The 144179-nt window shown below is 40.9% G+C and overlaps 1 protein-coding gene and 1 long non-coding RNA gene across 6 annotated transcripts; both read left to right on the top strand.

Moving 5' to 3' along the window:
• The first annotated feature begins 52404 nt into the window (after nt 1-52404).
• On the top strand, nt 52405-127448 carry ACSL4 (acyl-CoA synthetase long chain family member 4). 5 transcript variants are annotated; one of them, XM_034649945.1, is made up of 16 exons: nt 52405-52536; nt 80960-81010; nt 93270-93506; nt 93757-93934; nt 94632-94741; nt 94857-94995; nt 99795-99945; nt 100100-100223; nt 102719-102790; nt 106553-106692; nt 107597-107769; nt 109740-109814; nt 111192-111383; nt 112625-112739; nt 116958-117115; nt 124568-127448. In XM_034649945.1, exons 3-16 carry the CDS (start codon nt 93279-93281, stop codon nt 124723-124725), a joined length of 2013 nt encoding a protein of 670 aa, XP_034505836.1. In that variant the 5' UTR covers nt 52405-52536; nt 80960-81010; nt 93270-93278; the 3' UTR covers nt 124726-127448. The 5 variants fall into 5 exon arrangements, with proteins under 5 accessions (XP_034505836.1, XP_034505835.1, XP_034505834.1 ...); XM_034649944.1 differs by having other exon boundaries at nt 93267-93506; XM_034649943.1 differs by having other exon boundaries at nt 92976-93506.
• Nucleotides 118229-123861, top strand: LOC117797493. The gene is made up of 2 exons (XR_004622503.1): nt 118229-121025; nt 121405-123861. It is a non-coding gene; the product is annotated as an uncharacterized LOC117797493 (long non-coding RNA).
• Nucleotides 127449-144179: the final 16731 nt, after the last annotated feature.

Here is a 144179-nt window from a genome sequence, read left to right as displayed (position 1 = left end):
AGAATCCCAAGAAGACTCCTTGCCAAGCATGGAGCCCAACACGGGGCTTGATCTCATGACCTTGATATCATGACCTGAGCTGAAACCAAGAGTTGGATGCTTAACTGATTGAGCCACCTAGGTGCCCCTATTTCTTCATTTTTAATACGTGCGAGTATATTGTGTTTTTTGAAGGATTGCTCATTTCATCTAAGTTGCCAAATTTATGTGTGTATAATTGTTTGTAGCACTTCCTTATTATCCCTTGATGTCTGCAAAGTCTGTGGTAATATCCTCTGTTTCATTCCTGATACTGGTGATTTTTGTATTCTCTCTTTTTGCTTTGTCAGCCTTCCTAGAATTTTGTCAGTTTTATCGATCTTTTCAAAGAACCGGGTCTCTGTTTCATTGATTTTTCTTGATTGTTTTTCTGTTTATAATCTCACCATTTTTCGCTAACTTTATTTCCTTCTTTCTGAATGCTTAGTGCTTATTTTGCTTTTATTTTTCTAGATTCTTTAGGTGGGAGCTCAGATTATTGGTTTGAGACTTTGCCTCTTTTTAAAGGTAAGCATTTAGTGCTATAAATAACTGTCTCAGGACTGCTTAGCCTATGTTCTACACATTTTGATATACTGTATTTTGATTTTCAATCAGTTTCATGTACTTTTACATTTCCTTTGAGACTTACTTTTTGACTAATAGATTGTTTAGAGGTGTGTTTTGTTTCCAAGTGTTTGAAAATTTTCCTATTATTGATTTTTACTTTGTTTCACTGTGATTAGAGAACACTTTCTATATGATTTCAGTTTTTTAAAATTAAATTATAGTCGACATACAGCATAATATTAGTTTCAGGTGTACAACATAGTGATTTGACAATTCTATATATTACAAAATGCTCACCACGGCAAGTGTAGTTACCATCTGTTGGCATACAAAACAATTACAATATTATTAACTACATTTCGTATGCTGTATTTTTGGATTTGTTGATGTTTGTTTTATGGCTCAAGATATACTCTATCTTGAATATCTTGTTATGGGTTCTGTGGGTGTTTGAAAAGAACGTGTATTCTGCTGTTCTTGTGTGGAATGTTCTATAACTGTCAACTAGATCCTGATGGTTGGTGGTGTTGAAATCTTCTATCTGCTTGCTGATTTTCTGTCTAGTGGTTCTATCCAGTGTTGAGGTAGAGGTGTTGAAGTCTCCAACGATAATTGTGTCTCTGTTTATTTCTTCTTTAAGTTCTTTCAGTGTTTGTTTCACATAGTCTGAAGCAACCTTTAGCGTGTGCACATTTAGAATTGTTATTCTTCTGATGGCTGACCCTATTATCATTATATAATACTCCTCCATATCTCTGATTATTTTCTTTGCTCTGAAGTCTGCTTTATCTCGGGTGCCTGGCTGGCTCAGTCAGTAGAACATGTGACTCTTAATCTTTGGATTGTAAGTTCAGCCCAACATTGGGTGTAGAGATTACATAAAAATAAATAAATAAAAATAAAATCTCAGTTGGTTGAGCATCTGCCTTTGGCTCAGGTCATGATTCTGGGATCCTAGGATCAAGCCCCACATCAGGGTCCCTGCTTAGTGAAGAGCCTGCTACTCCCTCTCCTCCGACCTCTCACCTCCCACCTCTCATGCTGTCTCTCTCTATCTCAAATAAATGAGTAAAATCTTAAAAAAATCTACTTATTCTGATGTTAATATAGTAATCTTTACTTTCTGTTGAATGATGTTTGCATAATATAATTTTTTCCATCCTTTTACTTTCAACCTGCCCATATCATAATATTGAGGTAAGTTTCTTTAGATAGCATATTGTCATATTTTTCATCCACTCTGCCTATCTATGCCTTAATTGGTGTATACAGACACTCTACATTTAACTATTGATGCAGTAAGGCTTAAGTATGCCATTTTATTTTGTTTTATTTGTCTTTTTTTGTTTTTCATCTTTCTGTTTTCTTTTCCTGTCTTCTTATAGGTTACTTGAAAATTTGCTAGAATTCTACTTTGATTATCTATAGTGTTTTGGGATTTATATCTTTGTATATACATTTTGGCAGTTGGTCAAGGTCTTACATTACATATATATAACTTATCATGGTCTTCTAGGGTTGCTATTTTACAAGTTTGAGTGTAGTGTAGAAACTTTACCTCCTTTTGTGTTTCCTTATCTTCCGCCATTTATAATATAATTGTCTTAAAGACTTCTTCTATATACATTTAGAATTGTATCAGACAATGTAATAATTTGTTTTAACTATTAAGTATAATTCAGACAACTCAAGAGGAAAAATAAAGCCTATTGTATTTACCCATAATATTTGTGCTTACTATGTTCTTCCTTTCTGATACTCTAAAATTCCTTCTTTTATCATTACCTTTCTGTTCAGAGAACATTCATTAACCATTCTTATTTTTTAAGATTTTGTTTTTTAAGTGATCTCTGCACCCAACTTGGGGCTTGAACTCATGATCCTGAGATTAAAAGCCATATGCTTCACTAACTGAGCCAGCCAGGCGCCCCTATACCTTCTTTCTTTCTTTCTTTATATATATATATATTTTTAAAGATTTTATTTATTCATTTATTAGAGAGAGAGACAGCCAGCGAGAGAGGGAACACAGGCAGGGGGAGTGGGAGAGGAAGAAGCAGGCTCCCAGTGGAGGAGCCTGATGTGGGGCTCGATCCCAGAACTCCAGGATCATGCCCTGAGCCAACGGCAGATGCTTAATGACTGAGCCACCCAGGCGCCCCCCCCCCCACACCTTCTTTAGACCTTCTATTTCTGTTGGTTTTTTCTGACACCTAATCTAGTGGAGCAAGGGGTAGGACTCCTTCATTACTTCCAGGTGGAAGAAGTCCAGTTTCTCCATTTGGCTTCTGTTGACACTTGAGGTAAGAGCTCCTTTTTACTGCCACATAAGGGTGGAAGTTCTGACTCCCCACAATAGTTTCCACTGATACAACGGGATTTGGAGGAGGGACCATTACTGGCCAGCTATGATGAAAGTCTGGGCTTCCTACTTGGCTTTTGTTGACACCACCTAAGGCTGGGATGTTGAGGTACCTCATTACAACCTGGTGAGGAGGTAAGTCTATGTCTACTAGCCAACCTCTGCTGGCATGACTGGGGATGAGGGTCACAGGGTTTTTTCTGTGGTGTAAGGCTGAATAGAGTGGTATTGTCTAGAAGTTTCTGTCTTTCTAGGCTGCCCCTTTCTTGGTCCTTTGACTAAAGAGAGCAGACTTAACTGCTTGGACATTTTTTTTCTATACCAGTTGGTGTTTCTGGGTTGCCTACTTCTTCAGCCCAAGGCTAGAATATATGAAGCAAAAGGAATATCCAGGAAAATCACCACTGCATCATCCCTTGGGGACTGAAGTCCCCATTCTGGTCTCTTTTCTTCTCTGGGCCTTTCAGAGTCTTCTGATGTTTGATTTATACATAATATCCAGAGTGTTTAGTTGTATTTAGCAGGAAAAATTGGAAAAAAGTACATCTATTCTATCTTCCAGGAAGCAGAAGTCTCCTTTTTATTTTGGTAACCATGTCTGTGCTTTTTTTTTTTTGAAGATTTTATTTTTGAGTAGGCTCCACACTCAACGTGAAGCTTGAATTCACAACCCTGAGATCAAGAATTGCGTGCTCTACCAACTAAGCCAGCCAGGTGCCCCAGTCTGTGCTTGTTTTGATATCTATCATCTATCTATCTATCTATCTATCTATCTATCTATCTATCATCATCTATCTATATCTCTAAAGAAAGCCATCTAATGAAGCTACAGATAGTCTTTTTTCCTCCCTTTATTTATTTTTTTTTAAAGATTTTATTTATTTATTTGACAGAGATAGAGACAGCCAGTGAGAGAGGGAACACAAGCAGGGGGAGTGGGAGAGGAAGAAGCAGGCTCATAGCAGAGGAGCCTGATGTCGGGCTCGATCCCATAACGCCGGGATCATGCCTTGAGCCGAAGGCAGACGCTTAACCGCTGTGCCACCCAGGCGCCCCTCCTCCCTTTAGAAAGTAGAGTTATCAGCAATCATTGTAGTTACTTTAAAGGTGTGCTTGAATCATTAAAGCAGGTATTTGCTACATCTTTGTTGATGTTGATGGTGTTCCTATCATTAAACACATTTTCTAAGTACAAGCTGAGTAGTATTTCTCCTCTACATTATCTCATGCTGTAAGTTGTGGTAGGAGGAAGAATAACCTAGATAGGTTGCCAAATGGTATCTGCAAAAATACTGGATCTAGTGAATAAATCTCTGAGGCCCTAATTTTGAAAGAATTGTATTAGATTTCACTGCTTATGTGCATACAAGTTCTGCTGGAACATAATGATACAATTTATTTAACTGGAAGAAGGGGATAGTCCTATGTCTGATATTTTTTTACCAGACCACGAGCTCAAAAGCAGGACTGTCTTTGTCAAAACCAAACACCTGGCAACCTCAGAACCTCACCAGGGAGGGCCAGACACACGGGAGCAGGGCAGGTCATCTGGGAAGTTTCCAGGAAGTTAAAGTCAATAAGCACTTATTGTGCAACAAGAGGACATCTGGACCAGTGTAAAAGCCCACTGGCCAAGTTTAACAGCAGGCGCTAGGTAAACAGGCTATTGGCATCAGAGTGATCTCACTAGGAGGGACTATAGTTGTGTGCCCAGGTAGGCTGGAAGAGCTCACTGATAGAAGCATTTGGCTAAAACCAAAACACCAGGATGAATATGAGCATCAGGAAACAGAGGTTATTGAAGTCCAACCAGGGATGACACAGAGACAGAGATGACAGGACCACACGTCTAGAGGAGTTAGGATTCTGAGATGACTAAATGAGGTATGTAGAAATAAGGGAACAAGATGAAGACCAAGTTAAAAGAAACAAGGTGAGAGACTACTGATCAAAATCCGAGAACAAGGAAGTCACACTCTTCCTTCTACTCGAGCCACATTACTTAAACCTTTTATACCAACCCACTTAAGCCTGTGCTGTGATTGGGTCTAAAAAAGTGGGAGGCCTCTGAACTCCCTTTGTTTCTAGGATTTCTTTTCATGTTTGATTCCATTGACTCAACTATCCTTTATTTCTTAGCTTGTTGTCATTTTTGTTTGCATTTGTTTTGTTTGGCCTTTACTCTGATTGCAGACAAGTGCTTGTACTCTCTTGAGCTTACTGGAACGTTGCCTCTGTAGCTATACTTACTGCCCCGCCTTTGGTTCATGGCACTCTCCAGGACCGCTGGAAAGCCTGGTTGTGTTCTCAGGCTTTTCAAACCATACTATAGCTACAGGGAAACTGAGCTGTGTTTTGGTTCCACCAAAGTAACCCAGTCGGTCCTACACCTTGTCCGGCCCCCATCTCACAGGAGAAGGGGATCCAATACAGACTAACACCACAGCTGGCTTACTGCTGAGACACCAGAGCTACTGGCCTAGGACTCCTTAAATCTCTTTGACCAACATCATTGATCCCTGAGACTGGGATGAAGCTGTGTCTGCAGCTGGAATCTAAATGAACCAGTCAGGCAGGTCATCTCATTGCCTCCTACTATCTTTAAAGCTCAATATAAAATTGAAATACCCATTACTTGTAAGTAATAATTGTTGTTAAATCACTCTTGTGCATTTTTTAAAAAGATTTGTTTATTTGAGAGGTAGACAGCATGAGTGGGAAGGACAGAGGGCGAGGGAGAGGATCTCCAGCAGTCTCTCCACTCAGAGCCCAACGTGTGGCTGGATCTCAAGACCATGAGATCATGACCTGAGCTGAAACCAAGAGTCAGACGCTTAATCAGCTGCGCTACCCAGGTGCCCCTCTCTCGCATATTTTTGACAGCACTGAGTAGAAAAGCTGTATACAACAATTATCAGGTTATTAATGCAGTTATAAAAATATTTCTCATAGAATGCCTGAGACTGACATAAGACTGCATATGGCCTCTTGTTGTGGAATATCCAGGCAGTGGTGGGAAATGCTGACTAAATGGGGAAGGACAGCAAAAAAAGGAGGGGCACATGTTTACTAAGAACACCAAGTGAATATCTTGGTCTAAGAATCAGTGAAAGTAAATAATGAAAAGTTTATGCTTTTAGAATCACCCTCCTTTCCAAGTTCTTTCTGCACCAAAGTGCCAGAAGCTTCCTGCCAAAAACTATGCTTTGTCTTGCCTGTACACTGGTATCTCATCCAGGGAGACCCAAACAACAACTTTCATCTATAGGCCCCGATGAAGTTTTCCAGCATTGGTTCTTGCCTTAACAGGAATGATATTAAGTTCCGAATCTCAGACAAAGTGGATAAGCATCAAGCCCTCATTCATCCCTTTTATCTGTTGCCAGGACTTCTTGCCTTGGTTCTAATATTTGACACTCAAACTTCTAAACAGGTCTCTATCCCTCGTAGCATACCTCTGCCTGAGTTCCAAGTCCATTCTGGCCAGTGAGGTTCTGGAACTGCTCTCTATTCTAATGTTATACTTTCCTAAACCTGCACTCTTCTCTGAGTATCTCATTTTGGCCACTGTCTGGCTCTGCAGACCTTTGGTATCTTGACCTGGTTCTAGACTTCCAAGTTTGTCGTAACCATCTACTGCTGGGATCTTCACCAGACATGACTCATTTGTGTATCCAGATTTCTGGAACATCTAGACTTGGCTTCTGTTTTCCAGTCCACGACCTTTGTCCTGGTCCTTGATATTCTCAGCACTCATGTTCTTAGTCCCTATACAGGCCTGACTATCATCTATCTATCTATCTATCTATCTATCTATCTATCATCTATCTATATCTATCCATCTACCTATATTGGTTGTGCAGTAGGTAAATTGCATGGCGAGTGTGCTCCTACACTCTTTCAGCATTCACACTGATGACCTTGCTTCCTATTTCAGGGACTCCCGCTTCACTTACACTTCCTGTGTCTGTACTCTTAGGTTATCTCATGTTTCTAACTTTTCTAGATTTCTCCTTGCCCACAAATAAAAGTGGTATTTCCTAATTTCTCACCTTTATGTTTTTAATAAGCTAATTCATGTAACTAGTTATCTGACCATCCCCTCCCCCCTCTGTAAATCTGTATGCACTTTACATGGTGACCTTATCTAGAAAATGTTTTTACTTGAAAGAGGAACTCTAATTGGACAGTAGGTGGGTTGTTAGGTAAGAAAGTAGGCAATTAAGAAGAGGTTTTTGGTGCCTGAGACTTTGGGACTCCTTCAATCACATTAGCTTATGCATTTTTTTAAAAAAGATCTATTTATTTATTTGAGAGAGAGAAATCGTGCACATGCATAAGTCAAGGGAGGGGCAGAGAGAGAGAATCTCAAGCAGACTCCCTGCTGAGTGTGGAGCCCCATGCGAGGCTCTATCCTAGGACCTTGAGATCATGACTTGAGCTGAAATCAAGAGTCGGATGCTCAACTGACTGAGCCACCCGGCTGCCCCAAGCCTATATATTTTTTTAATTAATAATTTTTAACTGTGGTAAAATAACCCATGACAAAATTTACCATCTTAACTGTTTTTAAGTGTGGTTTAATAGTGTTAAGTATATTCACATTGGTATGCAATGGATCTCCAGAACGTTTTCATTTTGCAAAACTGCAACTATATACTCATTAAATAGCAACTGCCCTTTTCCTGCCTTCCTCCAGACCCTGGCAACCAGAATTAGTAATGCATCCTTTTGAATGGGGTTGGCCTCTACTTATAACAGGCGCAATCTGGATATTAAAGGAAAACCACACTCTGTTTTTCTTTTTAACCCAAAATTATGGATGGAAGTTATGGTAGAGCCAGGGAACCAACTCTACCAATTCTATTCCAACAGACAGGAATGACCCAGTTGCCCGTTTTGGAAATAACCAGTTTTGAAATTTGATGAACTCTAGAAGCGAAACTGAATGCTGTGTACACTTTTTTTTTTAAAGGTTCCCTTGGGCAGCGGAGGTTGGGGGGGTGGCTGGGTCACTCAGTTGGTTAAGCAACTGAATCTTGATCTCATCTCAGGTCTTGATCTCAGGGTCGTGAGTTCAAAGCTGGCGTTGGGCTCCACACTGGCTGGGCATGGAACCTATTTAAAATAAATAAATAAATAAATAAATAAATAAATAAATAAATAAATGTATGTTCCTTTGGACCTTAAAAGCCCTATGATTTTTTCCCCTCTAAATCGTTACAACTCAGCTAATTATCAGCCCTAGGTTTTTCCTCCTCCCTTTTAAACGTAGTATTTTCAGAATATAAATGCAACAAGAGAGGTTTTAAGGTGCTGAACACATTTCAACAATATAAAATGATACCATTAAGTCCATTCAGGGATAGGTATGAAATAATATAGACTTTTATAGGTATTTTGCTGTTAAATTGAGATGAGAAGATAAATATCCTTTAATTAGTACATGAAACGCCTTCAATATTAAGCAAAGAAAAAAATCTCAAGAAAATTGATGGAGAGTTGGCTTGTCTATAGCGTTTGGCTTCTGCGCCATTAATCAAGTGACAGAAGCTCTGAATCACTTGTGGATTTTACAATCCCCGAGGAACATGAGCAAATCCCTACAGTCAGGAAGAGGCTGTAAGATGAGAATGGTACAAAGGTTTCACTTGCCCATGCTTGCCCTGTGACAGTCTGAAAAACAGACCTTTGTCAGATATGTTAGTTCTGTCTTGTATCATTTTAAATTATATGGTTATGACTTGCCTACCATTCCAAGAAGATCTCTAATAGTAAACTCTCCCGTATATGAATACTGTCCACATTCACTTTCTACTGGCCTCCATGCTCACCAAGAGGCCCATTTTGATTTATTTTTCCAATGCAAAGTCACAAATGCCCTCCAACGCTTATTGTGGCTTCACCTTGGAGTACTCAGAAACACGAGGACTATTTCCCATGTCCTAAACTTTGGGACATGGGTGGCATCAGAGCAAGGGTCATTCAACAGAATGGGACTCAAGAAGGTGCAGAATCAAATATTAAAGGTCAATGCAGAGAATGGGTTAGATAGAAGTCCAAGGAGTTAAGTTGTGAGGGACCCTGCAGTTTTTTGTTTTCGTTTTAAGTAAGCTCTACGTCCAATGTGGGGCTTGAACTCACAGCCCCAAGATCAAGAGTCATATGCTGTACTGACTGAGCCAGCCAGGCACCCCATGACCCCACAGTTCTTTAAGGAGAAGATAGGGAAGGGTCCCCAATCCAGAAAGACACAGAATCTGAGGAGCAATGACCCTGGGTACCTGACAGCTTTCTTGTGCCTCAGTTATATTATCTATAAAATAAAGGAATTAGATTAGTTGATGGTATGTTTGAATTGTTTGTCCCAAAAGGACAGATTGAAATCCTAACTACCAGTAGCACAGAATGTGGCCTAATACGGAAATAAGATCACTGAAGGTATAATTAGTTAATACGAGGTCATACTGGAGTAGGGTGGACCCTTAAATTCAATATGACTGATGTCTTTACCAAAAGAGAAGAAAGACACACTGGGAGAACTTGTCTGTGTAGGCAGAGATTATAGTCATGAAGCTGGAAGAGACCAAGAAGGGTCCTCCCTTAGAGGTTTTGGAGTGTGAATGAATGAATTCTCATTGTTTCCAGCCATCTAGTTTGTGTTACCTGTAAGGCAAAACATGTAAGTGCTTATTCCCCACTAACACTTTTTTAAAAGATTTTATCTTTAAGTAACCTCTACATCCAATGTGGGGCTCAAATTCACAACCCAGAGATCAAAAATCACATGTTCCACCAACTGAGCCACACTAATACTTTTAAAATTCTGATTTAGAAAAGCATTTCTGGTGGATACTATAAGCATGTTTAATATCTACTGAAATGCAGATGGCTGTTCCAGGTAGCTCAGTGAAATATACATTGATCATAACTTTCCAAAGCCACATCTTGTCTGGAGAGTGACACTTTATTCAGATCCATGTGGAGAAAGCAACGTTTCCAGACTGAGCTGTTATGCCAAAAGATACATGCCTATTCCAGATGCACAAAATTAATGCTTTTTCAAAATGCCTTAAGCAGGTGTTGGTGGTGTAGTGGTGAGCATGGCTGCCTTCCAAAATGCCTTAACGCAGGGGACGAAAGGAAAGTAAAAAAGTGCATGATGTCTCAGGTTAGAGTATAATAGGAAGCAAGAGTGGGAGGAGTCTAAGTCTGCAGTCATGGAAAGGAAATTGGAAGTGCTAAGATAAGAACAGACTCCTTTTCATTTGAGTCATTGCATGACCCCTCAAAAAACCAAATTCAGGGTCCAGAGTGAGAAGGTATGATATGGAACACACGCTTATATAAACAGGGGAAGAAATAAGAAATTATCTTCCTTCACCCTGATTAGTAATAGCAATTAATGATGATAATGAAACCGATGATGGTGATGATGATGATTATTGCAAGAAGCAACCTGCCACAGTCCTTGAACGTTCCTGCATGCTCTCGCTGGATAGGCCAATACTTCAAAGCCCTACCACTCTTTACCTGGGCCGTTTCTCAGATTGTGTTGTCAGCACCCAATTCTGAGAGATGATGCAGCATCTCTTCCTGGACAAAGAGAAGGATGCTTACTGCTTACTATAAAAGCTATGAATCGGGGCACCTGGGTGGCTGGGTTGGTTAAGCATCCAACTCTTGATTTTGGCTCACTGTCATGAGATCGAGCTCCTGCATCAGGCTTCGTGCTCAGTGGGGAGTCTGCTGGAGAGTCTCTCTCTCTCTCTCTCTCCCTCTGCCCCTCCCCCTGCTCTCTCTAGCTCTCTTTCTCTCTAAAATAAATAAATAGATCTTAATTTTTTTTAAAAAAGGGGCAACTGTGTGGTTCAGTTGTTTGAGCGTCTGCCTTCGGCTCAGGTCATGATCCCAGGGTACTGGGATGGAGCTTCGATTCAGGCTCCCTGCTCAGTGGGGACTCTGCTTCTCCCTCTCCCTCTGCCGCTCCCCTGCTTGTGCTCTCTCTCACTCTCTCTCAAATAAATAAATAAAACTTTAAAAAATTCTTTAAAAAAAGCTACTAATTCCTAAAGCTCAGTGTTCCTCAACAAGGACGCAATCCAACTGAGTGCTCAGCATCTAGCTGGTCTCCCATATGTCAGCCCTGTGGGGATCAAGAGCAAAGGGGACCAGTGCAAATATGCAGACACTCATGTTGCTTGCTGTGCTTATCCCTGAATCTATAGTCTCTTGTCTTCTGCCAGCATCCATGAACCTATACAAAGCTGATTTGTTAGCTTTCAAGTAGTGTACGATCCCAGACCTGACAATAATAAGATAAGCTATCTCTACCTACTGTGGTTAATAATAGTAATATATAATATTAATTAAAAACTAATAGGGGCGCTTGGGTGGCTCAGTTGGTGAAGCGTCTGCCTTCAGCTCTGGTCATGATCTCAACATCCTGGGATCAAGCCCCATGTTGGGCTCCCTGCTCAGCGGACAGTCTGCTTCTCCCTCTGCCCCCCCACCCCCACTCATGCTCTTGCTTTCTCTCTCTCAAATAAATAGTAATAATAAAACACTAATAGCAACTCCATTTATTGAGGGCTTACAATGTGCCAGGAACTGTTTTGTGCACTTGATATAGATTATTTCATGTTATACCCAAAATAATCTTACTAAGAAGTCAAATGACTTGCCCACCCAAGTTCACATACACTCAAGGTGTACTGACAATTATCTTTACTGTTTTTTCTTCCTTGCTAACATTCTCCTTTACTCCTTATTCTACCTTCTTGTTGTAATTCCATGTTCTGACAGTCAAAAAGGCTATCATATAAAAATAGTGAGAAACTCACTCCCCCAGAAAATTCTTTTGTATTTCACTTTTCTTCTTAGGATAGTAGTGAATAGCCCAGATTCTGGAGTCAGTCTTTACTCACTAGCTGGGTGAACTTGTGGCAAGTTATTTAATCTCTCTTTGTCTTAATTTCCTCATTTGTATAATGAGGGATAATAGCAGTACCCCTCTAGTAGGGTTGTTGTGAGTTTCAAGTAGGTTAATATATGTAAAGTGTTTAGAATAGTGCCAAACACATAGTGGTTCAACTGAAATGCACTATTCTTCTCATTTTGCCTTCTTTTCTGAAAAACAGAATATTTCTGAATCATCTTTTCTACTATATTAATTTTAGATTGATGGTGATTATATTAATCATCTTTAACCTCATCATGACTTCCACTTGAGTGCATACCATTTGCAAGTAGGGACTATGTCTACATCAGAATAATATTCCATTTCAGTCAAACAATCTATCCTATGAGGAACCTAACACTGTTAGATGCAATAGGGAATGCAAAGCAAGTTGAAGACAGTGGACACTCCCTGGCCCCAAAGAAACTGGCAATCTATCTAAGGAGATGAAATTAACACACATGAAATCATAGAGGGGAATAAATAATGATTAGTATGATATTGCTCATATAAGTACAGTATGAATTTAGAGAAGGGTAAAGAGTGGCTAAAACAGGCAAATAAGCTCTCATATGGAAGAAATAGGAATCATGCTGAGTCTTTTTAAAAAGGTTATATTTATTTATTTTAGAGAGAGAGAGAGAGCATGAGCAGGGCAGTGGTGGGGGGAAGAGAGGGAGAAGCAGACTCCCCGCTGAGCAGGGAGCATGATGTGGGACTTGATCCCAGGACCCCAGGATCATGACCTGAGCTGAAGGCAGATACTTAACCTACTGAGCCACTCAGGTGCCCCAGAATCATGCTGAGTCTTAAAATGTGGGCAACATTTACTTTGGCGGGAAGGGAAAAAGGTGAAAACTCTACGTACAACATTTTCTAGTTTCTACAATTCTTTTCCATGTATAGATTCATTTTGCTCTTGTGGCAAGCCCCTAGGGTAGACAGAGAAGGCATTCTTATTCCAACACATAGGCATATCTTGATGCACAGAGTGGTAAGTAACTTAACCCAAGGTCAAGGGCCCGAAAGTGGAACAGACTTAACCACTTACTACTCCAACCCCAGCAGAGCCTCTGCCTGCAAAGAGCTTACACCTGTTAATCGTGACTCTCGTACAGATATAAAATGAGCATGTGTTAAAGATTTTATTTAACTCCTTATTAACAAGAAAACGGGGGGGCGCCTGGGTGGCACAGCGGTTAGGCGTCTGCCTTCGGCTCAGGACGTGATCCCGGCGTTATGGGATCGAGCCCCACATCAGGCTCCTTCTGCTGTGAGCCTGATTCTTCCTCTCCCACTCCCCCTGCTTGTGTTCCCTCTCTCGCTGGCTGTCTCTATCTCTGTCGAATAAATAAATAAAATCTTAAAAAAAAAAAAAAAGAAAACGGGTCATATGCTAACTGCCAGTTCAAAGGAGTAGTCAAAAATGCACACATTTATATGGATTAAGGAAATGTTAAATTAAAAATAGATGAGAAGTTGGCTTTTTTTATGGAGGGAGGCAAAAAGTAAGTCAGTTGAACTGCCACCTGACAGAATTTATTTGCATGTCTATGGACAAGAATTATTTTTCGTTGGGACCAGTTATCTACAACTTGCAGAGTTTTTAAATAGCTCAAAGAAAATGAAAGACTGAATGCAGATAACTCGAAGAATCTGCTCCAAACAATGTCTAGTTTCCATTGGAGACACCCAGGAGTCTCTTTTTTGCTTATTACGAGTTTCCTTCTTCCCTATGAATTATAAACATAAACGGAATACAAATGAAGTAATAGCAAATGTTACAAAGCCACAAGGCTGGGGATACCTGACCCCATAGCTTGGGATCGCAAGCTGGTTTTAGGACCAGGCAGCTCATCAAGGATGAAGGAAGCCATTTTGTGTTGAGGAGTCATTAACAGAGGTCCACTCTAAAACTAACCAGTTTTGAGTTGAAGGGAGGCTTGAAGGTGGGACTTCTAAACCACTAAGTGGTAGGTGCTGGTTAGTTTCATTTCAGTCAAAGAATCTATCCTATCAGGAACCTAACACTGTTAGATGCAATAGGGAATGCAGAGCAAGTTGACTGTTGACAAGTTGGCAAGTTGGCAAGGCTGGTCAATTTCATAGCACCCAGATTCAGAGAATCAGGTCATCATTTAATTAAGTTTATATCTAGCTTAGTTTTTTTTTAAAGAAAGTAGTAATTAATTTTATGAGATCAAATAGATACAGTTTCCGTACTGCCAGAAACTAGAGGTACCAGGAAAGCAAGAAGATGTTTTATTGATGTCCTAATGAGGGGTTTGCACAAACATGCACTTATGAAACTTGCATTCATATTCATATATGTGAGTATATAGCTCATCTCTTAAAATGTAATTATGTACTTATACAAGGTGATACAAATATTAATATATAGGCCTAGCCTCACATGTAGGCAGCTGTCTACAGGCTGTGATCAGAAGGGTAATTAAAAGCCTCTCTGCTCCCAGATGTACCCCTAGTGATCTGCCTTCATTTGCAACATTCCCACCATTTATGTTATTTCTTTGGAGAAAGAACTCCCGAAGGCACATGTTCAAATGCAACAGGCTCTTGTAAAGAGGACTAACAAAAAAAAAATGGGATGGAAAGGTTCAGAATGCAGGCAGAGAGGGCAGGCCTGAGAAGGATGTCAGGAGGGCAGCTCTGGAAAGTGCCACAGGAGGTGCTCTCAGGACCTAGAAGTTAGGATCAAGTGACCAGGAGGGCAGGAAAGGAAATGGGAAGGAAGACAAAACTGACCACACCACAGAGTTGTTATGGCCACGTAACAGTATCCCATGATACAAATGCATTAAGAATTACTCTGTAAAAAAAACCAAGCCAAAACACAACAACTGCTCCGTAGAAGAATGTAATTTCAAAACTTCAAGTCACACATTCTGTGAGACAGATCTAATTTTTCCTAATGTGACTATGTTCTTGAAAAGTATTTGGCTGAGAACTGATATTCTGGGAGAAAAGTCGCAGATCAGGTATAACCAGCAAACAAGAGTAGAAGTGGGGAAACTGGTTTCTCATCCCAGATTAAGGACTTAAATGCAAACAGCCCAGAGAGACATCTTTACCATCTGCATCCTCATCATCCTTGAGATCAAAGCAGTCCTTAAATGCCTATTGTTACACTGAGCTGTAGCAAATGAGTAAGCACATGCGTGATCCCCTGCCCTTGTAGGCAACAACTTCAGAACTTGAAAGATTAATAACTTACAATAATTTGATCAATTACACATTGTCACTGAGGGCAAATAAGAAGGGAACTGCATTTACCAGGGAGGTGAGCAAAGGAGCTTGAATAAGGAATTACTACCACTTTCTCCAGACTTGTCTGATGGGGATAGACTTTCAAAATCTGAGTCAGTGATAGGGACAATAAAGCTCATAGAATGGGATTGGGTGCATTTTAGTAGGATATTCGGAGGTAGGAATTAAATGAATGGAGTAATCACACATGTTAGGGGAACCTCCCTTCCCTTAACCTCACATTTCCTTGAGAGAACATACACTCCAGGGACACCCATGATCTCTTTCCTGGACCCTCCCTTGTGCTCTACCAACTGAAGAAAAACTTACCTGAGTAATGAGTTTTTGAAAAGAAATGGAGAATGCTCTGCTCTACCATTTCTAGGTCTTCTGTCTAAGGGTTTTATTGTGATCTGCTCTTAGCTTGTGAGAGAAGGCCTGTGCTTGCCCCCTGAGCCAAGTGGGTGAGGCTCCCTAATTTAGGGGTGGGAACTGATAAGAAAGACAGTTGAGGTCTCACATCTCACCTATGTCCCCCAGCCTATTTTTGTAGCCGATGTTTTGATCTTCTATCTGACCCTGGTGTTCGTGGCTCAGTTGCTCTCAAACCAGAAAGAGGAAAAGTGGTATTACAGATTGTTTTCCTAAAACCCAACAGAGCAATGGGTAAATTTATCAGGGAGAAGTGGGGAGGGCTGATAAGAAAGACAGAAAACTCCCACAAACCTCGTGAAGAAGCTCAAATTTCACTATCTTCTTTCTACAATGGTCATCATGAACAAAAGCTGTTTACTCCAGTGAAAGACTAGCTTTTCTCTCTTTCTATTTTTTAGATTCTAATCCATCATGAGCTGATGCTTTTATTTTTTAATTTATTATTATTATTATTATTTTAGACAGGGAGAGGGGTGTGGGCAGAGGGGAAGAAAGAGAGAATGTTACGCAAGCTCCACACCAAGTGTGGAGCTCAACGCGGAACTCAATCTCACAGCCCTGAGATCATGACCTGAGAGGAAATCAAGAGCCGGATGCTTTTAAAAAATACATAATAAAAAATAAAAAATACATAATAAAAGTGAATTACTATAAAATGATACTAAGTAAAAACCAAAGACACACAAAAGACAAGGCCCAATTTTTTAATAATTAGACGCAACACATACTCTGTTACATTGCTATAAATGTTTGTAAAAGCTAACTCTCAATTTTCAACTTCTCTCGTTGGAGACCAGTAACAAACGTTCACAGATGAGCACTGGTCTGCAGCCCACACTCTTTAGGAGCGTTGATCTGGTCCACTTTGGTTCACAGAATCTTCATCATCCTCCTCTAAAAATGGGACACAGAATAGTACAGTAGTGAGGAGTTCAGGGTCCGGTAACAAAGTTCCAATTCCCAATGAACGAGTGGTGGAGTCAACATCAACACCTCCTTTTGATGGTTGTTACGAAGATTAAATGGGAATGTGCTTAAAGCACTTGACTGTGTTGAGCCTCTTATAAGTGTTCCATAAATGTTATTATTTTGGACCAATGTCCATGTTGGGTGGTAGGCATCTGCTTAATGTTTTGGAAGATGCCTAAATGGGTCTAAATAAATATCCCCACAATTCTTCGAAGGAATGAGTCAGATTCTAGTGTCTTCTAATAATTGGGGTAGTTGGGTCTTCTAGTTTTCTTTTGCCCAGAGGCTGACAGAATCTATGCGAGTGAGTCAAGGCGCATGAAAACTGGTTCTCAAGGCTGCATTGGTTCATCCTTGAGATATAAACGGGACTCTCACGGCTGAGTTCTAGATAAAGAATCTAGTCGAAATCATAGTCATAAAGAGCCATAAATAAGTCATAATCAAAGGTCGAGCCTCAGCGGATCACTGCGTATGTTTATGGGAATATTTGCAATGCTTGCTAGTGTTGCCTAATATTGTCTCCTAAAATACTGGGTCCTTTCTTATACGCATAGCAGACTTGGAAGGCATTCAAAGGACTAGAACAACTTGGAGTCGGGAGGGGTGAGTTGGGGGTGCCCTGGAGCTTCTAATACACCTAACTGAGCTGGGTCAGGAAGTGAAGTGTGCCAAATGGCCTTGTAACAGAGTCACACAGAGATTTCTGTTTGTCAGAGAAGCGGCCGACTGTTCCAACCTCCCCTTCCCCTTGGCATCTGCTATTCTGCAGTTTTCCAGCACCGGCTAAAGCCACTCCATTATGAAAAAACAACAATAGAGCTACACCTGAATGGCATAGAACATGAACAGATTGTTTCCCCCACATCGAACAAACAAACATGCTTTTCAGAAAGGCAGAGCTAACGTAAGTCTGATTTGCTCTCACCACGCCCGTCTGTGCAATCTATAGGGCCACAACTGAGGTGGTTTGGGTCACAGGGACTGTTTCCAGCACGCCTCCTGGCTACACTGGGCCCCCGAGCTTCCTGCCCTGTGGTAAACTGAACCACTTTTATTTTTTTCCAGTTTGGTCTGGTGAAGCTACAAGTGTCATGTGCCAAATTTACTTCAAAGCACGGCAGAGTGGATTCCTGGGTGGCCATAAAGGGAATACTACCGTGCTGAGACAGGTGTACCAAAATTCTCAAAGATGACATTTGTTTTTTTAACAGAGTAAAAAGGCCCATGGCATTGCGGGGAGGGGTGGGGGTGGGGGTGATGTAAGTTCAGGCTTCAACAGGTGGTATGTTATGTTCATCTCTGAATTTAACCAATTATGAAGCCCCGTGGTTTCTCACTGATGACAGGGAAGAGGGCCCAAGGACTACCAGAACGGAAGGAGATTTGTTACACTGTTATATTAAAAAGAAAGCTCAGTGATGAGTAAGACATTCCCCGCTCAGAAACAAGGCCATCTGGCAGGTCCTTGGCAGAATCAAAAATGAAAGAATGTTCATGAGCAAATCCTCATTCAAAATTAAAAGCCCTTCCTGCTTCTCATCTAGTGAGAAAAAATGATGCACATTTACCTGCAGTAGAAACTGCAAACGCCTGTCTCACTGTCCTTGATTTAAAAAAAAAAAAAGATGAATGGGGAGGATGGCTATTTTCACAATTTAAATAAAATCACTCTCTTGCTGCTCTCACCCTCTTGCTGGGTGGTTTGTCATGCATCAGCATTGAAATGATCCGCTTCCTGGTGGGAAGCCTCACCTTGGAAATCAAATTCAGTTAAGGAGACAATGAGGAATATTAGAAGAGTCATTTATGAGGAAGTCAGTCTTTTAATAAGGCGGAACCGAAGACTGTCCCCTATGAGGCCTCACAGTTCTGTTCCTCACGTCATTTTCTAAGAGGGCACAGTATAGAGCAGCCACTACAGAATGAGAACACCTTGGTTCTGATCCAACAGAGTCCTTGCATCGTTTGGGCCACAGCGAGAGAATACATGGCTGAAATATGCCAAGCACGCTGTAGAAGCTGTGAATGTTCCCATGGCATATAGCCCCCACCTACATCCCAATTTCCATATGCCATGGATGATTCACTTGACTGGGTTCTTCCCACCATTCAAGTTATTACTATTATTTTTTGGTTCATTCCTTTATGCTTCCTATTAAGTGGCATTTAGTTGTGTGGGAGTCCTTGTCGGTTAACAAGTGACAATCCTCTGAAGACTTTGTCTTTGTTTATTTTTGGCCGAGTGAACCTTCTCAGCAAGGAAGAGTCAGTAGTTTCAATATTTCTCCTCTGCCTCTTTTTGGTCTGGACCTACTGAAGTGCTCTGAGAGCTGATTCAGACTGCCGTTAGGGAGGAAGAATTTCCTCCACCCTTCAAGGTCCTTCTAGTTGGACTAAAAATCAAATTCATGTGAGACGGATTAACAAGAAGAAGTGAAATTTAATAGCATACATACTGGGAAATTTCAAAGACAGTGAGGCAACACGATGCTTATGTGAGCTAAGCAGAGGGACAGGGGTCTGAGGATATGAGGCAGAGAAAGGCCTTTAGCAGGAGGGTGAAAGGAGATGTGAGGAAAACAAAGGTTGCCCTATTATGTACCTACATTTCTTAGGTAAAAAGGCATCTCTGTGAATAGCCCTCTTCCTGGTACAAGCAGGCAGATGAGGGGGAGGTAAAGATCTTCTCCTGAATCTGTTGGGTTTTGATGGCTTTCACTTATTTTTATTTTTTAATTTTTTCTACCATATTTAACTTTTTATTTTCTCTAAGTTTTTATTTAAATTCCAGTAGTCAACATACAGTGCTGTATTAGTTTCGGCCATAGAATTTAGTGATTCATCACTTACATACAACACCCGGTGCTCATCACAAGTGCGCTCCTTAATCCCCATCACCTGTTTAACCCATTCCCCCCGCCACTGCCACCCTCCTCCAGTAACCCTCAGTTCGTTCCGTGAAGTTCAGAGTCTGCTTCTTGGTTTGCCTTCCTTTTTATTCCCTGCTATGTTCATTTGTTTTGTTTCTTAAATTCCACATATGAGTGGAAGCATATGGTATTTGTCTTTCTGTGACTGACTGATTTCACTTAGCATAATACTCTCCAGCTCCATCCACGTCGTTGCAAATGGAAAGATTTCATTCTTTTTTTGGCTGAGTAATATTCCATTATATATAAAAATCCATTCATCAGTCAATGGACACTTGGGCTCTTTCCATAATTTGGCTATTTTAGATAATGGTACTATAAACATCAAGGTGCATGTATCCCTTTGAATCAGTATTTCTGTATCCTTTGGGTAAATGCCTAGTAGTGCAATTTCTGGATGGTAGGGTAGTTCTACTTTTACTTTTTGAGGAACCTCCATACTGTTTTCCAGAGTAGATGCACCAGTTTGCATTCCCACAAACAGTGTAAGATGGTTCCCCATTCTCCCTTTCCTCGCCAACATCAGTTGTTTCCTGACTTGTTAATTTTAGCCATTCTGACAGGTGTGAGGTGGTATCTCATTATATTCTTGATTTGTATTTCTCTGATGATCAGTGATGTTGAGAACCTTTTCGTGTGTCTGTTAGCCATCTGGATGTCTTCTTTGGAGAAATGTCTATTCATGTCTTCTGCCCATTTCTTAACTGGATTATTTGTTTTTCAGATGTTGAGTTTTATAAGCTCTTTACATATTTTAGATATTAACCCTTTGTCAGATATGTCATTTGCAAATATCTTCTCCCATTATGTAGACTGTGTTTTAGTTTCATGGATGGTTTCCTTCACTGTGCAGAAGCTTTTATTTTTATTGCTTTTAATTCAAAACAATGTTCGTGCCAAAGTAACCCATCTTGCAGCTGCCCTTGGCCCCTACACTTTCAATCAGATCCTTGAACAGTCACTTCTTTCCTGGTGTCCTTATGATTCTTGAAGTGGCTTAAGTGCAGGTTAAGCCCTCTTGATAGAGTAACTGTAGTAGAAAGGTTTCTAAGACTTATTTGACTTCCAGAGGAAATTCAAAGCCCTCTTAAGCCATTCTTGGGCCTAGGATTTGATATGACTATACTTAGTGGTCTAAAAATAGTTTGGGGGTAGCAAGGTTAGTCACCTTGCTACTGGGGTGTAGAGAGAAAATACTTATTATACTGAACACTTGTATAATGCTTTATGGTTTTCAATGTGTTTTAAACATCTCATTAAATCCTTCAATCTGTGAAGTGAAGGAGTAGATATTCCAACAAGGAAATTAAAGTCAGAAGGTTAGGTAACTTCCTCAAATGCACTAATCCAAATTCTTTCAACTAGAAGAGTTACTTTAGTACAAAAAAGGATTTATTTGTTCACATAACCTAGAAGATAAAGGGAGAAAAAGCTGCTAGGAACCAGAGCCTCAGAGATTGCAATATGTACTCAACACTGATGGAATTTTCTCTCTACTCATCTTTATTTCTTCTTGTCTCTGCTTGGATTTACTCTGTAGATGGGCTCTTTTTATATAGTGGGAAAGATGGTGGATAGTAGCCTAGATCATATACCCTTATAACTCATGATCAAAGTGAGGATTATGGGGTGCCTGAGTAGTTCAAAGGGTAAGCATATGATTTTGGCTCAGGTCATGATCTCAGGATCCTGGGATCAAACCCCACATTGGGTACCACACTCAGCAGGGAGTCTGCTTGTCCCTCTGCCCCTTCCCCTGCTCTCTCTCTTTCTTAAATAAATAAATAAATAAATAAATAAATAAATAAAATCTTTTTAAAAAACTGAAGATTACCTTTACTTCAGACAGTTTTGGTGAGGCTTCCAATTCACTCAACTTAGGTCATGTACTGTCTCCCTCAGACCAATCGCTAACTCCCAGAAGTTGCAGTGCTATGGCTGGGCCAAACCTGGATCATGTGCTCATTCTTGTAGTCTGAGGTTTGGGGTGAGGGTGGAGTGCTGTGATTGATTGACAGCTTCATCAGGAAGACAAGGAGTGGGGAAACAGCTCTCTAATGGAAGGGGATGATGTGAATAGGCAAAGAAGAATGGGAAAGTGTGTGGGGTGAACTAAAACCACAAATGCTGCTGCCCAGTACACCAAAATTCTGGAAAATTCAGATCACTCTTCCAAAAACAACACATTAGAAGAGAGTGAGAAGAAGCAGACTGGTGGAACGCACAGGAGACTGTTTAAGGAATTCTAGAAGGTTATTTTAGAGCCCTTAGTCATTATTTTTGAGAAGTCATGAAGAAGAGATAGATCTGGAGATATGAAAAGTCTGTGTGTGACCTATAATTAAAGAGAGGAACTTGTCTTGATAAGAGTGATGTTTGGAAGGTTAAGAGAGCAGCAGTTCTTAAATATTTGGGCCTAAAGAGCCCCTTACACTATTAAAAGTCATGGAGGGCCCCAAATATCTTTTGTTGATGTGAGGCACAGCTACCTATATTTTATTAAATTAGATATTAAAACCAAGAAACTTAAAATAGATTATCAGTTTTGCTTTTTATTACTTCATGCAAAAATAAAAATAATAATGTATTGCACGTTAACAAAAATGGCATTTTAATGAAAAATAATTAGATCTTCTCCTGCTTTATCAAGGACATTCTCAAGCAAATGACATTTCTTTCTTTGTGAGTGCACAGAGGTAAAGAATACAATGATGAGTACTAGAGTTTCACTCCTCTGCCTTGGCCCACTGCTTTTTTACCATCAGCACAAATGGCAACACTTTGGCCAAAGCAAATATTTTAGTATTATTATGAAAGTAATATTGACCTCTCCGACCCCCGCCAAAGGGTCATGGGAACCCTAAGCATCTGCAGTCTATACTTTGAGAGCAAAACTGTTGCAGTAGAGGAGATAATGAAATAATACTTTTACCCATCTGGACTAGCATCAAGTACTGGATAACGATCAGCCCAGCTTTATACAAAACAAGTCATTCTGTGACATTTTAATTTACTTCTTTGACAGAAAAAAAGAGAGAAACGGTATCATTGTAATGAAATCTCTTTGAAACTGTTTAAAAGTCTTGTAGGATTTTTGGAGTCATCAACATCAAAAAGCATTTGTTAAGCTTGCAGTTCCCTAGAACAGATCCCTGTTTTTTCTAAGGGTTTAAAATATAAGCTAGAATGCATTGACAAGGTTTACCACAGGAATAAATATGTAAGAGAAGCAAGCAACAAATTAAAAACAAAAGAGCTCAGATTCAAACAATTGAATTCATAGGTCAAATACCCACATAGGGTCTATTGTCACAGTCTTGCCCATGATACCATCCTCAATGGCAAGTCATAAAGACTTGTCCATACGAACATCACAAGGGGGCCACATCTGTCTGGAACCTCACCACTCAAAAAAAGAGGTCATTAGTGGCTCCTTATTAACCTGAAAGTCAAGTGAAGCATGGGGTTTCATGGACTGAGCCCTGGGGATACTATATCAAACTCACCTGTGATTCTAAAAAGAAATACGTAGAGTAATATAGTTGCATGTAACTCTAAGCAGCGCACTTGGTTAAATTGGGACTGCATCCTGGGAACCAGGCCAGGTAATTTTAAAAAATATATCAGGCCACTAAACAGGGTTTCAGAGCATAGAGCTTCCTGCAGCAGAGCTTTGTAATTATAGATTTATCTGCACATTTGTTTAACATCTGCCTTTCTCATTTGCCACAGTATCCACAGAGTCTGACATAGAGTAGCATTAAGTAAATATCTGCTGAATAAATGAATAATTGATTGCGAGTACATGATCCTGCATAATCTGACCTCTACTTGCCTTCCCAGCCCCATGTCCCACCATGCTCCATCTGGCTGTCTGGACTCAAATTATAGTGACTGTATTTTCATCCTTTGAAGGCACCATATTTTCTACCATTATAGAGCCTATGTTGGTCCCTTTGCTTGGCATGGTCTTTTACCCCATTCCCTAATTACTACTCATTTGTCAGATATTAGCCTGAGTTTTCAGTTTACGCTCCTCAGGAAAGCCTACCTTGAGCTCCACAACTAGAGTAGCCCTTCTCTTATAAGCTTTGGCACAACCTAGCAGAGAGGTGGATTTCCATTTTTCTGTGTGTTCTTTCGATGTTGCTCCCTATCCCTACCTGGCTAGATTTTAAGTTATACGAAGGCAGAGACCAGGTCTGTTTTCATTCTGCATTATTCAGCACAGCACAGTGTCTGGGGCATGGTAAGTGCTTCTCCATTAGGTGTTAAATGAAAGAAAGAATAAATGGGGCATACGGTTCCCTGGTCATGTTAGCTGTCTACTACTGTTTAGGATGTGGAAAGGAGTTTGGAGAAGCCATTGTTTATCCTCCGGTTTCTTCAATTCTTCTCACTCCCTTTATTCTCCTCCCAGTTTATTTGATTTCTGTGGCTACTCAGCTGAAGTTGGGTTAGTAGAACCGTGATAAGCTAGGATAATTTTTTAGAGCAGGGGTGGGCAATCTATGACCCATGAGCCAAATCTGACCCACATGTTTGTTTTTTAAGATCTATTTATTTATGGGGGGGAGGGGCAGAAGGTGAGAGAGAGAGAGAGAGAGAGAGAGAGAGAGTCCCAAGCAGACTCAGTGCTGAGCTGGAGGGGGAGGGGGAATAGATGGAGAGAGAACATCTTAAGCAGGCTCCACGCTCAGCATGGAACCCAATGTAGGGCTTGATCCCACGACCCTGAGATCACAACCTGAACCAAAACCAAGAGTTAGATGCCCAACTGACTGCCACGCCACCTAGGCGCCCCTCACAGATTGTTTTTGTAAATAAAGTTTTATTGGAACCCAGCTATGCCCATTCATTTACATATTGCCTGTAAATTTGTAAATGTCTCACCCCAGCAGAGTTGAGTAGTTGCAACAGAGACTGTCCTGTGAAGCCTAAAATATCTCCCATCTGCCCCTTTACAGAGAAATTTTGCCAACCCCTTTTTTACAGCAATGTATGGGCTTTTTAAAAAAGCTCTGTATCTGAATTTAACTTCTCATACATTGCTGGATTTCTAGTTACACATTTATAATGATCACTGTGTATGAGGGCTTGACACAAAAGGATATCAGGCAACTGATAGTTTTACTAATCTTCACAAAAGAAGATATTCTTTGATTTGTAGCCAGAGTTGCCTCTTAAAGAGTCTCCAAATTTTGAGTTTTTTTCATAATAACAACTAACATTGATTGAGTGCTTTCAATGAACTGGACTCAGATCTAAGCATTTTACATGGGATTATCTCGTTTATTCCTCTCAACAACTCTATGATGCACAGATTATGATTATTATTCCTGCTTTACAGATGAGGACAGTAAGGCCCAGAGAGGTTACACAGCATGTCTATGTCACACAGCTTATAGAAGTACCTGAGCTAGAATTGAATTTGGAGGACTCTGACTTCAAACAGGACCTGTGCTTTTAATTACTCTGCCATCCTGCCTGTCTGGGTCCTTCACTCCCCAAAAGCCACACTGTTTCTGATTTCTAAATATGAAGACAGCTTATGTGCTGTTGTTTTCAAGTAGGACCACTTATAATTTTGAGTTTTGAAGGCAAGACAGATCCTAGTGCTTGGCAGAGTACCAGACACATAAAATTCAATCAATAAATGTCTCTGTTGTTGTTGGGCATGAGATGACATTGATGAGGAAGAGGATGAAGACAAAGAATTTTCTACCAGGAGTTTCACCCCATCCTAGCTCATTGCCAATGAATTCAGAGGATATAGTTTCAGGTACTGGAGTCACTGCTAAGGGATCTGGCTACCTCTGAGCATATTGAGAGGAAGTAGAAATATTAGCTCTTTATTGTAAACAAAATGGAAAATAGAAGCAAGCAGTAATCACAATACTGAATCAATAAGTCAACTCTATAAAATTTAAAAATAAAGAGAACATAGATACAGAGAATAAATTGGTGGTTCCCAGAGGGATTGAGGGGGAGTAAGAGAAATAGGTGAAGGGGGTCAAAAGTTATGAATGTTCAGTTATAAATAAGTCACGGGGATGTAATATATAGCATGGTGACTATAGTAAATAATACTGTATTGCATATTTGAAAGCTGCTAAAAAGAGTGAACCTTACAAGTTTCCATCAGAAGGAAAAATTTTTGCAGCTGTGTATGGTGATCATTTTGCAATATATACAAACATTGAATCATTCTGTTGTGGACCTGAAATTAATAAAATGTAATATGTTAATTACACCTCAATTAAAAAAACACAGCACACATTTGACTAAATGAAATGTGACTTCAAATTCTAACTTATTTCATTCAATTTTCTTATATGATTTAATCAACTTCCTCAAAACAGTTCTGCCATGACTACCTCCACAATACGTAGCTCTCATTTTTTCTTTCTATGTCTTGTTTGTTGTTTCTTAGGAGTGCTGGTTAGTTCTGTAACGTAGTCTGACAGACTATCCCCCCTCCTCTTGTAAAGTGGTCATATGATCCCAGACACGGGATCCTTTAAAGGACAGATGCCCAAGTTCCAACAACATTGAGATTCATCCCACCAACAGATAGGCCATATCATGCTTTAGTTTGTGCACGAAGTTTGCTTCTGCCTTCTGTGATAACTGTACCATTTGGGGTCAGCATTGGCAGTGGTACACTTCTTCTCTGGTTTGTGTTATCATGAACTAAGACTGTTTCAATGCCAGTAGTCTGATTGTTCTGTTGGTGACCTTAAGGGCTTCTGTTAGGTCAAAATAATGTAACGTGTGATATTGATGTTCCTCCTGATATTTTTTGCAAAATCAGCTAAATGATCGCGCTCACAGAAATATCTTGCTGCTTAACATCTCATTCTAATTCCTTGAGCTCATGACTGTGAGGTGCTGCATTACAAAGGATTTTGCCAGCCAGAGGAGCAGTAGGAATATGGTTTTCTCATTGTTTCATTCAACAGCTATCTATTGTGTGCCTACTATGTTTCAGGCTATGTTCTAAGCACTAAGGATACAGCAGTGGAACAAACCAGACAAGAATCCCCTACTCTCATTGAGCTTACATTACAAAAAAGCAAATATAGGACATCTGGTGGTTGTAAGTGCCATGAAGCATAATAAAGCAAGTTGAGAAGAAGGAGAAAGAAAGACGTAGGTGATATGTGATAGGGCTATGTGCTACTGTAGGTAGGGTGCTTTGGCCAGTTAAATAGGGTAGCTGGAAAGGCCTCCCCATCCACTGAGACCTGAATGAAATGAGGGAAATCAAAGGGAATGGCATTCTGAGCAACAGCTATGCAAAAGCCTTGGGGCAAGATAGTGCTTGGGTTATTGAAGGAATGGCCAGGAGGCCTTTGCTAAAGGGCAAAAGAGTGAGGGAAGGGAGAAGTGGTACAAGATGAGGTCACAGAGATAGGTAGGAAGGAGATAAGGTAAGGTCTAGTAGGCTAAGTCAAGGCCTTTGAACTCATATGATGATAAAAACTAACCTTCATTTTACATTTTTTTGTTTTAGAGTTTCCATGTGTACACTGGAATTTTGAGTAATATAACAATGTTTCATTTAGATATTTTGATATTTAGTTTTGGTGGTAGAAGCAGCTAGCATATATCTCAATAGCTCATAGCTCAGAGCCCTTCTTTTCAAAGGAAACAGGATTTGGACATAAGACAAAACAGATATTGATATAATGGATGGTGTAACAAAGTTGTATCTTACTCAAAGACTAGCTCTGGAGTCGATGGCTTACTTTTTGGCATGATGATGTCTGACATTTTCAAAATGTTTTCAGATGTGTGATTTCATCAGACTCTAATAACAACCCCAAGAGACAGGAGAAACAGGTGTCAGTATCAGAGCCACAGACGCCTCGCCCTGAATACACCACCCCCTCATCCCCCACTGTAAGGATTTTTTATTTATTTTTTTTGGGGGGGGTAAGGATTATTGAGTAACTTCTTGACTCAGAGGTCAGAATGTTAAATCAACCAAGTTATTAGCTTGTTCCTCCCATCCAGCTCCCAAGGGCATAAAAATATGTACTACAAAACTGAGTAAGTCTGGGGGGTAGGCCTCGCTTTCTCTATTTTTCAATCTCTCTCTCTCTCTCACTCTCTTTCTGTCGGAGCAGAGTCATTGACAAGAAGCCTATGTACTTTGAAAGCCTAGCTCTAGTCTCAGAAAATGGCTGGGCATGTAGGTTCTGACCATCTCGAAGATCACAATAGGACAGTGGCTGTCCCTTTCCTGCCCTCCAGAAACCACTCTGGAAGAGTACAACAGCTCTCTTTGAGTCCCAAATATCTATGAATAAGGCTCAATACTCTACCAAGTTAAACTTCTGCCATCATATTCTCAATTGAACAATATATTTACCAGCATCTTCCTAATGTTATTTGTTAAAAAGTAAAAGTGTTCCCTCACAAAAAATGGCCTAATCCCCTTCAACAAATGCAATGTTGATTTAAAGAGGGGGAAGTTGTTTTTTTGGACATTATTAAGCAGTGGAGTGGCAAAGCAGAAAAAAGAAATTGGGATTTCTGAATTCCGGAAGTAGAGAGAGAATTCATGTATAGTCCCAGCTACTTTTTCATTATAAATATTGAATTGTCCTGAGGCTCAGTCCTCAGCTGCCTCCCATTTCACTCTATTCTCTCCCTGGGCAAGCTCATCCACATCCACAGCTTCCATGAGCTCCCCAGTGTCAATGTCCAGCTCAGACCGCTCATCTGACCTTCAGGCAATGTACCCAAATTTTTACCAGACCTCTCCTTTAGGGTGTCCCAAAGGCTCCTCAAACGCAACTTGTTCCCCAAACCTGGTCTTCTTCTAGCCTTCCCTATCTCTGTGGATTGCCCTATCATTTTTTCTAGTTGTATTTAGGGATCTTTTGTTAGCTCCCTGTTCCTTCTCAACTCTGAAACCTGGTTTGTTTAGGTCAAATTTTGCTCATTTTAACCCCTAAAAATCTCCAGAATCCATCCACTTTCCGTCTCCATTAGCACCATCCTTCTGTCTATCTCCTCTTTCCTAGACTACAGCAATAGCTTCTAATCTACCCACATTTACTCTGGGTCCCTTCTAATTTGTTCTTTTAAAAAAAGATTTATTGATTTATTTTAGAGAGGGGGGAGGGACAGAGGGAGAAGGAGAAAAATTCACAAGCAGGCTCCATGCTGACTGCGGAGCCCGATGTGGGACTCAATCTCACAACCCTGAGATCACGACCTGAGCCAAAACCAAGAGTTGGATGCTTAACTGACTATGCCACCCAGGTGCCCCCTAATATGTCCCTTTGACTGCAGAGAATGGTCTTGGCATAAAGAATGCCATCTCATCCTCATGCTTAAAAGCTTTTATGGCTTCCTATCACTCTTAACAATAAACACAAAACTTCTTAATGTAGCCTACAAGGCCCTGCATGATCTGGCACATAACTTATTTCTCCAGGCTCATCTCGAACCCCCTACACTATGGCCACATTTGTCTACATTCTCCATGTCACCCTGCTCCTTCCTGTGGTGGTGCCTCTGCATATTTTGATTTGTTTATTTGATTTCTTTGTTGTCCCTTCCTTTCTCACCTCTTATTCATCCTTCAGATCTCATTTGGAGTAAGTCTCTTGGGGTAGCCTTCCTCGATTGCCCTGGCTAGGTCAACTCCAGCTATTGACAAGGTGTCACAGCATTGTGTACTAGCCTTTGTCGCACTTCTCATGGTTCCTTTTGACATTTGTTAGGGTGGTTACTTGATTATTGTCTGTCTCCCCCACTAAACTGCAAGTATCTTGAGAGCAGGAGCTTACCATAGTATTCTTAGTACCTAGCACACACTGTGGGCCTGGCATGTAGCAGATATTTAACAAATACGTATTGAATGAATGACTAAGTATGTTTAAGTACATTGGGTCAGTACTTCTTTTCCGTGGAGAAAACATACTGAACCTTTTCAGGTTTTTACATTCTTTGAGCTACTGACTAGATTCCATAGCCATGCCCAGGTTCAAATAGTCACTTATGTTTTGTTAATGGTACATTCAAGGGTGGTGAAGAATAGACCTCGTTATGGCTTCCACAAATATACATGCCAGTGAGATGAACGCGATGGAGTTTTGCAACTAGATTTTCTGATGTTAACCATTGAAAAGAATGCCACCTTATTCTGCTACTAGAATAGAATAGAATTTAACATTTTGTCCCTTGTGGTTTTCTCCCTTTTTAAATAGACAATTTTTTAGAGCAATTTTAGGTTCATAGCAAAATTGAGTTCCCACATACTCCCTGCCCCCATGCATGCACTACCTCCCCCACTATCATCATCCTGAACCAGAGTGGTAAATCAGTTACAACTGATGAGCCTACATTGTCACACTATCATCATCCAAAGCCCGTAGTTTACGTTAGAGTTCATTCTTGGCATTGTACATTCTTTGGGTTTTAACAAATGTATAGGGACAAACATCTGCCATCGCTGTACCATGCAGAGTATTTTCACTGCCCTGAAAAGCCTCTATGTTCTGCCTATTCATCCCTGCCTCCTCTGCTACCCCTGGCAATCACTGGCATTTTTACTGTCTACGGTTTTGCCTATTCCAGAATATCATGGAGTTGAAATCATACAGTATGTAGTCTTTTCAGATTGGCTTCTTGCACTTAGTAATATGCATTTAAGTTTCCTCCATATCTTTTCATGGCTTGATAGCTCCTTTCTTTTTAGCATTTATTAATATTCCATGACCTGGATGTACCACAGTTCATGCAACCATTCACCTACTGAAGGACATCTTGATTGTTTCTAGGTTTTGGCCGTCACAAATACAGCTGCTATAAACATCCATGTGGAGTTTTTGTGTGGATGCAAGTTTTCAACTCATCTGGATATATACCAAGGAATGCAAATGCTCCATCATATGTTAAGAATAAGTTTAGTTTTGCAGGAAGCTGCCAAACTATCTTGCAAAGTGGCAGTATCATTTTGCATTCCCACCAGCAATAAATGAGAATTCCTACTGCTCCACATACTCACCAGCATTTGGTGTTATCGGGGTTCTGAATTTTAGTCATTCTAATAGATGTGTGTGCTATCTCATTGTTATTTTAACTCTCATTTCCTTAATAATACATGATGTGGAGCATCTTTTCTTTTTTTTTTTTTAAGTTTCTTTCTTTTTTTTAGTAATCTATACGCCCGATGTGGGGGTCAAACTCATGACCTGATATCAAGGGCTGCATTCTCTTCCAGCTGAGCCAGCTAGGTGCCCCTGGAGCATCTTTCCATATGTTTATTTGTCATCTGTACATCTTCTTTGGTGAGGTGTCTGTCCAGATCTTTTCTCCATTGTTTAAATTGAGTTCTTCATTTTCATATTGTTGAATTGTAAGAGTTCTTTATATATTTTGAACAGTTCTTTATCAGATAGGGTCATTTTTTTTTCAAATATTTTCTCCTGATTTGTATCTTGTCTTCTCGTTCTCTTGACATTGTCTTTCACACACTGAAGCTTTTCATTCTAATGAAGTCCAACTTACCAATTATTTCTTTTCTGGATCTTGACTTTGGTGTTGTAACTAAAAAAATCATCACCATACCCAATGTCCTCTAGGTTTTCTTCTATGTTATCTTCTAGGAGTTTTACAGTTTTGTATTTTACATTTAGGTCTGTGATCCATTTTCAGTTAATTTTTTTGGATAGTGTAAGTAGATTTTATATATATATATATATATATATATATATATATATATATCCAATAGACCTAGACCTATCCCCATTTATTGAAAAGATCGTCATTGCTCCATTTTATTGCCTGGCCTTCTTTTTCAAAGATCAGTTGACCATATTTTTGTGGGGCTATTCCTGGATTCTCTGTTCTGTTTTATTGATCGATTTGTCTCTTCTTTCACCAATACTACACCGTCTAGATGCCTATAGCTTTAAAGTAAGTCTTGAAGTTTGGTAGTGTCAGTTCTCCAACTTTGTTCTTCCTTAATATTGTGTTGGCTATCCTGGGTCTTTTGCCTTTCCTTGTAAACTTTAGGATTAGTTTGTTGATAGCCACAAAATAGCTCTCTGGGATTTTGATTGGTATTGTGTTGAATCTACAGATCAATTTGGGAAGAACTGATATTTTGACAATATTGAGTCTTACTGTCTATGAATACGGAATAGGTCCATTTATTTAGTTCTTACTTGATTTCTTTTATCAGTTTTATAGTTTTCCTCAAAGAGATTTTGTACATATTTGATTAGATTTAAACTTAAGTATTTCATTTTCGTAGGTGCTAATGTAAAAGGTATTATGTTTTTACTTTTACTTTCCACTTGTTCATTGTTGGTATATAGGAAAGTGATTGAATTTTGTATATTAACCTAGTATCCTGCAATCTTATTAGTTACAAGATAATTGCTTATAAGTTCCAGGAGGGTTTTCTTTTTGTCAACTCAGATTTTCTACATAAACAATCATGTCATCTTCAAACAGAGACAGTTTTATTTCTTTTTTCCCAATCTGTATACATTTTATTTACTTTTCTTGTCTTATTGCATTAGTTAGGACTTCCAATATTATGCTGAAAGGAGTGGTGAGAGTGGACATCCTTGCCTTACTCCTGATCTTAGTGGGAAAGCTTCTAGTTTCTCACCATTTAGTATGATGTTCAATGTAGGGTTTTTGCAGATGTTCTTTATCAAGTTGAGGAAGTTCCTCTATTCCTAGTTTGCTGAGAGGTGTTTTTTTTTTTTTAATCATGAATCAATATTGGATTTTATCATATGCTTTTTTGGGTATCTGTTGATACCCAATGTTATTGGCTATCTATTGATACCCAGCACGTTATTTTTCTTCTTTAGTCTAGCGATGTGATAGATTACATTAATTTATTTTCAAGCGTTGAACCAGCATTGCATACCTGGAATATACACCACTTGGCCATGGTGTAGAATTCTTTTTATATATTGTTGGATTCAATATGCTAATGTTTTGTTAAGGATTTTTGCTTATATGTTCCTGAGAGATATTGATCTGTAGTTCTCTTTTCTAATAATATCTCTGCCTGGCTTTGGTATTACAGTAAAGCTGGTCTCATAGAATGAGTTAGGGAATATTCTCTCTATTTCTATCTCCTGAGATTGTAGAGAATTAATGTAATTTTTTCCTTAAATGCTTGGTAGGATTTGTCAGTGACTCTATCTGGCCCTGATGCTTTCTGTTTTTGAAGGTTATTAATTATTGGTTTAATTTTTTAAATAGATATGGGCCTATTCAGATTGCCAATTTTTCTTGTGTCAGCTCTAGCAGATTGTCTTTCAAGGAATTGGTCCATTTTGTCTAGGTTATTAAATTTATGGGCATACTGTTGTTCATACTATTCCTTTATTATCTTTTTAATGTCCATAGGATCTGTAACGATTCCCTTATTTCATTTTTAATATTAGTGATGTGTGTCATGTCCCTTTTTTCAGTTAGCCTAGTAAGAGGCTTACTGATTCTATGGCTCTTTTCAAAGAACTAACTTTTGGTTTTGTTGATTTTCTTTATTGATTTCCTGTCTTCAATTTCATTGATATCTGCTCTGATTTTTATTTATTGTTTTCTTCCTTATGCTTGCTTTGGGTTTATTTTGCTTTTTAGTTTTGTAGGTTTCTACTGTCATATCATAAAACTCAAAGAGATTCTTTCCTCAGCCGTGTCCAGTCTACTAATGAGCCCATCAAAGGCCCTTTTCATTTCTATTACAGTGTTTTTGGTATCTAGAATTTCTTTCTTATTCTTTTTTAGAATTTCTGTCTCTCTACTCATCATTATCTGTCCTTGCATGTTGTTGACTTTTTCATTAGAGCCTCTCACATATTAATTATAGTTGTTTTAAATTAATAATCTGATAATTCCAATATCCCTGCCATATCTGAGTCTGATTCTGATGCTTACTTTGTTTCTTCAAACTGTATTTTTGCCATTTAGCATGCCTCATAATTTTTTTGTTGAAAGCCAAACATGATGTACCGAATGAAAAGATTTCCAGTAAACAGGTCTTTAGTGATGTGCTGGAAAAGTGTGGGGGCAGGTGAAGTATTTTATAGTCTGATGATTAAGTTTCAGTCTTTTAATGAGCCTGTGCCTGTGGACCATAAACTTTATCAGTGTTTCCCAGTCCTTCTGCCTTGTCTTAGTTATGACAGGATGGCTGGGGTGGGGTGGGGTGCTGGAGTTGGGTACTTCCCTTCCCCTACATGGAAGGCTAGAGCAAACTGAAATGGAGTATTTCCTTTGTCCCAAGTCAGTCAGGCTCTGATAAAACCCCAATAGGTTAGGCTCCGGTAAAACAGATTCTCTAGAGGGCAGGCCTTGTTAAGAAGAACAGAATGCTCAGGTCTATTTAGAAATAGTTACTTTCCCCTTCCCCCTACTGGAAGCCTGAGGGGCTTTTCCTTTTTTCTTCACTTTAAGAACCTGGCAGAGCTCCGAGTGGTAAAACTCACAAAAGTATAGGGTTTCCTCTGGTTGTTTTTTTTTTTTTCTCAGACTTGTCCACACACTAAGCCTCCAGTGATTCATTAAATTGCAATTCAGGTCTTTCTATCCCAGTACTGGTTCCTGTGGAGGTTTCTGCTTTGCATATCTGCTTAGGTAAGTTGCGATTCTCTGTATCTGCCTATCTGTCTCCAATTTTGAGGACAGTGTTTTGCCTCGAGATCGCGCTTCTTTTGTGGGTCTAAGGAGAGTTGTGGGTTTTTCAGTTTGTTCAGCTTTCTACTTTTTGTTAGGATGGAGTGGTAACTTCTAAGATCTTGATGGCTGGACCAGAAACCGGAAGTGCCTATTGTGTTTTTAATGTCACCTTTCAATGTAGATATGATCTCTGCAATGTAAAAAAAAAAATTTTAAAAACAAATGAAAGTAATTTGATTTACATTAGAGTGACTTTCTTACTGAAATATTGGCAGGCTAGAGAGATAGGCACATCATTGGTATTAACTGTACAATCGATCAAATAGCTATTATTCTCCCCAGGCAAAGGTTAAGTTTTCTGTATGAAAATGACTTCAACTGTAATGGGTGGAGCAATAGTGGTTCACTTTCAGAAGACAGGGATGACGCCCCAAGCCACTCCTTTTTATGTTTACTTCACTCCATATCTGCATCATCATCACCTCCTTGTGTAGTGTTAAAAGATGACGCAGTTGGCAGAGTCCTCCATGTATGGAAGGGTGACCCAAGGGTCTTGTAAGTGAGGCAGTCATCTCTAAACTCCTGTGTGTCAGGAAATCTAGCATCCATTGCTGTGGCCATTCAGTTTATAGCTGTAAAGTTCTATCCCACTTCTCCGTCTGTTTCTCCCAAACTTCCTTCCAACTCTTCCCCAACATGAATCTTCTGCTCTCATTAGGCCAGTCTCCAGACTCTCTTTGATGAGCCATGTTCCTTTTCAGTTTCTGCCCTCACTCATATTGACTCTTCAATCAAGGAGGCACTCTGCTATCCTCTCTGCCCCCCTTCAGTGTCTGCCCAGCTCAAATCCAGACTTGTCCTCAAACTCTCCATTACTCTGGCCTTTTTGGACTTGTTCTGACACTTCTAGTCAGCACCACTGCATTTAGCCCATCTGTTTTGTTTTACAGCGTCCTCTGATTTGTGTATTCAAACCTTGTCTCCACGATAAGAGATCAGATGTCTCTTTCACACCCTCCACAGCACCTAGTACTGTGGAAAGCACATAGCAGCTTCTTCTCATTGATGACTTGCTTGATTGTTATTTTCCACATTGGTGTGCCTGCTGCTATGGATCCCTGAAATTCTATAGTAATGGGAGGATCCTAAGAGCTTTGCTTTACTTTGACTTTAAGGCGTTTTCTTGGGGAGAGGGGCTGCCTGTCTGTAGTTACCCAACTTTTGCTTGCTATATGAAAACTGTTGGAATGTGCTTCATTCTAAGACCTCTTTTTTTTGGTGATCCTGGTGTTTCATCTGACTTAAGGGTGATGATGCTATAGCTATTTAAGAAACCCTAGACCCAACTCTGAAGACCTCTGGATTGATCTAAAGACTGATGTTGCTTTACCACTATTTCTGGTTACTTAATCTTCTGAGACATCAATTTTATAATTTTGGTTTTCTGCTTTCTCTAGATAGCAGGATTTGTCATTAGTTTTTGCTGGTCTATCATCACAAATATCTCAAGATGGTTTGTATCATGTCTGTGATAAAGTCCAGTGTATGACCTCAGTACTATTCCTATCTATTTTCTTGATCGTTTACTTGTCATTTTGTGAATATTTTCCATTTTACACCCACAGACTACAGGAACACTTGGATATTGGATGAATTACATGTTACTTGAGAAGCAGATTAGAAACTTACTTCAAAGACTAGTTTCCAAATTCCTCATTGCGTTGTTAGTCCTGGTTGCGAAAAATAAGAATGAACCTACTACACAACCTTCTTTCATATCCTTAGTGATAGAGGGGAATGGTCAGGGGATTCCAACATTGACAGTATAACCAACCATATTATAACGAAACCTTAAATGGATCTTACATGAATCAGCAACGAGATACATGGCTAGGGTCCAGGAAATTTGGGCTAAGTCTTTGTCGGTTGATAACATAGTCTAGAAATCTTGATGTTCCCTTAAATTTTTTCTGTATCTGCCACAAGGCAAAGTGCAGGAATGCTTCTTTTCCATGTGGACTAAACAGCTAAAAAAAATGAGACAAAGAGCAAAATAATGTTATACTTATCTAAGAGTTACAGGAGTCTAGATTTTCAGTAAAGTAATGGTTTGACAAGACACACTTTCATAGAATCACTGGTTGTTGAAAGAAGCAAGTGGCTCCCTGTGGGAAGTGTTTATAAAAGGATATTTAGAGCTTACCAAGATGGATAAAGCTAAATGACTCTTCTGAAAGAGGAGTGTCCATGCTGACTTAAGGGACTATCTCAGGAAGACTAACTCTAGGGAATTTACAGAGGATGAGAGCTATAGCCAGTTACCATGATGTTAGATAAGACAGCTCAAAGGGCTCAGTAGAAACTGCAGTAGGATTCCATTAGATCTGGGAGAGGGCTGATGGCTTAGGCTTGAAGCAGTATCCTTCTATAATGGAGGTAGGCTTAAGAAGTCCCAGTTCTTATTAGAAGTGAGCCTTAGAAAACAAGAATTATGTAACACTAATAGCCCAGACTTTTCCAGCTGGTGATGAAATGAGATCACATGAACTCTACTATCCAAATTTCATCAGCTGCAAGGCCCCACCTGCTCGCAGAGGAATTTCACCCCATTCCAAAGACACTCCAGTTATTTCTGATCATTCTCGGTGGGGGGAGAGGGGACTGGGGGGGTTACCACATGTGCCTGTAAAAATCTCACTCACATTCTTATAGTTGGGACTACTAATCAAGGCACCTCACCGTTGCTTCCATTGCTGATGCCCTTTGTGCAAATAGCACAGAGCTTCTAGTCCTCGAGGTATTGAGATTTGGAGCCCTCACCCAACTTTATATAAATTTTGTCACTTTGGCTCAAAACAGCATAATTTGAGCCCAGAATCATGGAAGGGCCTTCATGAAAACAGTATCTTCAGCTTTTGGCTCTCCCTTCCCCACTGGGCCTCAAACCCAAAGGGCTAGCCAAAGCATCAACACTCTACTTTCCCTCTATTTTTTCCATATCTTTCTCTTTTCTGTGTGCCGGGGGGGGGGACACCAACTTATTACTCTTCCTTCAGCTCAAATTCCCAAGTCTCCATGCATATAAACTTATGCCAATAGGTAAAGGAAGGGAGAGGGGAAACAATCACCTGGTCTTTTTCAGATGAAGTTCTAGCACCAGCTTCAGCCCAGCCAAGATTCTGTTATGCATATAATAAAAACATAGACTGTGTTTCTATCAGGGCCTGAATGGAAAGGGGAAGAGCATATCAGAGGAAGGAAACTGTGATATAAAAGGAACCACCATCTCAGAAAGAGAATTAAACCTTTTTTTTTTTTAAGATTTTATTGATTTATTTGACAGAGACAGAGACAGCCAGCGAGAGAGGGAACACAAGCAGGAGGAGTGGGAGAGGAAGAAGCAGACTCCTAGCGAAGGAGCCTGATGTGGGCCTCGATCCCAGAACGCCGGGATCACGCCCTGAGCCGAAGGCAGACGCTTAAGGACTGTGCCACCCAGGCGCCCCAGAAAGATAATTAAACCTTGAAAGAGTCACTGACTCCCTTTGTCATTCTTTCTTACTGCTCCTTTTCATTTTCTCAGGCTTAATTTCAATATTGAGTCCAAGTCTTTTGTTCCTTCGTCTTTAGATCCAGAAGAGGACAGCAATGAATTACTATTCATGGCTGAATAACCACTAACTAAGGTGGATTTTCATCACAAAATGCTATGGAAAGTGATTAATGACGTTGAGTTTGGCAGGCCCCTTTGCCTTAAATTAATTCTATTTCATATCCAGAGCTGAAGCCGTCTGTTCCATAAATCAGTGGAATATCTCTCCAGGCGAAGCAGCCTTAACAGGAACACAATATCCCTTTCAAACTACAGTTAGGGCAATGGTGAAGAAGTGCAAGTAGCCCTTTTAAATTCATCATTTCACTATGAAGACTTTCAAACTGTGAAAACCATAAAAAAGAAACAAATAGGCCAACTATTGAAGCAGAAGACTTTACAGACCTGGTAGTAGATTCTGTTACCTCTGAGGGAAATGACAATGACCCCACTTCAATTGGCGTGTCGTGAATTGCTGGACATGGTTAAAGAGGAGGACATTTTTGGCAACTGTGGGTGACGACTCAGGAGATCTAGAAGTCATAAGAAAAATCCTTGACCCTCGAGAGTTGCTGAGGGCATGGAGAAGAAACTGGAGTTGGTAAAATACAAGGGCTGAAAGTGCTATAATGAAAAAGCGAATGGTTTCATTGACCTAGAGCAGTGGCTCTCAACTGAGGGAGATTTTGCCACCTAGGGGACATATGGCAATGTCTGCAAGCATTCTTAAACAATAAACTTTTTAATTTTTGTGGTTTTAGAACTATAAAAAGTTGCAAACTCAGTACAGAGACTTCCAAATACCTGAACTTAGTTCCCCCCTATCTTTAGCTGTCATGACTCCTTAGGCTCCTCTTGGCTCAGACTTTCCTTGCTTTTGATGACCTTGACAGTTTGCAGGAATATAGGTCAGAACTTTCGTAGAATGTCCCTGAACTGGGATTTGTCTGATGTTATTCTTGCAATTAGAATGTGGTTGTGGGTTTCTTAAGGGGAAGGACAATAGAGGTCAAGTGCTGTTCTCATCGCATATATTTAGGGCTATCAACATGGCTTATCACTGATGGTGTTAATCTCGATCACCTGTCCAAGCTAGTGTTTATGAGGTTTCTGTGCTCTAAAGTTATTTTTCCCCATTCCATACTCTCTTCTTTGGAAGCAAGTCACTATGTGCAGCCTTTACTTGCAAGGTGAGTAGTTATGCTCCCTCTCATTGAGGGGGAAATAGCTACATAAATTATTTGGAATTCTATGTGAGAGATTTGCCTCTTCTCCCATATTGATTTATTCATCATTCATTTACACTAGTATGGATGCCTGGATATTTATTGCAGACCTTTCAACTTTTTTATGATTTTATTTTTTTAAGTGATCTCTACTCCCAGCGTGGAGCTCAAAATTCACAGCCCCAAGATCAAGAGTCACATGCTCCACTGACTGAGCCAGCCAGGCACCACCCCCCAGAGTGGGGGACGTGAGGGGGAGGGTGATCATGGCATCTAGTGGGCAAAGACCTGTAATGTGCAGGATAGATCCCCACAGCAAAGAGTTGTCTGACCCCAAATGTCAATGGCACCAAGGTGGAGAAACCCTGCTCTAGAGCCTCTGATGTTTTACTCTGTTGGATGTTGCATATGGAAATACAACTCTAATTTTATAACTGAAGTCAGTGAATGAAAGTTGTATTTTCAGAGAACTTTGTGGCAATGCATAAAATGAGTAATTCTTTTGGGGTCACATGAACATGAAATAAGAGATTTAGTCCCTCTAAGGCGCGGTATAATGAAAATGAGCTGAAAAGATGAGGTAGCGACCCAGACTATTCAAATGCGGTGGTATCCTGCCCCCACCACCTTGCCGTCGAAGAAAAATTTTGGCTCAATTTGTGCATATTGGTAGTCTGCATTGAATGAATTTACTGAATATTTACTTAGCACCAGTGTATGAGTTCAGGGAATCAAAGAGATGCTTTGGAATGAGTCTGGAGGTAGGAAAGGTGAAATCAGAAAGAAAATGCCATTTTCTTCAAAGTCTGCCTTCTCTGTACATGGTGCCTTTTCACTTCCTTGCCCTGCACTAGAACAATGGTACTCAACCCACGTCAATATTTCACCCCTCCCTCCCGAGACACTTGTCAACATCTGGAGATGTTGGGTGGGGGGTCACAACCTTGGGGGAGGGATGCTACTGGCTTCTAATGGGTAAAGACCAGGGATGCTATTTTTTTTTTAAGATTTTATTTATTCGACAGAGACAGAGACAGCCAGCGAGAGAGGGAACACAAGCAGGTGGAGAGGGAGAGGAAGAAGCAGGCTCACAGCAGAAGAGCCTGATGTGGGGCTCGATCCCATAACGCCGGGATCACGCCCTGAGCCGAAGGCAGACGCTTAACTGCTGTGCCACCCAGGCGCCCCCAGGGATGCTATTAAACATGCTACAATACACAGGACAGCTCCCCAAATAAAGAATTCTCCAGCCCCAAATGCCAACAGAGCCAAGGTTGAGAAACCCTGAACTAGAGAGGAAGAAAACAGTCTTCCAGGTTGATCACATTAATTTCTCACAACCAGAGAGAGGCATAATTGTCTTGATATATCCCCTTTTAAGTTGTGTGTGTGTGTGTGTGTGTGTGTGTGTATTTCAACAACCCCTTTTAGCTACAGCTTTGAACAGGTTACTATTGGTGTTGAAAGACATTTCAGAGCATAGGTGTACCCGAGCAAAATCAAACTTCTCCCCCTAGCTTGTAAAGCTCTGAAAAACCAGGCCTTCCCTACCTTTATGTTTTCTTTCCATGCCCCTCTGCCCTTGGTTCTTTTGACCCACCCAGCTGCCCAAGGCCCAAGGCCAGACTGGCTTCATGAACTTTGCACTTGATGACCCCTCTAATTGGACTACTCTTCCTCTAGACCTGCGTGGGCAAGTCTGGCTCTTTTTCATCATTCTTATCTCAGCTCAAACATCGTCTTCTCAGCAAAGCTAATCACCTAAATCTAAAGTACAGTCCCTTCCCCCCAAACACACCTACTCTTGATCTCATTTTATGTTGCTCATAGCACTTATCACTTTCTGAAATTGTTGTTTGTCTGCTACATTACCATGTAAACTTCCTAGGGGCAGGGACTTCGTCTCTTTAGCTCAGCTTGAATCTGTGTGCCCATACCCAGTCTGGCACAGAGTTCGAGTTAAATAAATATTTGTTGAATGACTGAATGGATGAAGGAAGGAGTTGGGAGTAAATATTTAAAATATCTGGAAATTCTGAATTCATAGGGAATGTTTTGTGCTTCATTAATCTCTTAAGAAAAAAAAATGGAAATTGGGGAGTAAAATCTCAAAATACGGGATGTTTTAAAAGAACTATTTGATCATAGAGGAAAAGAAAAAATAAAACAAAACAAAATCAGGGAGACGAAGGATACAAGACTCTTAATCATAGGAAACAAACTGAGGGTAGTTGGAGAGGAGGGGAGTGAGGGGATGCAGAAACTGGGTGATGGCATTAAGGAGGGCGTGTGATGTAATGAGCACTGGGAGTTATATAAGACTGATGAGTCACTGAACTCTACCTTTGAAACCAATAATACATTATATGTTAATTAATTGAATTTAAATTTTTAAAAATGAAAAAAAACCATAAAAAAATAAAAGAACCATTTGTAGTTTGAATGCCTCCTCAATTAGGAACACACTACATAGCTTATTAATTTCATTAAATCACAAAATGGTTATAACTTGTTAAACTGTGTGTCAATGATGACATTATTCAAGAAATTCTAAATTTGGTATTGCATTAAAACCTAATTAAAATTTTCTTCCTAGATTTTTTTCCCATTTAAGAGAAGCAGAGAAACCCATGAGGACAGAGGAAAACACCATTGCTTAAGACATTAGGTTTTAGGACTTAGGGTTTCACTCAGATATAGAAAACATTGTCGTAGAAAAGGAGCCAAGAGAAGTGAGCAAGAAAAACACCCTGCAAATCACCGAATGTAAATTTTACCCCTAGGGAACTTTGTCTCCTCAGTTTTATTTTCTGAGATATTACCATCGGCAGTGTCTTCTCTGATGCTTCATTTCATGAACTTTTGAAAACAGAAAGTTCATAGTCTTTCACTTGATTCTTTCAATGCAGATTTTTCATGATTTATGAAGGTGAAATTCACGTACCATAGAATGAACCATTTTAAAGCAGACGACTCAGGGGCACTTAGTACGTTCACAATATTGTTCAGTATTGTTCTAGGTTCAAAACATTTCCATGATTTCTAAGTAAAATCCTGTACCCATTGAGCAGTGTCTTCTCCCTCAGCCTCTGGTATCCAGTATTCTGCATTCTGTCTCTGTGGATTTATCTATTCTGGATGTTTTGTACAAACGGAATCATACAATATGTCTGCCTTTTTCACATGTAGCAGTGTTTCATTCATTTCTTTGGCTAGATAATATTCCATTGTATGGGTGCGCCACATTTGGTTTGACCATTCATAAATTGACAGACATTTTCATTTTTTAGCTATTATAAATAACATTCCTATGAACATGGGTATACATGTGTTTGAGCACCTATCTTCAGTTATTTTAGATATACACCTTAGGAGTGGAAATGCTGGATTATAGTAACTCCATGGTTCACTTTTTGAGGAATGGCTGAACTGTTCTCCACAGCACCTGTACCATTTTGCATCCCTGCTAGCAAGATGGGAGGTTTCCATTTTTTCCTATATCCTCATGCAACACTTGAGATTTTCTTTTTTTTTTTTTTAATAGCCTTTCTAGTGGATGGGAAGTGGTATTTCATTGTGGTTTTGATTTATGTTACCCTAAAGACTAACAACACTGAGCATCTTTACATGTATTTATTGGTCATGTTCTATGTACACTATTTCTGACGTTGGACTTTCTGAACTTCTATAGTTTCTTTTAGGTAGTGTGGAAGATAGAAAGATCAGAAGCAGACAGGAATGAGAGGGCTAGCGTCACAAGATTCTATTTGGCAGATGCCCCAAATGCCTTCCTGGCCCCCACCCCTGAGAATGTCACATTTTCCACAACAATGGAAAGTTCCTTTCTGATAGCAAGTCTTACAGACCTTGAATATTTGCTGATACAGTTAAATGAAATAGCAGGAATGTCATAAAAGTGGCGGACAGGAAACAAGGAAAGCAATGGGAGACAGGACAAGTTGACTATCAAGTTCATATGTCCACTGGGTAAGGAGAACATTGCAACCCAGAAGGGACCTTTGTCCAGTAGACTGCGCACACGCAGATAATTAACAAGTGTATTGGAAAAGTTTGTGGGGCTTTTATTTTCCTTAACAAAATAGGTAAAGGAGAAAAAAAACCATCTTTCCCATCAACATTTCTGCTTGCTTTCTCGGATATGTTCTACATAAATTAAGCGGATCATATTTTTCTGTTTTCCTTAGATATTCCTGATTTTTTTTTAATCTAAGCCATTCCGAGCACTTAACTAGGTGTGGTTTTGGTTACTGTGCTTACAGTTAGATTGTCGAACCTCTGGGAAATCGATAGGAGGTAGACATTGTGGCAAAGTAGGATGAGCTCTGAGCTGATAGTCAGGAGATCTGTGTCCCAACCCTCAGTTCTGAAATGACTAGTTTTGTAACCTTGGTTAATTACTTAACCTCTTGGAACCCCCATGTCGTCATTTGTAAATAAATGAATGATTGGACTCTCGATTATCTTTAAAATCCCTTACAGCTCTGAACTTCTATTTGAGAAGTTCATGTGTGACGTACTTTAAATTTCAAAGGCGGATACGTACTCTTCCTATGTTTGCACGTATCGAAATTAACACTGTTGCTCAGTTCAAACCTGTATCAACAGAGTAAGTTTAAAAAGGAACAGGAAAAAAAAAAGGCACAGGGACATAGACTTCTAAGTTCTGAAGCCAGGCCCCTCTTTGTGTATTGGCTGAGTGCTTCAGTACACTTGTATGTGTGATGATCTGCCCTCTGCCCTGAGGTTTCTTAATCTCCGTTTTGCAATGTGTGTCGTAGATGTTTGTTTATCAAACGGTGGAACTGACTCAGACAGGACATTGCACTATTTCCTAGTCAGTGGCTCAAGTATTTCTCATCTGAACTTTTCCAGTCTTTCATTCTGTAACTTCTGTGACTTCAAATGAGGGTACCTTGACTTTCACTTAATTTGATGATGCATTTTATTTTCTGCAGGAGGATACTGGGTTTTGAAACTTCCCCCCCTCTTCAAGGGTAGGAAAAGTTGTAATAAATGGTAAGGTGATTCTGCCCTGCCACCATAGGGGCCTCTCTCCAGCCCGTCTGACACAGGTTAGAGAGCTCTGGGTCATCTTGTTGTCAGGAGAGTACAATTAGCCCCTTCAGTCCCTGATAAGGGGTCAAGGATATAAGATCTATCTGGGAAGGGTTAGGTTACATTTGGGTACGACATAGCATGAGCTGCGGCAGGGCACTTGTGTTGAGCACTGGGTGATGTATGGAAGTGTTGAATCTCCATATTGTACAGCTGAAGCTAATATTACACCGTCTATTAACTGGAATTTAAATAAAAAACTTTTTTTGAAAAAATAAAATAAAATAAAATAAAATAAAACAAAATAAAATAAAATAGTAAAAGAATAAATAAAATACAGAGCCAGAGGAGGGGATGAAGGCATGGTCTTTGCATTAGTATTTTTCCCCCAATTTTAGAGGTTTTCTCAAGTTAAAAACAGTACTAGGTAAGATAAAGGTTCTATCAAAACTTATGATCACAGAACTTGATGAGGGAATTGATCTGATCTGCATTATCTAAAGACCTGCTTTTGATATTTTTATTACCTCTTGCCTATTTCTTTCCTGTTAATTTGCAGGCATTCTTTGCTTTTCTGCTTTCCTTGGGTTTCTGTATTTAGTGTCTTTCTTTCAGTCCGAGATCAGCTTGTTTATTTCCAGAAAAGCAGCTGCTTCTGCAAAAGGCTGGCAACAGGATAGAATATGAGGTCTGGGGGAGGGAGGTGTAATTGAAGCTGAAGGGACTCTTAAGGTTAGTGTGCTCTGTTCAATGAAACTACGTCTCCCCAACTTTTTTCTCCAGTAGAATGTTAAAATATTGTACTCCTGCCAAAAAAAAAAAAAAAAAAAAACCCCCCCAAACTCAAAACCTCCCCAAACTCAAATCCTAAACAAAACAAACAACTTCTCCACCCTGAATCAAACACTATTTTGCGTTGGTGACCTATTTCAAGAATCATTATATTTAATTTGATTTAAAATTACCTTTATGATTTTAGAGCAGAACGGTGCATGCATTTGTTTTCTTACTGGGGTCTATTCATCAATTGGGCTATCATTACAAATTACTGTTTCCAATTTCTATTGAAAATCGGAGGGAAAATTGTTTTGGTGATAGGAGTCAATAACCTTGAAATGTATCATTTGATTCAGCAAGTCGACATCTAAGAGCTATTTAAAGAAACTAATCAGAAAGACATGCAAATTGATATTCAAGGATGTTCATAACAGCATCATTTATAGTCTAGGAAAATTTAGAGACTATATGGCCCACACACAATAGGGGACTGGTTAAATAAATTAGGTAACAGCCATATCCTGGAATATTATGCAACCCTAAACCCGGTTTTCAAATAATTTCTAATAACATGGGGGCTCACTTTAAGTGTCAAGCAAAGAAAAGCACACAATACTATTCCATTGACCTTTGAACAGCATGGGTTTGAACTGTATGGACCCACTTATAATGTGGAATTTTTAAGATAAATACAGTAGAGTACTATAAATGTATTTTCTTTTCCTTATGATTTTCTCTTTTTTTAAAGATTTTATTTATTTATTTGACAGAGAGACAGCAAGAGAGGGAACACAAGCAGGGGGAGTGGGAGAGGGAGAGGCGGGCTTCCCACTGAGCAGGGAGCCTGAGGCGGGGCTCGATCCCAGGATCCTGGGATCATGCTGAGCTGAAGGCAGACGCTTAATGACTGAGCCACCCAGGCGCCCCCCCTTATGATTTTCTTAATAACACTTCCTTTTCTCTAGCTTACTTTATTGTAAGAAGACAGTATATAATATATGTAACATCCAAAATATGCTAACAGCTAATCGACTGTTTGTGTTATCTGTCAAGCTTCTGGTCAGCAGCAGGCTATTAGTAGTTAAGTTTCTGGGGAGTCAAAAGTTATATGTGGATTTCCAACTGCATGGGGGATCAGCACTCCAACCCCCCACGCTGTTCAAGGGTCAACTAGACATATGGAATGGTTCCAATTTGGGGAAAAAATATGCGTAAGAAGAAATTGGTAAAAAAAAAATACATTAGAATATTCATAGTGGCTCACTCAAGGCAGCAGAATTGTAGATTTAAAGAGCACTCTTTAGGGGAGCCTGGCTGGCTCAGTTGGTGGAGCATGCAACTCTTAATCTCTGGCCATGAGTTCAAGCCTCACATGGGGTGTGGAGCCTACTTAAAATTTTTAAAAAAGAGCATTCTTTATATCTTTTTGGTGGTTTCTTTTTTCTATAATGAATAGTTATTACTTTCAGAAAAATATATAAAATTTTCAAACATTTTAATGAAAGGAAATTAAATAATAATGAGATAACATTGCTTGCCTATTGGATTGGGAAGAATTTTTTTGAAAAGATTATATTTATGTATTTGTCAGAGAGAGAGAGAGAAAGCACAAGCAGGGGGAGTGGCAGGCAGAGGGAGAAGCAGGCTCCCCGCTGAGCAGGGAGCCTGATGTGGGACTGGATCCCAGGACGCCGGGATCATAACCTGAGCCAAAGGCAGACACTTCACTGACTGAGCCACCCAGGGGTCCCAATTGGCAAGATTTTTAAAGATTGATAATATTCTATGTTTTCAAGGATACGAGGAAAATGGCATTTTTATAGACTGTATATAGGAATGTAAGTTGGTTTGGTCCTTTTAAAAGACAACTTGACAGTATCCTTTAGAATTTCAAATGCACATAACCTTTGACCCAGCACCATTTCCACTTACAGGGCTCAACTATATAGAGATGCTTGAACAAATATGCAAAGATACTTGCACGGGGATATTAATTGGAGTATTGTGAAGAATTAGGGGAAAATCCTGAATGTTCGTTAATAGGGATGCGACGAATGCATCATGGTACATCCATACTATGGAATACTGGGTAGCAGTAAAAAAAAAAAAAATAGGCTTAATTACTTAGATATCTACATACAAACATAATACCATGGAATGATGTTTGTGATACATTATTAAGTAGATAAAAGCAATTTGTACAGCAATATGTATAATATGTTCTCATTTTGAAAAATAAGTACATGTTACCATGTATGTGCATGGCAAACATTCGGGAAGATACATATCAGCTTGTTCACGGCTGTCATCATCTCTGTAGAGCAGGATCAGAGACTCTTTTACTTTATATACTTCTATTTGAATGAAAGAAGTGAACATGCACTTCTCTTGTAAGAAAAAGAGTAAAGAGACAAGCAGTAGAAAAGTAGGGCTTACAGTATGAAAACTTGCTTAAGAGTAGTCTTCCAGGAAAGTATTTGTCCATGGACAGTGATGCGTAGCTACAGAGAGTTTGGACAATTTTACATAAGGCCTCATTTGCATTATGGCTCAATTAAGAGAGAGAACTGATTCATAAGCTGATCTGGATTGCCCTGTGTAACATTTTGCCCAGCAGCAACAAAATCAGATTTGTTGAGCTCTTTCATAAATACTATTGAAATGAGCTTGCCGAAAGTTGAGGTTAGACCCTGAATCTGAAAGCTGTCTGTATAGATGGTCTGGATTAGATATATAACCTAGCTAAAAGGGACTCAAAGTCTATGAGGTCACCTTCCAGGTATTTGCTCTCCATGTCTTTTTGTAGGAGGGCTTCCCCTGTGTCTCATATAGAAGTAGGATGTTCCAAAAATGAGCATTTGCCTCTCTTTTAGATGGGTTTATGTGATAATGAGATGGGTATGTGAAATATTACTTATCCAGCCACATGCACATTTTCCTCTGAAATAATAATAGTATCTACCTTGTAAGCTTACCGTGGGGGTAAAATGAAATAATGCATGTAAAGTGTTTGGGGCAATGTCTGGCACAAAGTGAGTGTTTAATACCTGGTGGCCATTGTTATTTAAACATGTTGCTAAAGCTTTTCCATTTGAATAACAACTTAGCCTGGACCCAGTTCTACAAAGTTTCCAAGTGAAGGAGAGAGTTTTATTATAGCATTTTCATTTGGAGAAGGATTGCTTTGAATAAATGTGCAAAGCTTAAGCAGAATGAATATGTAGGTATAATGAAGTGGTTTGCCCATTTCACAGAAGGCATTAACAAAGGGCATATTTAGAAGATTGAAGGGAATGGGGCTTAGCGTGCAGGTTACAGAGTGATTTAGTAAATGAAAGTGAAGGTAAATCTGGAGAAAGGCTGGTGTGGTGTAAGGGGAAGGATGTGAATTTAGTACCAGCTTCCTTTTCTCTCATCTGTAGAATGAGGAGGTCAAACTTGGTAATTAAAAGGCAGCATTTTCTCCACACTTGTCATAAACCAGGCTTTTTACGAGCATGGTTTCATTTAATCCTCCCTCAGAAGAGCCCTATGAAGGAGGGACCATTATTAGCCCCAATTTAGAGACGAGGAGGCTGAGGCTCTGAAGACATTATGTACCTGGGTCCAGGGTGGTCCACGTCCAAAGCCCACATGGTTTCCATGCTGCTAGTCTGCCTCTGAGTGGCCTCCCAGCTCAAGTATGCAATGATTCCGACTAAGGGACATTTGACAATCTTGTTGTTATTTGCCTTGTCTTTTAAGAATGGAAGATGAAATCGAATGTTCTTGTATGTGAAAGGGAAAGGAAAATGAAGAGAGATTGAATATGAGTTATGATGCTGATGACCTTTCTTTTCCCCTAACATTATTAAGCTAAAATGACTATAGAAAGTGGACAAAAATATACTAAAGGTAATTTCCATGCCATTCCGATGACACCCACAGCCCATTTCATGTGCCCCCTGCCTTATGGATAATCTGAATAATTTGTTCTTTCTGTCCTTTTTGGGAAGGTTACTAAAGCAGTTTGCAAGGACACTGTGGAGGATTTTATTTAGACGGGGTAGGAGTTCCACTCTTAAAAGGATGGAAAAGGAATTAGTAGGACACACTGAAGTCAAGTTCCATTAAAACCCTGCTGCGATTTTGATTTGGACTGCACTGACTTTATCGATTAATTTGGGAAGAATTGAGTCTTTACAATACTATCCCTTTCCATTCAGACGTATGGGGTGTCTTTCCCTTTGTTTTGGTCTTTCCATGAATATAAAAACCTGCCAAATGTGCTGGAATGAAAAGAAATACTTCTTTGGAAAGATAAAAGGATCGTTTCTCAAACAACATCTAGATCTAGGTACTACGCCTCTGACCGGCCTTGAATAGAGAAGCTTGGGTTATTATTTATGTTCACAGTAAGATCATCTCCTGTCTAGGTTTCCCATTTCACTAGTCATTTCACACAGGCCATCGAAGACAGTATTTGGCCTGGTGATTGGGCCTGAAGAAAAGAAGGCCTTGCTAATGACAAAGCATAACATAACTTGTCTATGCAAATATTATTGTAAAGTCCTGCTGCTTGTAGTTGGACCACAGGAAGAAGTTATCATTTTACAGACCTGGGAAGTATGTTTAACACGCAAAGGCTTGTTACACGGTCAATGAAGAGCAGTTGTTTTCTGCCCTTCCATAAATAACAAATGCCAGGAGCAGCGTGGCTATCTGTTTCAGCTTCTTGTTACAGGAGAGTAAAGTGAGCAAGGCCTGAGTATCATCAGAACCTGCTAATGGAGCTGTGGCATTTAATTCCACTTGGTTTCAGACAGCTTTCTTTTAATGCTTTTTATGTTGTAGTTTGGATCTGTCAACTGCACCGTGTATTTTCCTGTTTTCCACTTCCATATGTTTATCGCTTCTGTTTCTAATTGGGTTGGCAGTCCCGGGTAGGACTTCACACCGAGGAAGTCTGATGTTGTGGCTAACGCCGTCGTCCAGGAGGCACAAGAAATCCAGCCTCTGTTACTAGTTAGTTGTGGGACTGGACAAGTCATTTAACCTGGATCTATTTCTCCACCTGTAAAATAGTGGTAATAATCCCCTGTGCTCCTAACTGGTAAACAATTGTGCAAATGTTCTCTCTAAAATGTCAGGCAGCTGGCTGGGGGAATGTTTTGTTCCTGGGTAGGAGTGCTTCAGGGTTTCTGACGACAAGAAGTTGAAGTTCGTTTTGACCTTGAAAAAGTGAGAAAGAAAGCTAGAAATTGTAGGGAGTCACTTGGTTTCCTTTTTGGAGATGTAGCTCTTCTTCGGTCTTCATCCTGGGTGTGGTTCACTGGAGAGCAAAGGGGAGATATGGTCTGTGATAAAGGTAGACAGAACTGTCTGTGTTAATGAATAACTTAAGTGATAATAACTAAGTGATAAAGATCTTGAAAAACTGAAATAGTTTCTGGGTCTGATAAATAGATCTATATCTATATTATACACATAGGTACAAACATAGGTATGTATATCTACAAAGTCTTACATACCAACAAAAACTGATAGCTTCGGGCTCTTTCCTTGATACCTTTTAAAGTTGGAGCAACTTCAGTAAGCTACGGGCTCAGTGTTCAGAGATTACCTAGTTGAGGAGGTCTCGGCTAAATGACACATCGTGAAGGAAATGGATGAAAGCACTCTTTATTTTATTTATTGTTTATTTTATTTATTGTTTTAGAGAGGGAGAGAGGAGCCAAGAGAGAATCCTCAAGCAGACTCCACACCCAATGCGGGGTCGTCTCGGGGCTCGATATCAGGACCCTGAGATCATGACCTGATTGGAAATCAAGAGTCAGAGGCTTAACACATGACTGAGCCACCCAGGCACCCCAACAAAAGTACTCTTTAATTACAAGTTCTTTTTCTTCCCGGTCCAGTGGATTGACTTATGTGCTACACTGGGTCTGTCCTGTGTCTGGGTTTTTATTCCATGACTAGACACTAAATTTGTGGAGGGCAGGGATGATCATTCCTTCTATTTCATTTGTGTTAACCCTGTTGTGGATGACAGTGCGCTGTATGCTGCAGGTACCCAGTGAATTATATAGCTGACAAATGATTACTTATTTCTGGTAATTACAACAAGATCTCATAAAATAAACACGACAAACTCGTTGTTTGAAGTCCTGAACTTTCTAGGTCAATCTCGAAAAAGGAAGTTCATGACTGCCATAGTAATATTTGTAGGCATATTATAGGTAAGTGGGTGGGCCTGTTGGAAATTGGCTGAGTAATCCCACTTCAGAGTAAGGAACACACAAGAGCTGTAGCTCTATGCTCTCCAATTGCGGGCCTCCGACCACGCATAGTGTCACCTGGGATGCTTATTAAAAAAATCCAATTTCTCAGACCCACTCAGACCCTAATCACAGTATCTGGAGGTTGCAGCTCCAGGCACCCATATTTTAACAAGCACCCCAGATGATCTGGATGCATACTAAAGCTTAAGAACGATTCTAGTCTGTACTCTGAAGGGGTGACACACACACGTGTAATTCTATGGGAAGATGGAAAACGCAAGGGAAATGAAATGTCCACTACTAGCAGAAAGAGGAAGCTAGTCCTCCATTATGCATCAGGGAACTTGTAAGAATATTGGTGCTTTACTTCTCGTGATATATTCTAGGCAGCTTCTCGTGGCTCATTTACAATTATGGTCTGTTCTTTTTGCAGTCCAGAGACAGACAGTTCACCGGAACCTTACTTTTAACAGCAATTTCTTGAATCTCTTGGGAACGGTCTTTGTAGCATTGGCTCCTAAGCTACGATCATGGCTAGTAAGATGTCACAATAATGCAGGGATTTCTCCTTATCAGTTGCGGGCTCTTTGGCCACGACACCGCGGTGGAAAGGAAAGGCATCAGGTGAACGCCCCCCCTCCCGCCCCGCATCCTTGTGATATTTCACAAACGGGAGGCAGCGGGGGTCTTAACGCAGTGAGAGGTGAGGTAAGAGGAACGGAGGCAGTAGCTCGGGCTTGGAGGAGCAGGATGCCTTTAATCAAGGAATAGGATCTCCGTCTGAAGCAAGAGTAGAAGTCCAAAGATGAGTATCTCTAAAGGGCAGCTGGAAGATGACCCGAGGGGAACTTTCCTCCCCGGGCTGAGTCCTAAGGAAGCGAGCACAGGTGCGGGCGTGGGCGCGCTCCAAACCTCGCTGAAATGAGATAGGCGCTAGGCCCTTCCGAAAACACACTCGATAAGGTGGCCGGCGGGCCCGCCCGCCCAGCGGCTCGGAAGCCTGAGCTAGAGCCTGCGGCGAGCCAGCGAGGAGCCGTTAGTCGCCTCAGCTCGCCCGCAGCGCCCCTCCCTAGCCTCGGGATGCCGGCTGGGCCCCGCCTCCGCGGCTGACGTCCGGGGCGAACGGAGGCGGGGGCGTGGGTGGGCCGAGACGTCGGCCGCCCGCGATTCGGCCGGCTCAGCCACACCACCGCGCGCCCCCGCTCCGCCCGCCCCTCCGGGCGCGTCTTTTCCGGGCTCGCACCGCGCCGCGCCTCGTCCCGCCTCCGCCGGCCGTCCGGGTGCGCGCGCGCCGCTGCGGCTTTTTCTCCGGCCTCCGCGGCGAGCCCCTCCTCGCCCCAGCGCTAGCGGGCACGCGGCTCTTCCGCGGGCTCCCCGAGTGCCAGGCGCCGGCCGGCTGCGAAGACAGCGTGGGCCGCGTCTCGGGTGAGTAGCCCCAGCTGCTGACCCCCGTCGGCGTCGGCGCCCGAGCTCCGGCGGCCCCGCGGTCCCACACCTGAGCCCCGCGGAGGTGGAGGGGGCGTCCCGGTTCCCGGAGTGGGCTCGGCTTCTTCTGGAGCCCGGCCGAGCTACCCGCCTGCCTGCCCCCGCCCCCTCCCCCCCGCTGTTCCCCCGGGGTCGGGAAGGTTCCTGGGGTCTCTGCATCTTCTCCGCTGAAGTCCGGGGTCCTCGGGAGCCCGGCCTGCCTCTCTTCTGCCGCCCACTGCCTCCCACCCCTCGAGGGCCAGAAGCATCCTGCCGACCGGGCTCCTGTGCTTTGCCGTTACCCTTTCCGAAGGAGCGTCTCAAGTGCTTGCCAGACCTCCAAACGACCTTTAGGGTGACCCTAGTCCTCAACACCATCTTGTCCCCTCCGGGTCGATCTGGCTCCGAGGGCTAGGGGATCTCTCTGGCCCTGGCAGCAACCGCCCTTTGGATTTGAGGGATGCCCTGCCTTCCGATATGCTTGTAGCTTCCGTATCTTCAGGTATGTTAGAAGACGACTGAATTCTAGCAGAAGCATGCTCCTCTTTTTTCCTGTTCTATCTACATCCCTGTCCTCATGAATGCTTTATATTTAGCGTTAGCTTTATTCACTTCCTCTTCCTTTCAGTTGAATAACCTACAGAAAGAATTGCGGCCGATGTCTGTAGCACATAGAAAAATCGAGGAGAATATGATTCATTGCCTAACCCCCATCAAGGGGTTACATATTTTAAATAGGACGTCATTTCTCCTCTGCACTCCAGCATCTCCTCCTTCAAAGGCATTTTTCCACCCTCTTGAAATGAATTTTGCTCTAGTGTCTCACCTTCAAAATAATCAGTCTCTCCTCCAAGAAACGACGGGGAGATGCAGAATAAGGGCAAAATGGCATTTGAAAAATGAATCCCTTTGAAAGAGTAAACAGTCGGCTTTATTGGTTAATGGCTAAATCGACGCCTCAGTTCATGTGCAAAAATGAGGATGTTGGATAGGGCACAAATGAGGTTCCGCTAGTGTTTTGGTTCTAGGGCTTCTAAATTAATGCTTAGTTCCATATTGCTGCATAACGGAGATTTAACCTAATTAAAGCCCCATTTCCTGTAGTTACTTGTCACTTCAGTTTTTCTTGGATTTTGCCTCTAATAGTTGTCACTGTTCTTGATACATAAGACTGTGTGCAAGTGGCGATTCAATTACAGTACCATCAAGGACCCTATCAGTCAAGCTTTTTATGGCATAAGGCCTCTTCCTTGAATTGTAAAGTAGCTCTCTGTTTCATTTGGAGCCTCTGCGGTGTAAGACATGTAAGACTCCTGTTAGAATGAACACCCTGGCCACCATTTAGGTGGAGGATGAAACAGTAGACCGTTGGTACTTCATCCTATGGCGCAAGTATACTATTTTGTTCTGATACGGGAAGTAATTTGACACTTCAAAAAATCCATGGGAAGGTGTAATACAACAATTAAAAGCTTCCCCCCGAAAACCCTATTAAAAAAATAAGTGATTTGGATGAACATTTTTGTTTGTGTTTCGGGTAGGTGCGGGATGGGTGGAGGAGAAAGGAGAGTCTTGCCCAATTCAATAAGAGGAGAAATGAACTGGGGCTCTGGGGAGGCTCTGGATCCAGCTCTGGCTAACTGTATAACCCTGAACAAGTCACTTAGCCTCTCTTAATTTTTGCATCTGTAAAAGCACTGTGATGATTGGCAGAGTGAGCCATAAGCCCCCTAATTTGAATTCTTTGTTCTTTTACTGAAAAAACATACATGTATATGTAAAATGAATCTGTATATGTGATTATTTTGACGTTAAGTTGCAATAATGCTGTGCCATAAGTTCTTAGTTCTACCAGTTGTCTAGAATGCTTTTCTCAAAGATCTGCATATCCTTGTTCCAGTGTATGTGTGCATAATTCTTCATTCATCCTTATGAAATGAGTGGAGACCGTATGTGGAAGTCTATGAATTGGGAAGCATTTTACCAAAGTCAGGTATTGTTAACTTCTGCTTGCAAGTGAAATGTGTGCATACCACACTTTTTTAAAAATGTTCATGGCTTTTAGAAGTTTGAAAGTGAATGTGTACATGCTGCCTACTGCCTTGTAGCTGTAATTGACCAAGAACTTTAAAGAATATGCTGGCATCTCATTCATTCATTTATCACTCATTGTACTTATCTCGTTCCTTCAGCTGTCACTTATTTTGTGCCAGGCCACCAGGATATGATGGTTAAGAAAACCATCTTTACGACTTTATAGTCTGGGATGGTTATGGGAGGGTGGTGAAGAGATAGATGTATATACAGTTTATTTTTATTAACAGCAACAACAGCATTCAAATCAGGGACATAAACACACTCTTGGGGACCTCAAAGCTCCATAGGGGAGGAGGAGATGATTGTGTTAATTGTAGCCTGTAGCTTCTCTTCCTGGCATTCCTTTTCTCCCCCTTCCCTGACTTTCAGTTCCTGAGACCGTAGCAAAAATAAAAGCTTTATTTTTCCACTCCTATCACTGGCTGGTGTTCTATACTCTTTTTCATTCTTTGCCTTTTAACTGTTCTTTTGGTGGTAGCTGTAAGATTCTCATACAGTTCTAAGAAACAATACCCTTTATCTGATTATCCCCAGTGGTAATATCTGCATAGCTGTAGTATAATAGCACAGGAAAGAAATTGAAATAGATACAATTCATCCACCTGATTCAGAGATCACCAGTTATGCATGGACTCATTTGTGTGTGTGTATTTAGTTCTGTGCAGTGTTATCACATGGGTAAATGTACGTAACCACCTCCAGGGTACAGATACAGTTACATCACCACGAGGATCCCTGGCGCTGCCCTTTTATAGCCACAGCTATCTCCCTCCTTTGCTGATCCCTGGCAGCCACTAATCTGTTTTCCATGCCTATAATTTCATCATTTCAAGAATGCTGTATAAATGGAATCATGCAGTATGTAACTTTTTGAGATGGGCTTCCCACCCCCCCTTTCAGGGTAATTCCCTGGAGATTCGTGTTGGGAGTCTATCTTGTATCCCGTTAGTTCCTTTTCATTGCTGAGTCGTATTTCGTGGTGTGGACTTGCCCCTTTGCTGTGTCGTATTCCATGGTGTGGACGTGCCCCAGTTTGTGTCACCATTCACTGACTGAAGGACATCTGGTTGTTTCCTGGTTTTTGTTCTGAACCAGTTATAAATAAAGCTCCCATGAATGATCGTGTACTGGTTTTGGTGTGAACACAAATTTCCATTTCTCTGGGATAGAGGCCCAAGAGCGCAGGTGCTGGTGCTAAGGTAGTCACGTGTTTCATTTTAAAACGAACTGCCAGACTGTTTTCCAGAGTGGCTGTACCATTTTCCATTCCCACCGGCAGTGTATGAAGGCTCTTCCTCCTTTTTTTTTTTTTTTTTTTTTTTTTTTTTTTTTTTTTTTTTNCGACAGAGATAGAGACAGCCAGTGAGAGAGAGAACACAAGCAGATGAAGTGGGAGAGGAAGAAGCAGGCTCATAGCGGAGGAGCCTGATGTGGGGCGATCCCATAACGCCGGGATCACGCCCTGAGCCGAAGGCAGACGCTCAACCGCTGTGCCACCCAGGCGCCCCGAAGGCTCTTCCTCCTTGCCAGCATTTGCTGTTCTTACTGTTTTCTGTTTTAGCCATTCTGACTGGTGTCTAACCATATCTTGTCACAGTTTTAATTTGTATTTCCTCAGTGGCTAATGATGTTGAACGTCTTTTCATGTGCTGATTTGCCATCTCTGTATCCTCTTCGGTGAAATGTACGTTCATGTATTTTGTCCATTTTCTAGATAGATTTTTTCCTTCTTTTCTTTTCTTTCTTTTTTCTTTTTTTTACTGTCGAGTTCTGAGAGTTCCTTATATATTCTAAATACTATTCCTTTGTTGGGTACATGGCTTGGTTTGCAAATATATTCTCCCAGTCTGTAGCTTGTCTTTTCATCCTTTTCACAGGGAGTTTCAAAGAACAAAAGTCTTTAATTTCGATGAGGTCCAGTTTATCAGTTTTTCCTTTTAGGGAGGGTGCCTTTGGTGTCAAGGGGTCTTATGTGCCTTTGTTATTTCATTGTGTTCCTTGGTGTTCTGTATGATATTCAATATTTTTGTAAGCAGTGGAACATTTTTTCATTTCAGCAATCCTGGAGCTCAAATGTGTTCTGTGAAAAGTGGCCTTTGAGGGCTTAGAGTGTGACTACACACTCACCCATGCTCTGCTGTATTAAAATGGCTGCCATCTTTTGTGCCTTGAAAATATAATTTCTGCCTTACCAGGCTGTGAAGTGTTAAAATTAATATTTTTAAAATTAAGTAGATACGATGTGCCAAGGAGATTTTTGGTTTCACTTTCTAAATTAAAACTCTTTTGGCAAAACTGTATAGTTTTTTTTTTTTAATCAAGGTTTCTGGTAAGTGATCCAAAGAACAAATTTGTGTTCTCATTTAAAGTTTACTTCTGTGTTTCAAGTAGTGAGATCATGAATCTTGACTCTGTATTTAGGCTTTTTATACTCAGTGTTTTTTTTACCAGAATGATGAATAAAAAACTGTTGAATTTTTACATCTAGACTGTATATTTTCCTTTTAGAGTAGTTACTTAGTGTTCATTTTCATTTTCTTTAAAAATAAGCATTAGCTTTAAGATGATTTACAGTTTTATATTTGTAACAATGGATGTGCTCCCTTTATGAGAAGAACTTACAGGAAAATGTTAGTGATTAATTTTGAGAGTATTCACTTCTGTAAGATGGTATTGAAATTACTTGTCCTTTCAGTGTCACCATATTTGCTCAAAGAAGTGTACAGCTAGGGTAGTGGATTGCTATTTGGTAAAGATCAATCATTGGTGTAAGGCAAGGGCTGGCAAAATACTGCTGGGGTCCAAATCCTGCCCACCACCTGTTTTTGTAAAGAAACTCCTGTTGGAACACAACCACATCCATTCATTTATAGATTGTCTGGCTGCATTCAAAATACAGTTTCGGAGTCAAAACAGAGAATGTATGGCCCCAAAAGCCTATTTATTCTCTGGTCCGTTACAGGCAACGTTTACCCAAAGATAAAGCAACCTTATACATTATCGGGTCCTGTGTTATAAAGGAAATTTAACAACTTTACCTTGACTTTTAGTACCTTTCAGTTACATTTCCATGGGCAATTATGGTTCAGAAGAGTGTATTTATTTTCTTTACTAAGTCTACAAGGCCCTGTGGTCTAGGAGCAGCATTAAGGAATGGACGGAGGGTTGGAAAAGTTGATTTTGTTGTTGTTCTTGTTAAGTGTGGGCTATCTCAGCGTGATGGAGATTTGCAGGTATGGCGACGGCTGAGATTCAGAAAGAAGTCTACGCATTTGTGATGTCCTACGGAGATGCTAATTATGAGCCAGAACTTAGACTGTTGGTTTACTCTTTTGTTTGCGCAGTTTGCTTTTGTCAATTCGAAGTTGACATTTAGTTTTCTTAAATGCCCTATGGGTGATGTTGAAAATGGAAATTGAGTTAGGACAGCTGGCTCTACATCAGGAAAGAAATGGATCCCTGCCTCCCGTCATATACAAAAAGAAATTAAGGATGTATTTAAAAAATTTAGATATATAGTCAAAAAACTTTGGGAAAGCATAAGACAACCATAACGGAGTTAAAATGCAAGTGACAGGACTAGGGGAAAATACCGTTTACATAGGCAGTAGAAGTTTTAATTGACTTCTGCCTGACTCACCACATGACATGATGCTCTTCGTTTTCTTTGTAAAATGCACTGCACTGAACACTTGCTCTTATTAGGCTGGCCTCCAGTGTGCCATGTGCTTGAGGACCCACCGTTAGAACAGATGCTTTTGTTACTTAACCTGTAAAAATTTACAGATGAAATGATATGATGTCTGGGATTTGCTTCAAATTTCATGGGGGATGGGGTGGAGGTGCGGAGTGTGTAGACATGTAAAAAAAAATAAAATTCAGCACATGTGAATAATTGTTGAGGCTGGGTGATAGTTATATTTAAGTCAGTATAACAAAACAAATACAGTTTTGGAGAGTTGATGAAGGCAAGTGACTACTGTCCAGTTAGGCGTGGGTAAGACAATAAAAGATTTGTATAAAATAAGGATAAAAATCTAAAGTTTTCTTCACTCATAGTGCATTGTAGTGTCTTTTAAGTTCTTTGAAGTTATACATTTTCTAAGAATTCAGTTTAAATTTCTTCACAGTCAGTGGGCCTGGAGTTAAAGAAAAAGGTCTTGGCCTCTTGGCTCTCTCTCAGAAGTTTGAGGACTGTGTGTACATTTACTACTGATGAAATGAAGAGAAAATGAAATGCTTGTCATGTGCATATTTTTTATGATTGTTTACTTTAATTGACGCTTTCAATGAACTAATCAATTGTTCCAAATAACATTAGATAGAAAGGCTTCTATATACTCTGGTTTCTTTTCAGATTGCATTAATCTTTCACCTTTTACTAAAAAAGTCTTCTACATAATATCCATGATATATAAACAGCTTCTACGAATCAATAAGAAAATGGCACACATTAGAGAATGCAGCAGAGAATTATGAACTGGCATTTCCCAGAAAAAGAAATAAAAATGATGAATAAGAAAAAAGATGCTCAAGTTCCCTCTAGTAATTGGGGAAATGAAAACCATTTTTTACAAATACATTGGCAAAACTAAATATAATATCCACTTTTAGCAAAAAAAATGGGTGCTATCATACACTGTCACTGAGAGTGTAGATTGCATAGCTTCTTGCTAAAAAATTCCGACATCCTTTCATTTTAAAATGTACGTATGTTTTGCTCCAGCAATACTGTGAGGAAACTAGGGAAATATCTACAATGTGTATGAAGATGCATATAAGATTTCACTGCAGTGAAACTGGTCATAACAGTGAAACCTTTAGAGCAACCTGAATGTCCATCAGTAGTGGAATGATTTAAATAATTACATGCTGTTCTGTGGAATACCATAGGGCTATTAAAGGAAAGAAACCCTCAGATAGACCTATATAAACTGACGTAGGAGTTCCAAAGTACACTGTTAAAGGAGGGAGGAGAAGGAGGGAGTCAGCACTGTCCACATACCATGATTCCACTTACCTAAAAACAACAGTGGACCCTTAGTGTGTGTGTGGATAACACAGAAAGGTCCGACTGATACATACCGTGAGTAGTTATCTCTGGGGGATAAGGAGTGTTGTTAAAGGCAGGCAGTATAATGGATACTTTAATTTCTTACCCTGTACAATTGTATGGTGAGTTTCTAAATTTGTGATTGCTATTTTGACAGTAATTATACAGATGAGTGGTCTGACATATTTACACCCTAGAGGTTACTTAGACTCCGATCCCGGTGTTGTGCGTTATACGATGACACCGTGCTAGAAATGCAGTGCCTTGTGTTTAGTGAACACTCTGGGACTTTTTTGGTAATTTCTCCCTTTATTAAGTACTATTTCTGTTTTTTAGATTTTCTACACTAAAAATATAAGTACAAAGAAGTATAAAGGCAGTGTAAGTCCATACCCAGAGAGATCTGTTGCCAACTTTTGGGTATATATGTTTGTGCACACATATGCATGTGTGCAAACATGTATCTTTCTAAAAAATGGGTTCCTACTGTATATACAGATTTGTAACTCACTTCCTTCAACTTGGCATTATACTGTGAGCATTTTTCAGGATTGGTAACTGTGAATAAGTGAAAAGGACCTCTTGGTGGGAAAGGAAAAACACTGCCATGTAACTACAGTGTTCTAGTTAAAGTAACTGGTTTCTAAGGCAAACTATAATCTTACAAAAAAAAAAAAAAGGTCATGGTTACCAAGTAAATAACCAAGAATATAAAAATTCTCAGTGGTGAACCAGTTCGGTTCTGTTTTGAATTTAACTATGAGCGTATTCTTTAAATTGTAGTTACTAGAAATGAGGTGTGAGTGCAATATATCAAAATGTCGTTAGCAATCTGTTTCGGGTTTTCTTTTTTTTAGAGGGAGAAAGAGGGGTGAGGGACAGAGGGAAAGGGGGAGAGAGAGAGACTCTTAAGCAGGATCTGCGCCCAGCATGGAACCCATCTCCCAACCCTGAGATCATGACCCGAGCTGAAATTGAGAGTCAGGTGCTTAACCAACGGGGGCCACCCAGGCGCCCCAAGGAATTTGATTTTAACAGGGATTTTAAAACTGAACAGTTACTTTGATTCAGAGAAAAACCAACTGTTCTAATTTTTGGTAAAGGTGTGGGCATAATTGTATTCTTTTACAAGTTATAAAAGTGAAGAAAATCTGGGTTATCTGTAGCAACATGAATTCTTTGTCTATGGTATCTCCGTCTGTGGTATATAAAACTGAATATTAGAACTGTGTTGGAGGATCAAGTTTGATTTGGGCAAGTAGGTATGCATTCTGCTCTCTCATGTCATCTAGAAGCATTTTTTAAAAAGGTTTATTCAAGTAGTCTCTACACCCAGTGTGGGGCAGAGTCACATGCTCTTCCGATGGAATCGGCCGTGAGCCTGTCTAAAAGCATTTATTAAGCACATCCACTAAAATTTGATTATAGCCTCTTCCAGGTTTATGCTGTGAACTTAGACATGAAACTTTACCTTACTTTATATTACACTGAATACTTTTTGATACTTTAACCATTTTTGATGAATTCAATAGAGTACCAAATGAAGAGTGTACCTTGCAGACGATGGTGTGAATGTGAAGACCCATGGTAGCTGCTCGTGTTTTTGCTCTGGCAGTTTTAACGGCGTCCCTGTTCTCCATAGCTGTGCATCTTGGCTTTTCTGGGAACTGATTTTGCAATACGAGGATTTTTCTCTCATGGTTGCTGTCAAGGGAGCAGGTGTTACAGAGGAGTCAGGATAGAGGTTCTGTATTTCTCACTTGATGAGTGAGAGGGGCATGTGAGATTCGACTGTTAAGGGACGTGTTGAAAATAGTACTGGTAGATTCTAGTGGTTGGGAAGTGAATGCAGTGGAAGGCATGGTAAAATACCTGGTTTCTCTTTAGGTATTCTGTGTATTGCCTTGAATATGTGGTTAAAGGATTTTAATACGGTAAAAAAGCAGTGATAGGGTTTCAAAGGACCACTCGCCTGGCGGTACCCAAGTGAGGGGGCATCAAAGACAATCTGGAAAAATGAGCAGAGCTGCTGCTGTTGAGATGGGGATCATTCACTATGCTCAGAATATGTTTGTCGCTTCTGCTTCTCAGATGAACTGAAAGCTCAACATTTCCCTCAGACAGGAAACAGGAACTTGGTGAATGAGCTTAAAATTCAGTTGTGGCTTTGAAAACCAAAGAGAAGACAGAACTAGCACTGCTATCTCGTGGGGTGACTCCAAATAAAAGATGCTGTGTTCCACATGACCACTGAAGATCTGGAGAAGTTGAAAAATCCTAACTTGACCAAGGGGTCGAACTAGACAGAACTAGCTATAAACAATTGTCAGATGAATGTGTTTTAGGCAAATAGAGCAGAGAAGAGAAAAGCAGGCCAGGGAAAATGGCATTCTTCTACCTGGAACCATAGAAACCTTCAGGATTTGGTCAATTGCAAGGTTGGTCTAGGATGGTTTAAAGTCTTTGGTAAAATATTTGGGATTCCCTCCGTGCCCTGGCAGTTCCTTAAGGAGCAGGTTAGAATTTCTGTGAAGTAAGTAGTTTCCATAGCCAGGAAACTAGAAAAGGCGCAGGGTTCAGGCTCATTTTTGGTGAATTATAGCAACCCACAGATGGGAAGCTATGTGGTGTTTATTTCCCCCAAATAGAAAGAAATGTAAGCATTAGCGTATTCATTCAAATACAGTGACATTACACATTTTTAAGCAAAATGATTGAACTCATAAGGATGGTGTACAACTCAAATTTTCCCCCAGAAATTTTTGGATTCCTAGATTTTGTTCTTAGTGTCAAGTATAAAGGCCAGGATTTTTATATGGAAGCAGATTTTTAATTTAGATACATATTTACATTAATTTTAATATTCACTTGACCACCAAGAGATTGTGGAGTGTTAAAATGGTTGTAGGGTTGTAGTTTTCCTTAGGAACTGACCCCCAAAGAATTTATTCTTTACAAGTGGTATCCCTTAAAGTAGTTTTAGAAGAGACAGCTACAAAATGGAAACCTTCATGAACCCCCTGCCGCCTTTTTATTCCTGTTCTGCATTGGAGTCCCCCCACCTCACTTTCACAGCATTTCTTTGGGGACTATGTGGGTAGAAGTGAATGAGGGATGATTCTTGACCCCGGGCATACAAAATATTCAGTGGTTTTAAAACGACACTTGCACCAGCCCTGCCAGCCGTCTTGAATCCTAGCTCAGCAGGGTCCCCCAGGAGCTGCTGTAAGCATAGGTGTTGTACAAGGTGGCACCCTGGCCCTTGGGAGGAAGACGTGTCAGACGTGTCAGTGCCCAGATGGCTCCCCGATCCCTGTCTCATCTCTGTGGTAGCCTGCATCTACGTCCTTGTTCTTTGCTTACATGAAATGCTTGTGTGGCGTGGTTGGCCTGTGGTTGCAGTGATAAACGTTTGGTGAAACGGAAGAGCTGTCCCTAACACAACTTTCAGACAGCTGATCTTGTTCTCAAAAAACCCCTAGCTCTAAAGATGGCAGGTTTTGTTTTTTATTTTAAACCTCATAGGGAGAAAGGGCTTGCGTACCATCTTGTTTCTGGTTGTCCTCAACTGAGGAAGACGGACCACCTCCCTGCCCACCTTTGATTGAAGGGATGTGTTGCTTTAAGGCACAGTGGGCAGGAAAGAGGAAGTGGGTGCTATTCTAGGGCATTACCAAAGGAGTAGGAGGTGGCAGTGTGAATATATGATCTGCACCCGGAGTGTATCTTAAGGTTTGAAAACCAGGAATCTCAACTCCAGTTTGTGCTATAAAGACATATTTAAAAAACCAGTTGTAGCCTATGGGATTCCTTAAGCTAAGAGTATATATATTGAGAAGCCCTGCCATGTTTAATTTGGTGATACTGGTCTCCAGTGGAAATCTGCAAAACTGAGTTAAAACTGGTGGGATTATTGCTACATAACACATGCTACTTTAATGACTTTAATGAGATCCAAGCAGCTAATTTTTATTGAATAGGTAATCAAAGATCTATCCTTTATTTTGTTATTTTTATTTTTCTATCAAAGTGTAGTTGGCACACAATATTCTATTAGTTTCAGGTGTACCACATAGTGATTCGGCATTTGGATACATGGCAAGATGATCACCACAATGTCTAGTTACCATCTGTCACCATATGCAGGCAACTCTTTCTGAAGCAGCTAATTTGGGTTGAAAGAACTGTTTTTCAACCTAGAGTTGAATCCTGTAATTTTGCACCCTTCCTAACTAATGTAACACTATGGTAACTTTCTTTGTCCATACTCCTCTAGATGTTACAACATTTTGCCATGAGATCATGAGAAAAAGTTTCTTTTGCGTTGGGTAGAGTGACTCAGAATTTGTTTAAGATGCAAAATCACTTCTTAGATTTGGTGCCTCTGCTGCTGACCTCTACCTTCCATGTGAAAGAAAATCAGCGATGTTTCAAAGTGGCATAGTTATTTTGGTTGCATAAAATTGTTCTGTGGGATGATCTTCTAAACTTTGGGAATTTGTGTTGAGTTTGGTACTTGGCCAGGTCTGGGGCCATGTCCTGCTATTGCTAGACCTTTAAAAAATTTTTTTTTCTCTTGCTTTTCCCGGCACTGCCCCGTTGCCGCTGAAAGATCAGGATGTTGCCTGGGCTTGGCACCAGGTGCTGAACCTCAGGGCCTTCCTCTTCTACTCACTGGAATAGCAGCCCTGGAAACCCTAAGATGGAGCTGTTGGAACTGTTTTGATAATACCTTTTCTTATTCTTTAAAAATATGGCCAGTAAGCCACTGTCACATAATCATCAGACCTGAAGATGTATAGTAACAGAGAACTTTGGCTTTCAAACCTTCCTCTGGGTTGACCTTGGTTTTGCTTTTGAGGAAGAGTAAGCAGCCGATTGGCCCATATTCCTATAAAAGCAAAGCACCTTCTTACCTTTTACTGCTGCTCACATTGGTTGCGGATGCTTCAAGGAGGGTTGAGTTGTAACCTAGTTTAAGGGCGATATATTTTAGACTAAATGTTCGCAGAAATAATTGCAAAGGGGTGTCTTCTAGGCAAATTACATTGCAGAAGCGGCAGAAGTTCAGTGCTTCAGGGATACACGGGCAAGATCTGCTAGTAGGAAATAGCAACGCTGTTGACATTGTAGCAGGTTTCTTGGCTGACCTTTGTATGGTACATACTCCCCCTCCCTTAAACAGCAGTGTTTCACGGAGGTGGGAAAGACTCCTGCTCTGCTTGGGAGTTTCTAGTGCCCTGGTGCTTCTCTTTAAATCTGTTTTTGAAATTCTTTTTGTGGGTCTCATCCTGTGCAAAATTGTCTTATATTGAGGCATTTTAAATACTTAAGTAACAAAACCTCCAGTGATAAAACCTGTGTTGGATATGTTCCACAGTGGAGCTAGCCTATTCCAAATTTTATGCTTGCCAGAGTAGTGGTGTAACCCGATGGCCGTACTTTTTGTAATGGCTGGCTAGTGGTCTGCAGGTGCAATTGATGTGACATTTTAGTTCTGGGTTTGTGTTTTCCAGCTCTGCATCTTTCTTTCCTTTATTGTTTTTCAGAAATTCACTTTCATTCTTTGGCTTTGCAAACGTTTCCTTGCCCCAATATTTGAAGGAAGTTTTTAAAAAGTACATTTTAGGCAAGCCAACTAAGACCAAAGCAGTAACAGGTATGACTGGATAATCCCAGAGGGTAGCTATTATTATTAACTTTTTAAAAAGTATATACTCATCTGGTTGGGCTGTTATAGGGTTGAGGGTTGCCTCATGGGTGACTTTCCATTCCTATTCTACTTATATGTCTGCTCTCTGTGTTAGTCCACTTACAGTATTATCTCTTGAACAGTAAGTTCCACAACGACAGGGCATAGTGTGTGCTCATTGAATATTTTTTGAACATACTCACGTCCATGCACCTGTAACGGCCCAGGATTTGGGAAACTGGGTTTTAAAAAATATATATTACAAAGGAAATGGGTCGTTACTGGCTGTACTTATTTTTAACTCCTTTCCTCAAATAGAAATGTTCGTATGGTGGTGAGTCTTCAGTAATGATGATTATAAAACCAAAGGAAAGAGAGACTTAACCATTTGTTTCCTACTTCAGTGAGACTGTGCCCAATAGCGTGACATCACTTTCATATTTAGGAGAGGCCATATTGTATGACAGTCTTTACACCTTTCTGTTGTCATGCTAGAGGGCATAAGGAACTTCCTGTCAAAGAAGTTTTATTTTGGTGTATTCTCATTTATATGTAGAGATCTTTTAACCAAATGGATTCCTTCTTCTAGATTTTTCAAATGTGATCTTAATAGATGGCTTATTTTGAAAAATAAATGCTTCATTTTGGAGTAATTTTTAATTTACAGCAAATTTGTAAACGTAGCTCAGAGGTCCTGCACATCTTTACCCAGCTCCCCCTTAATGTTAGCATTTTATGTAACATTAGCATAGTACTCTTAACTAAACAATAAAATTTATTTGGACTTCTCGAGGTTTTCTGTTGGTCTTTTTTTTTTTTCTGTTCCAGGATCCAAAATTGTTATACATGTTTATTTTAGAAAACATGTGTAGATAAAAAGACAAAGTATGGGTAATCCCCCCTACTCAGAGCCAGCTACTGATATTTTTAGTACACATCCTTCCATATTTTTTTCTATAGAGAATAGAAATCTGTTCCCCCCTCCCAAAAAAACTATTTGGATTTCCCTAAAAGACAAGTCACAAAATGTGTTTTGTATACCGTTTTGTAATTTGCTTTTTTTACACTTAATTTAGCATTTTTGTGTGTGTATGTCTTCCCTCATCTGATGTTTTAAACATAGTTTAATCTATCCCCTTCCCTTAAGACATTTTGTTGTTTCCATTTCTGAGCTTAGTTAATTCTTCATGATCTTGAGGCCAAACTATGCATGTGTTCTCACCCATCCCTCCCATAAACCTGATTTTATGTTCTCAGTAACAATGGCTCATTAAGCCACTGATTCCAAATACCCGTGTATTAGGTTGACCATTTGAAATTGCTGTTTTCTGACATGTAACAGGTTTTTGACTATATTGGCAATTTTGTTTGTGTCAGCCTAATAGTTTGAAAAAGCTTTCTAGATTATTCTGATCCCTTTCCCCGCCATTCTCATCCCACTGAGAATCTCTGGCCTCTCACTCTACTCAGTATCTCTGCACTTAGAATGGTGAGCTGACACCAACATTTTGTCAGGCAAAAATGTTGACAAACTCCCCTTCCAGGTGTCGCTGATAAACAGGATCCTTCAGACCTATGCCTGTGTTGATGACATAAGCAGAGAACTTGCACCCCAGTGAATTGTATCTGTCCATCTGTATAAGGAAAATAGACTTCTGAACGTTCAACCCAAGCTCTCTACAAGATAGCCCGATGGCTTGGTCTCCTGGTTCCATACCTGTATGGGATAGCCAGGGACACTGGTGCCACCCAGTGGTACCTTATAGAGGAGCGGCTGTTGTTGCTCTCCCACCCTCCAGCATATCGAATACTTTCATTTTCCCCCCTTTCTTTCATGCACTTCCACGTTCATGATCCCGCCTTCCTTTTCTTCCCTCCACCTGTGCCAGGGCACTTAGGGGTTTCATTTAGCCCAGCTGATAATGTTCAGGGAGATACACTAGCCATGTAATTTTGCTGTGATAATCCTTATTTAAATAAAGGCTTTGGAACATGAGACTTGAAATAATAAGTAACACACTGAACAGACTGTTATTTGCTCTGCTTATGAAGTCATGGTTCCTACCCAGAAAGGACATTGAGTTTGTATTCTGTCAGAATATGGTACGCGTCATGTTTAATTTCAAGCTTCTCAGTTATAGGAGAGGGAAGCACTTTTATACAGCTCAGATTGGAAGAAGCATACACGTCCACCACAGAGTGAAAGATTTAACTTGGAAATCACTTTCTGGCTTCCTTTCTGCTTAGTATGACTGGTTAATTCATTCCATGTTCATTCAAAAACTGTTGGTAAGGGGCGCCTGGGTGGCACAGCGGTTAATCGTCTGCCTTTGGCTCAGGGCGTGATCCCAGTGTTATGGGATCGAGCCCCNCACCCACAGTGTCCCTGTACTGGGCTAGGTTCTGGGGATTATAGTGAGAATCAAGACAGACATGGCCCCTGCCTTGAAGGAGCTTACCAACCCAGCAAGGGAACAGCAACTTGAACGAGTGTAAGTGCTATGCTATATGGGTGCCCACAGGGCAAACAGCAGAGGCACCTGACATAATGGTGGGGGGAGGTCAAGGAAGGCTCTTTAGAAGCGCCATTTTAACTAAGACCTAAAGGAAGCCAGGGAAAGGGAGAAGAGAATGTTCTTGGCAGAAGGAAAAGTATGTGCTAGACCCAGAGGTGAGAGATTAAGCTTGGTGCTTTTGAGAAACTAAAAGAAGTTTCTAATGGCTAGAGCCGTGAGATCAGCTCGATTTAAGTCTCACAAAAGTCCTCTTAACAGGGAGTAACAGTATTCCCTCCATTTTAGAGTTGTGGCAAATGAGGTAAAGAGGTTAAATAACTTGCTCAAGGTCACCCAACTTTAGTAAGGGGCACAGCCAAGAGCTGGACCCAGGCCTTCTGGCTCGAGCATTTTGGCTCCAGCTACCAGGGTAGACGGCCTCTCAGCAGGGCACTGCGTTATATCGGAGTTTCATTGTCTATTTCTTTAGCCTTTGATGAAGCCTAGGACCTCATCCTGTGAATCTGTGGTCTTTTCTTCAGATTGGCCAAGTTAAATACAGTTTTTCTTAGTAAACTGAATGTTAGGCTGTACTAGACACAGACTATTGCAAGAGCTAGAGCTTATAAATATGTGAAAATTTCCTTAAGCTTACAACATCTGGGGTAGCCCAGAAGCTCTCTGGTTTGCTTTGGTCTTTTATCATTGATTGGAAATCAGATACTTCATTCGATATGCAGTTCTAAGGTTGCTAACCCATATTTTCCAGGAAATGATAGATGGGAAGTTACAGTTAGTTGTATTTTTTTTTTTGTAAAAAAAAAATGAGTAATATGTATTCCCTGCAAGGCTGGAATTTTTGCCTGATTGCTAAAGTTAATTTGGCAGTATCTTTCTCTCTGACCTTTAAGTTAGTTAAAGGGTAAACACAACTTCTTTTTTTTTAAAAAAATATTTATTTATATATTTAGTTAGAGCATGTGCATGCAAGCGGGGGAGGGGCAGAGGAAGAGGGAGAAGAGAACCTCAAGCAGACTCCACACTGAGCATGGAGCCTGATGCTGGGCTCGATCTCATGACCCTGAGATCATGACCTGAGGCAAAATTAAGAGTCTGATGCTTAGCTGACTGAGCCACCCTGGCATCCCTGGGTAAACACAACTTCTTAAATAGGATGACAGCCTTTAAAAGTTGTATAAATTAAGGATCTATAAATGGCGATATTTTCTTACAGTGGATCTGATTTATCCTTTTATGTACTTAAAATACATGTATGTGTTTTTTAAGATGAGGAATTGAATTCAGTTTGAATTTATCAATTAAAGTTTTCTTTAAAGGTTTTATTTAGTGAGAGAGTTGCTTGAGTGGGGGAAGGGTTAGAAGGAAAGAATCTTTAAGTGGACTCCCCACTGAGCACGGAGCCCAACGCTGAGTTCCATGTCACGACCCATGAGATCATGACATGAACCAAAACCAAGAGTCTGACGCTTAACCTACTGAGCCACCCAGATGACCCTTAATTAAGGTTTTAATCTAGATTTTAGAAGTTGGATTATAAAGGTTCAGTTGTATGTAAACTAAGGTGGTCATAATTTTGCATTGTTGAAACACTTGGAATAAAGAATTGTGTCTGTGTATGTGTTTGTGTGTTTAATAGCACAAAGCTGGTATTTGCATTTACTTGCCCATTTGCATATGACAGTGGAATCAATCAAGAGTTAGTATTTGTGTCCAGGAGTGAAGGTTGGCTTGTTCTTTTGTGGGACAGGGTTAGGGTTATCACTAGAGTCATCACTAGGGATGTTTTGCCAAAAAAGGGGGGGGGGACTGTGACAATAATTACACTGGATCAACAGGTAAACCAGGGGACGGAGCCTGGCAAACTGGCAAGTGTGATCACCATCACTTTAACCAGTTCATACAGGGATCAAATTTGTGAGCTTAATTTCAGAAGCACTGGCTCAACCCAGTTGAATTAACCAGCAGCCACAGATCAATTTCCCTTGACTTTGGAGTAAAAACATTAATTTTCAAGTAGATGTATTATTGTATATTGTGGTGGAATTGTACATATATCAATCAGCTCTATTCTTTGGATAATTTTTAGTATTGTGAACTCTGTGCCGCAAGGCCCTTTTGAGGTTATTACAGGACAAAGCTCATAGCTTTCTGGGGCCTTAACAGGAAGTAAGATTACTTAATAAATACATTACTGTTACCCAAAACATTTTGAAAAGAAAACTTTGAGGGAAAGAAATGATTCAGCCTTTCCTGCCTACTCCTTTTTGAATCTAGTACGCATTTGTAATGTGATATCACAGTTGATTGGAATGTCTGAAGCAAGACAGTCTTAGGTAAGATGATCTACTCCGAAGTTCAGAGTAGTTGGTCCCACAGTTGAGATTGTAAACAAGTGGATATTGATGGAGAATTAACTTCTGAAATGCTCTCCCTTCAAAATCCTTCTTATCCCCGGAGTGGGAAGTGAAAGAGATGATACCCATTAGGTGCGTTTTGCTTGTAATACTTTTTCTGAGGGAAGGCCTTGATTCCCCCTAGGGTACTGATTCTGATCAGATGAAAATCCTTTTCCTTGTGGGGCAGAAGAGTTGGCGAGTATAAGGTGCCTATTAAATCTTATGCAGATATCATCTGACATTTGAGTTCCTGTTTGTTGTAATAGGATAAGTGAGTGGAACTCTGGGCTTTAAAGAACTTATTTGTATCTCAGTCTGTGTGGAACCTCTCACGATTGTCTGGCTTTTTGATATCCTCTATTCACTTGCCAGTAGTAGTCAATTTTTCTTAGTCACATTTTGGCATAGGGGACCATAAGGACAGTTAACTTTAGGAAACCTGTAACATTGTAGTTACAGCAAGAAAAAAGAAACTTTGTTGTATTTTACTTCATAGATTATTTTTAGAGTTTTAAAATTTGTCAGAGAGAGAGGGAGGGAGCAGCAGGGGGAGCACCAGGCAGAGGGAGAGGGAGGCACAGACTCATCGCTGAGCAGGGAGCCCAATGCGGGGCTCCATCCCAGGACCCCAGGATCATGACCGGAGCTGAAGGCAGACACTTAACTGACTGAGCCACCCAGGCACCCCACTTTTAGATTATATGCACAAGCAAAAGAAGTTTCTTTTACTTTGAGACTAGTTTAGAAACAGAAGTGTCTAATCTTTGTGTAGTGCAGTTGAAGTCAACTTTTGGCTCCTTTTACAGTATCCCATTGTCCCTTGAGTAGCATCAAATGCCTTAGGGGCCATATTCATTGTCACTTATCAACACACACAAACACAGACACACACTAGAATGAACTGAAAGACTGGTGCTATATTTTCTACTTATTTATTAAATGGTGAAACTAATATGGTCACTGCAGCAGTTTTAGGAAGTGTAGGAAAAAACATAAGGCTAAAACTAAAAATCACCGATGATTCTCCAACCTAGGGGTTAACATTTCAGCTTGTAGCCTGCGTATATCTGAGGAAGTTGCTATTTTTCTTTAAGTTACCTCTTAAGCCAATTAAACTGTGCATATCTTGAACATTTTCTCCTTTCCTTAAATATTCTTCGGCAGTGCTGTGCTTGAGGACTGGGTAGCATTTGATCATATGGATGCATCATTATTTTAGAAATCTCCATTTGGGCATTTGAAATGCATTCTAGGTTTTCTGTTCTCTTTAGAACAGTGACGACTCTTATCTCTCTCTCTCTCTCTCTCTGTGTGTGTGTGTGTGTGTGTGTGTGTGTGTGTGTGTGTATCTGATTAGTTCCTTAGGCTATTCCTAGAAGTAGAAAATGAAATTATTAGGTGGGGAGGTATAACATAAGAACTCTTGAAGCATATTGCCAAATTGCTTCCTCTGAGGCTTATACCAATTTACACTGCTATCAACAGTATATAAAGTGCCTTTTTGTATATAGTTGGCAGTACTGAGTAGTTTCTTGATTCTTAATTGGCACTCCTTTTGATGGAACTTCCACGCATTGCTGTTCTAGTAAAATAAAAATTATTCCTGGTAAATGAAGGCGAGCATGTAATATTAACAGCAGTGCTGCAAGGAACTGGTGGCCCTGGATAATTTGAGAACCATCAAAACAGGCCATGTGTTAGCTCCAAGAGTCTGTGTTTCTAAAAATATATTTTTCCTTTCTCAAGCAGTTTATCAATTTCAACTTGAGGGGTAAGTGCTAGTTTTTTTCTCCTAAAATTATTGCTCCATGAGTGCTTATTGTTTTTAACTTAGGCCTTTCTGTTCATTTATTAAGACTCATGCTTTTGTTGTCTTTGGAAACAAAACGTAACCTCTGGCAAAAATCACGTGAATTTCGGACAGTTTTGGTTGCCACGCGGGAGTACTTTCTTAAAGTAACAAGCACTTTGTTCGAGTATTGTTCAGGTCTTTAGTATTTGAATGAAAGCCATAAATTCAGAATCATCCATGTATCAATACATTTCTTGAGGAAACTTGGCAGGAAGAGATTTGGTAAGTCCAGTGTTTGATATGATGCAACCTATTTGGCCAAAATGTTTAAAAATCGGTGTCATAAGGTTGGCAGTCCCAAGTCAAGAATCACCAGTGTGACAGCAATTTTCGTCTGTTAAAACTTTCTTCTTTTTTTAAAGATTTTATTTATTTATTTGACAGAGAGAGAGAGACAGGCAGCTAGAGAGGGAACAGAAGCAGGGGGAGTGGGAGAGGAAGAAGCAGGCTCCCAGCGGAGGAGCCTGATGTGGGGCTTGATCCCAGAACACCGGGATCACACCCTGAGCCGAAGGCAGACGCTTAACAACTGAGCCACCCAGGTGCCCGCATTTATTAAAACTTTCTTCCTCCTGGTGTTTGTTTCATAATGGCAAAGCTATACCTTAGGCAGACCTTACAAGTAGGATTTATTGATGTTTGTGACTTAAAAAAAATTCTTATTTTAGTGTGATTGATACATCGAGAACTTTTAAAGAGAATTTTCCCTCTTGATGCTGTTGTTAATTTAATCCTAGGTAAAAGAAAGGATAGGAACAGTGCACTTTTTTTTTTTTTTGCTGTTTTCTAATATTCTTTTTTTAAAGATTATTTTTTTAAAATAATCTCTACACCCAGTGTGGATCTTGAACTCATGACCCTGAGATAAAGGGTAGGCTCTTCTGACTGAGCCAGCCAGGCATCTCTGTTTTCCAGTATTCTCATATTCATCTTAAGAGTAAAACTACTCAATACTGATGTCAAAGAAATTCTAAATTCTGTATAGTGAAGCAGATAAGATGTTTTCCTAATGTTCTAGAAAGTAGAACCTATTTCAGCTCCTATGGTCATTGGGAGGGGAGAGAGCGAGAAGAGTTTCTTTTTAGAGACTATTCACTACTCCCATTTTAAAGTCTATTTTGGCTCTGAAACTGTACCACTTTATAAGTAAGGAGTGGAATTTATATACATCTAGTTTATTTTCCTGTCCCAAGTGAAGCCTAGTACTTACATTATAGGTTAGGTACTTGTTATTTTTATATACACAATTTACACATATATATGTGTGTGTATAATATGTATACATATGTAATTTACCATACTAATGGTAAAACTGTGTGTATGTGTGTATGTGTGTGTAAAGATACTAATTATAGGGGGAGAGTTTATATAACAAAATAGGTGGTAACATAATTCTAGAGTTGGGAGTATTTCTCTTGGCGTTGAAACTGACTCCATCTTCAAGCTTGGATAAAGACAGTGGGTATAGCATAGCATACGTAAGCATTGCTTCAAAACTGAGAAAGCAAAACAAAGAAAGTACCCCAGAATACCGCAGATTTAACTATGCAAAGAAATATCCAGTGTTGTCATGGATATGCAAGTGATATGTACTTCCACTACTGACAAGAATAAATTTTGAGTTATGAGTAGAACAAAGGACTTTCTGTTTGGCTAACATTGATTATCATCATTCTAAAATATAATGGTATTTTTTTGTTATAAGTATTTCCCCCAAATATTTGCTGAAGATGATAATGTAAACAGAAATTCTAGCTTAAAAATAGTATAGAATTGTCGAACTAGTGTGTTGCACACCTGAAACTCCTATAACACTTTGTCAGCTATAGTTCAATTAAACAATAAATAAAAAAGCAGTCACAGATAAAGCGAAGGTTGATATTAATTGTGAAGGAAAAAAATAATGACTTCAACCAGCTCTATTTTCTGACAAATGTTAGATTATTTCTCTTACCCATTCCAACAAATATTTGACACTATTTCCAAGCCAAAGTGGGATACAGAGATAATACGAGACACGCCTTTTCCTGAATGAACTTACTGTTTAGATAAGTGATTAAGATAAATTCATTAATAATACAATTAACTTCTGAAATTCCCTCTATTCAAAATCCTTCTTATCACCTGAGTGGAAGGCAAAGAGATGATACCCATTTGGGTAATGTAATTCAAGTTTCAAGCTGTTAGGGAAGAGCTATAAAAGTTGAAAAGAAGACAAGAAATGTTAGCTCAAGGTATCAGTGAAGATATCCCAGAAAAGGTGGCTTTTGAGCAGAATTCTGGATAGAAAGAAGGGAATGAATAAAGTCTTTGACACAGGAGAATTTCAGAGAATCTCAGCGTGATGTAGTTTTTTTTTTTTCAAGGTGGTAAGTGGGTTCTTTTGGGTGGAATGTAGGTAAGGTAGATATTTTCCTATTAAAACTTTATTTTATAGTAAAATATTTAATGCTGCTAATGGGAGTATAAACAGATACAGCCCTTCTGGAAAATAATTTTATAGGTATACATCAAGAGTTTACATTCCCACCATCCCCCAGTCTATCTTTGACTTGATAATCACACTTTTAGGAAATATAAGGAAAAAATTTTTATAATCTTGAGGAGGGAAAATGACCCAGAAGCCACAAAGGAGACTACTGATACACGTTATTACTTAAAACATAAAAAACAATATTTGGCCCAAAATACCCAAAATAAGAGAAAAGCTATACTGGGAACAGTATTTGTAATATGTCAGACAGAGCATTTATTTCCTTAATATACAAAGGGCTCTTATGAATCACCAAGAAAATATGAATAATCAAGTGAAAAAATGGGCAGAGGACTGGATTCATAGTCATTCATGTAAGAAATTTAGATATAGTGAAACATTTTAATATATTCATTGAAAAATATCAAAAAAGTGTTCTTGGTACCTGTTGAACAGAATTCAATTCAGTGCTGGAGGGGATGTGGAGATATGGGTATATATTTTTTTAAAGATCTGTTTATTTGAGAGAGAGCACACACAAGTGCGTGGGGTGGGGAACAGGGAGAGGAAGTGAGATAACCCTCAAGCAGACTCCCCACGACCCTGGAATCATGACCTGAGTCGAATGCAGACTCTTAACCCACTGAGCCACCCAGGCGCCCTTACTGTAGTGTTCTAATGGAAATTTTCTATTTCCTTGATTCCTTCCACATATATTAATTAGAATTTTTATTTAAGGAAGTTTTGTCCCTTCTCCCTCCTGTACTTTTATTTATTCGGTCCATCATTTATTTATATTAGTATGAACTCATGGATATTTATTTTATTCTTTTGGATATAATCGAATACTGTCGTTTACGTTGTTGTTCAAATAGTTCCAGCTTTGACCATTGGGAGCTCTTTTGTGTTGGCCCCTATGTCCCTTTGGCATATCCCCGTTTTTTTTTTTAAGCATTTCCTTACTTTCTGGCCCCAGAAGATACCAGGCTCAGCTGGCATTTTTCCTGCCCTGGCACTGGAATCAACTACTTCTCTAAAGGCCCCTGGTTCCTTTTACTGGAGAATGGTAATTGGAAACCCAAGGTCTGGGTGCTGCATGTGATCACTGCTACTGAGTATCTCGGCTTCTAGACCTGGAGGGCAATTTTAATAGACTAAAACCTAAAATGGTCACATACCCTTTTGACCCAGCAATTCTACTAGAAATATATCCTATAGACACACTGGCATAAATATATTGTTAAGGATATTTGTTGCTGGAATACCATATAACTGTTTAAGGGTATTTTTAAAAAATGTTTATTCATTTGAGAGAGAGAGCCAGAGAGCGAGCACCAGGAGGAGGAGGGGTGGAGGGGAGGGGAGGAGGAGAAACTGACTCCCCACTGAGCAGAGACCCAATGCCAGGCTCAGTCCCAGGACCCCTGGATCATGACCTGAGCCGAAGGCAGATGCTTAACCGCCTAATCCACTGAGCCACCCAGGTGCTCTTGGTTAAGAGTATTGGGTAGATCTATGTATTCTGGCATGGAAAGACATGTAAGAGAGTCGTATTTTTAAAAAAGAAAGTTGCAAACCTATATAGGTAGTATGATTCATTTTTTGCTTAAAAATTGTGTGTGTGTGTGCGCGCGTGCACGTGTGTATTAGACTATGCTTACAAAAACATCCCCAAGGGTATCCGCTGTACTATTAAAAGCTGTTATTTCTGGAGGTTTGAATAAAAAAGATACTTTCACTTTGTATTTTATATTTTATACTGTTTGTGGTTTTTTAAAAACACTTTATTGAGATATCATGAATATTTTTAAAACACATTCCGTTTTAGGTTACCTAACTTTTCCATGAGTAAGCATTCTAGTCTATGACAGCCTGGAATCTCCACACTTTTTACACTATTACATGATAGATTTTGGGTAGTTTTATTATTTAGGTTATATTTGTTTAATACATTTTAATGTTTATGAGTCAAGTGTCCTACTAAGCCTATGAAACATTTAAGGCTCTTGAACCACTCATACTTTGTATATTCTTAAGGGGAAAAGAAAAGATTCTACTATAGCTTAGCTTCTGAGCAGTACCCTCTAGTAGTTTGATTGGCGTATGATAGTCATGTAGGCCTCTTTTAAATGTCATTTTCTTCTTCTTTATGACTTTTTAAAAATCATTTAAAAAAATAAACAATATTTATGGAAATTTTGGAAGCTATTAAAATCAGCACAAAGAATATAAAAGTATATAAAACATTAAAACAAAAAATTTTAAAACATAAAATTCACCTTTAATCCTACCATACAGCAATAGCTAGCATTAATATTTGGTGCATATCTTGCTAATTTTTCTATGAATATGTACCCACTCAAGTATTTGTATATAAAATGGAGTCATACATACTGTTTTGTACCTGTGTTGTTTCTTGATTTCAACATTTCTAACCTTTGAACTGTGTTATAGTTATGGCAGTTTTCATCCATTAGCAAATACGTGACATACAGAAAAGGAGATTGTTCTAGAAGGGACTCACCAGAATTTACTTTTAGATTTGCACACTAAATGCTCAGGACTTTGTTAATATTTTCCACTCTTTTTGAAACATTCTCTTTTAAATGTACTGAACTTGGTCCTTGAGACATTAATTACAGGAGGAAGATTGATCATGCTTTAAACATTTCCAACAGATGTTATCACAAGTTGAGTATTGACTTTACTTCTAGAAGAATGTTTTCGAAATCTTGGTTAGCCGACTAACTTATTTGCAAGAGGGCAAAAACTAAACACATTAATGGTTTGTTTTGAAGTCTGTCTCAAAATATGAGGGTTGTCTGAAGTTGAACAGCCCTGCCTCGTATTTGTGGTTGCTTTTTCCTTAATCACCGTCCTGTTAGCTACCTGGACACTGTTTTGCTCCATGGTATTCGATGAGTAAGGCTTTCTCAGGGCTGCCTCATTTCCTCATTGAAAGATGATAATCTCTAGATGCTATATTCTCTTTTTTTCTTGCCACCAGGTAATCATTAAGTAGAAACAAACTATATTATATGCTTCAGTCTGTTAAAAATTTGCCTTGCAAAGGATTTCCAACTTCCCTGTGCTAACAAAAACTTGCATATACACGTGGAAGTGAAAAGTGTGTCCCAAATTTGCATTCTGATTTCGGCCAGATCATCCCTAGGCCCAGTCGTTTGTAAATGGAAGCTGTGCAGTGATCATCTGCTTAGTTCTTTTATATGAAATTATTTCTTCAGTTTATTTTAATAGAATGACTTCAAGAGCATGGTGCTATTGTGTAGGGGGGAGGCTAGGGGAGAGGTTAAGTTCAGGGTCAGTTTTTCCATTGTGTAGAAAAAATTAGGTTAGGAAATGTGATTTAGTTCCCTTCTATGTGCTGGGCAGCAGTTGCTTTTTGTTTTGTTTTTTAAACGATGAAAGAAATGTCCATTAAAGATACAGGCGCTAAAAAAAAAAAAATGATATATTTAAGAACCACTGAGAGTTGCTTTGTCTTGCCTGATTGATGGAGGGCTGTGAGACTGGAGATGAGTAGAAGGTTGAAGCTGGGGCTCTCATCCCAGCTGAGAGAATTCTCTGACACTTTTGATTTAAACTCTCCTTTACAGATGCTTACTGGTGAAATTATTTTCCAAATTAAGCAAGCTAGTGGATAGTTTTGTATTTCTCCCCTGCCACCCATAGGCCTTTAAATGATTTTGTAGAAAGCTGGTCTTTGTCTTTTATCAGTTACCTGAGTTACTCTGTGGGAGAAATCTATCCATTTGTATTTAGAAATATGAAGTTTTTCTTCCCCAACATTCTCCTTTTGAGCTCTTTGGACTTTACTTGAATATGTATATGCAGAGATTTACTCTGCTTATTATGTTAATATCAAATGTTAGCTCTGGGGGAGAAAAATAAGAAAATGGTAAGTAGCGTGCCTTCTGTTTATAAGTAGTCTTAACCATCTGTGTGCACTCCTGTACTGATACTGTCCCCAGCACGCCCTCCCCAAAAGTAGATTGTGGATATCCACTTGGAGTGGAAAAGTAGTTCTATGAAACAAAACAAAAGGCATGCTCTGTTAGTGATAGGTCTGGGTATAAATCATTCTTTCCTTCATTGTTCTGATGGTAGCAAAAGAGAAAATGAACTGAGTTCATACCAAGTAGTTCGTGTGGTCATTAGTCATATGGATGCTTGCGACTTCCATTGGAGTGTCTGGATTTTTTTTTTTAAAAAGTGTTTGAAGGGTTTTTCTCATAGTCCCATGCAAGTAGCACTGAGTACTATTGCATGGAGGTAAGACTTCATTTCTTCTTCAAATTCATAGTTGTGCCCAGGACACCCCGCGGTGTTGAAATGTAAGTAAGCAATGTCAAATTACAGAAGGGCCTTATTTTACTATTCTGAGTATTCAGATGAGAAGTCGTTTTCTCCCGCACTGTACAAAATAGGTTAATCCTCAGCTGTGAACTGACCATAAACCTTCATAGCCTATATATCTTCAAGAGCATCATAAGACTGATCTGTATATTCGTTCTGGGAAGATGAAAATATCTCTAGGTTTTTGCCTAGAACAGCGATTTATTTTGATTTGGAAAGAATCTTGCACTGTTTAAAGGAAATTGTTCATTTTGGGTTTTGATGGGAAAATTGCTAGGCGCCTGCAGGCCCTTGGGGGTGGGAATATCTGGGTAGATTGACTAGTTTCCTGTGGTCAGACTTTATCCCTGAACTTGGCTCCTGTCCTGACGGGGGTGGGGATAAGAGGTACAAATAAAACTATTAGCAGTATGACTCCTGCTTCTTGCCATTTTCTTTTTATTTTACTTTAAAATTTTTTATTGAGATATAATTGACATATAATATTGTGCGAAGTGCACAACATGTTGATTTGATACATTTATATATCGTTACGATTACCACTGTAGCTTTAGCTAACACCTCTGTTGCATCACATAATTATTGTTTCTTTTTTTGTGGTGAGAACATTTAAGATCTAGTTTCTTAGCAGTTTTGAAGTATATGACACAGTATTGTTAACTGTGATCACTGTGCTGTGTATTAGATTTCCAGAACTTACTCATCTTCTAGTTGAAAGTTTGTACCCTTTAACAACGTCTCCCTGGGTCCCCCATCCAGCCCCTAGTAACCACCATTCGACTCTGTTTCTGTGAGTTTGGCTTTTTTAGATTCTACAGATGAGTGACATCATACCACATTTGTCTTTCTCTGCCTGGCTCATCTCACAAAGCATATCCTGAGGGTCCATCCATGTTGTTGCAAATGGCGGTCCTTCCTTCTTTTTTTTTTTTTTTTAAAGATTTTATTTATTTATTCGACAGAGGTAGAGACAGCCAGCGAGAGAGGGAACACAAGCAGGGGGAGTGGGAGAGGAAGAAGCAGGCTCATAGCGGAGGAGCCTGATGTGGGGCTCGATCCCATAACGCCGGGATCACGCCCTGAGCCGAAGGCAGACGCTTAACCGCTGTGCCACCCAGGNCCCCCGCTGTGCCACCCAGGCACCCCAGTCCTTCCTTCTTTCTCATGGCTGAATATATTCCCTTGTATGTACATACCACATTTGCTTTATCTATTCATCCATTGGTGGACACTTCGGTTGTTTCCATATCTTGACTATTGTGAATAATGCTGCAGTAAGCATGGGAGTGCCGATCTCTTTTTGATATCCTGTTTTCATTTCCCTTGGCATATATCTAGAAGTGGGATTGCTGGATCATGTGATCATTGTATCTTGAATTTTTTTATGCAACCTCCATACTCTTTTCCAGAGTGACTGTGCCAATTTGCATTCCCACCAACACTGCTCGAACTTCTCTTTTCTCCAGAACTTCTCTTTTCTCCACGAACTCGCCAGAGCTTGTTATCTCTGGTCTTTTTGATGATAGCCATCCTGATAGGTGTGAGGTGATAGCTCATTGTGGTTTTGATTTGCATTTCCCTGGCAATGAGTGCTGTCGAGTACCTTTTCGTGTGCCTGTTGGCCATGTGGATGTCCTACTCTTCAGAGAAATGTCTGTTTAGTTCCTCTGCCCATTTTTTTTTTTTTTTTTTTTTTGGTTTTCCCCCAGNAGAGTTTTGACTCTTTCTTAGTCAGGCTCAGTTACTTTTCTGCGATCCTAATAGCATTACTTCTAGCCAGACGATCATCTCTAGTCTTTCCTTGTTTTCCCTTTGATACCTGGCTCATCAACTAAGGTGCACAGGTAATGTGAAACAGCACCTGAGTGTTTTTAAAAGGGGTTCTTTTCTTATGTCAGTGTACCCATAAATGTTGTCTTTTATTGCAGATTGAAATCACAAAAGATATACGTGTTCTTCTTAAGAGAAAAAGGAAATCTGTAAGTATTCTTTGAAAATTCTAAATGTGTAATTTTATCAGCTTTTGGAGGAAGTTAAGTTTTAACCATACTAACAGGCATCTTGACTCTTCCTGTAGTGGAAAAACCCTGCCAGTCTCCATGTTTGTGTTAAAAGGACAATATTTGGAAAAGTAAAATGGGAAAACTTTTTACCCTGTACAGCTTCTAAAATTTAAACCATCACCATTCATTTCTAAAAGGGGAAGTGATCACTGAAATCTAAGTAAATGGTTTTTCCTTGAGCGGTTACCGAAAAATGGAGTCACAGATTCGAGTTCCTGTTCCAACTGTTGAGGATTACCAGCTGCGAGTCTTTGGCAAGCGGTTTTGCTTCCCTTTGCCTCAATTTCCTAATCTGTAAGGAGAGTTTGTTATTTTTGATGACATGATGTCTGTAGTAGTGTATACTCTCCCTAAGAAACTGAAGCTCGTTTTAGTTACTGGTTCTCAAAACTGATTTAAATACATTTATGGTTTGCAGAATTTTAAGTATCACTGAAGCGTCTACTCTAGACCACAGTGTGGAATAAAAGAAACACGACAGCACACTTAAAATTAGAATCCGAGTGTTTGAGTCTTGGATCTTGAGAATTACCTAGTCCAGTGTTTCCCAAACATTGATTTTTAGACAGTGCTGGTCAGTGAGGAGTTTTTAGTGGTCCAGGGTGAAGTGAGGGAAGTAAGGACGACAGACCATGAGTTTTTTAAGGTTAAACTTTTCCCATTTAAATGCTTGCTTGTTATTATAAGATCTGTCCATCTAATTTGGAGGCATTAAATACATTCTGTATTTTATGAAATGATGGTGACAGCAAATGGTAAGGTTTTTGGTTTTTTACAATATCCCTACCTGCCCCCCCTGCAAGGCAGCTGTGCCATTCCTCTTACTACCCTTCTTTGCTTTCAAAATTTTTATGGGCCTGTGCTATCTTAAAATAAGAATCCAATTTTCTCATTTTACAGTTGAGGAAACAGACAAGAGGTTATTTAATTTGTTCTAGGTCTTACAGTTCAGCAAGTTGCTGAACCAGGACCAAAACCCTGTGTGCTATGCTGCCTCTCTTGTCTTTCTGGTCTTCTGAGAATCGCTTTAATTATAACAGGTTATAAACTTGAAGCAGAAGATCCAGTAGTTCTTAGGTGCCAATAATGATTTTTGAATTCCAAGTGTAAAGAAATTCAAGACTTAATGTTCTTGGGTAGCTTGGAGCTAAAGTCTGCTGCTGAGCCTGCATTAGAAAAATCTTAAACATGGCCAGAGATTTTCATCAGCAGGCCCGAATTAGCCATCTCTGAATTCAGCTACTTAGACAGCATGCTGCCCCATGATTGATAAAAGAGGTAAGGAAGGTATCAGGGATGTTAGTGTTTCCTTGGGGAACTAGGCTTTGGTGCCACCGTGAGGGCAGTAGTGTTCAGGCTTCTATAGTTGACTTATTTATCCACAGAGAGTCTCTTTTCTCTGCCTCCCTCCCCGGCTCCCTCCTCTTCTCTCCCGGCTCCTCTCTCCCACCCCTTCCTCTCTCTCTCTCTCTCTCTCTCTCTCTCTCACACACACACACACACACACACACACACACACACACACCCTACAAACATAGACAAACATTTATAGCACTCGGCTTACAGCCCATCTAGATATGTAAGAGAAAAAGTACCAAGGCAAAGAGTAGGAGTTGCCAAACGCATTGGCAGAAGCTTATGTCCAGTTGTGTTCAGGAGTTTACAGATACTTTGGAGTGTCTTTGACGCTTCAGAGACTCCTCTTCAATTGGCATAGCTGGGCCTTGGCTGTCCCAAAACATACCTAATTCCCTTATCCCCCTCCCTCATTTACCCTAGTGAAGCATGCGTGGGCCAGGGAAGCAAATGAACGTGAAGAGAACAGAATGGAAAGTATTCCTCATCCCTGGTGTGGATACATTAACTCTAGGAATACTTTTCCATGGCTTCTTGTATTTAGTGTCACGTGGCTTCCTCCTTTAGTGAAGAATTCTTTAATCTCTAAAATGTCAGGTATAGCCATAATGAAATGCTAAGAATAAAAATTTTTTTTTTGAATTCTTTGCATTCTTTGGAATATCTTTGCTCTTCTCTTTACTAGTGCTAATATTAGAAAGTTGACTGAATGGCTACAGGATTTCAGTCTTCAACAGATTTATTAGTCTTTGAGTTCTTTTATTAGTCTCACTTATAAAGGTATATTTAGTACTGAAGAGCAGAGTGAGCTTTTAAAAAAACAAAAACAAAAAAAACCAATGTGGTTTCACATCGTGGCCGTGTGGCTGAATTGTAGTGACTTATTCAGCCATTTTGTACCAGATGGTTTAAGACTACATTGTTGAATAATTTTTAACAGTATAAAGTACTGGGAAACAATTAGCAAAGAACTAACCTGTTGGACTGGCTCCTCCTCTAGCAAATGTGGAGGGTCGGTCATGTGGCAAAAAATGGTATGGTTGCAAAATTCTCCCTGCTACACAAAGTTATTACTAGGGGAAGTATTATGCCGGTCACAGTTTTTTTTTTCTCTGATCTATACTCACGGTTGGCAGCCTGCAGTTTGTATGACTTTATTATTAATAGATGACATGACAGGAGAAAGATACAGTCTCTCACTTGGACAAAATACATTTATTATAACTGTAAGTTAATTCTAAAGTTATTTTGAATTATTTTTGATAGTTTTATATTGAAACCATACTGTGTTCCCCTAGAGAAAAAAATACCTAGGAAATAGAAGACTTTACAGACAAAATTAAAGTGTACACCATGGCGCGATGTGCCCTCTAATTTAACAGCAGGTTCTGTCTACAGGGATCTGTAGCAATAGCTACAGGTCTTCAGCAGTAGCCTAGGACGTTGAAATTGGCATTGTGCTATCTACTCCCTTTTTACAACACGGAACCCTTTTTGATTTCTTTCCAAATACATACCTCCCAGAACCTAGTTTCCCTCCCTTTCTCCTGATGTCTAATCAAGTTGGATCGTAACATCATGCTTTGCCAGTAGGTGCCACTTCTAGCTTGGTCTAGCCTCAGAATTCCTTAAATGTGAGTTTTGGATTAAATCTATACAACCAACTCCTGACTTTTGAAAGCTTCTTATTTAAAAATGAAGTGTGTTGTGATCACTTAAAATGAGGAGTAGATGCATAATTATGCACAGTGTATGTGAAGTGTGTAGGCAGCAACATTGGCTCTTAGGTCTCCTCATTTCAACACATATAGATAGGATCCCAATTATAAGATCCTATGACCTAGAAAAAACATAATCTGATGCATGCTGGGGATGTTCTTAAAGCATTATGGGAGGGGACTTTGGCTACAGTGTGAAAGAGCATCTTCAACATGGCAGCTGAGGTGCTTTCTTTGCTGGGAAAATCTGGGAAGAGGCTGGCAGGATGGCGACTTCAGGGGTTAATACCTCTCCAGGTGATGAAGTAGACAGGCTCGGCTCGGGTAATCTTGTTAGAGGCGCACCCAAAGATCAGCCGTAGTGGTGAGAGGCTTGTAGTCAAAACAGCTAGCGAGGCACAGGTGCAGTGTGTTGGGATATGGCATGTATATGTTCGCCCTAGGTTTTTGTTTTTGTTTTGCTTTCTCAGTTTTCAGATGTATTTATTATAATTACTGTGTATCAGGTTCAAAGTTTGATTGTACGAACTATACCATATTGTTTAGGTTGGTCTGTCAGTTTGAATCAGATGAGCCTTAAAAAGGGCAGATGAATATATTTCACATGATTATTCAGTCTTGCAAACTAACAGCAAAAGATCCTACTAGCTACCCTTAATGCCTTTTATTTTCTTAAAATAGTAATATTTTTAATGTTTTGATATTAAAATATGAAGTTTATTATATGTAATATAGCTCCTGTGAGGTTTGATTTCATTAACCAAATGCAGCCATTCTTTTAATATCATATTTGAGCTTTCTCCTCTATGTTTTAAAATCATTTGGGACTTTTTAATAGTGTGTGGGAGAAAAGATTTTTTTTTTAAAAAGCACTCCACCCCTTTATAAAAGTCTTGGTGATGCAACATCTATGTAGAAATATGATCTTTTTAAGTGCCACATATGTTATCTGTTTCATCTCTTGGAACTTTTATTTATTTTTATTATTTTTTAAAGATTGCATTTATTTATTTGAGAGCAACAGAGAGCACAGGGGGAGAGTGAGAGGGAGAAGCAGACTCCCTGCTGAACAGAGATCCCCATACGGGGCTCAAACCCAGGACCCTTTGGTCATGACCTGAGCTGAGGGCAGCCACTCAACACTCAACCGAGTGAGCCACCCAGGCACCCCTCTTGGAACTTTTATAATTGTTTTCTGATTAAATGTTGAGTGGATACAGAAGGCAGATTGTCTCTTTATTTGGTATTTAAATTACCCCTTTAAATGATGTGTGACTTGAAAATGCAATTTCTTAAAGTAGCACTTACATAGTTAATCATTGATTTTCAAATTGATGCCTTTTACATTTTCATAAGATTGCTTGGGAAGGACAGATAACATTAATCTGTCCTTATTATGTGTTTCAACTTGGCAAATGCACGGATCCTTGCTTGGGATAGTCCGTTTTCTCAAACTTCTGGGGAAAAAATGTCTTGGTATTAATGGACTTCAGTTTATTATTAGTTTTTCTTTTTCATTCTTAAATTGATGTTGTGTCACGTGCTTCTGGGGAGATGATTTCTTCTTTTAAATTCAGACTTTAATCAATATGTAGTGTTTGTTTACTTTGTGTACTGGAGCTTAAATGTATCACTAATGCTTTTTGTGTTTAACCTAACTATCTCAGAACATTTGAAGTAACTGGAATGAAATATTTAACATTAAACTTGACCTCGGGACAAGGGGTAAAATTTTATCTGATTTTCGCCTAAGAGTTCTAGGACTTACTATATACCTACATACCACGCACATGCCCGGGATGTAGGATGGATTGGTGCTCAAAATTGCTGCCAGGGTTTCTTCATACACAAAGTTTGTCACTGTCACCTATTTAGGTTATACTGGTATGACCAGGGTCACAGACAATAGAACTGAAAGCATAGGTTTAAAATCTATTTAAATCGATTACAGTCTATTTAAAATTTATTAGACCTGGATCAAAATCCCTACTTTGCCGTGTCACCTTGGGCAAATGATCTCTCTGAGACTGGTTACATCTTCAGTAAAATGAGGGTACCGCCTCAAAGGGGTTTCCTGAAGGATTCAAGGAGATAATGTATCTCTAGGACTGAGCACAGTGCCTAGCCCAGAGTCAGTGCTCATGAGTAGCTATTCATCTGATCTCCATATGAAATGGTAACTATCAACAGGACCGGTGAACTCTTTTGTGACCCAGGCTGATGGCCTGCCCTTTCCTGGCGTCCATACAAATCAATTTCTTGATTTCGAGGATGCAGAGCTTGGAGTTCATGTCCTAATGGGTAGGGCAGCAGCTATTACTCTTCATACGTGGAAGGACAGCTTACCTTTGAGAGAGGCATGGGTGAAAAAGCACATAGTCCCAACTGTGTAACCTTCATGCTTATGTAAGAGCAGTCTTTTACTTCTGGACAATTGGCAGTTTTTCCAGTTTCATATTTTCTATTAAGCAACTAAAAACAGGCTCAAGTTTATTGTACAGATTTCAAGAGGATACCCTGTCCTAGAATGTCAACACAGACGAGTGATTTTTATTTTTTCAAGATGACTAAGGTTGGTGGCTTTCAGGCTGTTGTACTTGTGCACATTTTTACTTTATTGTTACGAGCCATGCCCCATCCGTTCTTGTGTCACCAGATTTATGGCACTGCTAACACACAGAGGGACTGTGGTGGCCACTGCGTGTTCAGCAGCACACTGCAAACTGCCTCATGGAGCTTATGCTCTTATGGGGACAGGCGTAACAAACACGAAAACGAAAGCCTATGTTGTATTGGTGATAGGTGCTCGGGAGAAAAACAGAGTGAGAAAGGGACTGGAGGTGTTGGGGTGCCATTTTAGGATAGCTGGAGAAGGCGATACTTGAGGAAAGACAAAAAAGAGGAGCAATAATCAGCTCTGCAGGCATCTTAGAAGAACATTCCAGGTAGGGGAAACATGTACAAAGGGCCTGAAGCAGGGTCATGCCTGGTATGTTCCAAGACCGCAAGGAACAGGTTGAACTAAAGCAGAATGAGCCAGGGGAAAGCATGGGAGACGAAGGCAGAGACTTAAGAGAGAGGGGAAAGATCCCCGTAGTCTTGTAGGGCAGAGTGAGGACTAACTAATGAGTGGGTCGTATGGGGATTCTTTGAAAGGTTTTGGGCAGATGACTGACCTGATCTACCTTACATTTTAACAGGAGCACTCTGCCAAGTTTAGAGTTTGTTATAAAAGTGGGAGCAGGAAGACCAGATCGGCGATTGCTTGTATTTAGGTGAGAGATTGATAGTGGCTGAAACCAGAGCAGCCCAAATTACCGAGCCAGGCAAGACTGGGTAGGATAGGTGTGTGGCAGGCCGATCAGTGGCTCAGCTTTGACTAAGTATGAGGTGCTTGTCTGATATGGGCCTGTTGAGGAAAAAGTTGGATCAACAAATCCGGTGTTTAAAGAAGGCCTCCAGGCTAGGGGGAAAAATTTGGAGTCGTCAGCGTATATATGCCGTCTGAAGCTGCTGCGGGCCTAAATGAGGTCACCATGGGAGTGAATGTAGAGAAAGCCAAGAGGAGGCTCAGTGACTGAGGACTGTCGCATTTAGAGGTCAGGGAGATAAGGAAGCAGCAGCGAAGAAGACTGAGAAGGGCCAGCTAGGGAAGTCAGAAGAAAACCGGAAGAAGGGCTGTCTCCTGGAAGCCAAGTGAAGTTCAGTCAGGAACAGAGGAGTCAGCCATGTCAAAGGCTGCTGATGAGTCAAGGGAAATGAGGGCGCCTTAATTGACCTCGGGATGTGAAGACTCGGAGGTCACTGGGGGCCCTCGATCAGAGCAATTTGAGCGGTAGGGGGTAAAAGCCCGAGTAGTAGGTTCAAGAGGAAATAGGGGGAGAGAACTGGGAGAGGAAGAGCATAGGCGGCTCTCAAGTCCCGTTGTGAAGAAATGAGGCTGTGGCCAGAGAACGTCCAAGAGAGGTGTTGGTTTTTAAGGTGAGAGAAAGAATAGCCTGTTATGATGCTAATGGGTACGATTCAGTGGAGCACGGCAAGTTCACGGGGCTTGAGAGCGAAGAGTCAGGGGACAGGGCCCAGGCGGAGGTAGGGTCAGCCCTGGCCCGGAGCGGCCTTGGTCCTCAGGCCCTAGCGCTCAGGCAGAGTCACCAGAGAGAAAAGAGCACGTGGCCGCAGATGCAAGAAGGCGGGTCGGTACAGTGGTAGGGGGGTGTGCACGTTCTCTACAGACTGTTGTGGTGGTCTCCGTGGAGCAGTAAGCCAGCCCAGCAGTGGAGAATGAGGACCGGGGAGGAGCAGGCGTCGGTGGGGTGATCGGAAGAGCGAGGAGTGACCAGGAAACCCAGTGAACCGAGCGGTAGGGCGCAGTGTGGTCTCTGCACAGCACTGAGGGCCTGCTGGAGGTAGCCGTTGTGGATATGGGGGAGGGGGGCATTCAGTGCAGTCCGGTTTTTCTCCAGCCAAGTTCAGCTGCGTGGGTACAGATGCAGATTTCAGTGAAGAACTGGGTTTAACCAGGTTGTAGTTGCGCCGAATAAGTACAACAACGTGAAAGGGGGCGAGATGGTTGAGAGTGTATTCCGGGGACGGATGATTGTTGTGCATGGATTGTAAGCTGGCTGTGGGGAAGGATTCTGCCAACAGTGTCATGAAGAGATAATGCAGGCAGCATTCCTGTTCTGTACGCGATGCACTGCCCCAGAGCTCTTAAGTGAGAGGTCACAGGACTTGTTCAGAGTCCCATTAAGAGCACATGTGAGGTTAGACCCAGATCTCCTAGCTTAGTTTAACCCATCTACCACCCAGGAAATCAGACTTTCTCTTATGTAGAGAACAGTTCATTTCCCCTTAATACAACAGGCAGGTGTTGAATCTTGAGTTGCTAAATCATCATACACATGTGTCTCTTAGAGTAGAGCTGCATGCTTGCAACGTTGGCTCTAAAAAATTCCATTTTCCCATTGACTTAGATCCCAAAAGTGGAGGAGCACTTTACACGGAAAGCATCAAAGCATCTGCTACACTCACTACTTGCTGTTTCTCCTATCCATCCTGCCCTGTTCTGCTTCCATCCGTTCACTCCTCCATTTGTTCTCTCTATTAAGACTGTCCTCATTTTCCAGTTGTTTTATTTGTCTTTTGACAACATACCATCCTTCATGCCTACTTCAACTGCTGTGTTTTTTGTGAAACCTTTCCAGATGGTTCTACTTCCTACTTCCTCCATCTCTTTTTTTTCCCCTCCCAAACTGAATGTAATTTCCCTCCTCCTTTGAATATGTTTAGCATTTTGTTTTTATGCGATATATTTGTTTTTTTAGTAATCTCTACACCCAACATGGGGATCAAACTCAGGACCCCAAGACCAAGAGTCACACGCTCTTCCAGCTGAGCCAGGCAGGCACCCCTCTTATGGGATATATTCTACCTACTTGTGAACTGATCTCCCTACCCTCTCCCATACATATGAACACATATGTACATGCATTTAAAAGATTGAGGGCATGCTTTACTCATCTTTGTATCAAGTGCTCGAAACTTACACATGGTAGGTGTTCTCATCTTTTTTTGAAATAAATTTATCAGTATATGTGAGTGTAACCCTGGAAAACCGCTGGCAAGGAAAGATTTTAAGATGACAGGCAGAACTGGGCAGAGGCTGTCCAGTGGGCTTGAAAGAGCACCAGACATGGGGACAGGCATCACTGACAATGTGCACTTGGCTCCTCATTCACCAGTATCCATGGATCAAACGTTCAGCTAAACTAGGGCATCCGAGAAGTCCAGTCAGGGGCTGTCAAGCCTTTCCTACCAAAGCAGCTCTGCTTTTGGTTTTTATCTATATATGTGTTTTCTACATTCGCATAAGATTTTATTCAAACGGATGACCCATGCCCCTCTCGCCACCACCAGAAAGAATTTCAAAATGCCTGGAGTAAATAATGTCTCTGATCTCTCCTCACCTGAGTGTTCTTCTAGGCATGCCTACTCTCTCTCTCTCTCTGCGTGTGTGTGTGTGTACAGCTGTGTCTGTGTCTGTGTCTCTGTATTATGAGTATTAAGTAGAAGACATTTCCCTACCTCCAAGGCTTAAGGCAAATATGTGTAAAAGATTAAGTGTATATAACATGAATGACTAAAAATGTATAATACAGTTAATTCAATTAGATTATAAGCTCATCAAAAGCTGTCTTCTTTATATATCTTCAGCCCCAAATCTGACAATTTCTCAATTGAAGGCAAGACTTTTTTTTTTTCGATCTTCTGGTATTGTGTCTGAAAATTTATATACTGAAAAATTATTTTGTCTTGAGTTAATTTCCTTTTGGTATTCCGATTACCAGTAGGGAATTATTATTTTTTTAATTATACACATAAGTAAGTTATCATCTGTGACTATCCTTGAAGATAAAAGAATATTACAAAATATTTGTTCTAAGAGGTATTGGGTTTGATAGTGTTGAGAACTATTGGTCTCTGCTATATACTTAGGTGCTTAGATGTTTGGTAATATTGGTAATACAGTCAAGGATCAAAATGAGTGGTAGACATTCACGTGATGTAGGAAGTTAGAAAAATGGGGGTGCCTAGGTGGCGCAGTCGTTAAGCATCTGCCTTCAGCTCGGGGCGTGATCCCGGCATTCTGGGATCGAGCCCCACATCAGGCTTCTCCACTAGGAGCCTGCTTCTTCCTCTCCCACTCCCCCTGCTTGTGTTCCCTCTCTCACTGGCTGTCTCTCTCTGTCAAATAAATAAATAAAATCTTCAAAAAAAAAAAAAGAAAAATGAAGGATTATTATGGATTTGTGTCATCATGAAATAGGTGATAGAAGGGAGGATTGTTAGAGGGAATCTTGCATACTGAGGACCAGACACCATGGTAGACACTTGACATACCTTATCTCGAAGAAATGCAACCAGACTTGTCAGAGAAACCAAGGAAGCAATTTCTAGGTAGGGTAGGTCACAAAATTTAAAGTTGGAAGGATCCCGGGAAATCATCTAGGCCAGCAGTTCTTACTTCAGCGTTGGTGTCACCCTTAGGGGTTCGTGGATGGATTTCTAGGAATCCACGAGCCCCCTAAAATTATAGATACCATTTTGCGTAGCTTGGGTTTATAGTTCTCCTTGGATTCTAAAAGGGGTCCATCACCTCTAAGAAGTTAAGGGCTCCTGCTCTAGTCTGATCTTAAGCTCAGATCGGTTGTCTGGCTCAAGCTTGCCCAGCCAGTTAGTGACCAAGATGGGGACCGAGACCCGGGTCTTTCCACTTGTAGTTTCTTGCTCACTTTACCCCACTCAGTTGAAGGACATGAACAAACACCGGGGGAGGATTAAGCTCCCACTTCTTGGTCATTGGTGTAAAAACGAACAACTGTCCTGGCTTCAATAGTCTATTTCCACAAGAGTTTTAGAAGGATGGGCTTCAGTCTGTCTCCTCAAAGTGAACAATTAATTTTTGTAGTTGAAATACGCCACTACTCTCCAAACTACCTTTCTCAGCTGGAAAAAGGGCACCTCCCTGTGAGTTAGTGTTATCCCTGAGGCTGTTGCTGCAGTTCCTTTCCAATTGGCACTATTTTCCTGACCGGCAACGGCCCCTGGTTTTGTGCCTAATTGAATCCAAATCACTTTGTCTGGTCTGTCAGACCCTGTACTACCAAGGCCCCTTTAGCCAACACGCACATCGTGCCCCATTCAGGCTAGTGTCTTTAGTATTGGCACTCCCTACTCCCCCAAAGCCCTTTCACCCCATCTCTTTGTCTCTCCATGTGGCTTCCCTGCCCAGAATGCTCTCCATTCTTTTCCTCCTTTGCCGGGTCCAGTTTAAGTCTCATGTCCACAGAGTCTCCCTTACTGGTGGCCCATTTCACACCCTCTGGACGCCTGTTGTAATTGTAGCTTGTACTGCACACTGTAGCACCTAGCTTTTTCCACAAGGCTTTTCACTGCAAATGCTTCAGTGGCAGTCACTTTGGGAGTGGGGTTCGGGGAAGTCTGGGGCGGGGTGGGGTCGGCTCTGGATTCAGCCAGAGCGGTTCCACTTTAGTTGCATATGTGGGAAGCCTGCATGAGTTTTTATTTGAAGAAGCGGTTTAGCTGCCCTCTACCCCCTACCAAAAAAAGTTTGAAAGACACTGGATCTGACCTGTGTGCTGACTGCCTCGTAAGTGTGAACTGGTAATGGGCAAGGGCCAAGACTGGACTGACACTAGTTTGAACCTGCTACTACTATTCCCAGGCACTGGGTGCAGTTTTGAGCACAAAATGAACACTTACGACTTTACAATTGTATTGCTCGACAATACAATGGGGATAGGAGATCGTGAACAGTGTTAACTCAGAAATAGTATTTCCGGGTCGATCATTGAGAAATAAACCTACATTGGTGGATTTCTCCCATTTTGGATATAAAACCTAATCCTATTTAAAATTACCCCTTTTGCATCTGTGTATTTAAGAGAAACCTCACTATTGGCATTCCCAAAGTTCAGCCAAACTTCAGTATCCCATCCATACATTCATGTAAGCATTGAAGTAGCATCACTCAACTGACTTGCAGAGTGATGTTCAGAGGAGAGTGTGCTTAAAAACCTAGACAAAATTAAATTCAGAAGTTCACGGCAATGCTTAAAAATGGAAAATGCCAGTCTTTCAGACCAGTTATTTCAACTTTCTGTATCAGATCAATTATATAACCTACTGAAGACCTGAGTATTTAAATCAGTGTTGCTATCAACTTATTAATACTCTTGTTTTTTTTTTTTTCTGCTCTCTGCCTGGTTCATTGTCTTCACCTGCAGGTGTACTTTATTGTCGGCTTCCAAAGATTACTAACTTCTATCTGTATCATTAAAATCGAACTGCCTTGGCTATACTGCTACTCTTACTGCTGCTTCCATTATTGCCTTCTTCAGCAAAATAAGGCTTTCTGCAGCCAAAGAATAACAAGAAATAAACACCACTGTAGGAGCCTTGCCACTATGAAACTTAGGCTAAACGTGCTCACCATTATTTTGCTGCCTGTCCACTTGTTAATAACAATATACAGTGCCCTTATATTTATTCCATGGTATTTTCTTACCAACGCCAAGAAGAAAAACGCTATGGCAAAGAGAATAAAAGCTAAGCCCACTTCAGACAAACCCGGAAGTCCATATCGCTCTGTCACGCACTTCGACTCGCTAGCTGTCATAGACATCCCTGGAGCCGACACTCTGGATAAGTTGTTTGATCATGCTGTGTCCAAGTTTGGGAAGAAGGACAGCCTTGGGACTAGAGAAATCCTAAGTGAAGAAAACGAAATGCAGCCGAATGGAAAGGTTTTTAAGAAGGTACGGCATTCTTGCGCTTTTTAATTTTTCTTTCAGGGGGAAGGTACGCATCACTTGATCATAGATCAAATGCGTTTTAAATATGCTGCCATTCCACTTAAATATGATGTGTAAACAATTCTCAAAAGGTGCTCATGGCTTCTATATGTTCACTTAGAGGCAGGTTTTTAAGAGTTCTATACTTGGAATAGTATTTTAACTGCTTGTTTGAATAAATATACTAATATTAGAGAATGTCTCCCTTTAACAGTTAATTCTCGGGAATTATAAATGGATGAGCTATCTCGAAGTGAGCTGCAGAGTGAATAATTTTGGTAGTGGACTCACTGCACTGGGACTGAAACCAAAGAACACTATTGCCATTTTCTGCGAGACCAGGGCCGAATGGATGATTGCGGCCCAGACCTGCTTTAAGTACAACTTCCCTCGTAAGTGCCTTGTGTTTTCGGAGGGGGAGAGGAGGGGTTTTAGTGACATGTGAAATAGTTCTGTGATGCTGTTGTTTTCATGGTAGGTGTTCTTTAGCTATTTTTCTGCATAAATTCTGTCAGTAAAATAATACATACTGTAGTTAAAAGATCTCTGATAATTCCTGTTAAAGAAAGTATGGGAATTGGTAGCTTAATGAAGATAGAATTTAGAGTTTTACTTTTCAGTTGGAAGTGGATTATACCTGAAGAATTTAGGGTTTGGAGGGGTTTTTAGGGTGTGACATACAAAATAATGATTAAAACAAGAAAAGAAACACTGCTTAGGATCATTTTAGTTCATTGCTTCACTTCGAGGCATAAATAAATAAAATCTTTAAAAATAAAAAAGAGTTCAGCCAGAAACTTATTGGCCTTGAGAATCTCAGTTGACTAATTTTTGAACAGTTGTGCTCTTCCAGTATTCCTGGGTTTCTTCAGGTTTAGGATGTTAGAATCCCTAGAATTGGCAAGGAAAAATTGGGGCTACCAGGAAGTTTCAGGCAACATTTAAACGTAATAGCAGAGACTATGAAATCAAATGACATTATAAAATGTCTTTGCATCCATGAGTGTACCCATCACAAAAGGCTGACTTAAATAATATATCTCATAAATGTTTATCATTTAACATATGTGTTTATGTTTTATTATGTAGTCGTGACTTTATATGCCACACTTGGCAAAGAAGCTGTAGTTCACGGGTTAAATGAATCTGAGGCTACCTACCTGATTACTAGTGTTGAACTTCTGGAAAGTAAACTTAAGGTAAATAAGAATTTTTCTTTGAATTCATGGGAGTGTTCTCTGACAGGAAAATGTCCAATAACTGAGTTTATTACAGGCCCACATGTAATAGCTGGATCTTTTTTCTGCTCAACAGACTGCATTGTCAGATATCAGTTGTGTTAAACACATCATTTATGTGGACAATAAGACTATCAATAAAGCAGACTACCCTGAAGGATTTGAGATTCACAGCATGCAATCAGTAGAAGAGTTGGGATCCAAGCCAGACAACGGTAAGTAAAACAGTGAAAACAAAATTTATTCATCTATTTAAGGTTTAGTTCAGTAGGTTTAGGAAAAGAAGTAATGCAAGTAAAAACCGTAAACTTCTTTAATTTAAAATTTTTTTTAAAATGTTTAAATGATCAAGACCATATATGATTAAAGTTTTCTCTCCTCAAAGGTAACCAGTGCTTTAAAATTTACTATACAGTTAATGTAGTCAATGGTTCAGACTTAAGGCAGTCTGAACTTCCTTTTTCAGGTAACCCACAGTAACTTTCCAACTTGGACCTCATATAAAGAAAAGATCTCAGGCCTTCCATTCAGTAACCTTTTTTTTTTTTAATGCTTAATGCTAGTGGTTTTAATAATGTCTCAGAGGATGCAAAAAGCTGTTTGCCAAGCTTATGCTCAGATTTTTTCTGCCACTGAGGTGGTTATTTGGTATTTCATTTGAAGCTGGTAGATACGCCTTGTGGCAAAATATCAATTGGTCATCAGGACAGAGGGTTGAGGAAATTAAAGACTCCATTTAAATAGTTTCTTTATTCATGTTTAATGTGAAGATCACAAAACCCTACTAGACGAGGAAAGGATTCATTTTGTTCAGAGAAAACATTGGTTGAACCACTGTTTAGCTTCTGAGGATTTGACCATTAGGGACTGAACACATTTGCAATGAGAGAGAAAGAGAGACTATATAGCTCTTTACCCAGTGTGGAGAATGGCACAGAGGCTGAGATTTCACCCTACTTGCAAGCCAGTGAGTGAGCCCGCTGCAGCTTCTTGGAGGTCTGAGACTCCTGGGTCAGAGATGAAGGACAGTTTTGTATTCACCACAAACGCAGTAGCCAGCCTGTCAGCATTTGTGTTGCTTCCCCGCGCTCCAGTTTCCACAGGGCAATGCGAAGAGGGTTGGCATGGGACCAGTACCTGGCAACATGAGTCATGTTACAGGAGAGCAACCATGAGATTAGGGAGCCCAAACTTTTATAGAGGGTAGTATGACTGCTCTCTGCCCTGGAGGGAGGGGGGGAGAGAGAGAGAGAGAGACAGATTATTTTTATTGTACTGGACAGGAAGCACATCTACTCTTTTGCTCTAGAGGAAGATTTTTTAAAAAGATTTTATTTATTTATTTCACTGAGAGAGAGAGAGAGACAGCCAGAGAGAGAGGGAACACAAGCAGGGAAAGTGGGAGAGGAAGAAGCAGGCTCCCAGCAGAGGAGCCCGATGTGGGGCTCGATCCCAGGACCCTGGGATCACGCCCTGGGCCAAAGGCAGATGCTTAACGACTGAGCCACCCAGGCGCCCTGCTCTAGAGGAAGATTCTGTCTCCATCTTCCAAGGTGGTTTATTGTGCAGACATCCTTGAAAAGATGTTCTGGAGCCTAGTCATTGCCTTTGTTCACAAGATGTACAGAAAGAAACTCAAGAGACCCATAGAGAATTGTCTCTCAACACCAGGCTGACACTGCAAGATTGAGGTCACTTGGGAGATCCTTATTGGTAGGGATCTGTTGTTGCCAATTCTGTGGTATTACTCCTCATAATTTTGTGTAAGCAGTGACCTGATAGACCACATATCCCACCTGGTTCCATTTATCTCTACAGTAATGAGACACATGTATTTTAGTCAGTAGTTGTTATGATAACAAGAAGTGAAGCGTCACATCATGTCCTTAGACTGAGAAGAGCTTAGCATATCTACTGCTGCTGCTTCCATTAGTCAGCACAGAAAGGATGCAGTTCTTTTTTGACGTGATTCTCTAAACTGACAGTAGATATCTTTTTTTTTTTAAAGTTGTGTTTATCTAAGTCACCTCTACACCCAACATGGGACTCATGACCCTGAGATCAAGAGTCATATGCTCTTCCAACTGAGCCAGCCAGGTGCCCCAACAGTAGATATCTTTAAGGAGCATTAGCATGACCCAATTTAAGTATAACTTTATCTTTGATTATTTCAGTGGTAAATCACACTGCTTAAGTTTTTCATTTAAACCGGTATGTAAAAATTTAATTCATTTTTAAACTGATTTTTAAAAAACAAAGTTTATTTTGTAGAACAGTTTTAGGTTCATTGCAAAATTGGGGGGAAGGTACAGAGATTTCCCATACACTCCCTGCCTCTACAATGCATAGGCTCCTCCATTTACCAACTTCCCCCACCGGAGTAGTACATTTGTTACAATTGATGGATCTACTCTGACACATCATTATCACCCAGAGCCCATAGGTTACATCAGGGTTGACTCTCGGTACTGTACATTCTGTGGGTTTGGACAAATGTATAATTATTACATCACCACTACAGTACCAAGCTACAGTCTCACCATCGCAGGAGCACAATTACAGTACCATAAATAATATAAACTGGTTTTTAAAAATCCACCCATCTTATGAAATGTTTATTTAATTCTGATAATAATATCTGTGTATTCTGGAATGGAAAGGAGGTTACTAGGTTACCACACCCCACCTTGAAAGTGGAAGCCTCAGTATGCTCTTTAAAATAAGCATGTTAGAACTGTAGAGTTGAAGAGGTTACTGACAGATCAAGTCAGCAACAGCAACAGCACACAAAGAAACTGAGGGAGGTGAGGTGATGGAGAGGTCTGTTATCTTGATCGTGGCAATGGTATCACAGGGGTCTGCATATGTTCAGATCACCAAATTGTATATATGAAATATGTGCAGTTTTTTTGTATATCAATTATACCTCCATAAAGCTGTTTAAAAAAAATAGGAACAGTTTAGATAAACGTTATCTCTTCTATGTAACACTTGTCAGTCCAGAGTAGATAAATTAACAGCAAGAAACAAATTTATGTCACACTAAAGTTCTAAAATATGGATATATACAGTGTTTGCTTTAAGGTGTGCATCTAGGCACTTAATAAACAGGGAGTCTCGATTTCACTCAACTGTGTTAGTATTGTGGAGTGACAAAAAGGTAATGTCGGTAATAGCAATTCTCTTTATTGGTAGGCTAGATACTTTCAAGTAACAATATTTACAGTTTTTCTAATTCACTTTCCCTGTGTATGAATGTTCTAATTGTATTTATTGAAATGTAATTTGTTGTCTATTTAAACTCTTTAAGCTTGTGTATTACGTCTTTTTTATTTCATTTTTCCAAGAATGCATTTTTATTGTATTTTCTGAGAGGATCCATCCATAAATTATTGGTGGAGGGGAGAAAAGGTCCTCACCATGCATAGTTTGAAAAGCGTGACTCTAGTGCAGGGTTTGGTAAATTACAGCCTGCTGACTGTTTCTGTAAATAAAGTTGGACTGGAACACCATCACAATTGTTTAACAAGCGTCTGTGGCTGGGTAGTTTTGGCAGAGACTGTATGGCCCTCAAAGCCCAAAATATTTACCGTCTGGTCCTTTGCAAAAAGAGTTTGCTGACCCCTGCTCAAGATGGCTGAGTCTAATCTGTCAGGAAGACCTCTCTACTTTCCTCTCCTAGTCATTCACTAAGCAAGGATCGCACTGGAGCTCAGGACCTTTTTTTTTTTTAAAGATCTTTTTTTTTTTAAAGATTTTATTTATTTATTTATTAGAGAGAGAGACAGCCAGCGAGAGAGGGAACACAGGCAGGGGGAGTGGGAAAGGAAGAAGCAGGCTCCCAGTGGAGGAGCCTGATGTGGGGCTTGATCCCAGAACTCCAGGATCACGCCCTGAGCCGAAGGCAGACGCTTAATGACTGAGCCACCCAGGCGCCCTGGAGCTCAGGACCTTTAAGATTATTGAACACCCCTGCCTTCAGACAGAGGGCTAGAAGAAGTGAAGTTTAGAGACTATCTAGGTATTATCTTTGATAGGGAATGGAGTGCTTATAAACCCCTCCACATGGTCTCTCTCTTTCGGTATCTGGAAATTCCTGTTGAATTTTGATTATACAGACTCAAAGTACGCTCCAATCCAGATAGGGCAATAAGCAGTAAATCTGGAAGACCCAGTAGAGTCCCAAAGCCAGACACACGACAAGTGCTCTAACTACAGGAGTGAGTGAGCGAGTGAGTCAGAGAGAAAGGACCAAGATCTTACGCCATTATTTTTATCTAACTGCACATTCAGTACTTTGAAAAAATGATTTCCTATACCAATTTCAAGAAGCAATGATAAAAACAGTAGAAAAGGTAATTTTGGTTTGGTGTTGTTTGGATTTTACTTGCTGCTTGGAATCTCATCTTAAAATAGTCTGTTAAATGTATAATGGTTATCTAACTCAGTGTCCATGGTTCAGTTATTGTAAAATAAAATTATTTTTATAAAAAGTTAAAAGATCAAGTCCAGTGGTTTCCAATCAGGGGTGTGTATGAGTGTCACCTGTGGAGCCTTTGCTCCAGCCCAGACACAGAATTTTCTGAGCTGGGGACAAGAGATAGAGATGGTATTTTGGTTAAGTTCCACAGGTGTTTCTCATGCCCGCCAGTGGTTAAGAACCACAGTCAGGTCCAACTGTCTCATTTTAAAGATGAGAAGACTGAGGCCTGAGGAGTTTGCCCACAATACTCTTATCCTCCCGATTCTCCCAAGTCCCGGATAGCTTTCTACAACACTGCCAGAAAGGCAGGAGTAGACAGGGATTTGGCTGAGCATCCGGAAAATGGGCCAAATCGGGTTTGAAATTCTCACTGCAGGTAACCCGAATTTGATCGCCATTGTCGGGCCGATCATCCAGAGAGAGTATCTGTTTCACATAGTTTATCCCAATGCACACATCTAAAATCTTCGTCTTCGTTTAGCAGCTTCACTGTTAAAGTGAAGAAAATGTGGTGCTTTGTCGTTCATTTAGCGAGTGTCCCTCCAAATCGACCGAGCCCATCAGACATGGCCATTGTCATGTACACCAGTGGATCTACTGGCCGGCCCAAGGGAGTGATGATGCACCACAACAACCTGATAGCTGGCATGGCGGGCCAGTGCGAGAGGATCCCCGGCCTCGGGTAAGATGGGACTGCACCCCATGCCCTGTAGAAAGCAGAGCTCGCGGTTGGCCTCCTCTAAGCTCAGTCTGTATTATGACGACAAGGCTGTTGCTCTTCCTCATTACCCCACCATTTTAAGAATGGCTAAAATGTTGCTCTTGTTTTGTTTCAGCCCAAAGGACACGTACATTGGCTACTTGCCTTTGGCTCATGTACTGGAATTGACGGCAGAGATATCTTGCTTTACGTATGGCTGTAGGATTGGATATTCTTCTCCGCTTACACTCTCTGACCAGGTGACAGGCTTTTTGCTCTATTGGCTCGATCGTATTAAGTTGCATTGTTTGGCTGACAACACAGTGCTGAAACCTGAGATGTTTTAATTCTGTGAAAGTGTTCTCCTTGACTTCAAAAAGAGCTCCCATGAGCAAATATGAAGCTATGGAAAAGAATCTTGTGGATTTGTTAGCATCTGTTTAAATGATTTGGAAATGAATGGTTCATCTTGTCTTGATTGTATTTTGCTTCTGGATAGCCAGGATAGAGAATATAAAGGCTCTGAGCCTTTTGGATGCATTATCCATCAACAGTGGTGGGTTTTGGGGAGGAGGTGTGGTGGTAGGATTGTGGCCCGGTTTTACTCTTGAGGTTTCTCTAGCACTGTGCTGTCGACTGCGTTAGTCCCTAGCCACATACTGAAGTAAAGATCATTAAAATTAGATGAGAAAAATTTCGTTTCTCAGTTGCTCTAGCCACATTTCAGAGTCTCAGTAGCTGCGTGTCCTAGTGGCTACCCCGTTGGACAGCACAGGTACCAAACATTTCCACCATCGTGGCAAGTTCTGTTGCCTATCCAAAGGCAGCCCTCAGCTTTGTGCCCTGAGCCTGGGTTCTCCCTTCTCCCTGGTGTTCACAGTAGGAAGACCAACAACGGGTAGAGCTAACTCATGTACTTTAAGCCCATTTGAAATTACACATCCAATACCTACTAATAAATGGGACTTGATCTAGTCAAGTTAAAATAGACCTGTCAGTAAGACTGGGGCTTGGATTGTAAAACAAAATTTTTAGAAAACTTTGTAATGTTAAAAAAAAGAAGAAAGATCTGTGATGATTACATTTCAGTGCACTGTAGTGGGTTTTCTTATTTTAGAAATGTTTTCAAAATGTGAAAAAACATTTCAATAGGCTTTGAGTATGATTCCTCCCCTGGGATGTTCTGAAAACAGTCGCCTCCGTGTAGGGAAGGGGGCAGATGGAGTGAATGCCTCACCTACCTTTTTAATGAACTTTATAAGAAAGAGTTAAATCTTACCAGGAATCTAAAACCCAGGAATCTCCCTCACATTGGAAATCAGAAAAAGGGGGGTGATTAGAGGCACTAGGTAATTGTGACGTTGTCCTAACTAGGGTTATTGCAATCGTACATAATAAGACGAGAGAACTGATACCATTACTGAGAGTAAGAAAGAGAGAAAGGGTTCCTTGTGGCTACTGCTACCCTGGAACAGCTCTCTAAAACAACAAATGGTCAACACCACATGGAAGGCAGCTCTCTCTCAAAGGACATAAGAGCCCATGTTTCTCCCTACAAGGCACTACTCCCGTGTGTGGTATGCATGTGTGGGGGTAGATTTCCACTTGCAAATGTGCACATGGTTGCACATATGTAAAACAATAAGTAGTTATTTTATTTCCTTTATCCATCTTAAAGAAAAGTAGGATAAAAGCAATTGAGTTCTACCAGCAGAACCTTCCGTATGACGAGGCTGGTGCTACCTGGCAGGTCACACTATTTCTTAAGAGCTGGTTTTCTTCCTGCCTGCATCAGCACAACTAACACAGTCTACACCTAAACTTACAGACTAGTGAACTGCATTGGAACAGATTCTTATTTTCACTTTTTATTTTTAAATTTTATTTATTTTTTTTAGAGAGGGGGGAGCAGAGGGGCAAGGAAAGAGAGAGAATCTGAAACAGGCTCCACACCCAGCTCGTGAGCCTGACGTGGGGCTTGATCTCACAACCCTGAGATCATGACAGGAGCTGAAATCAAGAGTCTGATGCTTAACCAACAGAGCCACTCAGGCACCCCAGCAGAGTTTTATTTTCATCTCCCCTTTTCAGTGGGCTCCTTTATCATCGTTTCTACCTGCTGATCTGACATTTGAAATCCCAGACAGTACTTACATGTGTAAGAAGGAAAAGAGAAGAAAAGAAGTAGTACATACACACTGACATATGTTTGTGCATATTCCCCGCGGTCACTGGCAGTGTCTTCAGTACCCTGTCAACCAAAATGTTATCAAATGAGTACTTTTGTATGATGTTAATTGACATCAGTGACTTTGAGAGGTGGCTTTACCATGTGGCGCATCAAAGAAAGTTAAAAGTATCTTCAATTTTGTTTTAGTGCTCAATCTACCTTAGTTGAGGGCTTCTGTTTTTCCTTTTTTTTTTTCCTAATGGATGGTTCGTGCTGTGTTTGATATGTCTGTAAATAAGAATGCTCAATGTACCAGAACATCCCACTCTCCTTCATTCCGAATCAGCGTTTTCCCCCTAAAGAAGGCTGAAAGGTGCTAGAAGAAATAATCTCTTGGCTAAGGCACTAAAGCACTTATGCTTTAGACTTTTGTAGGTTATAATAGTTCTAACCGATAACTCCCAGAGCAGTGGAAGATCAAATTCCACGTGTAAATTTCTGTCACCGTCATCGTTAATATTCGAATTTCAGCATTTTTTGCGAATGTTGGTTTTCCTGATCCTATTTACTTTTTCTTTGCTGTAGTCCAGCAAAATTAAAAAAGGAAGCAAAGGAGACTGTACTGCACTGAAGCCGACACTCATGGCCGCTGTCCCGGTGAGTACAGAATGTAAATGTGCTTCATTGCTCGCACTTGGACTCTTTAAAGGCAATACCGTTAGGGATTTGTGTACAGTTTTAAATTTTAATTTTCCTGTGTTGAAATCATGGCAGCTGTGTTCATTAAAAGCTTTGATAAGGTATTGGAAAGGATGAAATGACAAGCTTCTGAAATGTATGCCTGCTAGTGTTGCCGATACTTGAAAATTAGGGGCTGAAAATGACCTGAGTTCAGATCACATCCTGTGAGCATTGATCATAAGGTTTCAAGGGTAGGAGGTTATCCTACAGACCATTTTTGTTTCATCACAAATTTTAAAAAATGGAGGGAACATAGGCCATCCCAGAGAACTGAAGCAGCACATCCAAGGTTATGGAATGAGTCTCGAATCTGAGCCTCCCGATCCTTACAGTGAGCAGGAAAACTGGCACTGGAGAGAGCTTCCAAAGAGAAAAGATGACTTCTAGATTTTAAAAATCCTTATGTGAAATAGTGCCTTTTACGAAAAGGAGGACGTTACAGTTTTTTGCACCCCCCCTTTTTAAAGATTTTTAAAAATTTATTAGGACAGAGAGCACAAGCGGCCGGGGGCGGGGGAGGGAGATCAGGAGGGAGAGGGAGAAGCAGACTCCCCGCTGAGCAGGGAGCGCGACAAGGGGCTCCATCCCAGGTCCCTGGAATCATGACCTGAGCTGAAGTAGACGCTTAACCAACTGAGCCACCCAGGTGCCCTGTTTTTGGCCTTTTAATATTAAATTCTGAAATATTTAACACGATGTTTCAAATTTGCATGGTCAAATATATTCTAGCACTTTTAGGCTCAGAAACTCCAGTGGGACTGTGTATCATGACTTGCATGTATTATGATCAGATTTTAAGTCTTATCCCAGTATCTTTCTCAGAACTATTTTTGTACAGGGAAAGTCAGAGATTAGATCATGAAGTGTTCGGCCCAAGTTTTCTAAGAATTACAGATGGAAGTTACATTGTCGTTTTAGCTTTTAATTACAAAATTACGAAATAACCAAGGAATTAGGATAGGTCCGAGCAGCCTTTGCCTTTTTGTTTAGAGGTGCTGTAGAATTCAGCACGTTTACAAACGGAAGGAAGCTTCTCATTACTCAGAGTACTTCCTGTGTCCCAGGCACTGCTCAAGTGGTTCAGATGGATTATCTCACTTAATCGTCCCTAAGACTCTGCTAGCTGGTCCTGTTTTTCTAGTTTTATAGAGGAAAAAACTTGACTGAGGTCACAGAGCCCATAGGTGCTAAAGTGCTAAAGTTCAAGTGTGAGCTGAATTGTCTTAACTACTATGCTTATCTATTTACGTTTGTTTTGTTTTGGGCAACAGTGTTTTGGCTTTATTACCCAAAGTACAGGAATCCCTAGTAAACCTTATAGGAGAACATAAGGAAGGAAAAGGGCCAAGGACTATAGGAAGTAATGTCTGAATTTAGGCCTAAAGGATAAGCAGGAGTTAGCTGGTATGCTGTGTATCTTCCGATTGTTGTCCATTCTTCTTGTGTCTTGGAAGGCTAACTTCTGTGGATGAATTACCAGGGCTTGCTGGCCTTCTGATTGCTGGTTGGGTTCAGTCCATTACTGGCACTTAGGAGAGATCACAGGGGCTGGGGGGTGTGTGTGGAGTTTGCATACTTACTGCCTTTGCTCCTTCCCTGCTGGGCTGTGATTTGGGGAAGTTGTCAGGAGCGCATTGGATAGTCTCTTTCCCGTTGGCTTTAACCAGGTCTTGCGCATGGCTATAGTCCTTACTGGGCTCCAATCATACTTCTCTCTACTTACTTCTTCAGGCCTAGGGATAGTAAGCAGTCTCCCATGTTGCTGGTCCATTGATGCTTCACTCAACTTTGTTGTTCCCTTAGCTCTTCCTACTCCTCTATAAATAGGCCTTAAAAAAACTTTTTTTTTTTTTTTTTTACTGAGAATTGGTAGATTCTTTTATCTGTGTTAGTTTCTTTCCTGGGTCAGAATAAAATATCCATTTAGTATTGTGTATTCACAGAGAGAATTTAGAATAAATCACTGCTTCTTGTAAGCAGTGACTCAGTTGAACATCATGTAATTATTAGATTGAAGTAAAGGGTGACTTAATGTGCTAACAATAAACCCTGCCAACTTGTTGCAACTGTATTGTTTGTGTTCCTTCCTCACTGAGGCCACTCTGTGCCTATGACTCATATCTACTGGAAGAAGCAGTGGAGGTAGTTCTCACACATCTGTCTCGCTCCCGTATGCTTTTTTCCACCCAACATCCCATTCACTTTTTTAAGAGGGATAGTTACAGGATATTAAAGTCCTTGTAGGGAACTTCTGGAATTTCTCAGTCACAGATCTAGACAAATATTTCAGTTCTGTAATAATGATTCCATCTGTGGAAATGGACAGAACAACACTGTACCATGCTTGAATGCTGGGGTAGCCTCTCTGCACCCCTGCTAGCTTTATTGAGATACAATGATGTAACCTTGTGTCAGTTTAGGGTGTACAGTGTGATGATTTGACATATGTATATATTGTGAAATGATTACTGTAATAATGTTACTTAACACACCCATCACCTCATGTAGTTACCGTGTGTGTGTGTGTGTGTGTGTGTGAGAGAGAGAGAGAGAGATGAGAACATTGAAGACCTACTCCTTTAGCAACTTGCGAATATACAGTACAGTCTTGTTAGCTGTAGTCACCTTGCTGTGCCATACATTACATCCTTAGGACTTAACTCATCTTCTACCTGTAAGTTTGTACCCTTGGACCAACATCTCCCTATTTCCCCCACCCCCTAGCTTCTGGCAATAACCAGTCTACTCTCTTGCTGAGTTTGGCTCTTTTTGATTCCACGTACAAGTGAGATCATACAGTATTTGTCTTTTTCCGTCTACCTTATTTCATGTAGCATAATGCAAGAGATGGTTTTGTTGTCTTCATTTGTCAATGGTTCTATTTTGATATCCAAAGAGCCATTCATAAAACCATTCATTGTAGCACAACTGAATTTATACTAATTGCTAGTTTAAATATTTTAAACCAGGAATTTATAAATAGATGTGTTTTGTGCAACAATTTGTATTAATTTGTGCTAAGTCATTTCAAGGAAACATTTAGTGATAGTCTGGGCTTTTTTGCTTGTCTGTTTTGTTTTTATATATTGGGAGTCACTATATCCCAAACCTAGTCCTACTTTTACTTTTCCAAGGAGCCGTGAGCAAGAATCCTATTCTTTTTTGTTATCCTAGCTTCTATTGAAAGGGAATCAAAATGCCTAAATTATAGGGACATAAAACTCTAGGAAACTCTGTAAGTAAACTCTTCTTAGAAGCTCTGTAAATCTCTCTGCTGTGTTCTAAGAGTCACAAGGTAGTAGTGAGAAAAACATCAGGATTAGATTCAACATAGTTGGGTGTTCTGGTGCTATTTGAAAATAAGTGCATATATTTGAAAGAAAAAAAATTTAAAAAGGTTTTTATGTGGGAGGGGAATGAATTATTTACACTCTAGTTAACATTTGTAAAGATTTTTTGAGAAACTTAGTGTATAGAACTGAAAAACCCCTATACTTGTCGCTGGTCTTTTTGAAATCGTGAACAAGTAAAGTCAGTGAAATTAATTATATAATAAACATAACCATTATACTGAAGACTTTTATCTAAGATGTTGTAAGCAAGGTGTCTTCAACTAAAGACCGTCTCAGTGTTGGTGTAATTCTTTTCAGATTATTGACTGTTTTGCTTACCTTTTAGGAAATCATGGATAGAATTTATAAGAACGTTATGAGCAAAGTCCAAGAGATGAATTATATTCAGAAAACACTGTTCAAGATAGGGTATGATTACAAATTAGAACAGATCAAAAAGGGATACGATGCACCACTTTGCAACCTGTAAGTACATTTCATAGACTCCGTAGTGTGAGCCTTTAGATCTTTTGTGTTTACAACTGGAAGCTGAAAAAGTAACTGTCAAGTTAATTTCCTTTGAGCATCACCACCATCATCATAAGCTTGCATTTCCCTTTTACTCGCTTCTAACCCTCATTGCTTACACAGCCAACACAGAGGACCCTGAACTCTGATTGTGGCAATTTAACAAATTTTAATAATCGAATAAATATTTAAGACTCAATGATAAAATTCCGTCTTGTGAAGAAAAACTAGACTTTCGAATCAAGACATTCGAGTTTAAAAAGTGTCATGTCTAACTGAAAGCAATACTCAAGATTTTATTCTGCGTGAAGGTTTCCAATGTATTGTCTTCATAAAACAGTACAATAAGTATGTGAATATAACAACTATTTAAAATGCAGTGCTGGGGGGGTGGAGATGGGAAAACATTTTTCATTAAGAGAGAGAGAAGTCGATAACTAAATGTTCTCAAGAGAACCGTGATTTATTTTCCTTTGACGACATCATTTTCTTTCATTTACTGTATGTCAAAGCAATTTCCCAAACACTGCACTCTTTTTTGCATTTTCTGGCATTTTTAAAAAGTACAGCGGACACATAACGTTCCTGTAGTTTCAGGCGTGTCACATAATGACTTGACCCCTCTGTACGTTATGCTGGGCTCACCACAAACATAGCTACCATGTGGCATCTTCTGGCATTTTTTTCCAAAGCGTTATTAGTCGTCACTTTGTCAACCTCTCATGAATTACCACCATGGTTCTCAAACTTAGGTGTCCAGCCCAAGTTGAGCAGTCTTGCTCAGAGCTTATAAATTAGGATGTCACCAGGAATAATGTATGCATGTATTAAAATGATCCCCCCCTTTTTTCATTTTTTCCAGGTTACTGTTTAACAAGGTGAAGGCTTTGCTGGGAGGGAACGTCCGCATGATGCTGTCTGGCGGAGCGCCGCTGTCTCCGCAGACACACCGGTTCATGAATGTCTGCTTCTGCTGCCCCGTGGGCCAGGGTTATGGACTCACAGAATCCTGTGGTGCTGGGACAGTTACTGAAGGTAAGTGCTGGTAACGTGGCAAATAATTAGATGTTAGTCGCTACTAACAAAACCCATTTGCATTAGCTTTAGGAACCGTGGTATTTTTATACCTTGTAAGTGGTATCAGATTCCGGGCAAACCTGAGTAGTTTTAGTAACTTTTAATGGAACTATCGTGAGTACCCTTTTATTTTTAAGCCTTGTAAATATTTATGCCATTTTGTCAGTCCTCAGAATTCTGTCACCCCGGGCCTTCAATCTTTTCTCTCTAAATGATTACTTTCTTGGAGAGCTGCACTCTTGGAATAAAGTATCATTTTTAGGCCCCCTCTTGAATGTATATTCCTGCCCTGACTTCTTGTTTGTTTTCTCTTCTGTTATTTTCATCATCCTACGGCAGGGTTTCTCAACTTTGGCACTACTCCGGAGCATTATAAGATGTTCAGCAGCTGAATGGAAACCAGGAGTAACTCACTCCTCCCAGTTGTGGCAGTGGAACAACTAGAAACATTACCAAATTTCCCCTCGAGGGGCCAAATCATCCTGGGCTGGGAAACACTGGGTATAGTGACGTTGTTTTGGATGATCCCACTTCCACTCTAAACTTATTGTGTCCCAAATCAGTGCCAGCAACCCAGACTATCTCTCCACCTCACCAGTTGTTTGCGGCGGTGGTATTGCCATCCTTAAAGTCATTCAGGGCATTGGCTTTGAAGTCACCTAATTAAATATCTTTAACTTTGATCGGATCCTCCCACTTCTTCATTGGGTTGTTCCCTCCCCTGCGCGCCACCTCTGGCGTCCAGCCTTCCGTGACTTCACACTGCTCTGAGGTAACAGCCTTGCGCCTGCTGCGCCTGCCTCTGTCAGAGCACTTCGGATGGGTCCTGTGTGATTGTGTTAGCCGCCTCCACCTCTAACCCTACTTCATGCCTGGCGAACCGAGCTTTCCAGACATCTTTGATCTGGCGCCATTGAACCCATTGTTATTTTCCATTATTTCCCACAGCTCCATGTACCTGGCTCTGCTCTCCAGACAAGTCAGTTTTCTTACTCTTTCTCATATGGGCGTTCTTGCTCTCGCCGCTCTGTATTTTCTGTTCCCTTCTCTTAGAATGCCCCTTTGGCTAACTGGTCATGGGCCTTTTCATGCCCAACTCTTCAGTTAAGTCCTTCCCAATTTTATATTGATGTTTCTAGTCTCTCAGGTACCACTGTGCTCCCTTTCAGTACCATGCAGTTGACTATTTAAATGTGCTCTCAATTGTTTCACATGCATTTTGGCCCAGGTAGTTTGTTTGTAAGCTCACTGAGGGCACAGTCTCCTTATCCTTTATGTGTTTTCTCTTTTCAGTGTTTAATATAATGCTAGGTACATTATTGGCTATCTATTAATACTTGATTATGGATAGCAGTACTTCCAGATTACAAAAGGAGAATATCATCATCATCATCATCATGTTTGGTAATAATAGCTAATGTTTATTGAAAACTTAGTTTGTGCTGGGACGTGTTAAGCACCTTCCGTGCATCATCTCATTTAATCCCTACAGCATATCCCTGTTAAGAAGTACGTTTTCTTACTATCCCCACTTAATAGATGAGGAAATGGAGGCTTAGTGGGGTTAAGTAATTTGTCCAAGTCCCACAGCCAGTCAGTAAGTGGTAGAGAAGGAATTCCACTCCAAGTCTGTCTTCCTGGAATCCTAGGTAGATAATGGTGGAGCCAGCTCTCCTCCTTTAACAGTGGTTTTTGTACTTAATTATCTGAAATTCACCGTGAGAAGCAGAAATGATGTAACAACCCTGGAATTGATTGCACTGTTGAAATGAAGTTGAAATATCGAAACCCTGACCACATTTGGCACTGCACTCACGATGGCCTCTCTTTTGTCATCTGTGAGACTCTGGCTTGGACTCCAGTATTCCTGGTCTCACGTGGGTCTGAAATGTGGTATGCTAACATCTTTATTGCATTTTCCCTCGTAGTTACTGACTATACTACTGGCAGAGTTGGAGCCCCGCTCATTTGCTGTGAAATTAAGCTAAAAGACTGGCAGGAAGGTAAGAATTTTATGACAAGCTCTACTGGTTCTAGATACGTTGAAAACCACCATAAGCCTCAAGATAGCCAGTGTTAGGTTGTCTGTGGTAGCATGTGAGGCTTTGCTGTTGCATGTTCCCTGTGCTTGCTTTCTCCTCGGATAAAATCTTTAGGTTCTGAAGAGGAAAAGAAAATCTCTGTAATCTAGGCATGATGATTCTGCACTTGAGAATACTTGATGGTAAAGAGGAAAAACTTTCTTATGGGGCATTCCCTGGGTTTGGAGAAGGGTTTGGAGAAACATCCTATCTTTTAAAGCTCAACTTTGCTAGTGAGGAGGTTGGGGCTGGGAAATGAAACCCCAGATTTTTAGGGGCTAGAGTGACTGATCACACACACTCACACACACCCCCCAACCCCTTAGCTCTTGACCCCAGCAGACGTTTTCACAGTTCAGACTCAATTCTCCAGCTATTTGTATAATTTTATTTTTATATGTGACTGCAAAGGGAAGCCTGCACTTTACAGACATTGGTGATAATCCTTTTTATTTAATCAGCTGAAGACAAAAAGTAAACCAGTCTTCCTGATGAAATTGTGAAAAATACTAAATATGTGCATTAACTGCAAAATAATTAACAGCCTGTCCTTGCCAGGTAAGGCAAAAGTAATTAAAAAGCTTATGGTTTTAAAAGGGAGTGTTCACCTAGGGATGGAGCCACAGACTGAAAATTTAAAGGACCAGTTAGTTACCTCCTAGGACAATTCCCCTAGGTTGTTCCAGCCCAAGAAAATGAATGGGCTTTATCTGACGTAAACTTGAAGTTCCTGAAGTTGTTTCTCTTCTGTGACTTTCTTATGATGTCCATTATTGTCAGTGCTCCATTAGCAAATGGCCACTTCTTCTCAAAAACCACATTTAAAATCCAATTGCATTCCCAAGAGTTTTGCGTCTTGGGAATAAGTCCTCCCACGGTCATGCTGTTCCAGTTTGAGGATGGAGATCTGAAGAGAATGTAGGGAATATAGGTCTGGCTGGATGTTAGTAATGTTAGTAATTTACTTATAACGGCTTCAAGTGTTACCCTTCTTGGGAGGGGTACTTTTGTCTTAACAGAGCTCTATGAAGCCCATTTCTAAGCATGAAATTTTTTGGTCTTTGGGAAGGTTTGGCATAGTTAGTGGTTGGTGATTATCATTGAGCCTTCCTTGGTACTTCTGAAATTACAGTTACACACAATGTGAATACACATCAATGTGAATAAATATAAACTAATATTCTCCCATAAAGTGACGAAAATTTGATCCACAGAAACATATTAGTGTAGTAGTTTTAAGAATTAATATAAGTACATTCTCTGTTAAAACAGTAACTGATTTCATTAAATGACTTCCAGGCGGTTATACAATTCATGACAAGCCGAACCCCAGAGGTGAAATCGTAATCGGTGGACAGAATATCTCCATGGGATATTTTAAAAATGAAGAGAAAACGGCAGAGGATTATTCTGTGGATGAAAATGGCCAAAGGTGGTTTTGCACTGGTGACATTGGAGAATTTCATCCTGATGGATGTTTACAGATTATAGGTCAGTGTATTCTCTTTCTGTGAGAAAACAAAGATTGCTCAAAAGAGGTATTTTTTTGGTCAACTACACATGGTACTATATAACCATCTACTGTCACATACCCTACCTAGAATACCATAGAATACCACAGAATAGAATCCCTCACCATTTACCTCCCCACTTAAGAATCATTGTGGACACATTACTTTCCCTAGTGGCTATTTATATAGCTCTAGCTATCCTTGCAACTTAGAAAATTATAAATCCTCAACAGCAATCCGTTCTTCTGAGAATGTCAGTTGGTTTGACACTGCACTCACCGAGCCTACTGAAATAGACTTTTAACTCCAAGAGAGCCCTTATGCTATTCACTTTAAGTAGACAGAACCTAAAATGAAAATTTGACTAGCTAGCTGGGAAGGACCAGTCTGTAGGGACCTAGTCATGTTCTTTTCAAGCCATAACATTGCCTCAGTCATATCCCTAGTGGTCCATTTAAATCTGTCCCTGGACCCATATCTGACCTGAATATAATTAGAGATTTCCTGGGAAAAGTGGTTCTTCATCTAGAAGTTAAATCTGCTGGGGAAATCCCCACTAAGCATGGCTCAGTCTAGAACCAATCCCCTCCCCTCCCCCACTTTTTTTTTCTTGATGCTTATTTGCACTGGAATCAAAGGTGGTTTCTGTGGGCATGTAGGCAAGCTGGCCCTCGTACGAAAGTTGTAAGGCAACCGATGATTATTCAAACCATGCCGTCCTGTGCCAGGAGCACTGTCATTTTAACAAGATGACGGCAAATGTGGAAAATGGGGAATTCACGTGTATTAACCACATTCCACATGCCAGAAGTTGTGCTACATGCTTGTATCAGTATCTCTGATAAAATTGAGGGTTGGAGAGGTCAGCCGACATACCCAGGCTCACATGGCTTATAATTGTGCAGAGCTGCCATTCAAATCTAACGCTCCGAGATCCTGTTCCTTCTCTTCACCTTATTATTGTAGTTAAGATTATAATAAGATACTGAAGCATTCTGTACAGGGTCTAGCATTTTAGCCAGTATCTCTTCAGCAAGGTGTTTTCTTTTTAACTGATGTGTATGGGCAAGCAGTATATATAAGAAGATTTTAGGAGATTTTAGAAGAAGTGTCTTTGTCAATCAAGGTGAAGGCAGTGACATTGAAAGAAAATCAGAAGTGTACACACCTTAGTAAGAGGGACTGTGGCTAACTTAACCTTCCTCATTCTTCATCTTATAGATCGTAAGAAAGATCTGGTGAAGTTACAAGCAGGAGAATACGTATCTCTTGGGAAAGTAGAAGCCGCACTGAAGAACTGTCCACTTATAGACAACATCTGTGCTTTTGCCAAAAGGTAATTTTAAAAGTTGCATTTGTGCTTCCTTGTACTTGCAGTAGAAGGATGACTGGAAAACATTTTGGTCATCTCTAATCATAAGGGAAACACCAACATTTTCATCAGCATTGGGGAATGTTACACGTTTCTGAAAGTTCACCAGCTTGAAGATCTTTCAAGATGATTCAGACTTTCTAACTATTCTTCGACACCTACTCTGCCTTGCTAAATACTTAGCTGTGCCACAAAACTTACTATTTAACATCTGTAACAACTGAGATAAGTGATTTTCCTAAGAAGTCCACATAGCTAGTACAAGTTTTCTAAATCAGAAACCTAAGAGATTGGACCATTTTCTTTATGTGTTAATAGTGTTTATTTTTAGGAGCTTTATCATGCCCTTTAAAAAAAAGTAATTGTAAAAAAAACCCCACAAAACATAAAAATTATCATCTTAACCGTTTCTAAGTGTATAGTTGACTGGTGTTATGTATATTCACATCATTGTGCAGTTAGTCTCCAGAACTTTTTCTCTTGGAACACTGAAACTCTCAAGCTATTAAACAACTCCCCATTTTCCCTGGCCCCAGTTCCTGGCTCCCACCATTCTCCTTTGTGTTTCTGTGAATTTGACTAGTCTAGATACGTCATATAAATAGAATCATAGTATTTGTCTTTTTGTGACTGGCTTCCTTCACTCAGCATAATGTCCTCAAGGGTTCATCTATATTGTAATGTCAGAATTTCCCTTCCTGTTTCAGGCTGAGTAATGTTCCACTAGATGCGGGCTCCGGGGTGGCTCAGTCGGTTACGTTTCTGCCTTTGGATCAGGTCATGATTCTAGGGTCCTGGGATCGAGCCCTGCATTGGGCTCCCTGCTCAGTGGGGAGTCTGCTTCTCCCTCTCCTTCTGCCCCTTCCCCGGCTCATGCTTTCTCTCTCTCTCTCTTTCCCTCTTTCCTCTCTCTCAAATACCTAAAATCTTTAAAAAATGTTGCATTGGGTGTATAGACCGTATTTTGTGTATCCATTCATCCACCAATGCACAGCTATGGTGGCTCCCACCTCTTGACTATTGTAAATACTGCTGCTATGAACATGGTTATACAAATATCTCTTCAAGATCCTACTTTCACTTCTTTTGGATATGTACCCAGATGTGAGATTGCCAGGTCATATGGTAGTTCTATTTTTATTTTTTGAGGAACCGCCGTACTGTTTATACCACAGCAGCAGCACCATTTTTACATTCCTACCAACACTGCACAAGTGTTCACATTTCTCCACATCCTCACCAACGCTTGTTTCTATTTTTTTGATAGGATTCATCATAGTGGGTGTGAGGGGATATCTCCCGGCTGATGGTTAGTGATATGGAGCATTTTTTCATGTGCTCTTTGGCCATTTGTGTATCACCTCCAGAGAAATGTCAAGTCCTTTGCTTATTAAAAATTTGTTCTCTCTTCTTTTCAGTTATACAATATAGTGTTATCCACTGTAGTCACCACGTTTTACATTAGACCCTCAGATCCTACTTATCTTCTAGCGGAAAGTTTATACCCTTTTACCAACCTGTCTCTATTTCAACCAGTCCCTGGCAACCACTTTCCTACTCTGTTTCTGTGAGTTTGACTTTTTTTTTTTTTTAAATTCCACGTATAAGTGATACCATGTAATATTTGTCTCGCTCTGTCTGGTTTATTTCGCTTAGTATAAGGCCCTCAGGGTTCATCTGTGTTGTCACAAATAGCAGAGTTTTCTTCTTTCTCATAGGCTGAATGATATTTCTTTGTGTATATACACCACATATTCTTTTTTTTAATGATTTTTTATTATATTATGTTAGTCACCATACAGTACATCCCATTCCTGGTTTCTGATGTAAAGTTCGATGATTCATTAGTTGCGTATAACACCCAGTGCACCATGCAATATGTGCCCTCCTTACTACCCATCACCGGCCTATCCCATTCCCCCACCCCCCTCCCCTCTGAAGTCTTCAGTTTGTTTCTCAGAGTCCATAGTCTCTCATGCTTCATTCCCCCTTCTGATTACCTCCCCTTTCTTTATCCCTTTCTTCCCCTACCGATCTTCCTAGTTCTTATGTTCCATAGATGAGAGAAACCATATGATAATTGTCTTTCTCTGCTTGACTTATTTCACTTAGCATTATCTCCTCCAGTGCCGTCCATGTTGCAGCAAATGTTGAGAATTCGTTCTTTCTGATAGCTGAGTAATATTCCATTGTATATATGGACCACAGCCTTAATCCAGTCATCTGTTGAAGGGCATCTCAGCTCCTTCCACGATTTAGCTGTTGTGGACAATGCTGCTATGAACATTACACCACATATTCTTTATTCGTTCATCTATTGATGAACACAGGTTGTTTCTATATCTTGGCTTTTGTGACTAATGCTGCAATGAACATGGGCATGCAGGTATCTCTTCAATATCTTTTCATATCCTTTGGATTTATATTTCTTTGTCCGAGCAATTGGATTGCTAGATCACACAGTAATTCTATTTTTAATTTTTTGAGGAATATCCACACTGTTTTCTATAGTGGCTGCACCAATTTACATTCCCACCAACAGTGCGCCATGTTCTCTTCTCTCCACATCCTTGTCAACACTTGTTATCTCTTGTCTTTTTGATGATAACCATTGTAACAGGTGTGAGATGATATCTTATTGGGGTTTTGGTTTGCATTTATTCTCCTGATGATGAGTGATATTGACCACCTTTTCATGTGCCTCTTGGCCATTCGTATGTCTTCTTTGGAAAAATGTCTATTCACTTTCTCTGCCCATTCTTTAATTGGACTTTTTTTTTTTCTTTTTTGCTCTTGAGTTGTAGGACTTATTCATGGATTTTGGATATTAACGCCTTACCAGATAAATGATTTTCAATATTTTCTCCCATTCTGTAGGTTGCCTTTTCTTTTTTTTTTAAGATTGATTTATTTATTGTGGGGGGAGGGGAAAAGGGAGAGGAGAAGAGAATCTCAAGGAGACTCCCCCCTGAGCATGGAGCCCGATGTGGGGCTCAATGTGGAGCTCTATCCCATGACCCTGATATCATGACCTGAGCCAAAATCGGGAGTCAGATGCTCAACTGACTAAGCCACCCAGCTACCCTTGTATGTTGCCTTTTCATTTTGTTAATGGTTTCCTTTGCTGTGCAGAGCTTTTTAGTTTGATATAGTCCCACTTGTTTATTTTTGCTTTTGTTGCCTATTGTTTTTCAACAATACACATTGTCAAGGCTGATGTCAAGGAGCTTACCCCATACTCTTTTAGGAGTTTTATAAGTTTTAGGTCTTTGGCCAGTTTTTAATTGGGTTATTTGGGTTTTCTTTTTCGCTATTGAGTTATAGGAGTTCTTTATATATTCTAGATGTAACTTCTTATCAGGTATATGGCTCACCATTATTTTCTCCAGCTCCATAGATTGACTTTTCACACTGTTGACTATGTCCTTAAGTTTTCGTTGTACTCCCATTTATCAGTTTTTTCTTTTGTTGCCTCTGCTTTTGGTGTCATATCCAAGAAAGCATTGTCAAATCCAGTGTCATGAATCTTTTCCCCTGTATTTTCTTCTAGATATTTTGTAATTTTACCTCTTACATGTTTAGGTCCTTGATCCATTTTGAGTTATTTTTTGTGTGTAGTATGGGCTGAGGGTCCAACTTCATTCCTTTGCAAATGGGTAGCCAATTCTCTGAACACCCATTTTTTGAAGAGACTGTCCTTTCCCCATTGAGTGGTGATGGTGCCCTTATTGAAGATCATTTGACCATATGTGCAGGGGTTTATTTCTGGGCTTTCTGTTCTGTTCCATTGGTGAAATGTCTATCTTTATGCCAGTACTATGGGTTTTATTACTTATTTTTTAAAAAAGATTTTATTTATTTATTTATTTATTTGACACACACACAGAGAGAGAGAGCACAAGCAGGGGGAGCAGCAGGGAGAGGGAGAAGCAGGCTCCCTGCTGAACAGAGAGCCCAACGTGAGGCTCAATCCCAGGACCCTGGGATCATGACCTGAGCTGAAGGCAGATGCTTAAATGACTGAGCCACCCAGGTGCCCTGGGTTTTATTATTTCTTAATGAAACTGTAACACTTAAGATAAATATATGTTTGGAATTATGTGTACTGTTCTAGTCAATAACTTATCAATAATTTTTCTCAATGCTTTAATTTCCATTTTCTGTTATTTTCTAATTTTTTAGTGATCAGTCCTACGTGATTAGTTTTGTGGTTCCTAATCAGAAAAGGTTGACACTTTTGGCACAGCAGAAAGGAGTGGAAGGATCTTGGGTTGATATCTGCAATAACCCTGCCATGGAAGCTGAAATACTGAAAGAAATTAGAGAAGCTGCCAATGCCAGTAAGTAAGAAATTGCTTGTCTATTGAAGTCCCTAGAAGTCATTTAATGATGTCTTGTACTTTAGGCTCTTTGAGATGTCTATTTAATTATTTTGTTTTCATAATAAAGTACAGGGTTTTAAAAACCTGCATCTTGAAAAAATTTATATATATATACGTATAAATTATATTTATGCATGTTAGATATATACATTATATATATATATATTTATATGTTGGAAAGATCCTTAAATGTCATATAGTAGAATAACCTATCTAGTTCTTTATTACGTGTTACAACATCCCTGCTAACTGGTCATGTAGCCTGTGTTTGAAATGGTCCATCTTTGTTCTGGAAGTTCATGATGAGGTGCCCTGGTATGGATCTCTTCTTGTTTATCGTTGCGTATAGTAACTTGATGTGGGTCCTTTCAGTCTATACATCTCTGCCCTTTAGTTCTGGGAAATATCCATTTATCTTTTTGTTTGTTTGCTTGTTCGCTCTTCTTTTTATAGTTTTTCTCCCCAAGTTGTGTGTTTGTGTCTTTTTCTGGGACTACTTTTATATGGCTCTTGGACCTCCTGCTTTCATCTTTTAGTTCTATTATCTTTTTTTCTTTTGTTTTCTATCTCGTCCTTTTTGTTTTACATTCTAACAGAGTCCCTCCACTTTATCATCTCTTCTGTCTATTGAATTTCCAACTTCCAGTATCAGAATTTTAATTTTCAAGAGCTCTTTCTTATTTTCTCCATGTTCTTTTAATAGCATCCTGTTGCTCTTTCATGAATGCATTCAGTGTGTTGTCTCTTATTCCCCCGAGGATGTTCAAGGGATTCCTTTTCTGACCAATTCTTCCCCTGTTATTGTTTGTTTCCTCCAAGTTCCACTTCTGCTTGTTTTGGTCATAGCTTCTTCTAATACCTGTGGATCCTTGTCTGTCCATTCATATTTGGGAACAAGGCACTAAAATACTGTTCGGAAAGCTTACTGGGCTTCACTGACAGGTTATTCAAAGTTAGCATCTTAAATCATCCCATTTCTGTGAAGAAGACTTCTTGAGTCTCTTGCCTGGAGGATATTAGCCTGACTGCCTATGCGGGGAGCCAAAAAGAGGAAATTGGAAAGGGGCTGGGGGTGGGGGGTGGGGTGGGTGGCTCTTACCCTCACAGCATCCTTTTGTTTTCAGCTTTATTCCCTCCTTCTATCGTACCTAGTGTCCTTGGAGCCCAGACTCTTTCTGGTTCAGCCTTTCCAAAAAAGCCTGGAGAAGAGCAAGATGAGGGAGAAGAACTGTCCTCTGAAAACAGGCTGGGGGCCAGCACTCTTCTTTCAGTGTATCCTTCATCTCTTTCTTCAGAGGCATGGGCTCAGGAGGTCTTTTTGCCTCTCACTGGTGTCCTCTGTCGTTGGCCGTTAGCTTTTACATTTTTTAAATTTATTTTTTATTGTTTTGGCAATTAGTTTTTAGCTCCCTCAACTCCCCATCAGTTGCTGCTAGTCCGTTTGCTTCGGGTCTTCCAAAATTTTGTTGAACTCTCAACCAGTGTCCTCTTGCTCTCATTTCAGCTGTTTCCTTGTGGTTACTACCTTTTTTAATTTTAAAAATTATTTTAAACTGAATTATTTTCCAAGGGAACAGAGAGAAACTGTGAACTCATGTTTAATAGGAAGCTTTTAACCTTGTTGCTTCCCCTCCTAAAAAATGAAAGCATCATTTTCCTGATTAGGTTATATATATCCATCATAGAATATTAGAGCAGAAAATTATAAAGGAGGAAGTAAAAAAAAATCACTTTCTAGTAGTTATCTTTGGGTGGTGATGTTACATTTTTTTCAGGTATACATACCCAACCTGTCAGCATCAGTGACATGTTTCTAAGTCAGTAGATACAGAATTGCATTGTCATTTTTTAATAGCTAAATAGTATTCCAGTATAGGAGTATCCCACTTAAGTCTTTGTTGGACTTTTGATGCGAGTTCCTCTCCCCCCCCACACAGTGTAAACAAATATAACACATATCATGTATACTCAATTATTTACTTATTTAATTATTTTTTTAGTATGAATCCCTGGAAATGGAATTTCCAAGTCAAAGGAAATGTATATTTTAAAGGCTTTTTTCCACTCTGTTGCCATATAACTTCCTCAGCCCCCAGAAAAACTGTAGACTAGTTTATGCTTTTATCAGAGATACACAAGCAACCCTATTTCCCTAACTAGCTGTTATAATTTATTCTTTTAAATTAACTACTTAGGTTCCACTTATTAGTTTGTAATATTAGCTACCAGTTTGAAGTTAAAAAACTATTTTTCCCCAAGAAGCACTTTTTTTTAAAAAGATTTTATTTATTTGAAAGAAAGAGGGGGAGAGAGAGAGAGTGCTAGCATGAGAGGGGAGAGGGGCAGAGGGAGAAGGAGAAGCAGACACCCTGCTGCGCAGGGAGCCCATCCTGGGCCTCCATCCCAGGACCCTGAGATCATGACCTGAGCTGAAGGCAGATGCTTAACCAACCGAGCCACCCAGGCGCCCCCTAAGAAGAACATTCTTACAGTTAACTCTGGACACTATAAAGTTTTAAATAACAGATGGCTTATTAACATAGTCAGATTCAAAGTTAGGTTACTTTATGACCAAAGAAACAGGGACTTAATGTTTTCTTCTTAAAAATGGCTTTGTCAGTTATAGTATTATTGATATACCACACTTTCTATATTACTGTCATTAGACTACCAGAATTTTCTTTGATACAGATCCTAATTTTTTAATGTAGTATTTCAAAAAGTATTTCAGCCAATAAGCTATTATTCTTAGTCACTCTCTGAATGTACTAATGGGGAAAATGCAACTTAAATAATCTGTCATTGTACATTTCCCTATGTAAAAGGAATAATGGGGAAAGTCAACCTGGATCACAATCAGGTGAAAAATGGAATAAAATTCTAGGGCCTGCTGGGTCCTCATAACTTTCCTAGACTGAGGCATGAAATCAAACAATTAATGATTTCTATAATATATAATAATCATTAGCTTCATTGTATAAATCCTTGTTTTCCTGTGCCACAAAATATTTCTCTTGCCATACTTCTGCTTCTAATGACAATTTCAGAGACTGAATGCAATAAGTATAAAATAGTCTTGATTGTGTTCAGCTAAATCTGCCTGAAATCATGCATCTTGGATACATGGCCTCTTCATGTTTGAAACAGAAGTGTGAGATACCTAACCAGACCCAACTTTGGGTAATAAATCTATAACCCAAAAACCCAAATCTTAGTAGTCTCTGTAACATTGACCTAGTGCTTTCAGGCATCCAGGAAAAGTGTCCAGTAAACCAGTCAATTTCTCTACACAGCTCTGGGGAAATTCACTGCAGCCAAGTGGCATGCTCTCTGATTTTATTTAATTGAGTTTTACTTAGAATATATAAACACTGCAAGTTGGTTAGAAATGGCACATATTCTAGCCTGTTTTGCAAGGATTATACAGTCCAGAGCAATGCAGTGATCCAACACTACCTTGGCTAACGAATGTATTTTCTTTTTGTTAGGCAACAGTGACAAGAACAGTTTTGTTGGTGAACACGCCTAAGGTGATAGATTCTTCATCATGTGTTCATGGGCCCCGATTCCCCACCAGGGTAGAAAAATGTTCTTCCCAACAAACATCAAATTCTATCCTCCTGGTAACCAAGCACGTGAACTCCCATGTGGTGTTCATTCCCTTCTTGTTTGGTAAAAAGGTTTAAGGGGGTTAGTGCAGTGACTGGGTTTCTTTGGGATTGTGACTAGAGAAAGGGGGACCAAATTTTTAAGTCAATAGATTTCTCTTATTTTCCAGCTGCCAAGACACTGCTCCCCCAGGGCTGGTTAGAAGTAGTGGGAAGATGTCCCTTTTGACCAGGATTTTTCTTAGAAAAGCATCACACAGGTCAGCATTGCTCCCTTGTAGTTGGCGTCCAGCTGTTCTGTTCTGGGTCTGCGGGAGGAAGTGTGCTCCCTGTCTCATGCAGCAGGCTTAGTCTTGAGAGAAGGTCAGTTCAGTTAAAAAGCTGCCGCGTTTCAGGAGGCGGTGGTGCAGGTGGGCTCTCAAGTTTAGGCCTGTATTATGCAAGCAATCAAGTACTCAATAAGTGGCATTTCTATGGAAACAAAGGAAAAAGACAGGGTAGTGGCGGGGGCAAATTAGAAACCCAGTGTCTGAGTCCCGAGTGCTGCCCGTGAGAAGATTTCTAGATGTCAGGCCTGCAGCATCTTTAGCTGGAGGGAGGACAGGCAGTGACCATCTGACAGATTTTCCTGGTTTGCAGTTCCAGTGTCTCTGGTGATCTTTCTGAGTGGCCCACACAGCAACAGGCGGGAGGGTTGTCTAAAGGTGAGCTGCTGTGGCGGTTTTTCTGACGCTCACATCAGGTGGTCTAATGTCAGTTTGTAGGGCTCGAGGTAAAGGGCAGTTTTCATTTTAACTGATTTCAAGTCAAAGACTGGGGAGAAGTTGGAAGGCTTGGTTTGAAGAGTCATAGGCAGATATTCAGGGAGACCAGGAGAACTCAGTACCCAGCCGAGTTTTATAGGGAAACAACACTCAAAAAAACCCAAATAATTAGAAGTAGCACCCAACATCCACAAAGGTTTATTTTTATTTTTTTAACTTTATTTTAATGCAAGTATAGTTAACATATATAGCATTATGTTAATTTCTGGGGTACAATATAGTGATCCCACAGTTCCAGACACCTCCCCATAACTGAGCTGTAATGTTTCAGCAAATAGACATGGTTAATTTGAGCAAGTTTCATGCTCCCTTACTACCTGTTCAGAAGAGGACAAGGTTGTTTTTTGTGTTTTTTTAAAATGTTTATAGGGGTTGGGATTACATAAATATTGATGAAAAGGGCAGGGAAATTTACGACTCTTTCTTTTTTAACAGATTTATTTATTTGAGAGAAAGAGTGTGGGGGGAGGGGTAGAGAGAGAGTGAGTCTTAGACTCCATGCTGAATGGGGAGCGGGAGGTGGGGCTGGATCTCACCACCCTGAGATCGTGACCTGAGCCGAAACCAAGAGTCGGATGCTTAACCAACTATGCCACCCCAGCACTGGTAAGTTATGATTTTCTTTAAGAAAGACGGAGTAATGCGCGTTGAGCAAACATTTGAAACGTGCATCCTTTGTTAGGGTAGAGACTTAACATTAACATGAGACAAAATTTGGCCCCTTCGTTCAGGAGGTCATGTTAGGACAAGGTGAGGGGCTAGGTGCAAGGTCCGTGAACCAGTAGAAACTGGATGGGATCTTGGGTTCCTTATCTCGGGGAAGGAATGCAGAGCCTTGCTCGTTCATAGGCTGGAAGCATACTCGTGACCTTCAGTTTATGCCTCTGCGCACAGGCAGAGTGGATTCCTTAGTGGGGTCTGGAAAGAATCAGTAGCTGATTCAGAGAAACAGGTCTCTGAAAAACAAGCTTTAAGTTTCCTGTTAGTTTCAACCTCATTAACCCTTATGGGCGTGGTTTCAGGTATAGGTAGTATCTAATAAGAATACAAAGTAATAGGGGTGCCTGGGTGGCTCAGTCAGGTAAGCGCTGGACTCTTAATTTGGCTCAGGTCATGATCTCAGGGTCGTAGGACTTGAGCCCCCTCTTGGGCTCTATGCTAGGCATGGAGCCTGCATGAGATATTCTCTCTCTCTCTCTCTCTCTCACTCTGCCCCTCCCCTCCCCCACCCACTTGTAGGTGTGCTCTCTCTCTCAAATAATAATAATAAAGTCTCCTTTTAAAAGAGAAGAATATAAATTAGTAGTTTTGTGGTGGTTTGAGAAGTACCAATGGCCTGAAATGTTGACCTTTGCTGCCACCTGCAGGCTATATTTCATAATGTAGGTAATTCCGATAAAATGCCATGTGTAAAATACTGTTTGTCTTTTCTTTCCCCCGCTCTTTCTCACTTGCTGGCAGTGTATCCTGTTTATAAGAAACTGAGTGATTGCCCATTGTTCTCTAAAGCTTGTGGTACTAGATTATATTTAGGAGTTCCCAAAATGAAGTCTCTCATGTAAACTCCCCCCCCAACAGGATTTTCGCTAATAAAAATGAAATATAGTGACTTTCATGAATAGAGCCTATGCAAATAAGGAAAGTAATAAGAAATAAAAGGTTCTAGAGCCAAATCTGTACTTGAGAATGTAAGTGTTTCCTTGAGATCCAAATGTGACCTTGGGGAGCAGATGGGCTTACTTCGGAACTGAGCTGTGATGTGTCAACAGAGTAGACATGGTGAATTTGAGCAAGTTTCATGTTCTTTGACTGCCTGTTCAGTGATTACTTTTAGGAATTTGGTTCTGTGTAATTTGAACGATGATTTTCCCACACTCAGCTTTCTATTTTTCTCTCATTTTAATGAGAAATTCAGTAATTGAAGCAAGCTTTCCTAAACCTCCAGACCAGTATTAGGTCAAACACTTCCATGAATTTGAGGTTTTGGTGCCTGTCCCAGAAACCCAGTTGTTTCTGAGGTCACCTGGGCTGTTGAGCGGTAGACTGTACACACGCAGGCATGTGCACCTTCACGGTCGCTGTTTTCCCTCATTGCATGTAAAATAACGCTCATCTGTACATTGACATTGCTGTTGAGGGGCCTTCAGGATTTTAGGGATGAGCTTGTATTAATCCTAAGTAGCTTGCTTGCTGGAATATAATTGAATTTGAAATTACGGAGTACTCGATTGATTGATTCCGAGGCCGCCTTTTCTTACCCATCTCTCCGCTCGCGCTGAGTTTCACTGCGATGCAGTACGCGCTGCATCAAATCCTCATCCCACTGAAGTGTGAAATTCACCAGCCCCCTTTTGATTCTTCTTTTGAGCGTTGAATAAAGCTCCTGAAGAACGGTTGTCTAGAGGCGTAGTTTTCTGCAGAATGAATGAATACATATGTACATATTTATTGAGGGCTCTTGATAGAGCCCCGTGGATGGTAGGGACAAAACAAGACTCCTGCTTTCCTGGAGCTTGTGTTCTAGTAGGTGAGACCGACCGGGGTGTACAATCTGCTGGGTGGTGAGAAGCATTTTGAAGAAAGTGTAATGCTGGAGGATAGAGAGGCAAAGAGAACAGAGGGACTCCTATTCCGAAGGGTCCAGGAGGCCTTCTCTGGGGAGTGGCATTTGAGACACCCAGATGAAGTAAGGAAGTGAGGCACGCAGCTACCAACCCAGAAGACCAGCCCGGGCAGAGGAAACACCAAATAGGAAGACTCAAAAGAGGAGGGTGTCTACGTATACAGTAGAATAAAAAACCAAGAACAGAAACCGTGTAGGCTAAAACTACATGCAGCTGAAATGATTTATGTACACTTTGAGAACTCTACAATGAAATTGAACTTGCAAGGTACTGATATCCTTAATTAACCATCCCTTCCCCTCTCCCCTGTCTCTCCCTCTCTCCTCCTTCCTCCCTCCTCCCTTCTCATTTCAGTGAAATTGGAGCGATTTGAAATTCCAATCAAGGTTCGCCTAAGTCCAGAGCCATGGACGCCTGAAACTGGTTTGGTCACCGATGCTTTCAAACTGAAGAGGAAGGAGCTGAAGAACCATTACCTCAAAGACATTGAGCGAATGTATGGGGGCAAATAGAATGCTGCCCTCTTATTGACAGCTGCACCAGAAGTGGCCTGGTGGTCTTTCAGTTCTAGAGTTTTAAGCCTTGTTGAGCTGTCTGTTAGGATGTAAGGGGTATATCATTCTAAAGACATGGTAATAAAAAAAAACCAAAAGTGATTAAAATAGTCATTAAGTCTACTTAGTTTTGCCTAGTTCTCGTGAACTGAAATTGAAAAGTTGTTTCCCTTTAGCTGTGTTATTAATTTTAGAGCAAAAATTCCATTTTTAAAAATTAGCCTAAGATATGCTTGTTTTCTTAAAGGAAAATAATGTGGAACAAAATAAATTGGAGTTGGAATAGAATGTAGTTTGCGGCAATTTGCATCTTCCAATGTTTATTGTCTTTAGTTCAGAAGAAGCTTAAAATATTAAGCATGACAAAATAAAATATTATCAACACTACTCAAAGCAGAAGTTCTGCAGGGCTTTAAAATTCTCTTCCAACCATTTATCTTGAAGGCAAAATTCAATTGTAATATAATAGACTGAATCAAATAGTAGTACCTTGGAAACCATTTTAAGATTCATAATTGTTGGCATAGGTTAGACGTAGAATCATGGTAATATTGTGAATAATTACAGTGCCCGAAGGCTGAATACAACAACATTAAACACACCAAAAATATTGAGTAATATATTTTTAAAGGGAAATTGAACTGCTTTTCTGAAACTTGGAGGTCTTAAAATCAGTAATTAATTATTTGAATGATTAAGGGTAAAGTACATTTTAAAGACTGCCAAAAATTGTCTGTCTGTTCAAAAGAAAAGGCTGAGACCAAGAGTAAGATGATAAAAAGTGAATCCAATTTTAACAAAAAGCATTTTCTTTGTTCAAAAGGTGTCGGCATCCTGAGTATTTAGAATTCTGACCCTTGCATAGCACTGAACCTGGGAAAGGATTTCAATTCTGAATTTACCTTTGGTAACAGGGATTGATTTTTAAATGTCCCTGTATTAAATTGCACTTGGAACTGAAAGTCTGTTCGCTGTTGCTGATTTGATTGTTGATTCGTAGTTTATTTCGGAAAGCCTTTCATTTAGCTTTAATTTGAGCAAAGCGGGTTATGATGACTGACTTCCCCAATATCTTGTTTGAATCTCTGAGTGATGACTTAACTTGGATGAGTTTGGGGAAGTGAAAGGGGAGGAACACACTGTTACCACTATTTTCCTGATTGTGGGAAGAGTTTAGAAACTGGAAATGCTCGATTTGGGCAAAGGGAAGATACTCAGTAAGCGGCTGATACTTGTGCAGTAACTTGGCATGTGGGCTTCTTTATGAATCTTTTATTAAAATCTGGTATTCTGTATCTGACAGGTTTTCACACTTGAACCACAGTTACTGTAAAAAGCAAAAATTCTTAATACTGTTATTCTTTGCACTTTTTTCTTAATCTTTTTTTATATATATACATATACATACATATATATATGTTGCTTTCATTGCTTTGTACAGATGTGGACCACCACTGCAACAAAATACATTCTTTTTGCTCTAAGATATTTATAATGAAAATATTTAAATGTTATGTATATGGTGGTGACAAGGAAAAAAATAATCTGGTGTTGTTATAAGCAAGAATGAAGGTTTTTGTAAAGGTTTCTGTTCAGTGTTTGCAGTGTCAAATTCGAGGCAAGCGCTCTCTGAAATTCTGCGGAGTTGAGTGTTCTCATTCTTCCCAACTTGCCTTTGAAGAGCGGAAAACCATTGTCATCAAGTAGACTACTATTCAGCTTCTGCTCTGGCCCACTGTTGATCCTTTAAGGACGATTTCCTTAGATCTTTTCAATATGTGAATTGTTTTCCCATTTGGAGTGGCAATTTTAAAGATGTGAATGCATGCATACTCCAATGTTTGCACCCCTGCCCATTACCATCTCCTGAAAGCTAGAACACTGCCAACTGATCTGTTGTATAGGCCCTTTAGAAACATGGAATTAACACTTAAAGTTGGGTGCTGCTAATTCTTTGCGAAAATCCAAATATTGTTAAGGGACCAGGGAGATACCACTACCCCCTGATTTTTCATCGGAAAAAAAAAATATGTGGTTATGTAAACTGATCTTTCCATATTCATAGTGACTTTTCAAGTATTTGAGCCTAAAGATTTTAATCCTACATTTTTATAACCTGTTTAAATTGTTTGCTGTTGTTATGACATGTCAGCCATCAAATGAAGTTGTACTTAAAAAATTTACTACAATTCTGTACATTTCTAAGTCGAACACTTGTGACTTTTGCTTTAATGACATGAAAATATCTTGCCTCCTTGATACTTGTATTGCTTTTTTTTTTTTCCTAGAGCAGAGGTATAATTCTATGGCTTTTCAGAACTGAGATACAGGTGAATGATTCAGAGTCAGAAGTTAAGGAGAGCAATGTTTCTTTCCGGCATAAAGATTGATTAATAATAATCCTTGCCTATGTTTTCCTGATAGCACATGACAAACGTCTCTGAGGTGACAAGAAGAGAACAGGTTAATGATTGTGTGGTATTTGGAACTCCAGAGGAATATTTTAATTTTCAAATGTAGTTACAAATTAGAATGTATTCATATTTTGTACTTTCTCTTAAAATGCATGATCACGGGATTGTTACTTCGATTTTTGTGTTTATTCTTAATGACAAGCTTGGTTCTTATTTTTAAGTTTGCACTCGAATCTTAAGAAATAAATCCACCCATGTTATCAAGCCGATCTGTGCCTAATAATGCGCCAAGATAAAACCTGCAGGTTTGAAGAATATTAGCCGGACTTTCTTTCTTTTAAATTAGGTGATTTTTAAAGTTTGTTTAGTTATTTAAGTAAGCTCTACAGCCAACATGGGGATCAGCCACCCCTAATTAGCCAGACTTTTAGTTATTTTTATTTTTTTGAAGATTTTACTTATTTGAGACACAGCGGTCGAGAGCATGAGCTGGGGGACGGGGAGAGGTTGAGGGAGAAGCAGGCTCTCTGCTGAGCAGAGAGCCCAACGTGAGGCTCAATCCCAGGACCCTGGGATCATGACCTGAGTCCGAAGGCAGACATTTATAGACCGACTTAGCCACCCAGCCACCCCTTAGCCAGACTTTTAAACATACATTTTAAAAGCACTCATCTGTAGTCTTACAGACTTGGATTAAGCAGTTGATCTGGCCTGTATACATCCCATCCCTTAGTGTGGAGCGTTTGAACCCAAAGCTGTTACGTCGATATGGTTAATAGGGTAGAGCTCCTTTGCGACACCGACGCGGTGGGATAAGACACAGTCCTGTTTTCCGGGTCATCAGGAGGCAACTGTTACCTTCCGGCTGCTTAAAATTTAGGGAGGAGTCCATTTATCTGAGTTCTGTGTGGGTGTATGTGAAATAATGTTAGAGCCCAGGAACCGGACTGCCTCAGTCTGTTTCCTGGCTCTGCCCCTCACTAGCTGTATGACTGTCAGCCAGTTCATGGACACCCGTGCGCTGCATTTTTCCATCTGAACAAATGGGATTGGTTGATCATAGGATCTACCCCAGCGGGTGGTCGCGAGGATTAAAAGGCACGAGTGCATGTAAAGCGTGTGGGTCAGGGTAAGCTGCTGTCAGCCAACAGCGTCATTAGTGTCGCCAGACCATCTGCATCAGCGAGGTGGTTTCAAGCACTACTTAAGTAGCACGCTGAGGGTTTTAAGGCTTTAAGGTTGCAGGTCCCTGAAGACTGGGGAGGGTTCTGGATATAGAGGTGAGGACGCCTGGCTCATTCTATCACTAGCTTTGTAACCCTGGACAAATCTCATGAGACCCTCTGAGCCTCAGTTTCTTCTTCCTATATTAAAAAAAATAAGGAAGACTCAACTTCAAAGAAGATACCCTTTGCAAAAAGTGAAAGGCGAACGACAGAAGGAATAGGGAGTGTAATGTTACCTATGGGGTTGAGCACATATAGCTTTCCGTTGTGACTGTGACGTCCCAAGGTGGTTTGTTAATGACGACGCCCTAGGTCCCCAAGTTTCCTAGAAGGCTATGAGGCTGTGGATGATGCCATCACAAGAAGTGAGGATTCTCCTGGGTACAAGGAGTTTGCCACGCTCTTGTTCTCTCTCTTTTAAAAATATCAGGGTTCTGCCCACATAATTTAAAGAAGTGCTTTCACACTTTTTTTTTAATTTTACTGTGATTCACGATGATCTGCCCACACACTGACGTAGATGGAACACAGTATTCTGTGACCCTGTTTATGTGAAGAAAGAAAACACTATGAGATGCTCACCGGCTTTCTGTATCCAGTTCACTTATTGAACTGCTGGTTGTGACCCTCCCAATTGATTTCACGACCCCGCAAAAGAGTGCCATCTGATAGAGTTTTCTGTGAAGTTGGAAATGTCCTGGATCTCTCCTCAGCCTTCCAGTAGCCACTAGCCACATGTGGCTGTTCAGCATTTGAAGGGTGACTAGTGTGACTGAGGAACTGAATCTCTAATTTCATTCTCCTGTTAGCACGCCTCCAGGGAATTTGCAGGGCACAGTTTGGAAAGAACAGGTTGGGTTTTTTTTAAGATTTTATTTATTCATTTGACAGAGCATGAGTGGGGTGGGGGGGGAGGCAGAGAGACATCAGACTCTCCGTTGAGTGGGGAGCCCAACACGGGGCTCGATCCCAGGACCCTGAGATCAGGACCTGAGCCAAAGGCAGAGGCTTAACCAACTGAGTCACTCAGGCACCCTGCTTAGTTTTCTATGTACTTGTCACAAAGGATTTAACCCCAGAGTCTCCACCAGTAGTCCATACCTCCTTTTAAGATTTGCAGATAGTAAGAATTTGAACAATTCTTCATCTCTGCAAGAGATATCTCCTAGACCCTTCTGACTGATTTCAAGCTAGATCCGTCACCTTCCTTAACCATAGGATTACCCCTTCATTATCTTAGACTCTAACTTCACTCTCATCCTGACAGTTCCCTTCACCTTTATCATGTGTTGCACTTCCTGTTTCCTGTATCCCATGTCTTCCTCCTACTTGGATTATTCCCTCTTTTTGATGGAATGCATCCTACCTTAGCTTACTGAGAAGGGATTTATGGGAGGCACATGTGAGACCTCTAATTGATAATTTGCTCAGGTGTAGAATTCTAGATGGAAAATTTTCTGTCCATGTCGAAAGCATTAATCAACTGATATTATTAATGACAGTGTTAGTTTGGGCAGTTCAAAGCCGATCTGATTTCTCCTGTCCCTTCTCTAAGACTTGATTTTCCTTTTCAAAGCTCATAACAATCTCTCTGCTCTCTGAAATCTCATGACGATGTGCTTTGGGGTGGGTATGTTTTCATCTGCAGTGCTAGGTCATTTCAACCCAGAAATCCATGTACATCTCTTCTGGGAAATTTTCTTGAGTTATTTCATTGATTTCTTTCTCTCTGTCTTCTTTGTTCTCTCTTTCTCACTTCCATTATCCAAATGATGAATCACTTGGGCCGATGCTTTAATAGTCTTTTTGTTCCTATTTTTCATCTTTTAAAAAATTCTACTTTCTGGGAAATTTCCTCTACTGGCAATTTCAGCTCCTGAATTTTATTATTTCTGCTATCATGCTTACAATTTCAAAGAGCTGGGGTTTTTTTTGTCTGTTTCTTTTCTATATGTTCCTTTATTGAAGCTTTCTGTTGTTGAGCGGTAGTTTCTAAGGTTTGCTTTTTAAGCTTTCTTTCCTCTGCAGAACCAATTTACTCCATTTTGCTTTTTTCCCCCCTGCTTTCTTTTGTCTCTGTTCTTTAATGGTTTGGTAATCCTTGCCTGCTCATTTAAGAAGAAAGTACTAGAAAGCTGACTGGAGGGTCCAAGAGTGTAGTTGGAGCTTCTTAAAAGAATTTTGCGATAAGGTGGTTTTGGCGAGGCCATTTGGCAAACCCCAAGGCAGTATCTGGGCAGTTTCCCTCTAGGACCAGTCCTATTCCTAGAAGTCCCTGCCAATCTCCTGTATGGAGTGTTCTGGGGGAACATGTACAAGAAGGTGGGGCGGGGGGGTTGTTTCTACATTCATCACACATACAATTGCTTCATTACCCTGTTTTCTACACAGTACCCCCTGTGCTGTACCCAGTGCCCCTGGTCTTTCTGCTTCAATGTTCTGCTGTGAGATGGGCAGTCATCACCCCAGCAGTATGGGGGAGGCAAGTGGTTGATGGATCTATGGTGGTGGTGGGTTTTTTTTCCCCTAAAAACAGCTGCCTCAGGGGCGCCTGGGTGACTCAGTGGGTTAAGCATCGGCCTTTGGCTCAGGTCATGGCCCCAAGGTCCTGAGATCAAGGCTTGCATCAGGCACTTTGCTCAGTGGGGAGCCTGCTTCTCCCTCTCCTGCCCCTCTCCCCCACCCCAGCTCATGCTCTCTCACTATCCCTCTCTCTCAAATAAATAAATAAATACAATCTTTAAAAAAAAATTGGCAAGGAGGACACAGTTAGTCCGTAACAACAGCTTTCAACCAGTCTGATTTGGACTCCACTCTCTTTACCTCCACTTTTTTATTAAAAGGTTTATTTGTTTTAGGTGGGGGAGGGGCAGAGGGAGAGGGAGAGTCTTTTTTTCTTTTTTAAAGATTTTCTTTATTTATTTGACAGAGATCGAGAGAGAGACAGAGAGTACAAGCTGGGGGGAGAGGCAGGAGGAGAGCGAGAAGCAGACTCCCCACTAAGCAGGGAGCCTGATGCGGGGCTCGATCCCAGGACCCCGGGATCATAACCCTACTCACTTAACTGACTGAGCCACCCAGGCGGCCCCTGTCCTATATCTTTTCCTCGGGAGCATCCTGAGTAGGGTCTGGCACGCTTGGCCTGGGCGGGTAAGATGGGTAGTAGAGTGAAGAGGGTGAACGATTGGTGTATTTGGGTACGTTGTGGGTGAAAAAGATGAACCAATTAGGTTGATCACATTCTGTCCAGAATGTGCTAACCCTCGGAGGCTCAGGCTGGGGACAAGTGTGTTTAGGTTAGGGTGCCGGGAATGAGGAGCATCTTTGTGGGCCCGACTGGAAACAAGCAGGCCTGGGTGGCTGTGAAGCAAGGGGACGAGAGCACCCCATGAACCTAAAACACGCAGGGGCGCCTGGGTGGCGCAGTCGTTGGGTGTCTGCCTTCGGCTCAGGGCGTGATCCCGGCGTTGTGGGATCGAGCCCCACATCGGGCTCCTCTGCTGGGAGCCTGCTTCTTTCCTCTCCCACTCCCCGCTTGTGTTCCCTCTCTCGCTGGCTGTCTCTATCTCTGTCAAATAAATAAATAAAATCTTTAAAAAAAAAAAAGCATATTTAAAAAAAAACACTCAAACGCAGATGAGTGTATTTCAATGTTGGCACCCACTTATGGTTTCAGGGGGCTTTGATGGGAGAGACATGGCGGCTTCAAGTACCTACAGTTCATCTCTTACTTGCTTCCTGTTATTATCACCCTAGATCAGACCCTCAGTCCTTTCCCCCTAGAACTACACACCGACCTCCTAACCAGTTTCCTGGCAAGTCTACTCCTTCCATCACTGCCAGTCTACCTGCCAAACTGGGACGCCTGGGTGGCTCAGTCGGTTAAGCATCTGCCTTCGGCTCAGGTCAAGATCCCAGGATTCTGAGATCGAGCCCCACATCAGGCTCCCTGCTCAGTGGGGAGTCTGCTTTTCCCTCTCCCACTCCCCCTGCTTGGGTTCCACCTCTCGCTGTCTCTCTCTGACAAATAAATAAAATCTTTAAAAAAACCCCACCAAATACCACCTTGTCAATGCTATTCTTATTCGTATCAAAATGTCAGCTTGGTATTCAAGCTTGGATCCGAAAGACCTCTCTTTACCTGTCTTATTTCTCCAGCAGGACTCCTCCCTTCTCTTCCACTTCTGTGTTCCCTAGGACAGCAAGCTCATCCCTTCAAGTGGCTCTTCACCCTGGTGGCACTTCAAGAATCACGTGGGAAGATGAACACTAATGACAACAAAAACCCAAACAAACAAAAAGCACCTCTTTTTATTTATTTTTACTTTTATTTTTTAAAAAGATTTTATTTGTTTGAGGGAGAGAGAGAGAGAGAGCATGAGCAGGGTGAAGGACAGGGGGAGAAGCAGGCTCTCTGCCGAGCAGGGAGCCTGATGTGGGCTTCAATCCTGGGACTCCAGGATCATGACCTAAGCTGAAGGCAGATGCTTAACTGACCAAGCCACCCAGGCCCCCCAAAATCACCTCTTTTTAGGACTAAACCACAAAATAATTCAAAGAGGAGAGGACGGTCTTCATACGTCACTAAGGAGGGAGGCTCCTGGTTACCTGTTGGCTCCCATAACCGTCTCTTATTTGTACGAGATTGATTTTTCTTTTGCTTTGGCAGACTATTTCCTTTGATGCTGGAAAACCTGAGAGGTTCCGAGAGAATGCGATCTAAAACCAGGGTGTTTCTCGGGGGGCATTCCTCAGGGTATCAAGAATCAGAAACAGGCTCTAGTAGTGGGGCCACTTGGAAACGCTAAACATCAGCTTTACCTAATTTATATTTTTGCCTTGGGATTGTAAGAAACTAGTCAAACAAAAAAAGGCAAGGGACTCCCGTATCTCCTATCTCCTCAGAGTGACTTTTGCAGCAGAGATCTGAAAACACGTCTTTGGCAGTCAGGTATTACGTCTTGTGCCTGGCTCTTGGCCAGCCCACGGAGTTAGAGGAAGCTCAGAATCAGATACACATATACACACATATCTATTACGGACATGTCCAAATATACTTTCTTCTTCATGGCCAACAACCCTCCCTACCTTAGCTGTAACTTCCACGCTCCTTAGGATAGGGCACTCCAACGCCCACATTCAAGTTGGGATGGTGAACCGCATGGGAGAGTAGTAACGAGTAGTAACGTAGACCCTTCAAGAGCGGGTGAGGGTCAGGGCCAGAGAGGGAAGTCCAGGGAAGTCTTCCTGCCCAGACAGTGACTGCTGGAAGCCTGAATGACTTGAGGGAGCTTAGAGATGAGTTAAAACTCTGTCCAGTTTGATCCCCAGCCTTCCTTGGGGTCACATCATTTCTAATCCCGATCTGCACTTCATTAGCCATCAGGATTCCTGACGGTGAGAGCCTTAACCTCCCTCAGGGGGTCCAAGTGAAGGAAAGGACATGGGGTCTTCTGTTTCATTGCAGGAGCCTTTGCTTTGTCTGCGAGAGGTCCCTTGGGCTCTCTTTGCTTGTGAATTCTTCCCTTGTGCTTATGATATGAACAAAAGCTCTCTCGACCCTATCTCCCAGGGTTGTGGGATATCTTGGTTGGCCTTTGGTTTTGCTCAGAGAAGAGAAACTCCAAACTGGCCTGGAGCTGTGGGGACTCAGCATCCTGCCTCCAGGAGGAAAGCTGTAGGACTTCATCCTCCTACAACTTTGTGATTTTCTCTTTGTAAAGTTTTTAAAGGTGGTTTGGGCGCTGGACTCTCCTTAGGGAGTAAAGCCATTTCTGTTTTAAGGGCCTCTTAAGTACCAATGAAATTTCTCTTGTCTTGAAACATGACACTTAAGAAATACTCCTGAGGGGCGCCTGGGTGGCTCAATCAGTTAAGCATCTGCCTTCGGCTCAGGTCAGGATCCCGGGGTCCTGGGATCGAGTCTCACATTGGGCTCCCTGCTCAGTGGGGAGTCTGCTTCTCCCTCTGCCTCTCACTCCGCTCGTGTTTTCTCTCTTTCTCTCTTTCTCTCAAATAAATAAGTAAAATCTTTTTAAAAAATCTAAGAAGTACTCCTGAGCTCTCTGTTTAGTACGGTCAGGTGCTATAGGGGAGATGAGAGAAGGTCCTGAGCTGTCAGCACTCAGTAGCAGACTATGGGGGTGCATTAGAAGCTGAACGATGAGCTGGAGACTCTAAGTACGTAGGAATTTGGAAAAGGCAGAGATCCTTTTGGGCTTCAGTTGTCTGAGAAGGCTTCCTCGGAGCCTCTAGTCTGAGCCTAAAGCTGAAGCGGTGCGAGTGACTAATAATTAAGAGTGTGCATTCATCTGTAGCAGGATCCCTTCTGTGCCCAGCAGCCCGCAAGGACCAAGTGGGGTAAGAGCGACAGCGATGTCCTGGCTTGAGGTTCTTGACCAGAGATCGCCCAGAGATTCCAGGTGTGCTGAGATAGTGATGCCCTCTGCCCTTGAGGTGGCCAGGGCTCCCTGGCATGTTGCTTTCTTACTCATTAATCTCAGGGCATCATAGATGTTATCTATGTGCACTATGTGGTAAAAACTATTGGAAATACTCTTCTAGATACAGCCCTCGTCTTGGAAAGCATTGGTAACATGTGGCGACAATGCTGTTTTCACACTTGTAGTCTCAGGCAGACTGTCGGGTCTGTGAAGATAGACAGTGTCTGTCTCGTTCACTGCTCTATCCCCAGGGTCTGCCACTGTGCCTGGCACATAGTGTGTTCTCAGAAAAAAAGTATTTCAAGCAAATCAGATCCACGAGGTATCACCTCACACCTGTCCGAATGGCTAGCATCAAAAAGACAAGAAATAACAAATGTTGGATGTGGAGAAAAAGGAACTCTTATATGCTGCTGTAAATGGGTACAGCCACAAAAAGGTAAAAAAAAAAATAGAGCTACCATACAGTCCAGCCATTCCAATTCTGGGTATTTATCTGAAGAAAATAAGACACTAACTCAAAGAGAAATCTGCACCCCCATGTTCATTGTGGCGTTATGATAGCCAAGATATAGAAACAACCTCAGTGTCCATCGATGGATGAATGAATAAGCAAGATACAGGAAGTACACACACACACACACACACACACACAGAGGAATATTATTCGGCTATAAAAAGAAGGAAATGTTCCCATCTGTGAAAATATGGATGAATCTTGAGGGCATTGTACTAAGGGAAATGTCGAGAGAGAGAAAGACAAATATTGTATGATCTCACCTTTATGTAGAATCTTAAAAAAAAAAACTCATAGATTCAATGAATCTAAGGGTGTAGATCTCAAAAGTTCTCATCACGAGAAAAAAAATTTATAACTGCATATGGTGAGGTATGTTCACTAGACCTACTGTGATCATTCCACAATATATACAGATATTGAATCATTACGTTGTATACCTGAAACTAATATGTCAATTCTGTCTCAATTTTTAAAAAAATATTTCATGAATGGATAAATGAACGAGAGAGTCTAGACCTTGGAGGATGAGTAAAATTTGGATAACACGGAAAGGTTAAAAGTTTGCAGGGAAGAACAACACAAATAGTCCTTTATGGTCACGGTGTGTGACAGGCACAATTTGGAAAATCAGCTGCGGACCGCGACTGTTCCTGTTTGGAGGCAGTGGGAAATTAACAAGCCCCATCTTGCCTATTTAGCATAATGCTGGATGAATAAAGAGCCACTGAAGCATTATTACCCCAAAACAAAGCCCAAAATTAAAACAAACACATGGTAGTTGACACAACTGGTCTTGATTTTTCTCTTAGCCTCTAATTTTATGTCACGCTGTGCCTACTCACTGTGGGAACGAATTTCTCATTTGGTCTGGGTCCCGATTCCAGGGATTCCTAAATGTTCCCAGATCATCTTCCAGCTGAAGGGCCCTCCCTGAAATCCCTGGCACACACACCCCTAGCCCCGAGGCAAAGGCCATTCTGCCATCCTTCTTGATGCAGGGGCAAGGCGAGGTGAACCCTGTTGTTTCGCTTACCCGTGTATGTTGCCGGCATTGCTTTGCACACGGAGAAAGAGTCCGAGAGGCTATTTCCTACTCAAAACATCCCAAGTGTCACATCCTTACGGACGTTTGCCGGGGGGCACTGTCATTAGTATTTCCATTTTACAGAAGAGGCAATGAGCACAGAGAGGTTGAGTGATGGCTCCGTGTAACACAGCCAGTAGGTGGCCAAGCCAGAATTAAAACGCCGATTTGCCTGAGGTTGGAGCGGCTGCTCTCAACTACCATGTTCTATTCTTTGCCTTTTATAGGGTCTTTACCACACCGCGTTGCAATGGTCTAGGTAGCCCTTAACCCCTGGAAAGTGAGCTCTATCGTCAAAGGAGGGTCTCCTCTGGATCCCCCGTGCCTAACCTCCTAACGCGACGCCTGGCCCAGAAACCGGCATCAAACGCTCCCGTTGAGAAACATTCTGAACGAAGCGAAACGAAAACCCCAGGCTTCCACCAGATGGCGCTGTGGGAGCCCAAGAGAAAAGTGCCCTAGGGCCTCTTCCTTTCCCACAGAATACCCCAAGTATCCACATTGTTTTCTTTCCCTTTCCAGAGAAAACTGAGTGGGTGGGAGAAACATTTTTGAGATAATATCGAGGCATGTATTGACACGAAATTGACAATTGACTTTATGACCTTCTGTTTTGGCCCCCAAAGCAGGGTTGCTCTTCCGCCACCCTTTCAGATTCATGCACTGCTTTGAAAGACCTCAGAGTGGTTTGCAGACTCTTGTCTCCATTAAAAAGCTAGAAATAAAATCTGACTTGGGCAAAGCATTGAAGGGGGCTGTGCAGTGGAGTGGAAAGGCCTCTGGGCTGGATTCCGATGGCTGGGCTATGAACCGATGGGGGAATTCAGGAATGTCCTCTCTTCCTGGACCTCCCTGTCCTCAGCTGCAAAATAAGGGGGTGGGATGAGTCTTCTAACACAGAAGGTTTCCCCCCCTTAGCCTCTGTACGAAGGACCTTATACAGCTGCGTTAGAGCATGGCAGTAATGCATGGCAGTTCAAATTTCAGGCTGGCCACCTGCATGCTGTGTGGCTTTGGGCAAGTTACGTAACCTCTCTGGGCCTCAGTTTCCTTGTCTGTCTAATGGGAATGGTACTGTACGTACTTCACAGGGTTCTTGTAGGGACTGAGTGGGATAGTGCATATAAAGTCCTTATCCCAGTGCTTGGCACACATAAGCTTTCAGTGAAAGCTGTCCTCACGCACGAATGACTCTCACATTTTGGCAAGGTTATCTACAGTTGGGATGTACATTTACTACTCAGCAAAACAGGGGGAAGGCTTTAAGTAATAAACCACAAACAGGCCAGGCCCTTTCTGAAGTATGAGGGTAAATGCATTTCACGGGTACAAGACAAGCCTAGAAGTAACCACAAACCATTGGAATCCTCGTACATGGTTGGTGGGAGTATAAAAAGATACAACCAGTTTGGGAAACAGTCTGGCTGTGTCTTCTAAAACTATCTTCCCTGTGACCCAGCATTCCCACCCCTAGGTATTTACCCAAGAAAAAGGAAAACATATGTCCATGAAAGGATTTGTATGAAAACATTCATAGCAGCTGTACTTTTTTTTTTTAAGATTTCATTCCTAAGCAATCTCTACACCCAGCATGGGTGCTCGAACCCACAACCCCAAGATCAAGAGTCACATGCTCTACTGACCGAGCCAGCCAGGCGCCCCACAGCTCTGCTTTTAATGGCCAGAAACTGGAAACATCTCAAGGGTCCATCAGTAGGAGGATGGATAATGGATATTCAAACTGTACTATGATTACATACAATGGAGTACTCAGCAACGAAAAGGAGCAAACGACTGATGTATGCAATGACGCGGATTATTCTCAAAAACATCAGGCCGAACTATAAGAAGTCTTATACAAAAGAATTGATACTATATGTTTCCATTTATATGAAGTTCTGTAACAGGCGACTAACCAGCGGCAGGGAAAAAACTAAGAAGAGTGGCTGCCTCTGGGGGTGAAGGGAAGGGAACATCTGTGTATTTTACCTAGAATGGAAAACAGTCATAAGCAAACACTGCATTCAAGTTAAGGCCAGGAATGTGGAAAGGGCTTAGCAGTGAAGTGTGCTGATGACTGCAACTTCGAAAAGAAAAACAGACAATGGATAGACAGACGGAGAGATGGCTAGGTGACGGATGGATAAAGCCCATGTGGAAAGACATCGGTGGTGGAATCTAGCTAGGAAGTGACAAGGTTTCCACTGTAAAATCCTTCCAGCTTTGCTGTGCATTTGAAATTTGGCACAGTGACTTTTTTCTTTGTTGGAACAAACATGTAACCACCAAGTTTGGCATCCTGCATGGAGTGAATTTTTTTTTTTCAAGCGTAAAAAGGCTTCATGGGAGGAAGGCAGACCTCAAACCTCGGTAAATATTTCCTGAGCACCTACGATGTGCCAGGCACTGTGCCACACAAGGCGAGGGAGACAAGGAGGAAGAACGTAGCACTTGCCCTCAAAAGGACTGCAGGGACCATTTGACAAGCCTACATATCACTGTTATCCTACCCTGTGGGGATGCTAAGGAGAGTGAAATCCATCTGGTGGGAAAATGTCTTAATTGTTCTCACCACAAAAAAGAAGTGATGAGCATGTCACATGGTCAAGGTGTTAGCTTGCGCCACAGTGGTAACCATAGTGCCACACATAAATGTATCAAACCCACACGTTGTAGACCTGAAGCTGACATAATGTTGTAAGGCAATTGTACGGCAATAAAAAAAATAATAATTACAAAAGGGAAAGTGCCTGGTATTGAAGACATATGGGTAGTTACTGCTACAAGTATGATTGGAAGGCATTTTCCAGCCAGAGTAGAGAATCTCAAAGGCTGCACTAAGGTGATAACTTGGCGATCCAATGGGGGACCACTCAAGAATTTGAAGCCAACGAGTGACATCCTTGGAAAATTGCTGGGAGGAAGGGGGCAGCTGCAATAGCTATCATGGCTTTAGAGGGGTTGGTAGGCAAGGGAGCTTTGCGTGTACCTGCAATGAGCAGAGAGAACAGACTGGAGCGCCCATGGGGAGGAGGGAGGTGCTGAATGACCCAGGGCGCCAGGCGATGAGATCCTCCTCCTTCCGTTTAGTCTGTCCCCTTCTCTTACTTCTTTGTTCCATGATGTTGTGTCCCTGTGAGGCTAAACCGGTGGTCCACAGCCCGCGTCTGCTCTGATCAGTAGTCTGTTCTGAGCAGTCAGTGGTCAAGACCTATTGCTGTTGAATATTTGTGACGTCACCCCTTCCCGCCTCAGAGGGGGAGGGCTGCCGTACGGTTAATGAATATAATGTATGGAATCTGCCCAGCACATGCTCAGCATTCATCCATGAGGATCAGAGAGCCACATCTGATGCTCTGGTTTGTGGCTTGGATAGAGGGCGGCCTCAGCAGCAGCCCACCAAGATGCCCCAAAGTCTCTAAAGTAGGCACTTGAAGCCCCTCAGGCCCATTGCAACCCACAAATATTGTGACCTTTATCAACCCCAGCTCCCCCCCCAAATACTGTACACATTCTTACGGAACAACTGAGAAGCCCCAGTTGGACCCAGGACATTTCTCATCTGTTCTCCTCCCGCTTTTGAGAATGGACCTGCCGTGGGGGAGCGAGTAGGGCGGGTTGCCACACAGGGAGTTCAGACGACCGGCAGCGACCTTTCTTCTTCAAACAAAGCTTTGGACTCTAGTGCTTAAAGCGTGGGTGCAGGGTCCGCCTTCTCTTCAAAACAGAACTCCTGAGAGACTTCGCACCCACTATGCATTTCACTCCAGATCCTTCCACTCCCTGCTTTTTTACAGCTCCCAAGGTGGCTGTGAGAGTCACCAACCCACAGACGGTTCATCAGTGTGACTCATTCATGCGCGTATGTGAAGGACTCAGCACAGCACCCAGCCCAGGGGAACATGTGATAAATATTTGTCCAATGAATGAACGAATGAATGATTCTTTCTCGGTCTGTACTTCGTGCTTCATGAAGCCTTCTTTCTTCCCCTTCCTCAGAGCCCATTGTGGGTCTGCCAGCCTTCTGGACTCCAACAGTGCTTACCATCTGTGCCTGTCCCTTGGCCACGAGCCAAATTCAACTCCGGTTCAATTCAACCAACTTCCATGGAGCCTCACTATTGGCAGGAAACACTCACAGTCTCAAGGAATGGCGAAAGCACTTCCTAGCCCATGGCGCCTCAATTGTACTTTTAAAACAAACTTGGCATGGAACAGAAACTTTTCCAAGACTTTTTTAAAGTCTAAATACATGATTATAAATTACTTCCCTTTGTTGACACACTTGATTACCATCCAGGAAATAAGTGAGTTCTAGACATCGAAAGATAAACAGATGATTATTTGACAGGTATGGGGGCAGGTTAGGGGGAGGGGTGGAAGGGTGGGGAGGAATGAGACCCAATCCTTATCTGATGGATTTGCAGTTTCATTAAGTGTGGTGGGGAAATGGGGTTGGCATCTCAGCCATTCAGGGCTGGCCTGGGACTGGGATTTGAAGGGATGCCCAGCAGCCCCTTGAGTGAAAAGAAAGCCAGAGTCCCCCCACACACACCTGTTGTTTTTTGCTGAGGGTTGGGCCTTTTTAAATTTTATGACTAGTCTCCATTCCTGATTCCACCCCCTTCTCTACATCTCTGGCCCCCCACGCCAGTCTTCTGTAAATTAGTAATGTACTCTCTCTCTCTAGCAATTATTTCATTTAATGGAATTAGAATTAGCTTTGTATGTATTCATCAAAGCATTATTTGAATAGCAAAACCCTGCAAATAACCAATAATCTTACAACAAGAGCCAACTTAAATATATAATGGTAGACTACAGTCTAAAATACTGTGCAGACAATAAAATGCTTTTATTTTTTTAAAGATTTTATTTATTTATTTGACACAGAGAGAGAGAGAACAGAAGCAGGGGCAGCTGCAAATGCAGAGGGAGAAGCAGGGTCCCCAGTGAGCAGAGAACCCATCGTGGTGCTCCATCCCAGACCCTGGGATCATGACCTGAGCTGAAGGCAGATGCTTAACCCACTCAGCCACCCAGGTGCCCCATAAAATGTTATTAAAATGTAATTGACATAGGAGAAATTCACAAGATGTTAAGTGAAAAGATAGGTTACAAAGCAATGATGTTGGGGCGGGTATGTGTGCGTGCACCTGCATGAAGTTGGTGTGCATGCTACTGGTAATTTTTTTCTTGGTAATTCTCCATTTTCCCCATTTTCTGTATTGAATGCTGGAGTTAGAGTTAAGGCACCACCAGGAGGGTTGCTCTGTAAAGACTCAGAGCACAAACAGGGTCTCAAGCAAGGCTTCCTCGAGTCAGCAGATTTTGAGGAAGGTGAAAGGCACAGTATATTGGAGAAGAACTCCAGGAAAAAGCTGTTTTTCAAATTCAAGGGGAGGAGAGGGTGTCCACTGATGGTGAGGACCTCAGGCCCACCCAAGAAGAATGGACTTCATTAAAGAAGCAACAGGGAGTGACTCTGGGTTTCTGAACACGGGGGTGATTTGGCCTAAGTGGTGCTGGAAGAGAATTGTGGACGGTCTCCAACTTAGGATGGCTTGACTAACAATTCTTTGACATTGTGATATTGCAAAAGCGATACACATTCTTAGAAACTGTACTTCAAATTGTTTTGAATCTGGATCTTTTCCCGGGCTGGCTATATGTGCTCTGATTCGCTCTCATAAATAACCAATACACTCATAGCCATTCTGTTTTCAGTACAGTATTCAATAAGTTACATGATACATTCGACACTTCATTATCAAATAGGCTTTGTGTTAGATGATATCACCCAACTTGAGGCTAATGGAAGAGTTTTGAGCACGTCTAAAATAGGCTTGGCTAAGCTAGGTTGCAGGTTAGGTGTATTAAGTGCATTTTCGATTCAAGATATTTTCAATTTATGATGGGTTTATTGGGACATCACCCCATTGTAAGTCGAGGAAGACCTGTATTCTACCCAGAGCCGGATGGATGGGGTTATAGGCAGGGGGATCTGCCAGGAGACTCTGCAGTTTGCATATTTGACCTGAGGTAGTGAGAGCTTGGATTAAGCTTGTGGCAGCAAAACCAGAAAGGAAGGAGCGGGTGGATCTGAGAAAGAATCAGAGCTACAGATTCAAATTTGGCAAAATATATGCCAAATATATGGTGGTCTGTGAAACCATGTAAGGAGACACTTTCCAAGGAAATGGATGTTAAGAGAGAAAAGCTGAGGACTGAGTCTTCAGGATTCCAACAGTTAACGGGAGGAGGAAAGAAGAGGAGCCAGCAAAGGAGACAGAGAATGATGGGTCACAGAGATAAGAAGAGAAACTTGAGAATGCAATGCCATGAGAGCCAAGGGTAGGACAGTTACAGGAAGGAGTGGGTGGTTGATGGTATCAAATTCATCCTCGGGGTCAGAGAAGCAAACTGAGCAGAGACCCTTGAATTTGGTGGGGAGGTCGTTGCTGAACTTACAGAGAGCGGTTTGGCAAAATGTGCTGGATTCTAGAAGGTTCCAGGCAAGGGAGAGGTGGAGAAACAGAGGCAGCTCGTGGATATCATCCATGTGACAAGAGTAATGTGTTAGGACTGAGAAGAACAAGGTTAAACTTTATCATTCTAATCCCGCCATTAACTACTTGAACTTGTTTCCTCTTCTGAAAATGGGAATAATCCTATTAGTTCATAAGGCTGTTCAAAGTACAATTTAAATGATGACTTTCATGCAACAGCAACGGGGCTTTTTCCTCACCCCCACACCCCCAAACCTCAGAGATTTCTGGGCATGATGTAACAGATAAGAGGAGTCTTTTAGCTTTTCAGTCCTGCCCCTAGGTTGATACCGTTTTGAGAATTTTCTAGCGGGGTCCTCTGGCATTATTCATGCCAAGTCACTTTAACAATTCTTTCCTGAGCTCCTCTGAGGTGAGGATGTTGAGGTAAGCTGGTTGGGAGGGAGTCAGTGGTCAGGGCCACGTGGAATGCCACTGAGACCTGTGTAGAAGCTGTTAAGCAAGGCTCTGTTTGAGACCCTGGGTATAGTGCCCTGGGGTGCCAACCTCACCCCAACATGCAGACGGCTGCATTCCCTGAAGGACGGCTGGGGGCAGAGGCACCCGAAAACCCTCCTTTTTTAACCCATGGCACCTGTAGACTGAATGGCATCTGGACTGAAAGGTCTCGAACAGGCAGCTTGATTCTCAAGGCATGCATAAAGCCATATCCTTTTTTTCATTCCTTCTATCCTCACTCTGCAACCAGACCTGATCAGCATGACCTCCAGTTTTTTTTTACTCACTGTCTACAAATCAATCCTCTGAGTGTGTTTCCTTTGTGAGGCCCAGGCTGTTTGTAGTTTAACATACTGTGGTCTGATCTTTGTCTCAGTGCCTTGTTTTCCCCTAAAAGAAGATACCTGCTGGGGAAAAAATGGCTGCCCCAAAACAAGCCGGCAGGGCCTAGACCTGATATGAAGCCCTGGAGGGGCTCCAGGCTGGGAGCCCGAGGCCTATGGGATGTGGAGGCGGCAGGTGCGCATATCCCCTAGAAGACGCACTTTTCAGATCCTGAGACATCTAGAGACTGTCATCCAAGGGCCTTTTTCATGTCCGTGTTCCTTTTAATGTAAGAGCTTGGTTTCGTTTCTGGGGAGACTGCTTGCCGGCAGGAAACAGGGTCACATCATGGGTGGTATAGTCCCCTAAGACGTGTAGGCCTCTCAAAATGCGA

Source organism: Ailuropoda melanoleuca, chromosome X (genome assembly GCF_002007445.2).
Source record: "Ailuropoda melanoleuca isolate Jingjing chromosome X, ASM200744v2, whole genome shotgun sequence".
NCBI lineage: Eukaryota > Metazoa > Chordata > Mammalia > Carnivora > Ursidae > Ailuropoda > Ailuropoda melanoleuca.
The sequence above is the reverse complement of the archived record's forward strand: the minus strand, read 5'-3'. Positions and strand labels throughout refer to the sequence as shown.

What these genes read in the sequence shown, in the direction of transcription:
- ACSL4 (XM_034649943.1), top strand. Translation starts at nt 93,156, where the DNA reads ATGAAACTTAGGCTAAACGTGCTCACCATTATTTTGCTGCCTGTCCAC. An exon ending in CACTCATGGCCGCTGTCCCG is followed by an intron (nt 102,791 to 106,552) that starts GTGAGTACAGAA and finishes CTTACCTTTTAG; the next exon opens with GAAATCATGGATAGAATTTA. An exon ending in TAGAGAAGCTGCCAATGCCA is followed by an intron (nt 117,116 to 124,567) that starts GTAAGTAAGAAA and finishes TTCTCATTTCAG; the next exon opens with TGAAATTGGAGCGATTTGAA.